We start from the raw sequence: 144179 nt of genomic DNA on the forward strand, positions 1-144179 counted from the left end.
AAGGTATGGAACTTCCTGCAATAAGGTGCCAACAAAGTTGTTCTATAGCTTTAGGAGTTTTTGAGACTGTGCTCCTTAAGTGCTCTCCTAAAACCACTTCCTGTGAGCAGGCAGGTATTTGGCAATCCCCAGGAAAGCCAGAACTCATCACGTGCACCAGTGGCTTTGGAATACAAATACCATCATTCAGAATGTTCACCCTTTCTACTACTTACCCCAGATTTATTGCTGGGCATGATGCCATGTGGGATAGTTGTTTGATCAGCTGGCTTCAGCTGTCCTGGTTTTGTCCCCCTCCCAGCTCTTTTACCCTTCCTGCTCATGGGTGGGGTGAGTGTCAGGGAAAAGCTCAATTCTGTGCTAACACTGCTCAGCAGGAACTAAAGCACCCCTGTGTTATCAACACTCTTTCCAACCAAATCCAAGTTATAGGTCCACATTAGCTGCTATGAAGGAAATCAACTTACCGCAGCCAAAATCAGCACAAAGGTGTATGCACAATTATGTCTTCAGTGTCTGTGCCAATTTTTTCCCCATCAGGATACACTGAAACCTTATTTATGATTTTATAGAAGTGATGTGATTTCTTCTCTATAGTTAATCACACTTAATTTTCAAGTCAGTTTGTTTTGGTTCATGACTTAACATTCTTTGTCTTCTTCAGCAATACCTGGTAAGCATAACCTCCCTCTCCTCAGCAAATGGGTATAAAAAAGGAAAAGCTGCTTGTATTCCCCTTCTCTCCAGTAGAGCTTCATGCTCCACTGCTAACTACTAAAAGCTGAATGCACTGATTCCATCAGCATGGTTCACAGCCTGTGAAGAATGAAACTAGATAATCCTGAAAATGTACATGAATAAATGAAAAGACCACTTCCAAAGGAACGGAAAGTAATTTCAGGCAGACCCAGGATATTTCAATGCCTGTCATCAGAACTTTTTATGAGGGCATGGAAATTCTTTTCCAAGTTTGTTGTCTGCACAAACTTTGACGAGGCTTTGGCCCACTGTGTCTACAAGATAGATTTGTAAATCCTCTAGGAAGTTAAGTACTTATAAAAACTTTTTTGGACATTAAGATTGAACTACATTCTCTAATGACATAGCAAACAATATCTCCTTTAAATTCTCCTGAGAAAAAGGGGGGCAAACTCAGATGAAGTCAGATTTAATTTCTTGCTTTCTTTTACCCTGTATCTTCACTTTAAATAAAAGCAGCGATTACACCTGAACAAAACATGTATTCTAATTTTTTATAAGTTACACACTTATCCCTTCTAAAAATCACTTTGGAGTTATACTATCCCACTAGTGATTTTGGGAAAAAATGGAAGTTCTGACTTTGGTTATGGAACAATCAATTGGATACTTTGATTTATGGCAAATATGATGCCCTAGCAGAGTAATGTGGTACTTTGTCAAGATTTTGAGAACACATGCACAATCCTGAAAGTAAGTCTGAAGTGTTTATTCTAAGTAATTTCTGTGATAGCAGTAAAATTGATATTACCTTTTTAGGTCCAGCTCAAACCAGGCAAAACAAAAAGCAAGTAGTTTTTTTCCTAATTACGTAGAGAAAAGGTGCTACTTTGCAAGTCTGCAATTATTGGAAAGATCGTGGTTTGTTACTGTGTAAGTAATGTGAGTAGAATATATCATGACAAGCAGACTAATAGAAAAGGACACTGGGTTAAAAAAACAATAAAAGAAACCTGAGGTGGTTGCAACTCACAAGAAAGCGTACAAGAAGGTTCTGCAGATTCCACAGTTTCAAGAAAAAAAACAAGACAAAGGTAACCAAAGGTAACACAAAAATAAGGAGATGAATTTTATGAGCTGTAATGACAGAGACCAGAGTGATACAGACACAGTGCATACCTGGCACTGGTGAGGCCACACCTCAAATCCTGTGTCCAGTTTTGGGCCTCTCACTGCAGGAAAGGCACTGAGGGGCTGGAGTGAGTGCAGAGCAGGGCAGCAGAGCTGGGGAAGGGTCTGGAGCACAGGTCTGAGGAGGATCAGCTGAGGGAGCTGGGGGTGTTTGGCCTGGAGAAAAAGAGGTCCCTTATCACTCTCTACAAATGCCTGAAAGGAATTTGTGGTGAGATTGGTGTTAGTCTCTTCTCTCAAGTAATGCAACAGAAAGAGAGGAAATGATGGAAAGTTGTGCCTGGGAAGGTTTGGATGAGATATTAGGAAAAATTTCTGCAATGAAAGGGTGTTCAGGCATTGCTCAGGGAAGTGGTGGAGTCGTCATCCTTGGAAGTACTCAAAAGGCTTGTGAGTGTGGCACTGGGGACATGGTTTAGTAGGGAACAAGGTAGTGCTGAGTTAACAGCTTGACTCAATGATCTCAGAGGTCTTTTCCAACCTTAATAATTCTATGTGATGACTAGGAGAAGGAAGATTGTTCAGACATGATTAAGTGACAACTATATAATGTTACAATAAAAATAAAAACCAAGATGGAGGCATGGAGTTCTATGCCTGTTTTCATTATTCAGAATAATTATAAAAACTTAATGTAAGTTAGTAAGAAAATATCCCCATTTGCCACATAATTATTGTCAATGATTGACCAAGAAAGTAGTTAATCTAGGCATTTTTGTGGTTTCTGTCAAGTGCCAGTTCTAAATCACCACAAAAAATAGACATGGTACACTAAAGTCGTTCAGACCACAGAGATAAATGAGCTTGAATAGGATGGAAGTATAAAGATGTCTACATTAACAAGTAATGCAGGTCAACAGGACTGTATCTGCAGAGAAACAGATGGCACTCAGGAGCTGACATTCATTCCATAAGCATTTAGAAGGATTATTACTTCAGGCAGTCTCTAAACCAAGCCCATGGATTCAATGCCTGGGAGTAGTTAAGAGAGCATTAGAGGTACCCCTGGAGTGCATATTTCATTTTAGATTCATACAAAAGATTCTAGCTGTCATCCCAGGGACTGCTCTGAAATGAGAATCAAAGCACATTTGAAGGGCTGCTCAGAAGATTGGATTCAAAACCTGTGTTAGATCTGAACTAAAATGTTAATGCAGATGCAGCAAACATACATACATATCTCCTCTGGGAAACAGAGCAAAGATTAGCTTTCACTGAGATCTGTGCTGTTTTCTTGCCATAGCAGAACTTTTACTGGTATAAAACTTTATTTTCTATGAATGTCTACATGTTTTTCACCTAAGAGACTTAGACCTTTCTATCTTGGAGGAAGTAACCTTTATGCCATAGGTTTTAAAAGATGAAAAGATGATTAGGGGAAAATAAAGGATGGCTGAAAGGGCTCAACCTTTTAAAAGTCTAAAATGTTAGATAAATATATTCTTCTTATTGTATATGTGTCCTCTTCTCTTAGGGACCAGGATGTTATGGGGGGCTGTGTCTAAGGCTTTTCAGAACTCCAGATAAATGACATCTGTGTCCCTTCCCTTGCTCACTGATGCAGTCACTCCATTGCAGAAGGCCACTGGGCTGGCCAGGCAGGACTTGCCTTGGTGAAGCCCAAATCTCCTCCCTGTTCCCCATGTGCCCCAGCATGGCTCCAGGGGGGATCTGCTCTATGATCTTCCCAAAGGTGACCCTGATAGGTCTGCAGCTCCCAGGGCCCTCCTGTTGACCCTTCTGGAGATGGGTACAATGGTTCCTCTTTGCCAGTCACCAGGGATTTTGCCTGACTTCACCTGTCATGACTTTCCAAATATCATGGAGAGAGGCTTGGCAACTCCAGATCCCATAGACTTCCATCCATTTAGGTTCCTCGGGTGGTCACAAACTTTGTCTTTACTTACAGAGGGAGGGACTTTGCACTCCCATCCTGATTTCCATCCACTCAAGGTTGGGAAGAGAGGTTGCCATTAAAGCTTGAAACAAAAAGTCTCCTCCTCAGCTGTTACCACTTTTCCAGCATTGTTTATCAGGGTTATATGTCTGTGTGTGTGTGATACAGTAATGCTGCACACTTTTAGGAGATTTTGTGGTTTAAAATGTAAAAGTGTTTCTTTACAACAGATGGAAGAAATTATTTTAGCTATTTCATACTTACATTATCTGAGTCCTGGAGAGATCAGATAAAGGAAATGGAAAAAATTACCCTACAAAAATAGGGCTTCATGGTGTGCACAGAATATAATTTAATAGTGCTTCTGTTCTGAATGCCTACCAATAGTACAGCAGTCCACTATCTGTAATCATTATCTATAAACCATATAGTCTCAGGAACCATATTTTACACAGGAAAATTAGAAGTTAAAAATGAATGTGGAAAGGTGAGACATAACAAGGAACAGACAAGAAAGGATCCACTGCACATCCTTAATTCTAAATGTAGTTCAGTATCTGGTATTTACTTCTGTTAGGTTCATGTTGGTTGTGTAAGCAGTGCTAGCATTACCTACAATGTATTTTGAAGGATGAGTTTAGTATTGCAGCTTAGGTATCTGCAATATCTGAGGACACTACTACATGAATACCAATACTGTCATTTTGGTTAAAAAAGTTTATTTTTTTTTTCCACTGCTCAAGGTTCTTTAGCTTTTAAAATATTTCTATGCAAAGTGAATTACTAAAATTAGGGTCTGACTCAAGTTGATTCATGTAAATAGAAAACTTCAATAGAGGAAACAAATGTTAGAGGATTGCTATACAAAAAGAAAAATCTTTTCTGTAAATAAGTCTAAAATGCCTACCTTATCTCTGAGTATCTTAAGCTATTAGCAACTAAAAATTATATATTCAAAGTACACAGTTCAAGAGCTTTTGGCACATCTTTTTCAACTCTTCATCATTTTATATTCATGTCATCAGTACTGCAAGAAGAATTTGGCAAGATGCCCTCCTAAAGAAGCTATATATTTGAAAGTTACTTTTTTGTAAATATGGAGGCTAAAAGCTTGTAAAAATGAAATTACAGAAAGCAGAAGTTGAAAAGCATTTGTATTTTCTTGAAAGAGTCTACCAGACATGAACTAAATATTGGATGGAATAGAGATTTCCTACAACAAAACACTTGAGTAAATACTAGCATGATATAATGCATTTATTGGCAATGTTTAATTGCTCAGAAAAGTCCTGACATTTTTCAACCAGCACTAGAAAAATTGTATTAATAAAACACCAGACTAATCTGTTTATTTTTTTCTTGGTTTCTACTATGCTACAAAATCCAGAACATAAAAAATTTAAGAGAAGAAAGACAATGAATTTGGTAATTAAAACAAACCCACTATGCAAATTCACATTAGGAAGCACTTTTGCAAATACAGAGTGTTCTTGTGGCAGGTTAGCACAAAACCTTGAAAGGACCCTTCTCCCCCTCTACCAATCACACAGTTTTACACAAGTGGCTTCTCTCATTAGATATGCTACAAGCTTCAGGTCTACCACAGAGCTGGTCCATTAACAAACAGTTTGTTGTTAAATATTTCATTGTTATGAGCTCATACTTAAACTTAAAGAGCAATCTGTGGAAGAATGGAATGTTAAAGATTTTATTGTCCATAAAACAACAGGAAAGTAACTTTGAGAAAGATGTAGATTCTGGAAAAGGATGGCTTTTTTTGCATTTTACTGCTTTTTTTTTGGTGAATCTTTTCGGTGTAGTGTGTCCCTATAGTAATGCACAGGAAGAATGTTAAGTATCTTGCGCAAAGAAACAAATTGATTGAAAATTCTGAATATTTCCAGTCAACTGTCTCCATGTCTTTTGGGGTGGTGGCCCTACAAATATGAGCAGACCGTAATTGAAAATATCTCATTTATGAATCTTGATTCAACCTTGGATTATTTGTTACTCAAGGACTGAAATTTTGCACAGGTAAAATAGCCTACAATGGCCGTTGTGGTGGTGAACTTTTACCCAAGAATCAGCACAGCTCCAGAGATGGATGTGTTGTCCAGGGAGAAGAAGCTAGAAAGGGATCATGTAGTTTACTCATTTTGTGTTATTCTTCAGTCTGGAGTGCTGGTTTCAAGATGATCTTTCTTAGAGGAAGCTGCTGAGGTTCCATCACTTAAACAACTTCCTCCTTTGGCAAAACATGGGTTGTGGGCTAGCTACCTTTGGCAAGGTGAAGTGAATATATGAATTGCTGCAATTAATAATTTAGGATGGCTTTATTTTGCCCTATGTATGATTATTATTCAGCCTCTTTAAAGCTGAAACCTCTTTTTACATTCATCTACTTCAGCTTTCTACTTGGACTCAAAATCAAATTACTAAATAATAGATATTAATAAATGAATTATTTGCAATAAGAAGGAAGCCTCTCTCAGATATATAGATATAATATTCCAATGAAAATAAAACAAGGTTCTCCCTTGGTTTGGAGTATATACTCCTCTTTTTAAGATTTTGTTTTTCAAGGTGGGAATTTCCTCACCTTGCGAATATGTGAAATATTCTAGCAAATATTCCCCCTTTTTTTCTTGAGTGGACAAAGTAGAAGTACTTCCAAAGAATTCTATTTAAAATGGCAGTAAAGTTTCATTAATTCAGTAAAGAATTGAAGACTTTTACAGATTCAGAGAGTGGCAACTCAATCAGGGATTGCATCCATGCCACAGACACCATTCTGCATTTAAAATCACTGAGTAGTGATTCAGGTAGTGCTTTCTCTCAGTGACAGGAAAATTGAATTTATTGTTCAGGCACATGCACTCATTTTTTTTTTCCAGGCCATTTACACATTAGATATAGAACTGCAGTCACAGGGACATGATATGCTCTGCCCATCTAGCAATTAGTGCACTCCACCAGCACATGCTTATGTTTCTGAGATACAGGCAGAGCAATGATGCTGCCTCCTGATTTTCTGATCTGTGAACTCAATTGAGGAATATACTGAAAGGACATAAACAATAGTTGAATATAAAGAATGTTATCAAAAGATTCAAAAAGGAGTCATGGATAGTGGCAGTACTTCAGACAGAGGTCTATTGATGGAATCTGAGAACTATAGCAAAATGGAAACCAGTTAAAGAAGTCCATAAATAAAACAGGAAACAAATGGACAAAAGCTTATATATTCTAAATTAGGCCTAGCTTTTAAATGAATACTGTGAAGATGATTATTTCCTTTTTGTCTTTTCGTTTTTTTTTCAAGTGATCTTAGGAGTAATGTAGAAAACGATTATGTTTCATTTGAAATATTATTCTTTCTGCTTTTCTATCTCTGTTCTCTGTTTCTGGAAGGTTTTCACCAATACCTCTGTACAACACCAATATGATGAGGTAAAATTGTCCATCCATTTGTTTCCACTTTGGAATTATACCTCATCCACAAACACTGCCAAAACCCTGCTATAATGATGCCAAATCCTTGTCAGAAACAGTCTAACACAGGCCTATCGTTAATATGGACCAGTGTACACTTTCTCATCTCTCAGCTGTGTGTACCATAAACTCTTAAATTGCTTGTTTTGCTGATAGCTGCAGCTGTGGGAAATACTTCTTGCTGATATGTAGGATTTCAGAGGATTTTATTAGCTTGTTGAAATGAAACTGTAGCTGATATGAACAGCTTTGATATGGCCTGACCAGGCCGCTGAGCTGTGACCATTTGCGGGAGGACGATCAGGAGGGTGAGTGTGGAGGTGGGTTGACGGCAACACTGGGATGATGGCAGTGCCCTTTAGAAGAGAGAAAGAAAACTGTCAGAGATCCCCTCTGTCACATTAAAGAACAATGTGTCTGGCTCATGGACTGTTTGGTTTGGGCAGGCTGAGGAGTGGCTCTTTCAGTCACTGATGTGGGGTATGGAACTGCCTGTAGCTCATTATGTTCTGGTGTAGACCGGTCATGGTCACTAGCAAAGACTTCTCAAGTCACTGTGCTTGTCTTTTATGATCACCTTGGTTCCTTAAAACAAAAGTTTTGCTGCAATGAAAAGGATTGTCTCAGACTGCCCAGAAATGTGCAATGTTCAAACTTGAGAAGGCAGCCAGGATCCAGAGCAAAAGCTGTTGCTAACAGACTTCTCAACTCAAAGTATTGTCTTCACTTTGAGAGAATCTTATCCTCTCCTTGTTCTGAGAACTTTCAGAAAGGGCTGTAATTTTTACAACTTCTGTTTTCTGTTGTCTTAAATTTTGTGTCAAAACCAGGAACAACCTTGACACCTTCTTACAGATTACTTCAAATTTTATCAGGCCTAATCTTTATGACAAAGCATGCTTTTGAATAAGGCTCAAACTGAATGCATTGATTAAAACAAAAGAAATTATTTAATTTTAATGTATTAATTTTTGATTTCTTTTCTTTTTGAGCTATATGCCTTAAATTCATGTAACAGATTTTTGAATTTTGCAATCAAAAGCACAAAACATGGTTAACTTTGGTATAAATGACAAAGCAATGGTATTATGCTGGAATTTCTGTGCCCAATAGCCTAATTAATGTAGTTTTTAATTTCTAAAAAAATTAAAATAAAATATTATCTGGATGAAGATATTATCTGATTCTTACAGCACAGCTCAAATTCTAACTTTTACATTTAATACTGAAATATACCTTAGAGCATTTTTCTAATTTATAGGGAAGAAAGGATATATTTATCTCAAGGAAAGTTACTTCAATGAAGGAGCAGAAGTACTGATTTACTGGGTACTGAACTGATACACCCCCAAATGATCACTGCAAACATCTTGGGGTTGCCAATTACAGCCACATGTGTTTGATCATAGAGGGGGTGACCAACTGGCACTGTCACACCAGTCAATCTGTGGCAGTACAGTTACTGAAGTTTAATACTAAAAATATTCTGTCCTGTTGGCATTCAGCACCTACCTATATAAGCAGAAAATTTTCTTATTATGCAAGTATGTGCAAGCACAGTGGAGTTACACAGAGGCATCTGACTTATGAAGAATTTTGTTCTTAAATTAGAAAAAGCAGTAGGAAGGATGGCTTGGGTTTTGTCCACTGACTGGAAGTGCTCAGAGCTGATTAACCTGATGTGAATTCCAGCCACTGTTGCTTGTGTGTCCCTTTGTGTTGTCACAAAGACTGACCAGGGAAAGCTCTACATGAATGCCTCAGTGCTCATCTGCTCTCCAGGGCTGGAGACCTTTGAGAGTCACAGAGGACTCAGGCCATGGCAGTCTCTCCAGGGCCTCTTGGTGAGTGGCAGAGGAAGGAGACACAATACTCATTCTTTCACAAGGGTTGCAGGATGAAGAGAGAGATGAGGATGTTGACCTCATGTTCAGAAGGCTTGATTTATTATTTTATGATATATATATTACATTATGACTATGCTAAAAGGAATTAGAAGGAGAAGTTCTCAGAAGTCTAGCTAAGCTAAGAGTAGAATAGAAAAGAAAAACAAAGATCTGTCTCTCAGCAGAGAGCGAGACCCAGCTCTGCCATGAGTGGTCAGTAAATCCAAACATCCATTGTTTACACTTTGTTGCTGAAACTTCTCAGCTTCAGCAGGAAAAATCCTAACGAAAGGATTTTAATGAAAAGATGTCTGTGACAGTCACAGAGATTGGAAACATTGGGAGTCTGTAGGACTTCCATGAAGAGAAGACGAAAAAGAAACTCCAGAATGACACCCAGATAGGTTGTCCTGGTCTAGTTTCATGCTTTAAACAGTTAATTCCTCTGAGAGATAAATTTGAGTAATTTTCTAAACATTATACTAACCATCTTAATGGCACTGAATATACACTGGGGCTTCCATAAACACTGAAAAATCTCACTCTCCCACACCCTCACTGTCCTTTCACATCAATGGACTGTGCTGGCTAGCACCTGACAGAATTCTCTTGCATGTGAAAAATCTTTTGAGAAGTAATTAAAAAACAGGGAAGTAAATAGAGTCAATGAATCAGGACTCATGTGGCTTTATAATAAAAAGAAAGTGTGGAATCATTGAGGGACTATTTGATAATTTTAAACATATGACTGAAGAGGTATTATGCACTGGTTAGATAGATAAACAAAATAAAGGCAGAGGTCTAAAAGTGAATTTATATAAATTTGAGTGCATAGAAATCACTCTCACTGAAGAAAGACATGAGAATATCATTGACAGAGAGCAGGGAGATTCTTTCTAGTAGACCCAAGTGGGTTTCTAAACATCACAGAAATTTCTTAAAATTCTGTGCTTAAGTGCCTTGGCTTTTTGGTAACATGTAGAAATAATGAGATTTAATGAAGATCTAGCATAGTTTTGTTAAATGTTTATTAAAGCCCAAAAAGTCCTATTGAAAGACTGTATTTTGAGGGTATAATGTAAATGAACTTGTGAGGTCACTACAGATGTTTCTTTTGTAAAAGATCCACAAGGATAAAGCCCAGAAAGCTGACACATTATTGTCTTGAAAGTAAAGTCATCACAGAGAAAAGGACCTTAGAAAGTCCTTGGAGAGTCCTGAACTTACTGCCCCTTTTCAGTGTAAGGAAGCAAATACAATAGAACAAAACAGTTCAACAAAACCATGTTTTATTCTAAATGAATTATGGAGAAGGTGGGTAAGAGATATTTAAAAAAATAGTATACTCTGTAATGGTTGCAAAGATACTGCCAGGAAAGTGTCCAGAAAGGCATTTTTAAAACCCCAGAAATAGCCTGAGAAATAATTGAAGGGTTATGATGATATTCACAAAGATAGAGACACTCCTGGCTTTTAAAATAATTATACCTGTGTATCTTAGCCTGTAAATTCCTACTTGCAATAAATGGGAATAGTAATTGATGGTTGTTCTTAAACTATCAGGACAAAAAAAAAAATTAAAAAAAAAGTGGAGGTTGAGATAGAAGAGTAACAGTAAATGATAAGGTAGAAGATAAATAAAGACAGAAGAAGAGCATTGCAAAAATAATGGTTAAAAAGGAGAGTTTGATGCATATAAGTATAAAAAGATAGATCATTCAGATGAATTTCTTTCCACAGAACCATAGAATTGTTTGAGTTAGATGGGACCTTAAAGATCATCTAGCTCCAACCTCCCTGCTACAGGCAGGGACAGATTTCAGCCTACACCAGGCTGCTCAGAGCTCCAAGCAACTTGGCTTTGAACACACAGGGATGAGACACTCACAGGCTCTCTGGAAAACCTGTGCCAGTGCCTCACCATCCTCACAGCAGAGAATTTCTTCCTAATAGCTAATCTAAACCTACTCTCTTTCTGTTTGAAGCCATTTTCCCTTGTCCTATCACTGCACACCCTTGTCAAAAATCCCCATCCAGCCTTCCTGTAGATCCCCTTTAGGGACTGGAGGCTGCCCTGAGGTCAACCTGCAGCCTTCTCCAGGCTGAGCGTCCCCAGCTCTCTCAGTCTGTCTCCATAGCAGAGATGCTCCACATCTCTGATCATTTTTGTGTCCTCCTCTGGATTCACTCCAGCAGCTCCAATTCCTTCCCATGCTGGGACCCCAGAGCTGGATGAAGCTGTGCAGGTGGGGTCTGAGCAGAGCAGAGGGGCAGAATCCCCTCCCTTGCTCTGCTGCCCACGCTGCTCTGCCCACAGCCCAGGACACTGCTGGTTTTCTGGGCTGTGAACGCTCCTGTTGAGCTTTTCACCATCAAACACCCCAAAGTCCTTCCCCTCAGGGCTGCACTCAATCCATTCTCAGAGCAGATAAAAAATGGAATGCAAAAAAAGACTGCTTGTTCCATTGCTGACTGATTTGAAATTCCAAAGAGAAAAAAAAATAGTATTACCATATCTACAGACTAGTAATGGATCAGAATGCTTATTATACAGTCCTTTAAATTTCATTGAGTAGAAAGAGTACTGAAAATACGAATAATAAAATCCTGCCATTGTCATATTTCAAATCCTGTATTCCTACCTAAGTAAAAAAGAAGGAACAGAGAAACTGAAGCAGCAAAACTGAGTTGTGTCAATTATAAAAGAAGAATATACAAAAGGATGTGAATGTGTCCCAGACCTTTAAGCATGAATGTATCCAGACAAAAACAGACAGCTTGCAAAGCCTGCAATTTACCAGTATGTTGGTATGGAGAAATCACCAGAGAAAACACAATGGTACTGACATCAGAAGTCTAATCTGATGTGAAAAAGCAGGGCAAGCTGGGTCAGCAACATAGGAGCTGCCACAGCAAATTAAATCAGTAATTCATTTGTTCTGTTATCCTCTCTTTGACAGGGAGCAGCTATCAGTGCTTTAGACAACAGAGGAAAAATATTAAAATACATAGAATTCTGCAGTGACCATCTCATTGGACATGGTTTTTTTCCCCTATGTCTGTTGATTAGAGGTTGTCTTGTCATCTCAAGATTTAATCTTATTACTGCTTTCAAGGAAGCTATTTAAATATAATAGCAAAGGCTGAATTTTAATAATGTCCATATTTTTTCTTACAACTTTTTACAAAATGTCTGTAGAAATAAAAACAACTGCAGAGCTGGAAGAGATTGTACCCCAGGTATCAAAGTATTTTATTATGCTTTCAAAGCTGGCTGAGAAGCTGTGGTAACAAGGTAAGTCCTGTTCTTCACAGGTTGTTTTAAATGTAGAAATTCTATGTTGACCAGAAATACCCACAGTTTAATTAAAGCCATGTAAAATAAACAAATTCTCATCTTTGTCACTTGGCTTCTGAAAAAACAATCAGGTTCAGATGAGGAGCTCTAAAAACACCCCAAACCCTTAAATGAGTCTTAAGAATTTGCAGTGATGATTGCCAGACTTTGAACATTGACTTTTTGCACAGCCACCCTGCCTCTACAGCACTCACGGGTTTGCTTGTTCTGGGCCTTAGGGATTTTACCTTTACTTAATTCTTCCAAAGCTTTAAGCAAGTATTTTTAAGCTCTGGTGACTCTTCCCAAGATGTCACTCACTTGAAATTCACTTGCTTGCCTTCCCTAGTCCTCTTCCATCCCAAAGGTAAGATGGTGGTTTTATATTTGTCATATTCTCATCCAGACAAACAGAACACACATTTATTTTTGCAGTCCCATATGCCTTGACATCTCAGCGCAGAGTGATTCAGGGGTCCCAGGTGAGTGCTGATGGAACTGCTGGTGGTGTCACCGTGCCAGGATCAGCTTGCCCAGCTGCCTGCCCTGAGGTGAAGGGCTAAGCAGCCTTAGGGCTGCACTTCAGTAGAGAAGGGTTATTTATTCCAGCCCTGTTGTCCATCTGGATGTTGTCCTTGTCTGGCATGAGGAGCCATCCCTGTGGTGGTTCAGGAGAAAATGGGGCTGAAACCCTGAAACTGAGATGAGAAAAAACCCCGTCACGTTCTGGTTTCAAATTCACAGAATATCACTGTAAAGTGCAGACCCATTAACCTATATTCTCCTGTTGGTCTTGACTTAAATGTACACATCCATCCTGCAGTAGATTTCAGTACATTAGACACAAATCTAAACATTATCCTGGTAGATTGTGGGAGCATCTAGGAGTTAGTGAATCCTAAGGAAAACGGAAATGTAGCAAGTATTTTGTTTCTACACTATCTGAATGATGGCAGGACCAAATTGCTTTTTGTCACCAAATGCAGGTGATTATTCTTTGAAAAAGTCTTTGCATTTGCTCTGTAGAGAAGCCATAGTAAATGTAAGAGAAGTTGCTAGAATGGATTTTATTATGTATTTTGGTGCTTGAGAATTTCTTAAAATGTCTTCATCTTTTCAGTAAAACTATAAAAGTTCATGAGAATAATGCAAGGAAAAAAGATCTAAAGATCTGAACAGCATGTTTTCCTTAACATGCAACATGCCATGAAAAAATGCAAAAAGAAAAAGCAGATTTAGGAAAAGACTCTTCTAATTCTGTTTGCCTATTCCAGTATCCATTTGTATTAGAAGATGCCAAATAAAGATTATAAAACTATACAGAGATATACCTTTAATATTTTCCTAAACACGCACTCATCAGCCAGAAGTTGATAAACTTTTCATTATGAAAGCTTTTGAAAGTGTACCTATCATCTTAGGACTTGTGGAAAAATTGGATTTCAGTTTGATTTCAGGTGAAGAAGGACTTCACCAATGACATGAGACAGAATTTAGCTTGGTCTATTCATAGCTGGAGTGGGAACATGGTGTTCTTTCCTAAAGGCTAAAAGCTTTCCTTAGCTCACAAGTGGACAGGTTCTGTGACTTTTTCTCTCTGTAAACTTTTATACAAAAGTCTAGAGTCTTCTTATGATTTCCAGCTTGAGAAGTTTCCGAATTGTTCTTGAAGTAAAACACAAATAGCATGAACCACTGTGAAGTAGTAGACAAAGCTGCATTTGGTTCTCTCAAGTCTGGCTTAGAGACTTGGTTTCAACAACAAAACAATGCCAACAGTGATAAATTGTCATTCATTCAAGTGTTTCCATGATTCTTGTCTTCTTCTCTTTATGAAGAGTTGGTTTACAGATATGAGAGAATTACATCTCCTTAATGATTTTGTTAAGACAGAGTTAAAACATACATGAAACTCATGACTCAGTTTCATTCTATTCAGTCTATTTACACTGTTCTGATCATAACTGGGGCTTATAAGTCATATGTACTCCTTCACAAGCCCTTCTTGTTTCTACAGAATAATCTAAGTTTATATTCAACAGTGTAGGTTGAGACTACCAATCTCTTGCAAATATTTTTTGCAAATATTAACTTAAAACTTCTGTCTTTAAGAAACCTGAATCCCCTGAGGGAAATTAGGCATTAGTTAGGAAAATCTGAGGGTCCATTGCATTTGAAAACAAAGCATGAAAAATCTTCTATGCCTCTTCTGACTAATTGTAGCTTTTTGGCTTGACTGTTAATTATGTTTTTGAACTTTTTCCAGCAAGGAAAATCTGGCTTGGGTGTAGAGAAAAATGGCACAAAGTGGAGTTTATCTGTGAAATTATACAGAAGTCCAAACCTCACAATTTCATAAACTGTCTTGCTAGGATGTAGATGGAAGTAATTTTTTAGGGTGGTAGTTCCAGTGAAAAATGTTCTCTGTTCTAGAAAGGGGCTCACCACTGTATGTGTACATGCTCAGCAGAGTTGTGTGGGACACTTGTCCTGACCTCTGCCAGGATAAATCAGTTTGGATTAGATTAAATACTTCAAATATTTGGTTTAAGTTGCTGAATTTTGCTCAAAGGAAACAGCCCCTGCAGCAGATCAAATATAGATTCTGTGCATTGGTGGAGAGCTGGTGGTCGTGACCTGTAAATCCGGCTGAATCCTTAATGTTACATCCATTTATCAATACTACATTTTAGATTTTTTTTATTTTTATTAACTTTTTGGAAATAAAATTCATGCATTCAGCTAAAGAATCCCAACTACTATATTATACCTGTTATATTAGACCAGCTGAATTTAGATTGTTCTAAAAGGATGGGTATTCAATTCAATTTATCTTGCTGGAATCTGACCTATTTCAGGACTATTCAGTATGAAATTAAAGATTTAAGAAACTTTACTATTCTTCCAGTGAATTTCTCTTTTCGTTTGTGGTGGTTGTTTGCACTGTCTCTTAGAAGCTTTGGGAAATACTTCTCCTGAATGTAAATAAAAAAAACCCCAACAAACCAAACAAACTGTGGGTTGGATTTCAACTGTATAAATCAGACTAACTTAACCAGAACAGAATAAACATCAACATGAGTTCCCTACATGAATGGGATATATCTTGGTGATAGGAAAACTGATTTCAACCCTCTTGTCCTTTTAACCCATTTTGTTTAAACAATCCAGTATTTTGTCCACGTTTTTTCTGGATAAACAAATATGGGAAGCCTTTTTTCACCCTTCTTCTGGGTTAAATTTTCAACCTCTTCACACAATATATTTGCAAAAAATAATATAAAATTTAGATGAATAGCCACAGCCTACAAAGAGGATGACTGTGAAACAACACCTGCTTTCATTTAGAAAAAATTCTTTAAAAAAAGAACAACCCAAAGCTATTTCATGCTTTTATGAAATGGCTGACATCTTTCAAAGAGGGACCATTATATTTCCTCCAGATCTGTCTTTCTAACAGTTTCAGAGTCCAGTGTTAGGACATCTCAGCTGACTTTAAGTGGCAGACGATTCTAGCTGATTCATGGAAAGTATCAGTAAACTCAAGATAGAATTTGGGATAAGCATCTGGTCACAGTCACAACAGATGAGGGATGGAGAGGACTTTCTTCCCCTAGCAACTTTACAGAGTATCTTGCTAAGAGAAGGGACTAAACTGGAGTTTATAATTGGCTTCTAACTCCTAAGAAAGCTGAGGCAGTAAAGGTGAGTGTGAGTGAAAGGTATCATGACTCATGTCTAATCTCTCTGGACTGTAATTAATAGCACTTGAAAATACAGATGAATGTAGCTGCCTCTCACACAGTTTAGGCTGGCCTTGCTCTCTGCCAGTCCAGATAACCACTGCCACAAACTCTGTTAAAAAAATAACAAAAAAGAAAACAGGAAATCTCTCACTACTAGTGCATCAGGAACTTGGAAACAGGGAGAGTTCATCTTTATTTCAAAAAATGTCCTTTCTATATTTATTTTGACTGTGTGCAATCCTTTTTTTTTTTTTACTAAGCAATTGGAGGTAATTCTGCCTCTCTTTTTTACCATGGCAATCCACACATTCCATCCAGCTTTGAATTCAAAACTCAATTCCCTGAAGGTGCTTCCTCCTGTGCTTGGAGACTGCAATTTAAGCTTGTTCTGAGGATGTTCATGGTAGGAGAAAACATTGTCACTGTTTCTCTTTGTCCTCAGAGGCCTTTTGAGCCTCTGTTGGGAGCTTTTCCCTCCTGCCTGGCACACTGGAAGGAACTTCTGGTAATCCACCTAGTTCATTTGAGACTAATGATTATTTGCTAAGCCAGCCTCAGAAAACCCTTGTGGCAGAGACTGAATTTGGTGATGAGCAGACCAACCCCTGGGTGAGTTGTACACTCAGTGCTTGCAAAGCATAAGGGAAAACAAGAAAAGACAGCAGAAGTTACTTTTTTTAGCACAATGGCTAATAACTACTCCATGTACCTATTGCACTCGACTGCAATAATGTTATAAGAAGAGAATAATAATGCATGGATGTCACTAAAACCTAATTAGGTCCTAGACTTCCTTAGATTTTATAATGCATAAAGGCAGTAGGACTTCTCAGTTTACAGATACCACAGAGAGGTGTGCAATATAACCATACTCAGTTTAGTTAGATTTCATGAGAGATTGAAATGTTAAACTTAGCATAGACAGCTAAACATTTCAGTAAAAGTCTCTGGATAGGCCAACAAGGTATACTTTGTAAACCTGTTTTCAGCTTTTATCCAGCTCCTGGACAGTTTCATGCTGTTCATATAATTGTCAAAGCTTGCTCCATAACTGTTAGGAGAGCAATTCTTGCTACTGTTATCAGCCCTTCAAGACAATCACTTTATTGGCCATGTACAGGGACAATCGTGCAGTATGTGAAAAAGCTACACAGTCACGATACTTTCTGTTGTTTTTCCCCTTTATTTTCTGTGATTTTAAATTAAAATTTTAATGAAAATTTAAAAAATGTAGAAATGTATTTGTTTTCTGGCCTTCTCTTTTTTTTTTTAACGCTTATTTCAAGAGTATGCCCACCCATGCTGCTGAATCTGGCCCAAAGTTTTCAGCAGTGCTGGAAATCACCCTCAGTACCTACAGAACTCACTCCCAACAGCCACAAGGAATTGCCATGTGTGAAGGGTGGCTTTTACAACTTGCTATTTAAAACTGAAAGGCAAATAAATACACAGAACTTAGAAAAAGTGGTGACCTTGCCATTAATTCAGCATAATCCTTAAGCTTTGAGAAGCATTAAGAGCTTTACCTTGATAGTCAGGTTTGACTTATTGATAGCTCTTTTTCATTTGCTTGACTGACACTTGCTCTTGTCAGTCCAATTCTTCATCATGTGTAGTGCACAGTATAGATGAAAAAGAAAGGAAAAAATTTGCAATATGAGACCACATATGAAAAAGCTTGAGAACCAGCACATCTTAGATTACACAGATTGTTTTTAAACTCCCTTAAGAAGAAAAATTCTTTTTTCTGGAGTATGTGAATTTCTAAAACAAAGGCAAAAGGAAATGTGGGTTTTAGAATAACCAACAATACCTACTTTTTGTAAAAAAAGGCAAGTGGTGGTTGTGCTTTGCCAGTTAGAGAACTTCTGCTTTTGGGATAAGGGTATGGAGTTTAACAAAGTGAATTATTCTGTTGATTTCAGACAATGAAACACTGACAAAATGCAGAGCAGGCTCTCCTTAAGTAGTGCAGTGTGAAGACAAGTATGTGCTGAGAGGTCCAGATAAAAAAGGTGTAAATTTATGTGAACATGGAGTAAAAAAAAAAGTGCACGACACTAGCTAATTCAACTTTCGAGTCCAACTTCAGTGATTTAAAAGAAAAGGTGGTTTTCATTAACTTTGGAATTTCAATGATCTCTGCTTAAAACTAAAAACATTCAAATCTAATGCAATATTTCTCAGATTCAAAATGCTGGAAATTTACTCGCATAAGCTTGGATGTTTGTCATATGAGAAGGAGCAGTTTGACAGAAAAGAAAAGATCATGCTTCTGAAATCTCCCTAGCAAAACTGTGAGCTGAGAAATCTAGATAGTTTCGGTAAGATTCAAACAGGCATTGAATCATGAATTTCCTCCTTTGAACCGAACTCTGCTTCTTCAGTTTCAGAAGTGCTTATGACATCTACAAGACTCAGTAATGAAAGACTGAATGACACAGAACAAAAACTACAGCTGAGTTTTTTTTTTTTTTTTGTAGAAAAGGGAGAGCTGCAAGGTGTACAGTTCCTGAGAGCAACAACAGCAAAAAATGAACAGCTTTTGTTCATGTTATAAATATAAACTAGAAATGTTCTCTGCCTTGCTTTCAGGGGACTGTCACAAGATAAACTGCTCCCACTGATGCCAGCTGAAAAGTCATTTAGTTGCTTGTTCTTCTGGTAAACTTTGCATTTTGTTTGAGTCAGAATGAGCATTATATCAAGAAGAATTTCTAGCTCATTTAAGAATTAAAAGTTTAGGCACATTCCCAAGATCATCATTATTTTCCCAGTTGTCTTAATTTATTAAAATCAAATGCCATGTGATTATTGAGGAAAAGTATCCATCTCTTAAGCTCACACCTAGGACTATTGAATTCCACAGTATATAAAGAGAAATATTTTTTTTTCCATTTTAGTTGGAATAAATTTCTCTCAGGAAGACTGTGCCTGATGTGTCAAATTTCTTTTCTTGAAAAACTCTCCACATCCTCCTTTGACAAATAAAAAATTAAATTTCTCCAGTTCTACCATGGAAGAAGTTTTAAAACATCAAATACTTCAAAAATCCACAATCAAAATGAAACAGTCAATGATTGAAACAAGGTATTTCAGATTATTCCAATATAGCTTCCTTTACATATTCTCACATGATATTTTTCATTTTATCCTGTGCTAAAGATGGGAAAAATACAAAACAGGAGATGGGCAAAAAACAGAAATATTCAAAGCTAGAGCAAGATGGAAAGTCAGATTCCTCTTCTGCTCTGCAGAAAGAATTCAGTTACTATGAAAATCATGTCAGATTGGGGTGATGATAAAAGGATGTTTCAGCTCACCTAGAGAATTGATTGCCATCCAGAAACTCTGCCTTGTAAATAAAATAAGTTTTTCTGCTCACAATATCTATGAACAGATGGATCTATAGTTCATGGAATGTGCCTTGAAAGGCTAGAGGACAGTATAATTTTTGTGTCATGGGGGAAATGAATGAGGTAACTCATTCATAGAATCACAGAACCACAGAAGGTTTGAAATTTGGAAAGGTTTGAAATTTGAAAGTTGTCTGGTCCAACCCCTCTGCTCGAGGGGCCACCTAAAGCCGCTTACTCATAGTGGGGGGGACTCATAATGGGCTCATCCTTTCATTCTCAGAAGCAGATACTGTTTTATTCTGTTAAATTTTTACTTTACACTGGGATATATATCAGGCTCAAGAAGAAAACATCAGTTAAAAATATCTTTAATATTCAGGAGAAAAAGCATTCACCAGCTTTCACTCTTTTGCTTACCAATCCGTCAGAGTGACAAGAAAAATTTCTCTGCTATTCAGAGCTATTCCTTTCCCTTGGGCTGATGATGACACTTGCATCCATGGAGTGTCCCCTTTCTCTGCTCTAATGGGAGATGTGCTTGGCTGGACTGAGTGTGTGCTACAGGGACCAGCCAAGGTGGTGCATGGCTAACCCCAGCTTTCTGACATATAAACAGATTGAAATTAAATTTGATTTATAAACAAGTTATGTACTAGCAACGTGGGATAGTTCTGGAAAATCTGGGAGTTAATCCAGATTGCTCAAGTAAGCTTTTTTTCCCCCTCAGTTTTAATGTTGCTTTATTACAGCAGTTGAAAGTGTTTGGTCCATATGATTGTGGTCCTCCTTATACTATAGAGTTTGTTGCATTTTGCTTTCTTTGCAATATTTTGGATCTTAAGGGGAAAAAAAAAAGACATTTTAAACCATCTGAAAATCCATTTTTACCGCTATGAACAAAGGTAAATATGGATCAAAAACCTTTGTAACATTTCTTCCTTCCAAAAGTATTATAAGTGCCTTTTCACTCTGGTTTTATTTTTCAAAAGCAGATATTGCAACTGCTTAATTCTGAGACAAATGTTTTTTTCTCTTCATAGCTTTGAGGAGCTGAAACAAAAAAACCAAAGGCAGTCTCATTCAATTTGAAGAAATTGAATTCATATCTGAGGAAGGGTTCTGAACAGCTCAATATGTTATCCTACAGAGCCAGATGTTTATGGGATAGGCAACAGTCACAGTAAAAATCACACAGCCATAAAAATAATAAATTGAAGACTGCTGGAACAGAACTCTACTGCATGCTTCACACTTCTGATTAATGAAAACTGAAATCTGCATTAGACTATCAAAACTCACTTAGCACATCAGTGTATTTTGTTTCAAAATACCCTCAATGAGCATTTTGTACAATCTCAGGTTATTGATTGTCATATTTTATTCCTTCTCTTCCCTCCCTTCTCCCCCTCCTCCCCTTCTACCATCAGCCATGGGTATAACCTATATTTCATTTAGATCTGGAGGCCAAGAATACAAGTTTTTGGGCACTTCTCCCTGGAATCAAATTTCCTTGTGTTTTTCCATTATGGTAATGTAATTGTTTGCACTTTCCACACAATGGGTATAAAATACTGTCACTTCTGAATTCTCCACCCCATCATACCTAAGCATCCTTTTTACCTGACTTTATATTTGTCTGTAAAATTCGTGCAGCACCCTTCCTGACAGAGCTCTCAAACTGCTCTGTTTCACCCCATGATCTAGTTAAGAGTTGTCAGGCAGTAGAAATCCCCTACTGACATCACGGACTGAGAAAAATGTTGGAAGGTTGCTAAGGACAGGCATAAATTGTACAGTTATGAAGGAATTTGTCTCAGCTATCAAAAGATAGTGTTTCACCCCAAATACCATGATGAAACTAGAATAGCACATCCTTGTCTTAGTGGTTTTATACATTGACAAAGAGGCCTGAAAACACCTTCTCACTTTCCCATTAGTTCCCCTGATATTTCCTGCCACCTCTCACAGCTGTAAATTGCAGCTATTCCCATTGTCTGTCAGCTTCACAAGTCACATTATGACTTGGCTCAAGACAATATTGGCAGCTGCCACAGAAGGGGATAAGGAAAAATCACTGGGATGAAGTAAGAAGAAAGTGAACATATAAACAGAATGAAATGATCTTCCTCCTAAAGTGCAAATCCCAGAGTGAAAGCAGAAGGCTCTGGGCTTGTTGCAGAATGAGCCATTTGTTGGGGATGAGCCATTTGTCGGCTGCAAGGAAAACTCAATATGAGTGTTCAGCAAGCTCCGTTTATTGAAGAGCATCAGACACTTATACAGCAAGTAATAAGCTCATGAATATTCTCTAATTTACACCGTCCATTGGCCACACCACAAGATCAGCTCTTCCCCATTCCTTAGGGGTTACATCTCTCTTTTCTCATGTGTGTTTCACTATTTGTTATCATACTACAGCTAGGCCCAAGGACACGCTATCTTGCAGGTGCAGGACTTGGAATTAGCCACGGCCTTGTATTTTTCCAATCTCTGCTCAGCTAAAATCCCAACATGGGCTAGTGTATGCAATCTTGGAATTGATAACATTTACCTCTCGAGGAAACAATGTTCTCTTCTCAGCACAAAATGCAAATATTTGTTCGCAGTTCAAGTATGCAAACAACTCGTACTCCATTGTCACTGCTGAAGTCTATGCACCAGCAGCTAAGTGCCTCTTTCTCTGGCCTGCTGGGGGCTTGTTACAAGGGTATCTAGAGAGAAGGAAAGTTGCAGGTAGGTTTGGGAGCAGGAGGGCAGTGTATGTTTAGTTTCCGTTATCCTGTACCTGAGCTTTGCTGTTTTTAAGAACTAGGACAGTTTATTCTTGATTAATGGGGGTCAGGGTTATAAATGGAGATGGTATTCCTGCAATGCCAATCATCCTCCTTTTGTAGAAGGTATAAGCAGTCATAAAAGATAAATACAGAAAATTTATGAATTATTTGGATGCTTGCAGAAAATGTTAAATGGGCGCACTGAGCCATTGCTTACCTGTTGACAGGACTCCCTTCTGAGCACAGCTCTTTCTGTGTCCCTGTGGGTTTCTTGGGAATACCTGTCAGCAGCCTTTGGTAATGGTATTTGTCATTGCGCTGTTATCTGTCACAGGGACAACTTGCTGGACAGATCCTGCCAGGCCACTGGGACTTCACTTTCTACTGACACAGCTCAGCAAAACCTTCACCATGAGAACGTTCCCTTCCCTTCCCTTCCTTGGTGACTCCATCTGGGAGGCGCTGCAGGGATCTCTGCAGGTGGGGAGGCACAGCAGCGGTGCTGAGCAGCTCTGGCACAGGTCAGCAGGAGAGGCTGAGCTTGCAGCAGCTCTGGAGGGCAGGAGGGGCCCATGGCCATGGCCACAGCTCTCCTGGGGCTGCTCCTGCCAGCCTGGTGCCGTCCCTGTGCTCGGGGCTGTGACACACTTACAGACTAAATTTACTCACACACAGTCACACTTTTGGATTCTCAAGTCAGCACTGCTTTTTTAGCTTACTCAGCCCTTCTTTTTTTCCGGGTGTTTAGCTACGCCATCAGCTATATTTGCAGAGCTCAATAATATTCCCAGTTGCCTTATTTTCACTAGACTAAACAGTAGAGAGTTTTTCAGTCTCCTCTTATACAAGAGGTTATGCATTTCTTGAATTGCACAGAATTTCATTTTTCTAGTAGCTGTTCTGTGTAGCTCTAACAGTAGGAGGTAATTTTTTTGGTGTGGGTGACTAAAATTAAACACAGCATTCATCCTCAACAATGTCCTCATTTCACTGGAAATACATTCCTGAATTTCAGGGTTTGGAAGTAAATACCTGTCTTTGTTTACTATGGATTACACTAAACAAGCCAGTATGGGTCAGACTGAAAATCCAAATATATTTATAGAATATTAGAAGATGTTGGCATGGAGTAATATGGAAGTTTATATGCTGCAATTATACAGCTAGAAACTAGCAGCAAGAATGATTTTAATAATTTGTAGGAGGTTAGTAAATCTCAGCTGTTTTCTTCCCAGCCTCCTCAGAGGTGTAGGTATGTTTGGTTTTACTGACACAGTGCTGGGTTTGCTGCATTTTTGTGTTCAGCTTCGGCTAGACTGATGGGATCATCCAGAAACCTGTTTGGAAAGACCTTCCCACAATGATGTTTTTACCCAGTGGGATAAACAAGTGAATTTAATCCTTACTCTACATAAACATTCATTTTCTCTGTTAGTCTAATGAATTCAGAAATATACATAGGTCTATTTTTATTGTCCAAATGATTAGAAATTTTCACATTGTCCATTTTATTCAGGCTTATAATAATTATTTTCAGTACCTCTATCTCAAACATTTCCTAATAATGAACAAATATCAAAGCAATAGTGCACAGCAATGTGTACTATGCACACCACCATTCTTGTACTACTGCTATAATAGGTACACAAAAGAGACAGAAATTGTTGAAAAGGCACAGCAAGCCAAATAAACAGTTCATCACAAATATGATACTGAAAGGAGAAAATACAGAACTAAAACATCAGCACAGGTTAACATGTTGTTGATACAGAGAGAAACAAAGAATTCAGATCAAAGCTCAACCATCTTTCAAAGGGAAAAGTAAGCAGAACTGAATATAAAGGAAAGTGAGATATGTCTTGTAGTGCTTTATCTCTGGGAGCAAGACAGAGATGGGAAAAAATAAAAAGGAAAAAAAAAGAGCTGAAGGAGGTTTGAAAAAGGAAGAAAGATTAAACTAGACAGAAGCAAATGTGGAGGAGTAACAGTGGAATGAAAGAAAATAATGACATTCTATCAAAGGAAAATGGAAGTAAGCTTTCCTCAGAATGAAAGAAGTGACTGCGATTCTGTGCAGATAATTTAAATTTGCTACTCCAAAGCAGTTTAGAAATTTTACCTCATTAAAATCAGAGAGGTTTATTCATTATAGAGGTCCAGGTTCTCTATATTTTTTCATCTGTACAGGCTAAGTTCTCCCAGTGTTGTGCAGTCATGTGCTAAGCCCCTGGAAAACAATGCATGCTTTACAGATCTGTACCTCTGCTAAACAGCAGTGAAAAAGGGAGAGAAAAATGAATTAAAGGAGAGTTGTGTTTATTTTATTATTATTTTATATGGTGCAGTGTTTCTCTTTTTCATTCTGTTTGTACCATTTTTATTAAGGAGCTGCAAACTATCCTTTGGGTTATTCCCCAACAGCAGTGCTTACACCTGCACAGCTAAGTCCCTAGGAGATTTCTTTTTTCTTATGCATGTCCTAGTTATTTATAGCATATTTTTATTTTCTGCAGGGGTTTCTGAAGATTTGGGTTATGTTAATTCAGTTCTAGAAAGCAAAATATAAATAGGTGAAGGAAGTGTTGCAAATACATTTTAAATAAATGCCCAAGAGGAATTCCTTTGCATAACAAATGCTTCTGTCCCCAGTCTTCACCACCAAGTGCTGCCAACCTATGCATTTATTTGATGTATAGAACAGTTAGAGAAGGATGTATTTAAAAAGTTGAGACTTGTCACTGGTCTTAAGAAATAAAATATACCATAGGGACAATTTGCATATTAGACAAGTCTTCAGTAAGACAGTAACTTTGGAGGAGTTTGTTCATTGTGACTGCTGAGGAACATTCTGCTTGTCATCATGGAAAGCAACATGAGGAAAGAATAAGCTTTCTTCAAATACAGTGTCTCCTAAAAAAATAGTGTTTGTGCATGAAGGTGACATTCCCTGACATTTTCCTCATCTTCCTTCTTCCTTCACTGACTTCCTTTTTAGTGTCATTACTGATTTGCAGAAGATATTTAGGAGAAAGAAATGTTAGGTACCAGATCTTCCCCTCAGCACAACTACAGAGGCAGGATAACAGTCTGAAAATGGTGACTCAGAAAGGATGAGTTTGGGATGCAGAATTCCAGACATTCAATTTGATTGAAAGTGTGAAGAAAAATAAAAGTGTTTCACCGATACATATTTTTTAATATATACCATCACATCTTCATGGAGTTTAGTTTTATTCTCCCTTATTTCACTTGCTTTCAGCTAGTTGCTCAGAGGACTGAAATGCATAATTATCTTTGACTACTGAGTCCACAATATCCTACTTAATAGCTAACTGCTAGTAGAGATAGACTGAGATCTGCTGATGCCCAAATGCTCTACATAAACATTTACTTACACCTGTAATTTCAAGTATATAGACAACTTCCTTATCCTTGTCCCTACAGAGGAGATGGTACTGAATTGATTCTTTTATGATATGGTTAACTTGGTTTACATTTTATAAGTAAATACCTTTTTGTGGAAGTAGAATTTGAAGAGGGTTTGATTGTGATCTCTCCTTTCTGGTGATCAGTGACAGGACCAGAGGGAATGGCCTGAAGTGTGTCACGGGAGGTTTATGTTGGAAAACCTATATCAGGAAAAACCACATGTCAGGAAAATGTTTTTGGGCCAGAGTGGGTTTGGGCACTGGAATAGGCTCCCTGGGAACGTGATCACAGCACCAAGACTGACAGAGTAAAAAAAGCATTTGAACAATTCTCTCAGGCCCATGGTGTGATTTTGAGGGTATCCTATTCAGGGCCAAGGGTTGGGCTTGATCCTTGTGGGTCCCATCCAATATTCTGTGATTCTGTGAAGTTTAAATAAAATCACCAAGCGGCAAGTTCTAACAGTTCATCCATCCACTGGAAAAGAGTTCCTTTTTGTTTCTAGTTTTAAACACCACGTCTGATTTAATGAATTACTCAACAATAGCTAGGCATAGCTCTAAAACTAGCAACATCTATTAAATATGAAGGTTTAAAAAGGAGCAGGTTATACACCATAAGAAGGAAATATGAGGTTTTAAACACTGTTTTCTACAATAAATCTATCCTGAACTTGTCATATTTGGTCTTCATGATATTTGCAAATTGTCTCAGAACAGTAAGTGCCTGTTACAGGAAATCCTAAGTTCATCATCACATGTGGTAGATATTCTAAATCTACTGCTGACTTTTCATGTATGATTAATGGGTCTGTTATTTCAAATTTGATGTGCAGTTCACACAATGTACAATTGAGTTATGTTTAATAAAACATAAAAGTGAGCTTCAGCTTTACAGTTCTAACTATGCTTAGCAATTTTTTTCACTATTAATTCAGATTCTTCTTGACTTTCAAACTTTCTTTTCTTTTCTCTTGTAACAAGGTCTTTTACTATCTTACAAGGGAGATTACATCTGTAAGCTAATTTCCTTTGATATCCTTATGGGAGTCCTTTTGACTGTTAGAAAAAAAGTTCCTTATAGATTTCCAGTACCTATGACAGCCTGACAAGTGTCCTCCATTATTTAGTTCTATGAATATCATATTTCATTGAAATATAAAATACAATATTGATATTGTTGGCAGGTTCTAATGTGTCCAGAGAAGCTGTCTACAACAGTTTTACTTGTAATAAATTCAGCAAAAAGTTCACAAGGATTTAGGTGGGAGCCATTGAATTACAGAATAATTAAAGTTGAAAGGGAACTGTAAGGGTCATTAAGTCTAAAAATGTCAAAGAATAAACAAAAATAAAGGCCAATACTGTCACAGACATCTTTTGTGAAAAATCCTTTCTTTAGGATTTTTCTCCCTTCTGAGAAGCTGTGGCCTCAGCAACAAAATATAAACAATGGTTATCTGCTGCTGTGGAATGCAACAGGTGGGTCTGTGATTGGTCTCCTGTGGATGTTTGGATTTACTGACCACTCACGGCAGAGCTGGGTCTCGCTCTCTGCTGAGACACATCTTTGTTATTCATTCTTTTCTATTCTTAGCTTAGCTACCCTTCTGAGAACTTTTCCTTCTATTCCTTTTAGTATAGTCATAATGTAATATATATATCTTAATAAATCAAGCCTTCTGAACACGAGGTCAACATTCTTGTCTCTCTCTCACCCTCAAGACCCTTGTCAACACAATACCTCAGTAGAACATTCGCAAGGTGGATCTTGTAGGCCCTGACTAAATTATCAGTTCAGACACTCACTCTTGCTCAGATTCTCACCACAGGAGTACCTGGCAACCTGGACTGTAGCTCTGTAGGACTTGTAGGATGCAGAAACCCAAAAAAGCCCAAAGGTCTGTGGTTGCACCCTAGTTCAAAGCTGTTCCTCACTGGATGCTCTCTTCTAATGACCAGGGGGGTCCTGCCATGAAATGCCAGCCTAGATCTCACATCTGCACCCCTGGCAGTGGTGAGCAGAGCCTGTCCCAGCCTCTGCCACGCTGTCATTGTCACAGTGTGCTCCTGCCTGTGAACAGCCCTTGCGCCTGCAGGGGACAATGAGAGCCAGACTGTACAGGCATCACTGAGGAGCAGCACAAACCCTGAACCCTCTCCCAAATGCAGCTGACCCCTCTGTGCAATCTCATTTGATTTACTCAAAAGTAGCCCAGGGCCTCTCAGGGATGCGAAAAAAATTTGTTTGGGGTGCAGGTTTGTGAAAAGAAAGGATTTAAATGTGGTGGTGGTGTTTATTTTTTTCCTTTTTTCATTGTTGTGTGTTTGTTTTGTTTTGTTTTGTTTTGTTTTTCCTTTTCATGCATGGTCCCAGAAGGCCCCAAAGGTTAACCCATCAGATATTTCTGGCTGGGTCACATTTGCAGCAGATAATACATTTCTGAACTATAGTTTAAATTTAGGCAAGAAAAATCCTGAGAGAAAGCTGATTTTAAGTGCTATCCTTCAACTCTCTGATAATCTAATACTGAATGGTGCCAGAAGTATTCATTAGCAGAAAAACAAATTTTTTTACAGTCTCTACCTTAGATACTTGTTTTTGATATCCAAAGAAAGAAATATTCACTACAATTACTTTTAAGGAATATTTTTGTTGATTATTGCTAGTGAAGCCATGCTTTTGGTATTTCCTCTTCAGTTCTAATAATCTGAATTATTAGATTAAGTCATCATAACATGAAGTGAAATAGGTCCAAAATAGCTGTGTATAGTTCTAGAATTCATTATTTTAGGACTGCTCATAATGTCTTAAATTCACATGCCTTTTTCAAGGAAATGTATTCCTTGTGTTGCTGGAGTACTTCTATGCATGTCTTGCAAAAGCTTCCAACACCAGCACTGATTATAAACTCAACCAGATGTGCCTTGGAGTAGCTCTTGATTTGTGGCTTCTTCCAGGTAAACAATGCATGTGGCAGGTTATCTGTTGCTTTCTCTCTGTGACTCACCTGTTTTTATTTTCCCCTTCTTTCTCCTTTAAAGTATTTTTTCTCTTGGCTGAAATTTCTGCTGCTCTTTCGCTGTAATTTTGCTATTACAAGTCACAGATGTTTTCAATTTATTTAAATGTTTAGCGACCAAAAATATTTACAATGTGTGAGGAAGAAGGAACTGAAGGTACCATATCTGATATTTTTAGAGAAAATCCCATGTTGTTTAAAGCACATTTAAATTCCTGTACATTTTCCTGGTCCAGAGAAATTTAGTATGTATTTACAATATTTTCCATCTGCAGCAACATTCTTTTAAAATTATACCAAACTAAAACAATACAGATTCCAGATATGTGTTTCATTTAAATGAATCTTATTTCAGTGATGGTTTTGTATTGCATTCTTTTAATGCATTGTAATGAAAAAGCTCTTGGAAAAGATATAAAATTATATTATACTGATTTCTTCCTTTACAAATATTTATCAGAAACATCTTTTTGACTTAGGAACAGAGAAGGCAGAGACCCTTCTCTGTCTTCTTGTGTTAGGAAAGGCAAAAATTTTATTAATGGATTCAGTTCCTGACTGTCAGGGACAGTTGGCTGAACAGGTATGTGCAAATACTGGCATGAAAACTATACAAAAGTTAAAGGAAAAAATTGGCTTTTTCTTTTTTTTTTTCCTTTTTTTTTCCTTCCTTTTTCTTGAAAGAGTATAAAGAATCCTGAATCTCATGGAGAAAACACACATTCAAAACAGAGGTTAGAGAAAGTCTTATCAGCTGAGAGTCATTTCCATCCCATCTTTCATTTGTGTCAGCAAACTGTGAGTAGAGATTGCCTCACAGTCAGGAATTTTAAAGGGAGCCCAGATTCTGGCTTTGTAACACTAAAAATCATTCTTATTCAAGGAAAAAAAATCCTTTCTAAAAAGGTGAGAGTAAACTTAATAATGAAGTCATCCTTTGTTTTATTCCTTTGAAATTAATGAAGTTTCTCACTTTTATTTTCCCTTCTTTGACATTTTTATTAGTGTAAACAGGAGCATCTCATGCTGGTGCCTGGAAAACTGAGCACCGATTTGACAGCACAAACCTCCACCTGGGAGCAGCATGAGGCATCTTGTGCCTTGTCATTGACATCTCTGGGACTTTGTACAGGTAAATATTCTCAGCTGCTGTAAAGCACAGGGTTCTGGTGTTTGCATGACTCTGACACCTGGTCCAGAATTGCTTCACTGATTGCTAAATGTGGATGGGGGTAGGAGTTCTGCAGAGCATCCCAGAAATGCAGCAAAGACCACAGAGGAGTCAGCCCAGCTTAATGCCTCTGAAATCCCTGGGAAAAAACCTGAGTGGTCAAATTTTCTGTATAAAACCATACTTTGCTTTCCCCTTCAAGTATATTCTGAAGTTCTTGCTGCATAAGGAATAGAATCATCTTTAAAGCAGTATCAGAGCAAGATTTGGTTTGAAACACAGCAATATAGAAAATCCTCTGGGGTCACCAAAATTATTGGTGACCTACTGATGTCAGGGTAATTATAAAAATGATAAACAAAATACTGTCTTACTGCAATCAGATGTGCCTCTGGGACCTTAAAACAAGATTCATATTTCAGTTCCACACAAAGGCCAAGTGAATGGGTAGTTTCTATGCATCAAGGAAGTAAGGATATTATAACTTATCCAGATCATTCTTGCTAGGCACTTCTGATATTGATTTGTGAGCTAATCTTATAATATGCATTTATTAATCTGAGAATAATTAGGATGATAGGATGAAATATTGTATGATCTCAAAGCAGGAACTGGGATGAAACCCCCAAAAATAATGGTCACTTAGAGAACATGAAGGCCTAATCTAGTATCTCAACTATTATTTTTTTGTGCAAGCAAGTAGTTATGGGCTCAAAGCTGTGAATTTATGGCAGTTTAATGTGTCTCTAGAATTTCTGGGGTTCAGCCCTAGAGCTTCCTCAAGAATTTATTTAAAATAAAAGAAAAATTAACAGTAAAACCCCTGTAATTTGCATCAGCTTTCATGTAGAAATAAAAATTATTCAAATTACAACAATTTGCAGCTCCTTCATCTACTTATGTCTGCTTTAAAATTGGGCCTGGACATGGGTGTATGTGCTAGATGAAAATAAATTGATTTCTGATTCACCCAGTATGTGTCACAAAACAACCAGCTCTCCATCACAAGACAAAGGGCCACTGACCCAGCAGGCAGAGTCTCACTTCAGAGGTGGACATTTATTTTGTGACAAACTATGTCAACTAAAAAAAAACATCTTAAAACTGTGATCTTAATATTAATAGCACAGGGGGCGCTGTTGAGTCTGCTTTAATTGTTCAGGTTTATGATGCACTCATGGAATATTGCCCCAAACCATAATCCTTTCATCATTTGATAAATATGAAGAAGAACACATTATTCCCATGTGAGCTGTTGACTCTTAGAATTAAAAAGTAGGCAAAGTACATTACTTAAGTTCTCTTATTGAATAATACTAAGATTTTGAAGGTTAATTAAAAGACTTTGAGAGAGGATATTAGAGAAATAGATGCTTAATGTACTTTGTCTTTAACATGAATAACCTGAATAGGTCTATAGGGATATCTATCCCTATATATAGCTCTACTGCACATTAGGACCTTTGATAGATGATAGATAGATAGATAGATAGATAGATAGACAGATAGATAGATAATGTGACCTTTGCCAGAGTCAGAATGTGGTCTAAATCCCTTATTTGCTAACAAAACCATTGCCTAATTTGGTCTTAGGAAAATATCCTTCTGACTATTTTATATCCTCATCTTTTGTTTTTCTTCCTTTGTAAAATAAGTCTATGGATTATCAGATGAAAATTGGAAGCACTCACAACTGGAGGTCTCTCTGTGAAGTTCTTGGAGAAATAGGGATAAAAGGTTGTACTTTATTGTCACTTTCACATTATGTTTTTTTTTTTTTCAGAATGGTAGACTAGTGTGTTTAGGACATTGGTTGAGAAGAGTTTGGTGTTTTTAGGACATACTATTATTAGTTTTATTAATAGCATTTTTTTTGGGTTTGGAAATAGTGACAGGCTTTGGCAGTTTCACAATTTGACCCACAGTACTGGTAGATGCAAACTACTATCTAAAAAATAATAGTTAAGGATGGACAGGAAAAAAGTAAGAAAAAGACCTCTGAAGTATTTCGTTTCTACTACCATATTTTGTCTTCACCTTTTATTTTTACTTTTGAAAGAATATACTGTATTCAAAACTATACAATCTACATGTTTTCTGGTTTTGAATATCTGGGTTTCTGTTCTGTTGTTGATTACAATATAGCAAATAAATCCTTGGAAAACAAAGCCACGGAAGTTTAGAAGGAGCACTGTGACATGAACTGATCAGCAAAATAGCTATTCCATATATGCCATCATCTCACCATGTATTGCTTTTTACATCAGAGTTCAATGCTATACTTTGTTACAGACTATTGTTTCAAAGGACTAGATATATTGTGCTTAGACTTTAAGCAAATCCATTGAATTCTCTGAATCTAAATCTCCAGTCAATTATGCACAATCCTGACCAGTCATTACACAAAAGCATTTTTAGAGTAATTGAAAATCAATGAGGTAAAACAGGTCTATAGGAGGTGAATGAGGCAAAACAGTTTTGTAGGAGGAGCAGGGCAAAAATTGTGAAGGATCTATGAATATACACACACATATATATGCATATATGCTCATTTATAATTACAAATATAAATACATACATTCAAAGTAACACTACTGAAAAAAAAAGAATATATTAAGGATTCTGCTGTCTATCATATAATCTTTCATCACAGGCAGGGAAATCTACCTCTTTTAGAAGGTGTTAAATTAATGAATCTGCTTCTCACAGCGGGAACCAGAAGGCACGGTGGAAATTTTGCTGAGAAATTGTCAGCATGAATAATGAAAATAAAATCCTGTAAAATATTCTTAGGATATTGGTAAGTAGCTTGGTGAATAATGTAATGAATATTAAACAATCAATTTAGTCAATTAAAGCAATAATTGAGTTGTGGTGTGAGCAGTTTAAAAAGTCAGCCAGCTTGGCAGCCTGGCTATTAAAGAAGCTGCTCTGCAAGCATTTGACAGACTCTTCTGGTTTTGAATCAAAAAACATCAAAGAAAAGCAAGAAATGCTGGGGGAAACTTGTTCTGAAATGACAAGTCCTGACACTTTGGATGCATCTCCAAATTTGTAACCATTAAACTTCTCTTCTACTTTAAAATTTTTTAACTCAGTAATGTCCAGTGTGGTGCTATAAACTATATGAATAAATGTATTTTCTGTGGCACAATTGGCATGATGAGTTGAATGGTTTAACTTTTACCTGTTTATCAAGTGTGTAAAAATTCTCCTAACCAGTGTCTTTGCTGATGAATAAGAAGATACAGAAATAAAGAGAAATAGTGATGAGACATGGAGATATACATTTACATATTATTTAAATTAATGAATCACAAGATGTTTAACAATTAGATCATATTTTCCTTTTAACCAAATGGAAAACCCCCCAAATATGTTTTTGGATATTTTTTGCTATTAATTAAAATAGGAAAATGAGGTGTACCTCTCTCAAAACATGAATAGACCAGAGTGGACCAGAGAAATCATGCCTGAGGTTACCAAACATTTGATCCAAATCCCATTGAACTCAGCAGGAGACTTTTTGTCAACTTCAGCAAGGTTTGGATGAAGCTAAAAATATTTTTCCTATATCTTCAAAGAAGATGCTACAAATGTAATTAAAAATAAAGGAAGAAATTTACTTTGTTTCTTTCAAATAAATCTGCACATAGTTATTTCAGATAATAAATAGATATTTTCATATTTTTATACTAAAATTCAGGCAAAAATGTAGAAGTTCTCAAAAATATATGTTAATTGCACTTCATGAAAGCAACAATAACACACACTTATATGTTATTCCAAAATTAACTAGCTCTTATCTTGACTATTCTCATCTATTTACAGTATTAAGGCACAGAACCAACAATTTGTGCTTCTGTTTATTTTTCACAGCTGGGCATAATTTTTAATATTTAGTTTTTGTTTTATCTAGAATAGCATTAAGTAATCAGTTGCCACCTTCATTTTAATGCTCCTTCAGCATTAGTTTGAGTTAAAGGTGCAATGTAAAGTAAAAAGTGAAATTGGAGAGATCTTTGGACCTTATTCCCATTAGTTGCAGTAGGAACAGGATTAATTATCAATACCCATATTCAGAAAAATTTGTACAGAAAGATCACTTTCCACTTTGCTCCACCATTTGACATTTTGGAGTACAGCCCCTTCCCCAGGTTTCTCCCTATTCTTTGGACAGGTCTATGTGTCACTGTCATATTTTCTGAAAAATCCCTTTGCCAGGATTCTTCTCCTGGGAAGTTGAGAAGCCTCAGAGAAGAATGAAAACAATAATTATCTAAAAATGAAAACAATAATTATCTGATTTCTTCTCCTGTGTTTGCTGCTTTGGAATGTGGTTGGAAATCGTTTATCCAACAGGTGCTTGTTTGATTGGTTTCGTGTGAATTGCTTTTACTTAATGACCAATCACCATCCAGCTGTGTCAAGGCTCTGGAAGAAGTCAGAGTTTTCATCATCATTCTTTGTAACCTTCTGTAAGGATCCTTTCTCTATTCTTTAGTATAGTTTTGGTATATAATTCTATAATATGATATGATATGATATGATATGATATGATATAATATAATATAATATAATATAATATAATATGTCTTCTAAGAACATAGAGTCAGATTCTCAAGTCCTCCTTCATCCTGGGGACCCCAAAAATACCACAGTCTATGCAGTATAGGGCAATTTAGAGGCTGAGTTCAACCCAAGGAGCAAAACTTTTGACCTGCATCATGGCACAAGTGGGGGATGGCTTCGCTGCAGTCTCTTGGCTTTGGCACACCTTTTGTTGATCAGGGACAGCAGCAGCCACCTCTGAGCTGCCCCAGAAACCCTGCCAGGACTGCAGGGCAAGGCTCCTCCTGTGGGATGGGGACAAGAGCAGAAGAGAGTGGGGAAGGCTTTACAGCTGGGGGAAAAAGACCCTGGGAATGCTGTTTGTGGTCCTGAGTGTGTGAAGGAGAGACAATGATGACTGGGGAATAGAATGCCCTCCTTCTCCTCTCCTTCCTCTGGAAAGACAACGGTGCTCTAGAAGAGAGGAGCCCATGAATCTGCAGTTTCATGTCCAGAGGGGGCTGACAAAATCTGAGAAAGAAGAAGCAGAACTTATATTATTACCCTTAATCTGTCTCAATATTAAATTAATTGTTAATCACTTAGGATGTCCCTGTAGTCATTGGAGAGGCATGAGCTCAGTTCACCCTTGAATAGATATCTAAACAAATAGAGTAAATGTGCCCATTTTCTGCAAGAAAATGAGTGTTAGGGAGTAAAGCACCATAAATTTTAAAGCAAGAGTCCTATCTAGTCTTTGGAACAAAGTTAAGATATTTCCCTTGGAGTACAAGATACCCTGGATATCTGCTTTCAGCCTTAAAAGAAATACAAAGAAGCAGTCCTAGCTTTCATGTTTAAAGCTGACTCGGTGTGGAGGTGGTGTGCTACAGAACACCTACCAAACCGTGGTGTGACAGACATCCTTCCCCTGGGAAACCTGGGTAGAAACACATTTACTTTCACACAGGCTATGAGCTGCTCTGCAATAATCTCAGCTGAGGTGTTTGTGCAGAGGACCAGAAGCTGAAAAATTGCTGAGTAAAGAATTTTACAGTAAGCCCCCTCAAATAATAGCATCTTATTTATTGATTTTTGGCATCTCCTGAGGTGGAAAGCACCTGCAGTGTAGTTTCAGTGCTGCAGTTATGCATGTGAGTAACTAGCTTCCATCCACAATCCATAATATTTTTTTTCATTAGATTTTCAACAATTAGCCAATTATTATTGTGAAAAAAATAGCCAATTTTTAATGTGGACTGAAAATTAAGCTCATAGAAGTCACATGTCATTTTTGAAATCAAGAAAGCCTGAATGCTTGTAGGATCAGCAAAAATAATCAACCTTAAAATGAACTAGAAAAAAGCTTAGGAAACAAGAGAGAATCTAGCATATTAAGCAATAATAAAGGAATATATTTAAGGTTTGTTCCTTTTAAACTCTGTCAGCTGCTAACACAACTTATTTAAATAAGACAGAGAAAGTACCTTTTTATAGGCAATAGATAATGTTGTCCTGCTTCTAATGTCACAGCCTAAGTGAACGGATTTCAAAAACAAATTCATAAAACTGAAGATAAACATACTAGCAAAGGGAATAAGATACCATACAGGAAAAGAAATAGAACCTTGGACAGTGCAGTTGGTGGGTCACATTGTACTGGCAATAAACAAGAATTGATGAGTTTTGTTCATGAAGACAGTGATTTCCAGCATTATCAATAAAGTTTGATGGAGTCTAAAGAAAATATATATTATAATCAGATTTTTTTTCAGTATTTAAGGTCAGTTTCTCAAATGAATCATTAAATGTGGGCGATTTACAGAAGTAAATCTACATTTCCATGGAGTAATCATTATTCCTTTACTTCCTCTCAGAAAAGAACTATTAGAATGAATTTTCAACTTTAAAACATGGGTACAAATTGTTGTTAACTCTACAGCAGGCAAGGCTGGAATGGCAGTAACCAATTTGCATTACAAAATAGAATGAGACTGAAAGGTTGGTATGCCTGCTATATTGAAGGTGGGGAGAATTAACCTGGTTCATCATCTTCCCTTATCCTTATATGAAGATATATGAACAAGAGCAAAGAAAAAGCCCAATTTTTCTAGTAGTCACAGGAATTGAGTCCAGGTCTCCCAAGGAAGATATACAGAGAAGTACAAAGCATACAGAATACTTGCATCCATGCAAACTTCTAAACTGCTGTGCCTTTGAGTCACATTCTCCCAAATAATTATATGGTCATTTTACTTTAAATTGTATTATGATTTTGCAAGAGGAAATTGCTTAAATGTCATTTATCATCAAGCAGTTGCAAGATGCAAAAGCTTCAACAAGGGGAAGGGAGGTCCTGCATTTGAGTCACAACAAGTCCATGCAGTGCTCCTGGCTTGAGGCAGAGCAGCTGGAAGTCTGCCCTTTGGTAAAGGAGCTGGGATGCTAGGTGACAGCTGGACATGATCCAGGTGTGCCCAGGGGGCCAGGGAGGCCAATGGCACCTGGCCTGGATCAGCAATAGTGTGGCAGCAGGACCAGGGCAGGGATTGTCCCCTGTGCTCGGCACTGGTGAGGCCACACCTCAAATCCTGTGTCCAGTTTTGGGCCTCTCACTGCAGGAAAGGCACTGAGGGGCTGGAGTGAGTGCAGAGCAGGGCAGCAGAGCTGGGGAAGGGTCTGGAGAGTCATAGGAGAAATGGCTGAGGCAGCTGTGAGTGCTTAGCCTGGAGAAAAGGAGGCTCAGGGGAGATCTCATCCCTCACTACAGCTGCCTGTAAGAGATTGTAGCAAGGTGGGGGGTTCATTACTTTTACCAGGTAATAAATAATAGGATGAGGAAATGGCCTCAAGGTACACCTAGGGAGAATTAGATTGGATATTAGAAAAAATTTCTTCACCTAAAAAGCTGTAAAACATTGAAACAGGCTGTCCAGGGAAGTGCTGGATTCACCATCCCTGGAGGTATTTAAAAGACATGCAGATGTGACACTACATGATTTAGTGGTGAACTTGGTAATGCTTGGTTAATGCAATTAACCAAGTGGATGCAATTCTTTCTTAGAGGTATTTTCCAAGTTAAACAATTCTATGATGCTAAAATTCCATGTATTTTCCTGCAAAAAAACCCATTTACTTTTAACGACTAACAATGCATGGCAAACTTTAGTTTTAATGTTACTGACCAGTAACTCAGTAGAATATACTACACCTTAAAAGGTGGAAATAAAGTCTAAAAAATTTAGTCTCTTCTCTCTTTCATGTCAGTTTTAATACAAACTATTATTTGGCATTACAAAAACGATTTCACTTTTTTTAACAATCAGTTTGGATGATGCATTTTCTTCTAAATATGCTACTTCATTTGATGCAGTTTGTGACAGTGTTACTAAGAAATAGTTTGATTATAAGATTACTTAGCCATTAAACTCGTGCATCTGACACTAGCAAAAGTAATCATGGTTGCTAGTGGCTATGACTTGGTGGTCATTCCAGCACTTTCCCAACTAATTGTCCCTTTCTCACTTTATACAAATTCCTTGCTTTGTTGCAGCTGTTAAACACTGTATTTTGGTTGGTGGGCACTTGGATTACACAGGGGTTCAAGAAATAACGGCAGTTTTATCTCAAATAGGGTCTCTGAGTTTCAAAAAGCTGATATGTTTTTCCATTTCTGCTGGAGTTCTGCCAGTTAAGCAGTTTCTAAATACAGTAAGAGCAATATACATGAAATATTCTGAAAAATGTCAATCCTATTACACTATGGAAAACAGATTTAAATTTGTGTTCTCTGGCAAGTATATTATTATGTTCATTAGACTATTTCCACAGTTGTATGTTTTGTAGAACATGACTAGTAAATCTCTGGTTTTGATACAAAAATTTAGTGTTTCTAGGCATTAGCAGTGTGGAATTTTAGCGTCTGGGAAAAAAGATAATGGCATGCAATGCCTTTCCTCTCAAACGTCTTGAATACTTGTGTACAGGTTCACAGTGAGAATGGCTAAATGTTATTACAAGGTGATGGCTGCTTAGTGATCCTCTTGAAATTATTTTAGTGGGTTCAGCCCAGGCACAACATTTACATCTCAATTAGCTAGTACTGGCAGAAATAAGATAGAATGACCTTTCTTTAAAAGGCAAAAAGGTCATTGTGGATATCCAGTGCTATTTCAGAATTTAATGAGGACTGTTTTCACACAGTCCCACTGGGTGAGGGAAGATGACAGTTTGACTGCTCCTGTCACAATGCTGTTAGATACTCACTCAGGTTTCGTGTTGCCTCCCCTTTCCCCTATGCTTTAAGGAGCCTCTCAGCATGAAAGACACAGGGCAGACTCAAAATCTAAGAACTTCAAACAAATGAGTAATATATCTGAGAGTGTTTGAAAAGGCTCTCCTTTGAAAGTTGCTCTTTAAGGGGAAATACATCTCCTTAGACTCCAAATCCATCTCTTAGGCTCTCTAAGCAGCCATTCAGCCACTTGAGGCAGCCTTGTCCTGGGAGAGACTTGGAGGAATAATTCTAATAGGAAAAGCTACGTAGGAAGGAAACTTTCAGATCTAACCCTGGCCCAAACATTAACTCTAACCTTAACTCTGGCCACCTTTGCAGGGCTCAGAGTCACACTTGGCAGGGCTGGGCTGATGTCAGGGAAAAAGAAGTCAAAAAGAGGGTCCGCAAACAGTGGAAGGTCTTGTGGGCCAGGCAGATGCAGCTGGTATGCCTGAGGTCAGATGAGTGTTTGCCTCTGCTAAACAGTGTGGGTAAGGGTTATGTATGTGGTTTGTGTAACATTCTTTGAATTTTGATCAGCAGGGCTTTTGCTCCATCTGTATTTGGCACACAGAACAACCCCTGCCCTCAGCTACTCCTGTCCTAACATTCACAGACACCTGCTGGCTTCACATAAACATTTTCTCTGCCTCACTGGGAAATTGTCTTAGTGTGGGGTGCTTCTGCTTGTAAGGAGGAAAGATGAGAAGGATTATTACCCATTTCCATCCCTTCCACCTTCCTGGTAGGAAACTGTGCCAAGAACCACTGCCAAACACTGGAGAACTGGCTGCTCTTTGTGCCTTTGATAGATAGAGGAGTCGTGCAATGGGAGATGGGCAACAGAGGAGATGACAGCTGCTGATAAAACTGTTCATATGCAGCTTTGACATCAGTGGACTCTGTAAACTTTGCAAACATGATGTTACCTCTAGTTCATCCAAATAAACCTCATTAGTGATGTGTAGTTTATTTCAGAACTCAAAGGATGACCTTAAACATGACAAGAAACTTAATATGTTCAGCTTAAAATGTGTTCAACAGGACCACCCCAGGGTTTTCACTCATTGCCCATGAATATCAAACTTTCCTATCCCTGGGACACTCAGCAATGTCTCACTTCAGAGTTAGATGTCTTGCTAAAATTAATCTAAAAGAACTTTAAATAATGTCTCAGGAGGTATTTGTCTCAGCCCAAATATCTTGCTTATTAAAAATCTGTAGTGCAGTTGGTGGTACACACTTGTTTCTGAAGTAATACCTAAATAAGATACTTGTGTGACAATGTAAAATGTGTTTTACATACAATTGCTCTCATACTTCCTTACTTCCATACTTCCTTACTTCCATACAAGGCATCTCTTTAAAAGGTAGGATTCGCTTGCATTTCTGGATTTTTTCTTCTTTTTTTTTTTTTTTTTTTTTTTTTTTTTTTTTTGTCTTGTTTGAACACATATGTATATTTGAGATTAACAGTCTTCTATAGAAAACAAAATCTACATTTCTTTGCCCTGGCAGCCAGAAAAGCCAGTCATTTCTTGGGAGAGATCAGGTACAGCATCACCAGCTGGGCAAGGGAAGGAGGGGATTGTCCTGCTCTGCTGTGCACTGGGGTGCCCTCATATTGAACATTGAGGGCAGCTTTGGGCAGCACAGTGTAAGAAAAATATTCACCTGTTAAAGAGTGTCCAAAGGAGGGTGGCAAAGATGGTGAAGGGTCTGGAGGGGAAGCTGTGTGAGGAGGGGCTGAGGGCACTGGGTCTGTTCAGCCTGGAGGAGACTGAGGGGAGACCTCACTGCAGTTACAATTCCTTGTGAGGGGAACAGAGGGGCAGGCACTGAGCTCTGCTCTGTGGGGACAGTGACAGGACCCGAGGGAATGGCCTGAAGCTGGGTCAGGGGAGGTTTAGGTTGGATGTCAGCAAAAGGTTCTTCACCCAGAGAGTGATTGGGCACTGGGACAGGCTCCCCAGGGAAATGGTCACAGCACCAGGCTTGGCAGAATTCAAGAAGTGTTTGGACAACTTTCTCAGGCACATGATGTGACTCTTGAGGATGGTCCTGTGTAGGGCTAGGAGTTGGACTCAGAGATCCTCATGGACCTCTTCCAACTCAGCATATTCTGTAATTCTGGGAAGAAAACTGAAAATAAAAACATTTTGCCTGATGTGTCATTTGATGCATGACAGGATAAACACAGAAACGAAAATTTGGCTGCAGATCTCATGCTGTGCAGCAGGTCAGCTGTGTTTCCTTCTCTCCAGAGAGTTCATGCTTTCTCTCACCATCTTTTAGGCTTTCTGTCTTTTGTGTAAATGTTCTTTCTCTGCTCCTTTGATTCTTCTCACTTTCCTTACTGCTTTCTTACTTTTCACACTTCCTGTATCTTCCTTTCCATTACCCTTCTGCATTTTCACTTGCCCTTGACATGTTTCTGTTGTGTGGGGTTTATTTATTTACTTTTGTGACCTTAAAGCATTCCATACCCTGCAAATATGCATTCTGAATTATAGAGATCACGCTACCAGTAGTAATGCAGTGTTTTGTTGTAAAAGGATTGGTTAGTTTTTCATCCATGCAATGTGCTATAACACAGGTGATTTCTCTGCGACAATGGCACTCAAATCTTAATTTCTGATTTTCATTTCCACTTATTTTTAGAGATGAAAGCAGAAAAAACATAGGGATAAATGGTCTTTAAAATAGACTTTCATTTTTTTTGCTCTCCTACTGTTATTGTATTCTCTCATAATTTTCTCACTCTTCTCCTTTCATTGCTCTCATTTGTATTTTAAAACCCCAATGTCTACAATATTTAGTAATAATGCTATTGTTATAGATGAGCAAGTTTAGTGCATATATTTAACCCAAATAATCTTTTATATTGGTCAAATTAATATTTCATTGTCTCCAAAGGAATTTTCTTTTTCAAAATTAGAAAAACTGATCAATAAATCAGTTTTTTCAGAAGATTGATGTATTGCTATTTATCACATGCAATTTAACTCTTTGAAAACATTTTTCTAAAATTAAAATTTTAAATTTTAAGTTTTTCTACTAAGATCACTACATGCTCATTAATTTCCCCCATTTATTTTAAATCCCAGTGATTAAAACAGAACACCCTTATAAAGGTAAAGTCAACCTCATTTCAGATTCAAAATAATTATTTCACTCCTGTTTTCTCATCTTGTTTTGGAGTCTTATGCTTTAATTCTTTGTAAACAGTACTGCTTTTTGTCCAGTAATCACTTGAGCAGCTAATATTCACTCAGCAGATAGTTAATTCTTCCTCTGAGACACTAGTCTGATCAGTTAATTTCCACTTTGTTGTGCATTTCCTTATTTATGAGAACCATGCTAAAGTTCTCTTCTCAGTAATTCCATTTTTACAGCTGCAATAATTTATGATTGAAATTTTCCTGCAGATGCTGTAAATCTCATACACTTAATACAAACAATCCTTTGATTTATTTTAACCTCAAATCTTGCATTCACCATTGTATTCTTTATGATTTTCATGAAAATGTGGAAAATGAATCTCTATGGTGGGCTTAGGGAGCTGATCCCTCAGTTGTAGAGGCAGATGAACCTTACCCTTCTCAGCTGCACTCCTCAGATTTCTGCCAATATAAATGGAAGTTTGAGGTGTGTGAGAGCTCAATAACATCCCTGGAGGAAGTCAGGATATTTCTGCAGTGCACAGTGCAAACTGCAAGCAGCAGAGAATTTAAAAACCCTATATTTTAGAAATAGATTAGAGGATAAAGAATAGAAGAAAAGCCCTCCAAGGAATTATCAAGGATATTTTTCTATTACCTTATGTTTGTGTCTAGATTATTTTCCATATTATTCCACCTGCCACCCACTTCCTTTGTAGTGTTCATTTGGTGTGGAGTGGTTTTGGATTAGGGAAGAGGAGGACGAGATAAGCAAAATCAACCAGGATTTAAGAAAAAGGACAGAGAATTTCCTGAAGGCAGGAGCTGCTTAGACAGTTAGTTTTGAAAAAGGAAGAGACTTCCAGAAGGTGAAGGTCCAACATGGGCACTGCAGGCTGTCAGCAGAGCTCCCAGCCTCTGCCCCCTCGTGCTCAGTGACCTGCTGAGGGTCTGAGCTCTGCTGGGACACATCCGTGTGTGGCTCTGCTGTGCCCAGACCATGTCCCACTCACAGGACATTGCCATAAAGTCACAGTCACGTAATCTCACTGCTTTAACTGCTGAAGAGACAGTAATGGGAAATTGATAAGGAGCTTAATGTTATTAAACACCTGTGAGAAACCATTTAGGGCAGAAGACATTTCTGCATCACTGAAGCCATAACTCTGCATTCACACTTCATGATGCTTTTAGTGGAAAATCCAAGGCAATTAATGGTTCTATTTCAATAACTGTTCTGTACTTTGTCACCTCATAGCAGTCCCAGGGAAGTACATATAACAAACAGATAATCATGAAATAGTTATGAAAGCTGATGGTCAAGTGGATGGACAAGTCCCATGGTCTGCTTGGCAACTGTATTTTGTACATTCAAATTTATCTTTTTCTGAACCAGAAACTTCAGTGATAGTGTTGATAGCTAAACCAAGAGAACGAAAATGGTATTTTTGCTTTTCCAACACAAACTAAGTGACTGGTTAATTATGCAGTCTTTGGTAAATCACTTGAGGTGTGAGGGCCAGCTTCAGAGAAAGCTGTAAAGGACTGAAGGCAGACAGGCAGATATTGAGAGCCCTGACTTATGTTCTGCATGACAGTGGTGTGAACCAGGTCATGTCTAGGAGCCACAAGGCTGTGGAATACAGAGTCATGCCAGTGCTCCTATGACCACTGCAGAGGCAGAGCTAAATACTGTGACCACAGTGAAAAGCTAAAACTTCCCAGGGAACTCTGGATCAAAGCTAGCTTGAAGCATAGGCAGAACTCAGGCATACACTGAATCAAGTTTAGCTTCCAATTTTTTGTAAGCTAATCCTTCAACAGATCTGATGTTACTTCCTGGTAAAGCCTTATTGACAGTGTATCATGAACCATTAACTTGAAGGAAGGTAAATGCTGTTATATAATTTGAAAAATCTGAAATTTTGAGGGCATGAAGGCATTTAAATATTTTAAATTTTATTCAGCTTCTCTACATTTAGACTTTTTCTTCAGAGTTTATCCCCATCCTTTTTTGATACTGCAACAGTGCCCAGCAGGCAATGCCAGACTGGAGGTTTCTTGGTAGAAAGGAGAGAGAAGTGCTGAACTCCCTCTATGGGATTTCCCAGACTTTGAGGACTTCTGTCATTCAGAGCCACTGATTTATAAACATTTAGCATTGCAAAGTCCATCTTTGTATGTTCCCTTTGCCAGAAAGGAAAGAGTAGGTTGAAAATGAAGATAATTTTGCATTACTGTATTTTGATCAGTGAAATACAAAACCGTCAAAACACAGTATGATTTTAATTGATGGAAATTAGAAAGTAAATGTTCAGTGAATAAGCCACAATAATTATTTTTTAATAATACATATGAAATAGTAAATCAGGAGGGTTAATGGAAGCTGTAATTTACCAAACAAAATACAGATTTAACACATCTGTGTAGTGAAAAGCTGAAATTTAATATAAACACGTTGTTGTTTACAAGGAGAAATCCCCATGAAAGAAAGAAGGTTATTGTCATCCTCTGACCAGTGCATTTGGTCGTTTTCTGAAAATGTCATTGTGTTAAATGTGGTGGCTGGGGAGCTCTCGTTTCCCTTGCTCAGTGGGTGCCCTTTGGCAGAAATTGATGATGAGTTTGGGTTTACAAACACAGAGTACATTGAGCCAGGAAGAGGAACAGGTCTGTAGCAGAAGCAGGAAAGCAAAAGCCACCATGACACGCTGACAGTTAAATACTCTGTTCTACGGAATATTTTGTTTTGATGAGTTATGTCCCAGTTTTCTGCAGACATCTCTTTACTAACTCTTTTGGTGGTTGGGTTCCAGCTCAGTACTCAGACTATGAAGAACTACAACAGAAGCTTCCTGAGGGAGAAACACTGGATTTTGGCTCAGCCTTCTTTAATCTATAATATGGGAAAGAAGTAGAAAACAAAGCTTTTGACATATATTGTAATTGCAACAATGAAAAAATCCTTAAATGATAGTTGTTTTAGAGACAATAAATCTTCTGAACTATTCAATTGCTGATCAAAAGTGAGATTTTTTTTTAAAGGATGTGCTATAGTGACAAAAAGGGGCTGTTTTCTGCTGTAATAGGGGATCTGATATGAACTACAGTGGATGCGTCAAAGCACATTGTTTTTACTCTACAGAAATAGAGGTAATGAGCAAAACAGTTTTACCAAGTAAGATCTTTTTCCTCATAAGTTTTGATTCTCAAGAGAACTATTGATTTCCTATAACCTTGGCTCCATGACTTCTGAAAAACACACAAAAAGAAATCACCATAAAAATCTGCAGTATTTGCTGCAGGCTGCAGTGGTAACTTTCTATCATGTCTCCTTCTCCTCTGATATCGTCCTGTTGTACAGAAAATTCTGCAGTGGAATACAAAAGCCAGCTTGTAGGCAACTTTTCTTTTAGAATGTTTTGAACTGCTGTTTTGTGGGGAAAAGGGCACGTTGTGAATTGTATAAAGCACATGTTTTATGGATTGTTTTGCTGTCATGCTGTATATGGTATGGCACCAAGAGCCCAAGTATCCATGAATCCAGTTGAGATAGCAAACCTACAATGTCAGGAAAGAGCTAAGGCTGAGCTGTCACTCTCTGCTTTCTTCATTTTCTTGACTTATGAGAAAATTTCTTTTGCAAACATAGAAAAGTATGAAGTATTAATAATATCTTTCACCGCTAGAATTTGAAGGAAAGAAAATTATTCTGGTCTACATGGAGACCAGCACATCTAGCTCTAACAAGAGAGACTTGGATAGGAAGATGTGTCTAATTCAGCTCCTATATTCCCTGAGTGTCTTGTGGCTTCTACACACCTGTATATACCTAGTGAAGGTAACTCTGGAATTGGAAATTGGAAAAATCCTAAATGCAATTAATTATTTTCTCGAAGCAAAACTAAAGTTTTGGATCTTTTTCTTGGTCTAAATCTGTTTGTGCTGGCATAGTCTGCTTCAACAGTGGGAGTGATGAAGGCATTCACTGCTGTAACATGGCATCAATTGATTCATGAAAGGATTGCATTGCATCCTTAAACCTTGATCCATCATATATCTTAGATTTTGAAAAATGTGGGCAGTTTCACGTAAATTTAACAAATACAGTATCAACAAGAAATATCAGAGAGATATAATATAAGAGAAGGCTTTAGTTTCTAATTAAATTTCTCTGTAGTTGATACATTGAGGTAGAGGAAGAATGAACCTGTTTTTTGGGAAGGCTTTCTCTTTATGTTGTATGTCAGAAAGATAAGAAAAATGGGTTTATGTGAGCAAGAGGAAGGATGGGGAAACAAATTCAGTGATTAAGGAAAAGTAAAATATATGTAAAAGAAGAAAATTTATGGAATTATAGATATTACAGAGAGGTAACAAAACTTTGCCTCTTACATCTGAACTTTCATTGGTTATTATGTTCCTTTCCAGTTCTGAACTTAAACTTATAAATTTTAGAGGGCAGTGTGGGATTTCCTTCAGTGCAATTGTCTGGGAGATGCTTGGTAAAGTAAAACATCCATTACACTTTGAATCTATTCCATTAATTCTGTACAGCAAAGAAAAAATAAGCATGAATCACAAGTGCCCTAACACTTGTTGGATTTTCTTCAGTGGTGTTTTTTGTTTTTTCCATTGCTTCTCTCAGTGAAAACTTTTGTGTATTTGAGGTGTTGAACTTGCAAAGAAACACTTGAAAATAGATCTAAAAAGGCAAACAGTGTTTGCACAGAAAAGAACAGTAAATTGGAAAGAGAATGAATTCTCTTTCTAAATCAGGATATCAATCCTCTGTTAAAAACAAACAAACAAACAAACAAACCCCAAACAAACAAACAAAACTCCCAGATGAACCAGCCAGCCCCCCAAACAAACACCATGCCACAAATGACTCAACTTGTTAAAGAAACTTTTGGCAGAATTTTGGATTTTTGATCTCTGCTCCCTGTCAGCCTTTGTGAGTTTACAAGACTTGGCATCCTAACTTGTTATTTTTCTTCTTTACTCTTACTTCTGAATAGTCCAAGTCTATGTCAAGCCTTTTTTTTTTTTCTTCTTTTATCTGACATACACACCCTTCCACCTGTCAAAACTTGAATGTCTAGATATTCTGGTGTGATAAAGGCCTGAGGAAAAAAAATCATTTTAAGATAATCATGCCATAAGCTTAAACATAAAGTCTACAATAAACATTTTTTCTCTAACTTCTGATTCATATTTCTTGTGGCATTTTCATCATCAGGATTTCAGAAATTCTAACAGGAACACGGTTTAGGATTAAAATGCTGTGTGCTTGAGGATGTGCATATGGATTTTATCAGTATTTTTGTTGTCTCAGTCTTCACAGGGCTTTCTCAAGAACTAGAGTAATGCAGATGCCAAAATTAAGTCTGCAGAAACAGAATTTTTCCTCCCCTATTTATGGAATGCAATTAAATAGGACAATACAAAGTAAATTCTGTTCTTTAAAACTGCTTTCATTCCAGTTTGCAGTTTTTCCTTCATTCCACAAAGTCCTTTTCTGATCAATGTGGATTCACATGAAGACAATAAAAAGAAGAACTTTGGAATGTGCCTTTAGCATCACAGAAACTGAAGCTCTGCAGACCATATTGGGTTCTTGAAGTTGGTAGTGCATTACCAAATGAAAGCATAAAGCAGAATGGGAATGATATGCAAATTAGAAAAAATCAGTAGCAGTTATGGTTACATGGGACTACAGATAAACAAACTGCCTTGTTTGTATTCTACAGCAATAGATTTAACCAAAAGAAGTTGTAGGGTTTTTTGGTGTGTGTGTGTGTGTGTGTGTTTCTCTAAATAAAACATTTCCTAACAACACAAGTGACTAACCCAGAATGGAAAGTTTGTTGAATCTTGGTGTTGGTTCAGTTTTTGGAAGTACAGAGGAAACAAACTAAAGGCAGGAGAATTCTCATGGAATTGAAGTGTGCCTTACAGCAGATGACTGTAATGTCGAATATGTGAATATATGTGGATTTATACAGGTGAATATTTAAGGTAAGGAATGTTAATATTAAAAAAAAAGAAAACATAAATGTGTGATATCAGTCTGTGGGGTTTTTTGGTCATTTAATCTACCATGATGCAGTAAAAATCTAAGAATGTCTGAACAGGTTTTGACCCAAGTCATTACTATGTTTTGATAATTCATTAAATAATGCATTCAAGGAATTATTATTACTGTACACTTAAACATGCTTAAGCACAGTTTAATTATTAGAAAGTCTGGATTAAAATTTCAAGTGTTTAAAATTTTATTGCTTTGCATCAGAATCTAGGGAAATGGGAGGACATTATGTTGCTCATAGCACATGAAGCAAACAGTAAATACATCATATTAATCATAAATAGCAGTAATTTTGTCTTGTATTAAAACCTAAACTATTTTGTGGAAAAGGTTAGCAAAAAATCTAGAAAGGACTGACTGCCCCTGAAGGGTTGGTACAAAACTGACTTCAGAGCTAGAGCTCTAGTGAGGTAAATGTTCTGAAAAGAGTCACAGATAGCATAAGGGCAGAGAGGGGGATATATAAAAAGACATAATGGAAAGTCAGAGGTATAAATTAAATCAGCTTCAGAAATGTACACCTTTATAATACCTGTGAATTGGTATTGATTTGGAGAATGAAAAAGACTTGGCAAGTTTGTGGAAAATTTGGGTCAAATTTTGTTTATTTTGTCATTAACTTTTTAAACTTCTGTGCATATACAGTACATTTACACTCCTGAGGGCTTCATCTTTCCCCAGAAATTTTCTTTTTGGTCAAAATGCTTAGTCACAAAAAATTGTGGGGATTTTAATTTTTTTGCATATTTTGACTATGCCCTTTTAAAAAATTTTTAATATGTATTTGTCATTTTAGCCCTAGAAGTGCAGAATGATAGGTGGTTCACTTTTCCTGGGTAAGTAATCTTATAAATAATCCTTGTTCTTAGATCTTCTAGAGATAATGACTTCACTTAGCTCTCCACACAACATGGAGAATTGTAAAAATATATTCAGTACATTAAGCTCTGGAAATCAAACAGATTAATAACACAATTTGCTTTAAAACTGAAACAAGCAACAAAAATTGAAAAATGGAAAGTTCAAAAAATCATTGAGGATGGTTCTAAACTACAGTTATAATAGCCAATTTTTTATTAGCTATGCATCTAGAATTCCAATGACTGTGTGGGCTTGCCTGATTAAAGCAACTGATGATACAGACTATAACACATACCTCTTCATGGTGTTTTTTAAAATGCTAAAAATATATAAAATAAATAAGTATAGAGATTTAATTAATGAACAACTGCTCTGGTAAAGTTAATTAATGATTTTTTTTAAGGCACGGAAGTAACTTAAAATCTATCATTAACACCAATAAGTGGACAGACCAAACAATTTTTAAAGTTTGAAAGTTTTAAATATCAAAAATTATATCTTATACTAAAAAAAGTGTAATTCATTAAATGCTACCCACTTTTTTCTCTTCACTGATTAGTGGCTCAGATACTAAATTTTTAATTTTGCCATGTATAGGTTTCTAATTCTTTTGAAACCCAACCAGGACAGACTATCCAATTTTTTGGGTTTGTTGCATTCTGACATTTTTAATTGAAAATATAATGGCACTGCTTAGCCATTTAATATAAGGTATTTTTTTCATATGCTTGTTTGTTTTTGATAAAAAACCTAATATTGACAGGAAACACCACATGCAATGCAGAGTTGTATGTGCAAAACTGCCTGTAAAGTAAAAAACCAAAGATTTAGAGCTAGAAAAATGAAATAATTGTACACCAAGAAATAATAAACGAAACATCCTTGATTACACAACTCCCTCCCTAGGTGACTTCTTTCCATGCTACAGGCTGTTTGTTATTCTTTAAAAAAAACTTGGATCTTGGAAGGCTGTTTACACAATTAAATTTTGAATTATGACTTTATTAGTTTAAATAAATGGTGATATTTCCATATGTCCATGGTGTGTTAACTTACAGAATGTTAGGGTATTGATCTGTGCTGGAGCTTTGCACTACCTAGACGAAAGCAGCAGCAGAAAATGAGTGTGACTACCATGCTGCTAGTCTTAAAAAAAAAAATTAAAAAAATTACCCAGAGGAACCAGGGAAATACTCAGCAGAGTAGAGGATGAGATCTTTATTAATTTCAGTCATGAAGTTAAAAGCCTTGGCTGGTGACTGGAAAATTAGATTTCATGAGTTATTATTTTTCTTGTATTGTAGAGTGAAAATCAGCTGTGCAAATAATCTCATAGTCTCAGATTCCTGAGTCAAAGTTCATGACAGAGAATACAGGCAACATTTTTTCCTGTTTACCTCACTTTTTGTCTCATTCACTCTATTCTGTGATGCAATCCAACATTTAATCCATCACAAACTGAGGAAGGATGATTTCTTTAAAGAAGCAAGTAGGAAGTACAAGAAACTAGATATAAGATTGCAAACAGCATCAACCTCTTATCCAGAGATGGGCTGTAAATAGTGCAAATGACTTGCAGTAAAACTGAAAATGGTCAGTGTAAAATCTGTAAATCAGAGTAAAATATTATGACCCCATTTGGTTAAGTCATTTGCTGGCCTGTAACATCAAGACCTGGATGAATGGAAGAGACAGTGGCTGTGAACTGGAGAGATTCATCCCTTTCAGACCTGCAGGGCATTCTACAGACTTCAGAATCTCCACACAAGGGCATGGGCTTCATTCATCTCTCTGCAAACCACAAGCAATGCCAAGGATATGGCAAGCTAAAAGCATTTGTTTTTCATAGTTCAATGGAAATATAAAATTTGATGCTAACTAAGTTCTTTCTGCTTATTTTAGTTCTCACTACTGAAGAAAGTTTAATACAGGACCTCACTGCTGTCTTCCTAAACTCAGTAAGAAACATCCTTTATTGGTCTTGGTACAGCCCATGTATCATGAGCCAAAATTTCCTGGGTCACTGTCCTCAGATTTTCCAACAGATCCCGTACAGTGATACTGAGAGATTACAGAAGATCACACCCAAAGTGGACCTATTTTGTAAACACCTGTGAACCTGTAGTGTTCCAGTATTCCAGAAGCTGGTTGAGTTTGTGTATAAATGAGCTCAGAACATCTTGCATCCTGCACTGATATTTGCCAGTCTCAGCTGTGTAATACGAGGAAGGAGCACAAATGGCTAACTTTGTCTTTCTACTGAATGTGGTGACATGCAAATATCTATTCCCATTTTCTCTGTCATGTTTGATGTCTGTAGGTGGGCTGGCCAGGGTTTGGGAGCAGCTAGCACACATCCATCCTGATGCTGGCTGGTGACTCACTTAGCAGACCGCAGTGATCTGTCCTACCAAGTCATGAGTGCTGAGATGAGTAGGAGATTGTAGCAATCACAGGCTGTGACAGCAGATCTTCTCAGTGGTGGCCAAGAGCACATCAAAACTGACAGAGAATATTGAATTCAGATCAAAGCTTGTGTAGCACTCATGGACAAATCAGAAGATACCTAAAGGAGTCCTCAAAGCTCCAGTACAAGCACTCTGACTGAGAGTTTTATATCTTCTATCACTGCAGTGCAGGACTGTAGAACATTGTTTTTTCTCATAGCTTAGAATCATCACAGAATTCAGCAGTCTTTGCTCCCAGACTAAGGCACTACTCTTTCAATTTGTCTTTTCTACTCTAGCTACATTGAAAAATGTAAATTAAAGATTAATAATACTTTTCCCCAGCACAAAACATCCTAACTATCCAAGCTGTCATTCTGCACATGGGGTTGTCCCAAGAGAATTAACAAGAGTCACACAAGTTATGCAGTCTGGTGTAAAGCTCTGCACCACAAGGACAAGGATGCAGCCTCACCCTGTCATTCCCAGGTGAGCTGGCCGGGCAGGCCTTGTCTCTGTCACCATTTGACACAGAAGTGTTATCGCTCTCACAAACAGAGTGTCTATACATAGAGCAAGAGCTCCTTTGGGAAGGATGTTTTTTCTGCACTGGTTTAAACCATGGCCACACTCATGAGACATTCTTAACTGTCTGAAAGCCTGAAAGAGTTGTGGCAGCACAGGGAAGTGGTGAATAATGATAAGAAGCACTGAGTCTGTTGAACAAAAGCAAATTTGAGTCACAGGCTACAATTACAAATGGCTGACATGCAGAATAAGCCTCGCTAGCTCTTACTTGATAAGTAAACCAAACATTCATGGTTATAAATCATATTAAACTGACAGTTGTGTCATACAGGTGACTGAAAGAAGCCAAAGGCTATTATAATGGGACCTGGTAAGACTCACTTCCAAAATATGTTTTATTACATTTTGAAATAGCTCATATTAAGCTAAACAATGAGGGATTTAATTACTTCAAAGCCTGTTGATTCATTATGAGACAACAGTTTTTAGTACAATATTTGGCAGTTGACTCATCTCAGGATTCAGCTGGTGCCTTACATAACATAATGTGGTGATTGAGACACAGCATAAATCATGCAGTACTGACTATCTGAGAAAAATACATTCACAGTTGTAAATAGCAGCATGCTGCATAGAGAAAAATCAATACCAAACCAAGTATCAGTTTCCTATTCACATATACAAAACCACTGCATACACAATTACTCTTTCTGTTGTTGCTCACAAATTTCCTTGCCATTTTTTATATCAAGATTTCTTACCGACCCTGCCATCTCCCATAAATAAAACAGCTCTGTTGGCAGGTAGTTTTCACTTACCAAATTAGACTGAGCCCCTTATATTTTTTCACCTGCTGTTATAATTAGGCCCTGGAGAAAGGAAAGGCAGCTATTTTACCTCTCTCTCATTGTGTCATCTTATTTGTATCAAAACTGAAAAAATCCCTTATAGTTGCAGTGTTGTTCTGCAGCAGAAACCAGCAGAGTCATTAGGCTGAACAGAGACTGACCCTTTTCCTGCTGTGTCCTGACTTTTCAGCACATACAGCATTACTCCACATTTATTATGATTTAAAATGTATGTGGTGTGTGCTTCTTGCTCTGCTCAAAACTAAATCTGTTTGAACCATATGGAAAGATCCTAGAATAACAACGTGAGTTCATCTTAGGTTGCATTCCATGAGTGTACTTTATGCCAAAGTGCTTCCTACATGCAGAGATATGAGAAAAAAAAAAGGTAATTTTGTGCTACACCTAAGGTATGCACTGTTAGAAAACCTGGATCCCACGCTTTAGTTGTTGGAGCTACATTTTCATGTTAGCTGTAGGCTAAAACCCCTGGCTCTCTGTATCCTCTGCTAACCTGCAGCAAGCCTGGAAAGGGAGACGGAGGAGGGCTGGCAGGGCAAGAGGAGACCCAGAATGTGTTTGACTTCTCCCTTGCAGGTAAGATATGCCCATCTGGACTGACTCCCATGGCTGCACACAGGCAGGGTGTCTATCAAAGTAATCTTCATTAATACCCCTCATTTTAGTAAAACCTGGGCCACAGTACCTGCTACTGCCTCGTGTAAACTCTGTGCCACTCCCCCATGGGCAATGGAAAGCAAGAAACATCTCTGCTGACGTACCTCTAAGACCTGCTATAATATAAATGCTTAGGAGATTAAGCAGAATAAGGAATATTACGGACAACAGTTTGGTACGAAATCACAAATTAATTAACTCTCATAATCTGTAACAATTTTTTAAATTTCCAATAACCTCTACTTTACTTTACTTGTAGTATCTTCTTGCGTCTGGAAAAATCACATGTGAAATGAACGTTGGCAAAATCATGACCTGTGTCTTTGCTTTGAAGTGACATATATTTTCTGCTACAGCAGTAATGACTCATTAACAGACTGAAATGTACACTGATGGTGAAATCCAAGATGTTCACAAGCCATAAAGTTGTCAAATAAATCTTTTCCAAACCTTATTTCTGGCACTATATTAATTTTTATTTTCAATACGTATTCCTACATTGAAGAGATTTGACAAATCTACATTTGAAAGTTTTGGTGGCTTCCCAAATTGGCATATGAATGCTTGTAATTTCTGATTTATGCCCTAAAGTTGAAAAATCCCTAAAAGTACGAAAATAAAAATCTATCTGTGGTAATTTATTGTAGTCTGTGTGTTTGAAACTGTGCAGGACAAAAAATTTAGAATGGCTATATATTAATTTATTATGGCATCTTTTTCAGCTACATTTTCAGAAAAAAATGCTCTTAAAATGAAAAAATACTATTAGCTACCTTGGTTTTACTTTATCAACACATATTAAAAGGCTGAAAAGTTACTATTAATGATTCCAAATGACCCAAAGTGTTCCAAACATTATTGGTATGGTTCATTGTGTTAAAACAAGAAAATGTTTTGTAATGTTTTTTCCTTGAACTAATCTTCTTGTGGTAGCTGGGTTTGCAAGGTAACTGTTAACATATCAATAGCCATTAAGGCATAGACCTCAAAAAAGCAGAGTACAAAAATGTCTCACTAAAGTCAGCAACAAAGACGGGTAGCTGGATTCTGTGGGAATCTCCCATCCCTGCAGCTCATTCACGGTGTTTTGCTGGTGAAGAATCCACACAGAAAGGTATTAAATATGGAAGCAGCGCCAAATGCTCTCTGATGTAAAAGGTAACAGAGAATCTAGTTCAACAAGCTCTTTCCTGGTGTATCTAAAATGTGCACAGATGCATTTAGGCTGAGAGGGGTCTCCTGCAGAAAGGCCTGACACAGAGTGCCAGGGGGAGCAGCAGGTCTGTGAGCAGCCTGAGCTCAGCCTGCATTTATGGCAGTTTAGCCATGCAGGGCTAAGCCCCAGGCCTCCTGAGCTCGGTGGTGGCATGCATGCAGCTGAGTCAGAAAATAGGACGAACTTCATCTGCTCCTTGTGTTCCCAGGGACAGTGTGGACACAGCCTGAATCCAAATAAAAGCGTGCTGTTGAGGATTTGGGAAAGTTCCTGAGAAACAAGATATTATTAATGCTGGAAAGAGTCTTAATATGACATCTGCTAAACCATAAGTATCAAGAGGTAGTAAAGAAGTGGGACTGAGGACAATGTGTAAGAGATAAGCAAAATTGTGGTTAGGAAAAGGCATGATGATTGAAAGAATGCAGAAGGAATTTGCAGTTAATGGAAAGGAACCAAAAATCCTGGAAAGTTTATTGATTACATTATGATATTTGTGAAGAAAACTTATCATTTGGAGTAAAATGGCAAAAACCCAGAGCATAACTGTCTAATGCATGAAGAAATGTCAGATTTTTAGAAAAGAAATATGTCTTCTGCTAGATCAATTGCCCGAAAATAAGATTGGATTTTGGATACGTGCAGTCTTCATCAAAGGGAGGTTTTGAAGTTCTTTATTATTATTGCTTTTTTTCTAAAAAGAAATATTATCAAGTTTTTTGTCTATGTATAATAAAAATAGGTGCTAAAAATCTGCTCAGTGATCATCAAAAGAAATTTAAGTCAGTTAAGTGGGAAAAAGCCCCTATCTAATTCTTGGAGAAGTACTAGAAGTGAAACAGTGACATTGTGAATTGCTTTCTTTTGAAGGTCTTTTAAAAATAGATAAACATGTAGCCTATGCATCCAAGACACATTAGTCAGTCTTTCTGGTCTTATTTGGAAATTCACTTAATGGTATGGTTGAACTCTGATTTTCAAAGACATATTCATGTGAGAGTTCCTTTTTTTCTTTTCTCCTTTAACTAATAGCTGCTGCTTTCTGATTTCTGCAGCTTTTGCTGCTATCAAAACAAAATTAAATATTTAGTAAAATTTTAATGCTGTAATCTATATGCAACAATTGGAATACTGTTAAATTATTTCAGGTTGTTCCCATAAACATGTGAAACACTGATAATCACGCGACCAAATCCATCCAAGTGATAAGGTTCTTGTTGAGTGTACAGATTCTCATGTGAATGCCAGTATGTTGCAAAGGAGGGAGTGAGCAGATTTTCACAATCAAATTTCCAGATTAAGAAAACCCAAACAAACTAACAAGAAACGTCACTGAGAGGCAAAAATGAAACTCTCAACATAAAGTGAACTAGTACAGAAAATTCCAGAAGATGAGTCATGGAAGAAAAGCCAAATAAAGGGTCAAAAAAGTAAACATTTTGTTTTGTTTTATTTATTTCTTAGATGAGTGCTTCTATGTTCTCTGGGGTAGAGTGAGATGCCTGAAGGGATTTCTGTTAGAGCTTGAAGAACAGCTTCTCCATTATTTTAAGACTCCACTCACCAATTTCATTTCATTATTTTAAAATCAAAAAAATATGTGTATCTTATACTGCAGATATCCTGACTGATTCCTGACTGATTATAAAAAGCAATCCCCAGATATTGCTGATATAACTTATAATAAAACAAACTGCATATATATATATATATATATATATATGAAAAAGAAAGAACCAAAATATGGGTTTGTGCCCATAATGAAGCTTTTGCAAACTCTTGCCTCTCTTCTGTCTTTATCAGCTCAGTCTCATGAATTTTAGGGCAGTTTGCCCTAAAGCCCAAGACTTTTGACTGCATGTCACAATTACAACAGTGAGAAAGCTCATGGAGAAAGACCTGTCAGAGTCCTTTTGTTCTAGACACTGTAGCATTTTCCCATGTTCCTCTGCTGAAAGCAACACAGCAGTGTCTGATGTATGGATAAGGCACTGCCAAACCTTACCTCTGTCTAGATAAATAATATAACTTGAGGACTAAACTTCAGCAGCAGGTACCAGCTGTACATCAGCAGGTACCCAAGACATCACAGAAATGGATTTGGAACAGAATCTTCCTCAATGTCCTTCATTCCTTGCAGCTTCAGTGCAAGTCATGTTACCTTGCTCCCTTAGCTCTGTGACAGCATGCCAGGGGTCCCACCGAGACCCCTCAGGCACAAGCCAACTTTCAGTGATGAAACTTCTCACCTTCACCCCTGCTAATCAGATGAAGCAGACAGAATCACTGCTGATTTTTGATTGCCATACAGAATTTTGAGACTAGGAACTGTGGTTCATGCACAGCATTGTACACAATGATCATCGAGGCAGGTGGGCTTTTAACCATCTTTTCCAGTAAGAATCAAAAAATTTGTCCTATTTTCAGTGTCAGTGTCAATTAAAGAATGGTTCTGTATTATATACATCCCAATCACTCAAGATTATAATCTGATTACACCCTATTGTATGGTACCCCATTGCTTATGGCTGTTTAAAAACCTCATTAGCAGCTCAGACAGATACATTAGGTAGACTCAGTGTTTTGTTAACTTTCAGGAACCTCAGACTGGTGTTACATGTGCCATTCCCAATTCTTTCTTTGATGGTTGATGGCACTTCTGCTTTGGACTCTTTGATACTAAAGTCTGTGTCCTGGAGCCGCTGAATAATAGAAGCAAGTCTGGGGTGAGAGCAGAGCCACCTGGATTCCCTGATGTGCAGACAGACATTCTAGCTTTCATCTTGTGGCTGAGGATCAAACTGGGCATGGAGAGACAGAGAGAACTCTGTTATATGATGGGAAGTTGCATTTGATGTACCTATGCTGCTTTGGTTTCCTCCTGTACTGCTGTTTGTCTAAACCAAATGAAATCTCCTGTTTCAACTATGGAATGAAACCTTATATCTGCATAGAATAAAATTTAATTTCTCAGCATTTTACAATACCTGTAGTTTAAGCAGCTACTTTGCATATTTTGAATAACAACATGGTACTTTAGTGGTTTATGGTTGTTTCAGGTCATAAAGCATAATTTAAAAGTGAAATTTCATTGGGAATATTAAAGCTTGGCAAATTTTTCATGGGGGAAAGAGTAGATTTTAATTTCAGTTAGCCATTACTGTTGTTAACATTTTATTCACTGTAGGTTATTTTGTATTTCCTCTCATATTAGCCTGTGCTTGTGATCTCTCCGAGCAAATATATTTGCTTGTGTCAGACTTACTGTAATTTCTACCTTTTATGAGACAAATATGGCTTATAGCAAAGGCTATTAGAAACGTTCTTTTCCCACTCTGCAAGCCCAGAGAATTTTATGCTGCTCTGTAGTGCTGCTAGAACAATGCTCCAGAGAGGCGTGAGGTGGCTTCGAGTCAATCATGCTAATTGTTTCTGTATTTTGCTAAGCTACTGCTATCTTCGGTTGCAATTAACATGACATCTGGCAAAGCACTGGGCTGGAACATTGATTATTCTAATGTTTCTCATTAGTAATCATTAATAACAAATGAATAATTAAACCGATTATCAATTAACCTCTGGCTAAGGTTTTTGACACTATTTTTCCTCTGTAGAGACTCACAGCATGTACTGTTTAACTTGCTCTGATGTTCACTTGATCTCCCTTAGAAGATAAAATTGTTTCTCATTTTACTCTGAAGCAGCATAATATGTGCCCTCTGCTTCATGAGCACAACACCCAATGTGCTCTATTCATTGAGACTGCATTTGTATTCTATTTCTGTGAGCATTTTGCGATTTCTCAACGTAAGAGCTTACTCACAAGGAAATAAAGCTCTACTTGAGTGGGCATGGGTAGGTAGACCATAAAAAGGGTGAGGAAGGGTAGCTGATAACTTGGCAGTGGTTATGCACTGTAACCTAAGTGCTACCTCCCAGAAAGCCTCTCTCTCCCTCCAGGAGATTAGGAAGGAACATTCATTTCTTACCTGTAACACCTTTCCTGGGAAACTGTTTCTGGTGAAAAACAGCTGTGATTTTGTGATGTGTGGCTTAGCCAAATGAATTTTGCTTAGCAAAATGACTCAGCTCCCCATAATTTGCTATTCTCACACGTATATAGCAGCTAAGGGTACAGAAATACCATGGTGGTCCACACTGCTTATTTTTACGAATAAAATATAACTGGGATATGTGGTGGTTGCAAGGTCCCCAGGACTAGGTGAGAGATGAGAATTGGACTCCATGTTCTCAGAAGGCTGTATTTTATTATTTTTTTATGATTTATTATTTTATGATATTATATTATAAGAAATTATATACTAAAACTATACTAAACTATAGAGAAAAGATACAGAAGGCTAGAAAAGAATGAATAATATAAACTGTGACTGACTGTTATGGTTTGACACTGGCACAATGCCAGTGCCCCCATGAAAATTCCCCCCTCCCTGGCATCTGCTGTGAGGTGGTACCCGGAAATAAGCAAAGCAGGCTCCTGCTTAAGGAAAAAAGGAAAAAAAACTTTATTAACTAAACTACAAAAGAAAAAGAAAAAAAACACAAGGAAAATGAAAACTACACAGAACCACTTCCCCCTCCTCCTCCTACCAGATCCCCAATACATTTACATTTCCCAAAATTATCCACACTCGGTCTGGCACCACCCTTTAGAAAAATCAAATCTTCAGCTCATGAGGGGTAGACGGAGTCCTTCCTTGTGCCACGGACTTCTTGTCACAATTAGCACCGCCCGGAGTCCTGCTATCTCATGACATCTCCTTTCCATGCCAAGGTGCTCTCACCACCAGGCATGGGATGGGGCAGGGGCCTGCTTTCAGGGTGGACCCTTTTAAGGATGCCTCGTCTCGTTCCAAGCAGAGCACAGTCTCATCTCTGGGACCTTTGTCCCCCCCATTTCTTCTATACCCCCTGGGGCCGAGGGGTCTCGACACCAAACTCTCTTGATTCCGAGCCTCCGCTTCCCCCTGCAATGCAGCTTCTGTATCACCAGGAAACAGTCCATGGATATACAACAAAAAAGAGTCCAGCAAAGATTGCCACTCCATCTTCCTCCATTCCTTCAACGTCTCTCTTCCCCTTTGCCAGACCCCCTTGCTGGCCTGTTTCTTCCTTCATCTTTCACTCTTATCCCTTTCCTAGGAAAGGTAATGTTCTGTGAAGTTCTCACTATCCACAAGGGTTAAAAGCTCTCCCGGGCGGCCGGGCTGCTCGCTGCCCCTGCCCCGCTTCTCCTCCAGCCGTGCTGCCGGCACATGATATCAAGTTTCAAGGTAACAGTTCAAGCACAGGCTGCATTCCCTCTCCGTCTCCAAAAGGGCGGGGGGTGGGGGGATAAACAGGTCGCTCGATGCTCCCCCACCCTTCCACCGAATCCGGCCTACCGTAGATGGACCACGTGGCTTTCCCCTCCCCCAGCCCAGCCAGCAACTGGGCCGGGACAGAGAGACCCAACTCCTTCCTGCCGGAAATCCCAAGAGGGCTCTGAAGGACAAGAGCCCTGCTTTTAACTCCTTGGGTTTGTGGTCTCAAGAGGTGGGTCCAGTATCCCACTGGTCAAACCAGGTGCTCATCTTAAAATCCGACCACCCATTGGTAACCACAGCAAAAACAACATATCCCAGATGTCCCATTTCCGGTCAAACCACGACACTGACCAGAGTCCCGATATAGCTGGACTAGGATTGGTCATTAATTTAAAACAATTCACATACTGGGTAAACAATTCTCCAAATCACATTCCAAAGCAGCATAACAGAGAGAAGCTGAAGCTTCCAAGCTTCCCAGGAGAAGAAATTCTGACGAAGAGATTTTTCATAAAATATCACGGTGACAGGGGTACATCTGCAAAGGCTAAATACAGTGGAAGGGGGAAAAAAGGGGAAAGATTACTTGTGGCTTATTAACTTTGTTGCCTTTGTGGCTTATTAACTTTGTTGCCTCTTATCACTGGTATTCCTGATGATTATGTCCTCCATGAATGGTATGAGCACCTGAGTAAGCACATATATATTAATGCTTACAGTTTTCTGGCTAGAGTTAGGAGCTTGTACTTCCTGGAGTAAGGAAGTGTATTTAATAACCCACAGATGACAAGCTGCCTGCACAATCAGAACCCAGCTTTCATCTGTTCTTGTGTAAAAATGATCTTCAGGAAGGTGATGTGACAGTGTTCACAGGGGTTCTTGGATGAGGTAAGAGACTAGGATCTGACTCTATGTTTTAGAAGGCTTGATTTACTATTTTATGATATATATGTTACATTAAAACTATACTAAAAGAATAGAAGAAAAGGTTTCATCAGAAGGCTAGCTAAGAATAGCAACGAAAGAATGATAACCAAGCTTCTGTCTTGGACAGAGAGTCAGAGCCAGCTGACTGTGATTGGGCATTAATTACAAACAAACTAACATGAGCCAATCACAGATGCACCTGTTGCATTCCACAGCAGCAGATAACCATTGTTTACATTTTGTTCCTGAGGCCCCTCAGCTTCTCAGGAGGAAAAATCCTAAGGAAAGGATTTTTCACGAAAAGATGTCTGCGACAAGGTGACATCCACCTGGGAGGACAGATGTGGAATGGGAGAGAGAGCTCACTGCACCACTGAGCACCTGGGGTGCATCAGAGCTCACTTAAGACAGATCTGCCTTCTGTCAACCCTCTGTGAACACAACTGGGTAGCACAACTCCAGGACTGCTCTGAACTACATCCTGTTCCTCTCACCCTAAGGGATTATAGGAATTCAGACTATTTCCAAGTATACCCTTCACATTGGCTTCAGATTCATGACAAATGAGAAGCTTTATAATGCTTGTCCAGAACCCACCTATTATACCAGATTATTATCCTGGACCTAGATATTATGGCTTTTTAGGAGTTTTGAAAAGGAAGAAGAAATCAATCCTTAGGCAGAATCTAAATGCTGAGGCTGAAAAGACAGCTGTCAAAAGGAAATACTGACTTGTTAAGCTGCTGTGCATGGCTGAGTTTGAAATGTCAGTAGAAAACTGTTCCTCTTTTCTGCTCATGGATGAGGAGGAAGCAGTAAGATGAGGATCTGCTACTGAGTCACAACTGCTGGGAAGATGGTACAACGAGTAAGGAACTTGAATTTCCCTTCAAAAGCAGTGCTGACTGCTTCACACACCAACAGGCACTACCCAAAGTGACTGAGATTTAGGAAAATGGATGAGTTCTGAGATTTTTTTTAAAATCTCCTATAAAAATGCAAGATTCAGGTCCTAAAAGATATTAGAAAGAGGACCTGCAGACTACCCCACCTTAGATTAATGAAATGCTCCTGCGCAACATTGCTACATGTAGATGTGGCACTTAGGGACATATTTTAGCGGACTTGGCAGAGCTGGGTTTATGACTGAATATAATAATCTTAAGAGGACTTTTTCAGCCCAAGACTCTACAATTCTGTGATTCAGGTGCAAACCAGCATAGAGAAACTGGCCATTGCCATTTCTAAACCCTCAGGAAAAGAAAGGAAAGAAGTTTTGCACACCATTTTAAAATCTAGTATGCCTATGAAACATGAATCAAACTCCTATAAATACAAACATATGCAGAGCCACAGGCTTTACTTTGTCAGAGAAAACTGAGAATCAATGCTAACCTGTGCACAATTCTTCAGGTTGCTAAATACCTGATGTCTGAGGCTCTTTGGTGTCCTTAACACTTCTTATTTATCAAAGAGTAAAAATGCAAACTCCTGAACATATTTAATGTAAATACTGAATAAAAAAAACAAAAAAAGAGGCAATATTAATGACCTCTCTATTTTCTTCATGAAGGAAGATTTTTTTTCCCTTGAAATTCTTCATTTCTAAATATGGTCAAATTACCATACACTTTTTCTGGTAAATGTTAGGGCTCTTCTGCATCTCTGCTTTAGGATATGAATCAATACAGCTCCTGTAAAAGTGCTTTTTCTTTAAAAGTACTCACTGACTAAATTACATGAGATATTTCAGGCTGTGAAATTTTTATGAAGAATCTGTTAAGCTTCGTGCTGACATTTGATTAATCACTTGTTTTTAACAAGAATATTGGCTAATTCTGTCAATGTGACAACAGATGTGGTCAAATATCTATGCCACTGTTGGTGTAAAAAACTCTTAAATCATTTAATGATCAAGAGAAAGAAATGAGTATATCTAAAACAATTTTACTTCCTTTTAAACCAGACATTTAATGAGTGAAATATGGTCAAATGGCTCATTTTGCAATACATTTTGTATTCTTTGTTCTATAGAAACTTTAAGACATATACAGCAAATAGATCTACAGAATAGGTCTATAGAATCTGAAGTTCCTGGCATGTAACAGGATAATAATGTCTCTAATTAGGCAAACAGTGAGTATCTGCTTTTCAACAGAGTTCAGGAGGCCCGATTGTTCAAATGTTATTAAACCTGAAGAGAAATGACAGTGTCCCATCTTGAAACGGTGTAAATGGCTACAGAGCATGCAAAGCAGAAGATCTGGCCCATTTTAGTCATACGTCTCCTCTGCTCAGCCAGCTTGTAGTCATTTTGATTCATTGCTTTCAGTAATCTTCAGTATTTCAATCTTTGTAGCCACCCCAGGACTAGAGCTCAGACTGCCTTCAGTTCTGTGTTTAATGTGAAGGCCTTAAGAGGATGCCATGCATCAAGGCAGTTACACGAGACCCTCGATGTGTTTTGCTTGCAGACATGGTTAAAGAGACTGTAACTGTCAGGTATAACACAAAAGAAAGGAAGATAAGAGCAGTCACTCTGTCTGTCTCTCCAAATGATGTTTAAACAGGAAAAAATACTGATCTTGTGAAAGGAATTTGTTTGTTTCTTTACAGCTTTGAGGAATGAGTTGAGTGACTAAAAGCCTGTATCAAAATAGCACTAAGAATAGTGATGGGGAAAACAGGAGTGTAGAATTTTATTTCTCTTTTCTTACCCATTCCCTATCCCCTCTCTCATGCACAGACACATATACTATTTCCTCTATCTCCTTTTTCCTCCTTTTAGGTTCTTCCTGCCATTCTATCTACTTTATTCCTATTATACAGCTGAGGGCAGGAAAAGAGAGAATTAACACAGGTCCCACCAATGTATTAAACATATTAAAACTGAGTTGATACAGAATTCAATAATGAGAACAGCAAACAGAACTTCTTGCCAGAAGCTGAAATCTCAACTTTCAGCTGAAGCAAGGATAAAATAAAGTAAATAACTATCTTCCCATGATTCAAAGTTAAGAGCAAAATTCTCAGGGCTGTTGTACTTTTATCCAGTTTTGACAGCAAGATATTAATGATATTCTTGAATTGGACATAAAATAAACACCTTCTGTATATCTTATTTTAAATATTAGGGAGTGATATTTGAGCAAAAGTAACACTAAAGATGTGAAGTATCAGCAAAATCCTGTAAGAGTATATTTTTTTCTGAGGAAATTAATAGAAAGCTTTAGTGTGTGCATTGCACATTGCATCAAATTACATAAATTCATGTAACACTAAATTGACATTTAAATTGCACATTTTATCCTCACACTGCTGCAGAAGATGAGGGTACCACCTGGGGCCTCAGGTGACCCCTTATTTGGGCTCTGTAAAGGCAGAGAGTGTTTCAGAAATTATGTAGAAGAGTATAAGTGAGGATCACACTCTGCTTAGTGATTCTCCAACTTCAAGGGTCAAAGGATCAAATGCTTACTTTGCACCTGGGCCTTTCAGCTGGAAATGGGGGGCAGGTTCAGAGTTCTCTGCTTGGATCAGGAGGGAGATACTTAGATTACTTCTATCTGTGCTCTCACCAACAGCCACAATGTAGAATATAAAGTTTTAGTTTTCCTTTCCTACCTTGTATTTTGAGATGGTTTTGAATTATTTTATATTCAGTGATTTTCCTATAAATTAGGATCTTAAATCTTCCCTACCTCTTAAATTCAGTGCATCCTAGTCTCTGTTCTGTCAAACGTGGTATCTACTGCTAATTTTAATGCTTTATAAATAGGCTGGCTAATGTATACATTTTCTTATTACAGTACTTTAGAGCAGGAGAAATAAAAAATAGGAATGGTTTCTTTTCCTTGGTCACTTCAAATATTCTTGTAGCTCTTTTCCAATAGCAATGACCATAGCACCACATAAACTGAGTTCCCCAGTTTCAGGGTTCCAACTTTAGTCCACTGTTTTCTACAGCAGCAAAGATCAACTAACACTGTTATGATCTTGTATTTGTTCATTCCAGCTCAATGAACTTAGCAGGACTGCATGGAATACTTAATTTCTTCTGGATTCTGTCAAGGATTGTCCATGTGTTCAGGAATTCTCATGCACATAAGGTTACAGAACACGAAGAACTTCTCTTCAATAGGCTCCATTTTTTCACACTCATGAGTCTTCTGTTAAAAAAAATCTAGAAAAAAGTTGCATTTTTTCAGAACGCTTCACAGTATGATGTAGTTATATTTGACAAAATTGCATTGTTAAGGCTATAAAGGCACTATTGCAGACAAGTTTTAATCTTAGAATAGTAAATGCAAAGAAAAGTTGTGTCTTCCTGAGGGATGTCTTCAGAAACAGAATGTGAAAATAGGGATTTCAAACTCCATTAGATATTTTTACAGTCATGATACAGATAATTGAAGAAATTTAAACATCAGAAATTTGGAAGAAACAATTACAGGTAATTCTTACCTGTTTTTATCTAGTGCCTCCTTATGTACGTAAATTCTTCACTTAGACTTGGCAGAGTAGCTCTGCAGTTGAATAAGGAATATGAAAGATATCCAGTATATGAACTGGATCTAGTGACTAGCATATAACTTCTTTCCCTTCTACTACTTCTTTATCTACACCCTTTTCTTTTCCAAAGGGTTAAGTTTTGCCATTTATAACACTTGAATTATATCCATTTTCCCTTATGAAGCTGATCTGACAAATATCTTTTATTTCAGCAGACCTTAATATCTGACCCCAAGTGCCTTGTAGCACAAAATGTGTGCCGTTCTTGGCACTCACAGAAATGGAATGGCACAGAGGCAGAACATCACTGCTGGGAGCTCAGGAATCTGAGCTGTGTGTCCACACCACGCATCATGTCCATGCTGAGGTCTCCTGGGAAGCCCAGCAGCTGTGCAGCTTTGCAGGGTGATGCTGCAGAGGAAGGCAGGTCTCCCTGCCTTGCATCAGAACATTTACCTTTTCTCTCCCTCTGGACCTTCCCATCTATGTAAATGAAATGAGGACAGGTGGTGATGTGGGACTTAAGGCTATTAAACTTCAAAAGTAAAATAATTAAAAAGTCCTCCACATTTAATACCACTTGACAGTGGGAAAAAGAATGGATTTTTAGGATACCTAAAGGAAGATGGAAGAGAAAAATTATATGTTCCAGCTTGTCTAGTGGTGCATTCTTGACATTACTTTCAGTCTCCTTTTATAAGGACCAAAATTCAATGCAAAGAACTTTCACTGCTTTTATTCCAATGAGAGAGATCTGCAGTGAGCTCAGTGCTGTAGAATCAACAAAAATCAACATTATGGTTTCAAATACTATTACTGGCCTGCAAGCAGTAATTTTGTATTTACCGTGGGCATGTGTACCACAGGTTTGGAGACTCCTATGTGAATTTCAGCACAGTTGAAAAAAGAGAAGCAGCTTCAGAGCCTTGCATAGTGCAGTCTGAGGCTTTCCTGTCAGACTAAAATTCATTTACAGCATCAAAAGTTTTTTTCTACTTTCTGCAAAAAAAAGAGCTTTGGATACTGTCATGGTTTGACACCAGCCCAACACCAACCACCCACAAGAGTGGCATGCTCACCCTCCCCTGCCACAGCTGGGCAAAGGAAGGAAAAAAGTTAATGAATGCTTCATAAGTGAGTTAAGGACTGGAGAAATATTTCAAGGGCAAAACAGACTTAACTTTAGTTACAAAGTGAAATTTATTACTAAAAGAATCAGAGGACAATAACGAGAAATAAAATAAGCCCTTAAAACACCTTCTCTCCCCAACCCTTCCCTCCTTCCCCCCGGCAGTGCAGGGATTCAGGGCATGGGGGTTTGCTCAGTTCACCACCGAGATTTTCTCCCGCGGCCCCGGGAGAGGAGCCCATCTCCTGTGAGGCCGTGGGTCCCTCCCACAGCAGGCAGCTCTCCATGGACTCCCACAGCAGGCAGCTCTCCATGGGCTGCCCCGGCCTGGGCCCGCCCTCAGGAACGGCGGCCGAGCCGCCCCTGCTGCAGCGAGAGCTCCCCAGGGCCGGCAGCGCTCCCAGAACTGCTCTGACCGGCGGCTCTGCCCTCGGTGCTGCCCGCCAAGGACAGGGGAGCGGGGCCCGAGGTCGGGCTGCTGCAGCCGGGGAGCGGGGCCCGAGGACGGGCTGCTCCGGCCGGGGAGCGGGACCCGCTCCCCTGCATCTCCCACTGGAGCACAGCCTCCTCCAGGCACCCACCCGCTCCGGCCTGGGCACATCCCCACGGGCTGTGGGTGGATCTCTGCATCTCCCGTGGATCCCCACAGGCTGTGGGTGGATTTCTGCATTCCCCATGGATCCCCATGAAGGGGCACAGCTGCCTCACCATGGGCTGCACCTTGGCCTGCAGAGCAATCTCAGCTCTGGCACCTGGAGCACCTCCTGCCCCTCCTTCTCCACTGTCCTTGGTGTCTGCCCAGCTGTTCCCCTCACATGTTCTCACCCTGCTCTTCTCTGACCACAATTACATCTGTGCAGTAACTCTTTTTCCTTGCTCTCAAATCTGTTTATCACAGAGGTGTTACCGCCATCTCCAATTGGCCCAGCCTTGGCCAGCAGCATGTACATCTTAGAGCCATCTGGCACTGGCTCTGCCAGACAGGAGGAAGCTTCTGGCAGCTTCTCACAGAAGCCCCCCTGCAGCTCCACCATCACCAAAGCCTGGCCATGCAAAATCACCTCCCTCAATATGCTGGCCACTCTACTTTTGATGAAGCTCAGGACAGATAAAAAATGAAAGAAAATAACTCCAACTGAAGACAGCTTCAGAGATGGATTAGGGCATGCAGTGAGGTTAAAAAAAATAAAAATGCTGTAGAAGATTTGATCAGTGGTAGCAGAAGAACTTCAGGTTTATTTAGTAAAACCAAAGAAACTTCCTGTTCTCAAGGCGTGGCAATTGTTGTACTCCTTCTTGCACAAGTGGACTTCTGAAGTAATTTACGAGAATTATACAGACAGACATGTTCCCCAAGAGCTTGATGAATGATGGTGGACAAGCTTGGTTAGGACCTTCTTTCAGATGTGAATAACAATGAGCAGTTAAGAGCCCAGGAAAATAAGAAAAGTTAGTGAGAAGTCACACGGAAATGCAGTACCCAAATTACTGAAGCTTTGTGTGCTTTCCTATTTTATATTTTTTATGAATTGAGAAGAGTAATGGTACTGTCATATGAAGAGCAGGAATAGGCACTCCCATGAGATTACTAAATCAGAGCCAATGCTGCTACTGCAAACCATGAGAAAAATGCTTCATGAAGTCTGCACACTCTTTAACTACTTCCAATGACTTCCTTCTTTGCAAGGATCTCTATCTTTGTAATCTAACATTACCTAGCCTAACAACAATTATTTCTTCAAATTCAGTGATGGCATTGATCCATGGTTGTAAATAGGCTAGTGCAATGAAGCTTATTTTCGCTGCAGGTTGTATGTTTTTATAATTCAACATTTCACATTTGTGGTGCTTCTTCATGTGCTTTAATATTTGTTGTTAATATTACAGAGAAGTTTCACTTTCATTAGAATAGCAATAAATTTAAAACTATTATTTGCATCTTTAGGGTAGGTGACAGTGTAGGTTGAGAGATATCTATTATGCAATATAATAATACAGTCTTCTGTAATTCATTACAACACATTCTGCATCTACTTCCTACCAAATGAAATGTGTTTTTAGAATTTTGTTCAAGCATAATTATACAGGGAATAGGCATAGAATAGAAAAGATGCAAGTTCTAAAAAGAGCTGTTTGTTTCAGAGAATATTTGATGTGCTTCACTAAACATTCTAAATATGGCAGCAGTCACATATGACTGAAAAGTAGAATATTCTGTATTTCCCAATTAGTTTTCTAGTCTGGTGTGAAACATGCTTTCTCAGACTCACTGTGTATGTGACAGATAGGGATGGGATTGATATTAATTCTGAAACATAATCAATTTTGGTTGTCTTGTCTTGATAAGGAGAGATCATGAAATTAAGTTACTCTGCCTTACTTGAGAGGCTTAGATCATGTATCAATTTGCAATAAATATGTAACACTTGAATGAATCAATAAAAAATGCCTACTTAGAAAATAACTAAGAAGAGAGTATTTCTTTTTTTCTATTTTTCATTTTCTTTTCCCTTGGTTGGAAGGAGACTGGCATACATGACAGAAAATAGTATTAGAAATTTAAATACAACATCAATTAATTTAGGTGGTTTAACAGCTCTTTTATTTCCTTTTCTCATGGAACTTCTGCCTGTAGATAACTAACTCATGGGGACTAATCCAAATGAACCCCACCTGGCTTTAGCCAGGACAGCAGCACAGCCTGCATAAAATCTTCACAATTTTTTTTTAATTTAACCTACCTCTTTCTCTGAGGATTTAGACAGATACAGATTTTTTATTTTGGGGGAGAGGGGAAAGAGTGCGTTTTAGTGAGTTTTCTGTTATGTATCTGTATTGGTTTGGCACAGCCAGGTTTTGGGTAGCAGGGGCCACAAAGATGGCTCCTGTGAGGAGCTGCTGGAAGCTTCCACCATGGCCAGCAGAGCCAAACCCTGATGGCTCTGAAGATGGACGTGTTGCTGGCCAAAGCTGGGCTGATGAGAGAGGCTGGTAACACCTCTGTGATGACATATTTAAGAAGAAAATCAAAACAAAGCTGTGGGGTTTTTGCTTCTAGTCAGAGAAAAGGAGGAGATGAGAACATGTGAGGGATACAACATGGTGGCACCAAGATCCGGGAGAAGGAGGGGCAGGAGGAGCTCCAGGTGCCAGAGCTGAGATTGCTCTGCAGGCCCAGGTGCAGCCCATGGTGAGGCAGCTGTGCCCCTGCAGCCCATGGAGGGCAGGGGATGCTGAGATCCACCCACAGCCCACGGAGGAGACCCAAGCTGGGGCAGGGGGATGCCTGAGGGGAGGCTGTGAACTTGTGGGAGGCTCGTGGTGGAACAGGATCCTGGCAGGTTTCCTGGTAGGACTTCTGAGTGTGTGGACAATCCATGCTGGAGCAGACTGTGCCTGAAGGACTGAACCCTGTGGGAGAGTGATCCAGGTTGCAGCACTTTGTGGAGGACTGTGGGGTGGACTAATGGTGGAGCAGGGGAAGGACTCTTCTCTCTGAGCAGTGGAAGAAACAACCTGTGATGAATCTCCATTCCCATCTCCCTGCACGGCTGGGATAGAAGGTAGAGGTGGGAAGGAGAGAGGAGTGCAAGGAAGGGCTTTTTAAAGTCTTATTTTTCTTCTCATTATCCTGCTGTGATTTTTTGAGTAATAAATTCAATTAATATCACTAATTGGAGTCCATTTTGCCCACGATGGTATTTGGTGAGTGATCTCTCCGAGTCCTTATCTCAACTCACAAATCCTTTATTATATTTTCTCTCCTCTGTCCAGCTGTGGAGGGGAATGACAAGGTGGTTTTGGTGGGTGCCTGGAATCCAGCCAGGATCAACATACTACAGCTCCTCTCAGCTGAGATCTGGTTTAGAGTACTGCATCCAGCTCTGAGATCCTCAGCACAAGAAAGACATCAACGTGTTGGAGCAATTCCAGAGGAGGGCCACAAAGATATTTGGACCCCTTGTTTGAGGACAGGCTGAGAGAATGAAGCCTGGAAAAGAGAAGACTTCAAGGTGACCTAATTGCACCCATACAAGACCTGAAGGCAAACTGTGGAAAAGATTGAGGGACTTTTCACAAGAACGTGTAGTCACAGGACAAGGGAAATGGATTAAACCTACAAGAGAGTGGGTTTAGATGAGATATCTGGAGGAAGTCAGCTCTTTGCAGTGCAGTTGGAGAGACACTGATACAGGTTGCTCAGAGAAGCTGTGGATGCTGCATCCCTGGAGGCGTTCAAGGTCACACTGAGTGGAGCTCTGAGAGCCTAGGTTTTCCATGGCAGGGGAATTAGTATGAAATAATCAATCTTTAAGGTCCTTTCCAACCCAAAGCAATGATTTGAGTTAGTATGAGATAATCAATCTTTAAGGTCCTTTCCAACCCAAATCTATGATTCTATGATTCTGTGATCTTCCATTCACATCAATAAATAATAGAAAAATACAGCACCTCTTGGGACATTGAAGAAAAACTACAATTTCTGGCAATAAGCTATTAAAATCTAACAAGAAGATACTATCTACTAATCCAGCTGTAGTATCTACTTCAACATAAAAACTTTTCAAGAGTCCCTTAAACTTGAATAAATCATGCTCTAATGACAATCATGCACAAATCATGAGGTACAAAATTTTACCAATTCTTTACTTGTATGGGAAGTATCTATAATTCTCCTCTTCTAATAAGATTACTTGCTGCTGTTTTTGATAGCATGAACAATCCTGAGCTAAAGGGTAGCAAGACACATTTTTCCTGAATATTTACTTGCTTTTACTTTAGGAATATTCAGAGTATATTTGCTGGTGAGATCCCTCAAGTGCCAATTTCAAAGCTAATCATGAGCTGGGCAATTTTACAAATATCAAGAACACAAATTTATAGCTGAGGCTATATTTCTGAATTGGTCCTTCTCTATTTTAATTTTGCACATTATTTTCCATTCCCAAGTGGAATTTCAGGTTTTTTTATAAAATCTGAGTTGAAAAAAGCAGCAATATCTCTGATTAAGGAATGTGCTATTGGGAACTACTTAACAAGCAAAGACTGAGTAAGAGCTCTACTCTTCCTCTATTTTGTGTTTCCTGAAAGCAGTACCACTTCTGATTCAATCTCCCAGAGCCTTTTGAATTCCTCTTTCTTATGTATAATGGAGAATCTATATGTTCCACAGAAGATGTCTTACATAAACAAGCTCATAAAGAATGATGTATTTTTGTTCTTTTGTTCTTTAGCTTTTCTGTTATCAAGGATTTTTTAAATAAAAAGCTACCTCCAATCTTTCTAATTTCTTTCTTTTTTTTTTTTTTTTTTAATTTCAGGTGCCACCACACTCTCTGATCACAGGTGCTTGAGGCATATGCTACGATATCATAAGGAAGATAAAAAGGGGTACATAAAGGGGTTAAGATAGCTAATGCTTGTATGCTACAAAGAGTGCCCCACCCCTCCTTCATTTGCATTTAAGGCTTGTTCCTAAAACAAAGTATTGGTACATGTAATGAAGACTTCAATCATATTTCTATTTACATTGAGACCTTGTGACAAAAGACTGCATTATATGAAATATTTAAAGTGATTTAAAAATTATTGAGTATGCAAATGGTAAAAAAATACAAAATATGTAACAGGAACAATCTAGTTATTTCTGCAAAGTCAGGTCTGAATGGAGGTAATTACAGTCTTGAAAAAGACACAGGAGGGGTTAAAGTATTGGTTGTCTCTTCTTACTGTCTCTTACGAATTAATGTGCAAAAGAAATCTGTAAGTTTATTTTAATGGTGTGTTTTCGATAACTTCCTATAAAAAATATATGGCCTGTGTGGTGCACTATATCATTAAGCTGTAGTATTTTACAGCAAAGATATTTTTGCAAGAGCCAACCTGCAATTTAATCATAACTACAGTATTTCATTCTTAGTATATAAATACATTCTTTATGGAACATGCAGTTCTAATTTAGAATTTTAAAAGGACTGATTAAGTGCACACTGAAGTTAACAAATAAAAATCTTTGTCTGCAAGCACTGGGCTTTACTGCCAAGTTAGGTAAAAATGCTTAAATCAAATAACATTTTTTTACATGTTATGTTCTTTAGGATCACTTTACATGTTTTGGAACAATATTGTGGAAGAGACAACAGATTTTTTGAAAGAGTGAGTATGCATTTGGGAGGGTCTCACATGACACATCTTTAGATGAACTGCTAGAAAAATAAAATGACAGTGCATAAATAGAAGCTGGCATGCTGCAGCAGAATAATAATTTTTCCCTTTGGTATTCTGGACAAAGAAGACAAAACCAATTCAATCTGCACTACACTGCATTATGGCATATTACATCCATTACTCCAAAAAAGCTTGATTAAAATGTAATTAATGAGATGCTAGCTTGCTATTAATGTCTCATGAATAAGATATTTTATATTGTTTACTGGTACATTGTTTTTGTTTGTAATGTGTATCGCAAATATACTTGATCAGTTTTATTGTATTTATTTAAATTTTTTCCACTTCCTATTTTTACTGGTAAATATATTTTGTGTTCTCATCTTCACTATTTGAGATCCAACCTCTCTGAGCAGTTTCAGAGAAAAGATGAGTCCAGGAAGGCTGGATATTCTCCAAGAAGGAAATCTTAAAGGCTCAGGAGCAGGCCATCCCCACCAGCTGGAAGACAAAATGTTGGGGAAGACTGGCCCAGCTGGTCAGCAGGTTTTGACTGGAAGTCAGGAATAAAAGGAGAGTATATGACCTTTGGAAGAAGGAGCATGCAGGTGGACTAAAATGATGTCATGAGTTTATGCAGGGAGAAAAACAGAGAGGCCAAAGTCCAAATAGAAATTTGGACTATTGATTTTATTGTAAAGACAATAAAATATTTCTATAAGTATTATAGAGACAAAAGGATGGCTAAGAAGGATCTTCATCCTTTTTTGCATGTAACAGCAAACATAGTGAAAAAAGGAGATGGAGGAAGAAGCTGGGTACTCAATGAAAGTCCTGCTTGAGTAATCTGATCTACTAGGAGATGACCCAGGGAAGGGATGTGGGTGTGGCCTGCCTTTAGTAAAGCTTTGTCATGTTTCCTGCAGCATCCTCCTGGAGGAATTGGCTGCTTGAGGCTTGGGAAGGTGCACTCTTGTTACCGGGCTTGCAAGGGTTCCTCAGGGGTGAAGAGATAGACGAGAATCTTGACTCCATGATCAGAAGGCTGGATTTATTAATTTATGATATATACTACATTATGACTATGCTAATAGGAATCGAGAGAAAAAGTCTCAGAAGCTGCTATGCTAAGAATAGAAAAGGAATGAATTCAGCAAAGAAGCTCTCCCTGATTCTGTCCCAGAGAGAGCTTGTCTTTGATTGGCCCTTAATTGTACCCATGGAACATGGGCCAGTCACAGGCGCACCTGTTGCATTTCACAGCAGCAGATAACCATTGTTTACATTCTTTCTCTGGGGCCTCAGCTTCCCAGAAGAGGGAAAAATCCTAAAGAAAGGATTTCTATGAAAAGATGTCTGTGACACACTCTTCCCATGGTAAAAGCCTGTCTGGATGGCTGGGCCTAGGGAATGGTGGGGAATGGGGTTAATCCAGCTGCTGACTGGTCGCCAGTGGTGTTCCCCAGGGCTCAGCACCGAGGCTGCTCCTGTTTAACATCTTTGTCAATGATCTGGGTGAGGGGATTGAGGGCAGAGGGACAGAATGAGACAAGAAGAGCAGGGCTCATATTAAAGGCCTGGCAGAATCACAGAATTACAGAATGCTTTGGGTGAAAGGGAGCTCTAAAGGTCCTGTGGTCCAAACCCATGCCATGGGCAGGGGCATCTTTCACCTGGATCAGAAATCTCAGTTGATGATGTGATTGATAAGATTCTGCATCTACTGATTGACAAATGTGGGGGTGGCAGAGAACTCTGAAAACAGAATTGCACATGCTGAGCTCTTGGTATTTGAGAATGCACAAATGTGGCTTAGTTTATAATCAATATGTATTGTCCTTTATTTAAATACTTCACTGGCCTCTAGTGCTATCATGTTAAAATTAATTTACAGAAAAAATATAAAAACTTTATACAAAAGACCCCATTCATTATAGAAGGTCTGTAATTCAGGCAAAACAATCTTCAGTTAACGAGATACATAATATGAGAAGACTTTGATGTTGATTGGACAATTTTTTTTTGCTTGTAATGAGGACGCCACATAGCTTAGGTAACATCTTTAAAGCTAATTTTGAGGGGACCCAAAATAGATTTTCCAATCATTATGAATTGCAATACTTTGTATAATTTAGTGCTCTAAGCCATTCTCACATACTATTTGTAACTTTGAACTTGCAGTTGTTTTATTTTCCTTTTTATCCAAATTATCTGAGGCCATATGGTATAAGAAAATGATGACTAAAAAATTGTTAAGCCTAGCAAAATAATTCCCCTAATTTATTTTCATTTGGGAAAACTTTTATATATAAATATGCCTCAGGATTTGTCTATGGTCCTCATATAATCATCATGAAGGTCAGAAAACCAAATTCTATTCTGTTCTTGGTATGATTAAAAAGGAAAAAAAGACACATTCATATTTTAAGGATACTAAGTCCATTTGGAAATGGTCTGTACAAATGTCCTTCCTAAATTAATAATATCTAGTAATAATACCTTTCCATCTCAAATATGTATTAATTATCACATACAGCACTTTCAAAGCTTTTTCTGTATCCTTTGATAAATACTGACTCTTGACAGCTGAATTAGGAAGTGCTTTGCTAAAAGTTAGCTGGTTTTGAGAAGTGAGGTTTCTGATAAGCTGATTGTTCCATTATTATACTCTGCCTCCTACTTAATTCTCTTTTGACCATTGATTTACATCAAAAATTTGCTGATGGTTCAGAATTCTCATACTTATGACTGGTAGAAGAATGTTGTACAACCTAGATCAGATTATTCATGAGAGAGAGATGGAATTCTTTTACATGAGAAACAGAATAGAAGAGTATTACTATACTGCAGTTCTCACAGTGCTACATCATTATGACACCCAGACCTAAAGGACATGGCAGATGATGAAGGCAGCTGTGTTCATGCACTGGGTGTGGGTGTCTGTGTAAAGAAAATTTCAATTTGAATATTAAATTGATTGCTCAGTGCTTTAAAAATGCTTTACACGAAAGAAACAGGTATTTTGATATGATCAGTTGTTGATGACAAATGAACAGTTCATTGCTGATATGATTAATGGTGTCTGGCAAATCAAAACTTATATTTGATGTTGAATACATTTTTGTCCTTGCCCTTTCAGCAGCATAATTGGAGAATACTTAAATGTCAACTTACACTTAAATATAAGTCTGAACACTTACAGTCATCTCATTGCATGCTTATTTGGCTTGGGAAAAAATTATTTACTGTGAAGCTTGAGAAATAGCCTGACAATACATAAAACATTTTTATAAACTGATATAAAAATTTATCCTTTGAATAAGAATGAACAGTTTGGCTGTTAAATGAAACTATGCCTAAAAATTAGTTGCCAGAGGGATCCTCAAGTGATAATTGTGTCTCCTTGTAGGAGAATGTTGAGTTTGTTCTAAGGTCTGTAATTCCAACCTGAGATCACATTAAGGAAACTTGATTGATAATGTCACTTCTGACCTTTTAGATCAAAGTATTCTGTGCAGGAAGACAATTTAAAGAACATAAGATACATACAGCATCTTAAAAGTCTGGACAAAACTGAAGTGACCTGTGCCAGACTTTGCTGTTAAAGAAACAAAATAGGAGGAACAAAATGCCTTTTGGTTTCTTGACTGATGAGAGCAAAATTCACTTTTGCTGTGGTGGTGGTGGAGAAGGGATCTGTGGCAGGGTAGTGAGCGGAGTGGTAAGACTGCAAGTGGAAATCTCTTCCTCGCTGTCTCAAGTTGTGCAAACGTCCCACTCTAAGAAATTGCTCTAAAGCACAGGGCTTTCCTTAAACACCACCCAGGAGAACTGAATTTATTTGCCTGACTCCTCAGCTGGCTGATGGACTTGATGCCAGATGAAAGCAGAGACATGAGGAAGGCTGAGTAAAGCTGGATGCTCTAATGGAGCAGCAGCCTAAGGCAGCCTGGAATCTGTGGCTGCCTGTGCTGCCCTCACCCACCACGCTTCTTACACAGCCACAGGTCTGTACAAATACAAATACACTTCTGTGTGGGTAGCATCAACTCCTGCTATAATATGCCCCAATTCAGAAGACTAAGGTAAGAACTAACAGCTATAGAAATTTCTTCCGATGTTGGTTGGGTTTGAATTTTTTTGCTTTGTTTTGGATTTTTTTGGTTTTGTTTTATGGGGTTTTTTGTTTATTTATCTGAAATATAAGAAAAAACACCCCCATTTTTGTATTAAGTGTCTTATTCATGCATCCTTTGGTAAGAATCAACAATTTTCCCAAGAGGACATCTAAATTTGGTCTCTAAAAAATGGCATATCATGTTCACTGATGCTTCTGAAATACCTAGACCAAACATCTTCTCTAAAGAATACACTGAGTGAAAAATACAGGGAAAATAGCAAAGGATTAAGAGTGGCACTAATATTAAATAAAGATTCTCAGATTTAGGTTAAGGTCAAGAATAATCCTTTCAAGGGTTTAGGTCATATTTGTCTGCTTTTGTTAAAATTTCAGTTGTCTGAGGCAGGGATCTGATGGACGAGAGTGGACAATTGGACTGATGTTGGAAAGGTCATCTTTCAGCAGCAGATTGTGGGCTTATCTTTCTAAATAACTATTTTAGTATTTGTGAATGTGCTTAAGAAATTGAAAGTTTAGGTTTTAAACAGTCAGTGGAAACAAAATTAAATGAACACTGGTTCTGACATAGTTGAATGCAAGTCTGAAGATTTTCTAGAAATAAATTCCAAATGAGGAGCCTTGGATGGACTGGGGAGATTAGACATTTGCTAGAAATTCAAGGCAACAATAAAAAGGTGCTCTTAGGCTTAATAAGGCAGAACTACTGAAACAGCACCTTCAAATATACCAGAGTATATTTAGCAGTGCTTAATATTTTCAAGTTCATGATTTATTGGTTGAACCATAGTTGATGACATTTGTGCAGCTCAATAGCTGTTCAAATAATGGGAAGAATAGCAGCAGTTTTGTCTAGTAATAAAAGGATAAATTCATTCTGGTGTTGAAGCAGCTTTAAGGCTGAGCAATAATGGAAGAGGCACAAGAGAACCTAGAATATCTGTGAAAGAGGCAGTGATATTATAGATACAGCAATGGATTTGACTGCAATATCAAATAGAAGGATTGCCCTGCAGGACTGGTAATCTATTAAAAAAGGCAACTGCAGACATAAAAATTATGTGTAAGTTGTATTACTGCAAATATATTTTAAAGCTTTCTTTCCCAAAAGGAAAGCATTTCCAGAGAGATGGATGGGTAAAGAGCAGAGAGTTCAGCCCTGACAGGAATGCCACTGGTGCTTCCTCACTGCAGAAGCACACTTGGAAATGTTGCTCTCAAAGAGTATGAAATGTAAATGTAACATATTCTCTGCTAATTTTAATTTGACAAATCAGAACTGGGTCTTTGAGCTACCTTGTATGCTTTGAAGTTTCTTTTCCTCAAACCCATTTTCCTAATTTTTAACTATTGGAAACATATCATGCTCTCTCTCCCTCCCTCTCCCCTCAAAGAGGCAAAGATATTGAAACACCTGAGACTGCTCTAATTAAAATTTTAATTATACAGAAAATTCTAATTAGTTAGAGAGAAGAATTCTGACAGTTTCCCCCTAGCTTATCAGCTGACTGTTTCATGAAAGAAGTAATGTCAATTTTAGAAGTGGAACCTTGAATAACTAGACAGCAATGACAATGTAAAATCAGCCATTTTAACCAGCATGAAAAAAATAGCAACCCAGCTAGTGCACAGCTTGTACATGTTTACTGGATTTTCTTATACATTTTACACAGAGTTCACACTGGTTTTCTCTCTAGTACACTGCTTGCAAGGTGCCTCTAGAGTTTTTGAAGTTGGGATGCTTTCTCCATATGGAATTTTGGGAGCATTTTGGGAAGTATAATGGTTCCCTAATGCATGCGCGAGGAGAAAAGAAAGGGCCTTGAAAGCTCATTATGTACAAACTCATGGTACTGCATATCCTATAGATCCCTGGCAGTAAAATTTAGAGCTCTGGTTTCAGGTCTGTAGGAGAAAGTATAATACCACCGTGATTCATGGCAGATTTGTAACATCAATGACATTACCCTTAAGGGCAAAAAATTGTTCTAAACTGGATGCAGCCATGAGACAGAGGATATGACCAAAATTAATAGCAAGAACACTTTTTTTTTGGCACAAGCCAGATTTGAATTAATCTAATTTTTGTTTGTGCTGTGTTTGTTATTCTGTTCCTGATGCTCTGTGGTACCTCTGACTCAAAACCTATTGTATATGCTCGTATGTTTGAGCTGTCTGAGTTGCCATCTCAGAAATTACATTTTATACTCATCACAAAGCCCAAGGTTTCTCTATGGAAAACTTACTGCCTCTGAAGCAGACTTGGCCTTTTGCTTGAGAGTCAATAGACACTCACCTGGGACATGGTGAACATTTCACTTTTATCAGCAGAGGAGTTGTCCTCTTCTTGTACTCATGGAGATAAAGTAAGGGACTTTTACTGCATTTTCTTCAAAACACGGAAGGATACAATAAGAAAATCTTAAGATAATCAAAAAACTAAAAATTCAGAAATTATACATAATTTTATCAGAATATGTAGTAATTACATACACTTGTATTTTATAATTACTGACAGACATAAAAAGGCACAGTTTTCCTTTTCAAAGAGATACACAGGGCAAGAAACGTTGAACTGATCATTATAGTCAAATAAAAACCAGGAAGGAGTCTTGTGAGAGGAGATGAACTGTATTCAGGCAAAAAGAGTATACCTTTAAATTCTGAATCCCTTGAAAAGGATTTTTTAATAAGAGTTTCATTCTGCCATTTATTATTACCATTAATACTATTATAACCTGGGTTACATTACAGTGTGCATGCAGGAAGGAAGGACAGAGAGAAATGTTACCTGAGATTTCTAGTACAGTTTATCATCTTGAATCTTTTAGAAACTAAAACTGAATAAAAACTAAGCCAAAGAAATCTGATGAGAACTGTCGTTACTACTCTGTGAAGTTACATTAAGTAATTTCTGATAACCTCCAATGGCTGAATTGACTTCCTCTCTTCCCCTCCAAATTATTGTTAAACTAATATGTCAAAGGGTTGGTAATATCTTATGGCCTTCTTGGACTTTGTTAAGCACTTCCAATCCATTTCTACATATTCATGATCCATGGTGGAGAAAACCTGGCTCCAAGCTTAATCCACTCTTATGATACATTCATTGAGGTTTGGGTAATCTTAAAGTACCTAAGAATCTGATATGCTGATCATAAAAAGTCAGAAAAAGTTTCAAATTATTATGGATTCCTTGCCCTAATCTTCAAGGTATATCCTGCTTTGTATTAAATGAGCAAATTCAACCCCAAAAATATCCTATAGTTAGATAATACATAGCCAAAATATCTTTCAATGAAACTGTTGCATCAAGATTTTGTTCATTCCATGTTTTGGTTATTCATTAATAAAATATTATATGTTTGGATTGTCAAACCAAACTTTTCAATAAAAAACCCATAAACTTAAAGACTGTGAGAATAAATGTTAATAGCAAGAGACAGGAACACTTGCTCCAGGAAAATATATCGTGGAAAAAAATTATTTGGATCAGATCTTAAAGTGAGCTGCAAATGTCCTGCACAAACCATTTCATTTCTTATTGATGTTTTAAATCTCCATGCAGCATTTTAGCACTCACTAAAAATATAAATCCACAGCCGTAACCTGAACTCACTACGAGGTATACTATATACCATAAAAAGTCTCCTAAAGGTGGTGTTGTCTTTTCTTTCTTGTTTTGTTCCCCAGGGATTTTGTCCTGTGGAGTCAGATTTCATCATTCATAGCTAGATTTGATATTTCACTGACTACTCTATAGTATATTGTATAGTATTTTACTGTAGAATTAGTTCTTGAAGACTATTAAATATTTCCCATCAGAGAAAGATTTTTAAAATTAATATGGATATAAAATAGAATCATAGAAATATTTGGGTTAGAAGGAACCTTAAAGACCATTTATTTCTACCCCTCCTGCCATGGACAGGGACACCTTTCCCTAGACCAGGTTGTCCAGTGCTTCACCCAGCCTGGCCTTGAGCGCTTCCAGGAATGGGGCATCCACAGCTTCCCTCTGCAACCTGTTCATGTACCTCACCACCCTCACAGTAAAGAATTTCTCCCCAATATCTAATCCAAATCTGCCCTCTTTCAGTTTTAAGCCATTCACTCTTATCACCATCTGCTCTTGTAAAAAGTTCCTCTCCATCTTATGATATATTATCATTAAGAATACCACCAAATTCACTGAATCGAATGACCTAGACATATTTTTTTCTTTGTTACTGCTTAAAGGTAACAGCCATCTGCTTTAAAGCTGCAGACCCCAGTTTTCGAAATGGAACTTTTAAAAAGGCAGTCAGTAAACAGCCATCACTTAATATATGAGCCTCCTGAAATACTCACGGTATGTGTTGGGGAGTTTGTTTCACAAACAGGATGGGACTGCTGGGATACATTCCTTGAGCTTTTGTTGCAGCATCAGCCTCATTACAAGGCTGAGACAATAGGAAGGTGGCAAAAGCTCGTGTACAGCCAGCAGCAGCCAAAGATTTCTTTGTTACAGAACATTCAAAAAATTTTCCAGCCAATGGCATATTGCTAAAGCTTACAGGCAGTTGTCCAAGCCAATCACTAAAAGCACACGTACACCTGCTTCACACAATGCATGCTTGTCTTCTTTCTATTTAACAATACACAATGCTCCATTATTAAGCTTAAAGCCTTCTACTCTCTTGCTAAGTATATTTTTCTGCAGTCTTAAGGTATATCTTAGCCAAGCCTAAAACTGAAGCTATTGTTTAATGTCTTTGCTTGCTATACTATTGTAACTTTTTCCACCTTCAGACTTTGCAGCTGCAGCTAGTTCAATTTTCTCTGTTCTTTCTGTTTCTAAGGCCTGGACTTCCAGCTTCCTGAAAATCCTCTTACCTTTACTATTTCCCATATTGGTACCTACTTACAGCACAATAGAACTTGTAGGAAAAATAATATGTTGCAGTTAATGCAGTACATAGCTGTTTCTGCAGTACTCTGTTGTTTGTTTTTTTAAAATTAAAGAGTAATATTTATTATTCCCTATACATTGTCAGTGTTTATACATTGTCATGATATGCAGCTTTGTCCCTGTATAGGTTTATAGTCTCTGGTCACTCAGAACAAGGAACTATATTTCAATTACACCAAAACTGAGGAAATATCTTTTGGAGGTAAACAAACTTTTCCCCAAATTTTTACAATTTAGAAAAAATATTTTATTTTAGTTTGAATCCTGAAATCTTTCAATGGGGCAAATAACAACATACTTCATGATAAGAGTACATTCAGGGTTCAATATATTTTTGTTGGAATCACAAATTAATAGTTTCTGAAAATTAACATTCAACAAGGCATATTCAAGAATTCTTAGTTACAGCAGAATATTTTAATCCTGTTATGCATGCTATATTCATGTTCATTTCCAATTAAATTAGTACCATGTAATGAAAACCAAAGGAATTATTAAATCTCAGATATTGTTAAGTAGAGTAGTCTATTATTTTCCTGCAATAGACTTTCATTCTAGTGAATATTTTCTGTACTTCAGTTATTTGAAAAAGCCCTTTTCTGTAAAATTTTTCAAGTGCCATTCTGTTTTCTTTCTCCCTCTTCTGTTAGGTCTCTTCTGTGTTCACAGAATATTTCAGTGTCTACTCATCCTGTGAGATGCCAGCTATCTCATACCTGAATACGACAGGATCTATATTATAATCCTACAAAAGCAGATTTTTTCCAGAAAGGTTACCTTAGTAATGAACTTGAGGCAACAGGAATGGAAAATATACAGAAAATCAGAATAGCACATATATGTTAGACTAAAAAAAAATCTAAGCACTGTGAAGTGGGAGCAGATGAAAGGTGATTTTTAAAGAAAATGGTTAATGGTTTCCTTCAACAGTGCTGTTTGCTTGCTGCACATGTGCACTTTATTCATTATCTTTTAGAAAAGAGTATTTTCATGCTACTTGCTACAGCTACAAAATGACATTGGTACTTTGTTAGCTTTAATTTCATCTGAAACAAGAATAATTAACATTCTGGAATCAGCTGCTGTATTTCATAAAAGCTGCTCAATGCCATATTAGAAATTAATAGTCTATGTGGCTGCTGATGTTTCTTCTACTGCATGGCTTTTCACTTAATGCCATGAGACATGGTTTTCAATAAAAGCAGTCACCAGAAGAAATAAGCTGACATAACTTTTGACATGGAAGTACAACCTCAAAAAAGTTAGGTAAATAGCAGGGTGGTAATCATCCTTGGCTGCTTAAACCAGGCAGAAAAATAATGCTTGACTAAATAGGTCTCCAAACCCAGTTCAGGATGGTGTCAGGAAAGCAGAGCTCTCTTCCCCTAATAGACAATTTGTGGTTAGAAGTTCCCTATGAAGAGACTGCACTGCCTATCAAGCATGCTTTTTTTCCTCCCTAGCTTGGAGAGATTCAACACAAAACAGGACACACTATTTAAAGCTGGTTTAATTTTTCTTTTTTAGCCTTGCTGCTTATTATTCCTTAAACCAGCCTAGTTCAACAGGAGGCCAGCAGGCTGGCCCAAGCCCAGGGCATGCTCTCTCCTTCAGCCTTCTTCTGGATCCTTGGGATGGATCCAGGAGGCTGTGGCTGCTTCTGGAGATGGCAACCAGCTGCTGCCTAAAGGGCAGTGCCAGGAGGGGCAGGGGGCAGTGAGAACCGTCTGGTGACCCAGCTGCAGCCCAGCAGCTCCCGGGGATGTGCAATTCTCCCTGCACTTGGCAGGATCACTGCACTGGAACTGCCCAGCTGTAAAGATACCATTTACCATTCCTGCTGCTCTGAAGAAAACAGTTTTCTCCTGAGGCAATATCAGGTCTTTGCTGGTTTTCTTGCTTATGCTCTCTAGAGATGCTTTGTCATCTCCTTTATACAAAACTGGTAGCTGTCCTGTCAACAATGAGTGATTCTGTTCACCTGGATGGAAATCTGAGCATGAGTGAAGAGGCTCTTGATCATTTCCAAGGAGTGCAAAACTTTTGGATTTTGCAATTGCAAATAGTTCTATATTTATATTGCACACATTATAAAATTAAGCAGTTACTCATAATGATGAAGGAGGAAAAGGTCAAGAAAGTGAAAATTCTCTTTCACTTCAACGAAGATCCTCATTCCAGGAATATCACTTTCCGTGAAAAATTCGGAAAAGAGAGAACATAAGGAGGAGGTGCTGAATATCTTAGCATCAGTGTAACCACTGCAAATGTAAATTTCAGCACAAGCCTCATCTCTTTGTTACAGGGGAAGATGGAGTCAGGGGATAACATTTCCCAATAAAGTCTTGCCTAAACACTCACAGAAACAGGATTTTTAAAACCAAACAAATTCAATAATGTATTTAAAAAAGGTTGGTCTTTCCTATGCCTCCTGGCATGAAGGCCATCACAACCTGGAGCACGTGAAGAGACTGTGCAGGAATCAGGGTCTGACCTCTGTTCTTCTCATTGTCACATGAAAGAGGAGGAATCACAGCACGTTCTGTGGCATGGATGTAGGAGCTTTTCCTCAGCAGATCCGTTCCACTGTCCAGCTGAAAGTGCCCTGCTGTTCATTTTCTTCCTCCTCCTTCTCCTTCTCAGCACTACTGGAGGTTTACCCTTGGCTGCTGCTGTCAGAGCCAGTGCTGCTCTGTCTAGTCAGCCAGTAGGGGCCAAAAAGTACCAGGAGAATTTTGGCAGAGGCCCAGAAGCACCAGTGCTGGCAGGCAGGGAGGAGCACGCTTCCCTGGCTGAGTCTCAGTGACTCCTGGCCCTTTTGCTCCATTTCCTCCAGGAGCCAAGCCATCTCCTGGGTTTGCTGCTCCTCATGCTATGCAAAAGCTCTTGTGTGACATTTTCTTTCTGGTCACCCACCCCCAGTACTCACGGCAGGATGCTCAGCACCATCAGGATTTGGATGATGTTCCCAGCCGTGGCCTGGAGGAGGAGGAGGGAAGGGACTCAGCTGGGCTGGGTGACAGGGAGGAGGCAGCTGGGACAGTAGGGACAGGAGACACAAGGACCTGGGCAAGTGTGTGAGAGGGGATGTGGGAGCTCAGGGCTATCATGGCCAAGGTTGGTGAGCGCTGTAGGGACGGGACCACATCCCCAAAGCCCCTTGGACACTCGCCATGGCTGACAGCTCTGGGCACCTTTCCACCCAGCTGGGGGCAGCCCAGGGTACTGCCCAGAGCCCCTCACCTCCCCTCAGCCTCAGAAACACCTTCTGGCCTGGCCCTCGCTCAGCCCAGCCTTCCCCTTGCCTGCCCCACTCACCGCTGCTGGATGGTGGCACAGCTCTGTGACATTGTCTGATGTCTCTGGCATCAGAGCCACATGCTGACACCCCAGCTGGACAGCCATGGCCAGCACTGAATAATGCTTTGAACTCAGCCTTCTCTTCAGAAGTCCTAAAATAATCCTATTCCCCTCGTAGACTGGCTAGATTTTAACTTTTTTAAAAAACTATTCTTCCATAATAGACTAAATTTTGGAGTAGCTGCAGTTAGTTTTTCTCTTTGCATTCTTTTTTTGTTGTTTGGGCACTGTGACTTTACAAATATGCCATACACATATTAATGAAAAACAATGTTCATTTTTTCTCCTGTATCACTATTGTCCTTTCTATGCTGAACCCCCCTTACATGTATGTACATCTAGCTGCTACCTCCTGCTTATTTGTGGTAAAGGAAGGGGCAAAGAGGCCTGATACCCATCAGGCTGAAAATCCAAATCAACAGAGTCATTTAGAAAGATAATTTCAGCTCCATTTTTTTCTTGCAGGAGACATTTACATAAATCGACCCAAAGTGCATTGCAAACTACTGCCTAATTTTTAGTCCAATGCCATTCCTAGGCCCCCTTCAATCCAGCAGCTTTCAAACTTTCTACATCCTAAGTATTTAAGATTATTTTATGTACCATGCATAGATCAGCCGTTTCTGTGCTGTGGTACAATATATAGTGTAACATTTATCTGTGATAAAATATAACAATATAGTAAAATCAGTGGCAAGTATTCATGAAGTAGCTCACATTTAGCCAGAACAAATATATATATAAAAAATAATAATGTGCTTAGTTTCAGTAATACCTACCTTGCTACTTGTCAGTTTTCATTACTTTTTGTAACTCCTACTAATTTAGTGCCATTTGAAATTTCACTAAGGTGATGTTAAATCTTTCTAGTGCTTTGTTTTCACTTTCTAGCTTTCCCCTAGGAGAACAATCAAACCGTAAAACAAAATGGGTAACTACATTTTAAACTATGATTCCTCCTGAGGAATTCTGACATTTGGCTAAAGGAAAGAGCCTTTGGTAAAATGTTGTTTGATTTACCCCTTGTAATCAGTTGCAGTTTCCAGGGCATTTGGGTGGCACAGCACGGGGCCAGTTTGGGGGATAAGCAGGTTCTCACCTGCAGAGCAGAGGTATGCAATCCAGCTGTGTGGGTGTTTATGTGAAAGTCATCACTACTGAGTCTGGACGCTGTAAATAGTGCTCACACCCTTCAGTAGTAAAGGTGGTGGAAAGAAAATGGAAGAGAAAATAATGGAATAATTGGAGCACACCAGATTTTCCCTGATCCTTCTCAATGTGTGCTTCTGTATAGACAACCAGGGTGGCATGCAATAAAATAAGTGATGTGAATTTCCATCTCTACTGAATGCAGGAACTAAAGATAAATTCCTAAATTCCTGGTGAATACATTGAGTAGCAGCACCACCGGATGGACATAAGCACAAATATTACTACGCTGACAGTACAAAATATACTAATTTTCAGCCTATGTGTAACTGTATCTTTCTTGACGCGCTGACTAGGGCTGGTCTGATGTCAGTCAGGTGCTTCAGTGCTTCGGTAAGCATGCATACATATTCACACCTTCCCGAAAAATTACTGTTAGGAAGTGATTAAGAAACTAATTGGGTTGTTACCCAGGAGGAAAAGCCTGTGATGCTTATCACCAGATATTAAATTCCATCACAAGCTCTTATCTTTGTCTGTAGTTCCCAGTTACAGTTGGTCTAGTAAAAATAACTCAACTGTAGGACATGACTAATAAAGTTATATTCTCCACTCCAAATTCCTGATGGAACTCTTGTAGATTTAAAGAAATAGTTAATCACAAGTTTTAGAGGTATATTTTTAATGCAACACTGTACAAGTTCTTTTGATTACTATCTTTTGGATGTCATCTTAATTCTTTCTTAGAGATAAGAGGTATAATTTTAGACATCCTGTAGGAGAGTCACACCCTGCATCCACAGCAGAGGTCACAACTGCAGGTGTTCAAGATATTACTGTTTTTCAGATGATGAAATTTGGTCATTTGCACTGATACCCTCCTAATTATTTACAGTTCATATTTTTAAACATGCAGACATCTTCAAGCAAAATGATTTCTGGTACTAGAGAGGCTTGATCTCTTATTTAGAAGGCATCTGAGTAATCTCTGCTTTCATTCTGAAATGGAAAAGTATTACTTTATGTCCATATGTTATATTGATTTATTTTAATAGAAATCCCAGGACAGTCAGTTTTTCTTGCATTTATTTTCCTTGTGAGGCATTTGATTACTTTTATGGTAGCTTAAGAAGGCTATTCCAGCTCTGACTCAATGTTTTTCGAAGAAGAGTTTTTCTGTGGGGGTTGTTATATTCTACATTTTCTCCTCTAAGCTTCTCAGGTTCATGAAGCTGTTTATGTAAGCTGCATGGTTTTTAAGATTTTCCACAAAATTACTGCCTTGTCCAATTCACTTCGTGCTACACGAGGAGCATGGCAAGTTGTAGGCATTGGCCACGCTAGCATGAGTTTTTTGAGTGTCTCCTGGACTTTCCTCTTGCTGTGCAGGCAACTGGGTACCTTAAATATGTATTTTTAACAGAAAAGTGGTGCCTGGTTTTTCTAACAGCTGATGCTAAGCAATACCAAGAGCATTGTACAGAAGGAATGTAATCCATTTCCAGTGCAGTAAGGTGAACGTCAAGAATAAAGAAGTCGCTGGTGTTAACAGGGAAAAGAATACTTGGTACTTGCTGCAATGTCATGCTGATCTGAAAGAGGATGCTTTTTTTTTGCATTCAGGACTTTGAGTATTGCATTAAAAGGCTTAATTTGCTGGGCAATTGTTAACTGCTTTGCCTGCATACAAGGGTTTCTTGTTTTTAAAATTACATTGTGGTAAATAGTACTAAAATAGTTGGATAGCTGACAATGAAATTTCTTGCAATAAATTTAAATAGTGATTATTTGATCTAATTTAATACTGGGCATCAGATCAAGAAAGTTTCTCCAGTATCCCACTGATTTGCACTGAGTGAAATGGAAAATATAAATATATTACAACAGAATAGACATATGTGAATGTAGATTTACATTTATGTTTATTTTATCTTGATGGCATGGTATCAATCAAATTGGACATACTAATTAAGGACTTCTGCATTATCAAAATTAAGCTGGATGTTACACCTATTCTGATTATCCTAGTTAGAGTTAATGTGAAAAACTGCTGTATCTACTGTTGAGGCACTGTGAAGAAATTGTTATTCCTGCTTGGTTGCTAAGAATTTACATATTTCTTCTGACAGTTTATTTGTGGGGGAAAACTGGGAAAGAGGAGTAAAATTGTTCCAAAGTAACAACTTGGTTTCTGATTTTTCTAGAAAACAGGTTTTTATTCAAAGTTATGGACAAACTTTTCAATATACATGACACCACATTTTGCAAAAGTTGACTTTTGATTCCTCAGTGTTAGAGGAATTATATTGAGGAATTACACCATTCTGGTATAAATCAGAATGTATAAATCCATATGCCACAAGCTGACATTTGTGTCTATGGGGTTATCATGATTCTGATGGCAGAGCCACACCAGAAAGCTCACTTTTCAGTGGAAGTGTTGCATTTGTGCTCATGACACACAGCTTATTATATCTTTGCATTATAAGAAACTTTCTTAGAATTTCCATCGTTTCTTGAGTTAGTGTATGTTTGCTGTGCTGTAATAAATCAAAGTAACTTATCCTTACTTTTAAACAAGAAATGGATTTTGTGGATCCCACTGATATTCCTATTCACATCATGAAATGATATTCTAAAGAAAGGAAAATATCTGTACATATAGTTTTATTCTAGTTAAGCACTATCTGAATCCATAAGCCAAAGGATTCCCACATGGTAATCATAGTTCATTGTACCCTTACATTAAGGGACAAGCAGAGATTCTTCTGGTGCAGTGAGCAATTCCTACATCTCCTTCTGTGTTAGCTGGGATGCACAGTGCCAGAGACAGACACAGAGGGGTGGCAGGAAACTCTGGCCTGCCCTTGGAGCTGGAAAAAGCAGGCTGAGGGGGCAAAACCTGGAGCTCTTTTGCTGATGGCAAAATATTTCATTCATGCAAATACTATTCCTGATAGAAAAGAATATGGGATGCTCAGATATGAATTCTCTAGCTGTGTAGTTCTTCTATCCCTTTAGAAACCCTCTTCCCTGTAGTCCACGGATTTTCTTCTTTCCATGCATTTACAATTACTGAAGATTAGTTATTCTGTGGGAGGAGTGCTGATAGAATGCATGAATACCCATCTGTAAAAATCCCTGCAGTGGTCCAAGAATGCCTTCTCATCTATTTAAAGTCAGTGACCAAAAGAGAGTTGGAAAAAAAAATCTCAATTTGTTCTATGTATTTTGTGTTTAGTATTCTGGTGTTATTGATTCTGCTCAGTATGCTTCAATTGAATGTTTTCTACACAGCACATAGCATTTTGTCAGGTTCAATTACAGTGAGAAGTGTACAGTTAACATCTTTCATGGCTTGGTGGAAAGAATCACTGAAGCATAGGATGTCCTGAGTTTGAAGGGACCCACAAAGATCCTTGAAGTTCAACTCCTGGCCCTAAACAAGAACACCCCAAAAGTCACACCATGCACCTGAGAGCATTGTCCAAACACTTTTTGATCTCTGTCAGGCTTGGTGCTGTGACCACTTCCTAGGGGAGCCTGTTCCAGAGCCCAAACACCCTCTGAGTGAAGAAACTTTTCCTACTCTCTGACCTAAACCTTTCCAGACACAGCTTCATGCCTTTCTGTCTGATCCTTTAATCTGTCACTGGCCACCACAGAGAAGTGATCAGTGCTTGTCCCTTTTCTTCCCCCCATGAGGAAATTGTGACTGCAGTGAGGTGTCCCCTCAGTCTCCTCTTCTCCAGGCTGAAGGGGCTGAGTAACCTCAGCCACTCCTGATATGGCTTTCCCTAAAAACCCTTCCCCATCATTGCAGCTTTGTTTGACAGACTTTGCTGGCTGTGCTGATGACTGTGTTGTCTTGCAGGGTTTTTTTCAATAACTGCAAGAATAATCTTCTTTATAATTAATTTTCCCATAATTTTACCATTCAATAAAGGGCCCTGCATAGCCAGCAACTCCAAAAGCAAAGGTGCTACAGTCACTAAATTGCTATCAAAGAGAAGTTTGAAATAGCCAAAATACTCTCCATTCAAGTATTTTGGGCATGTGATCTATATGTGCAACTGAGCATATCTCATATGATGGAAGAAACACTGTTGTCCTTCTCAGCCGAACCTGTTGGATAAAAGTGCTGGGAATGCACAGCAGAGAGTCCCCGGCTGAGAGCTGATGGACACTCTAGTGCAACTTCAAGTCACAATGAAATGGCACAAGACCTGAACACTGAAGTGTTAAACTGCCCCAAAAAGAGACAAAGGAGAATCTTATCTGTTACTGCAAAAGAAATAATCTGATGTAATACATGGCCACATACATCAAAAGGAGTTTGAAATAATTGCTTGCTAATAATCCTGTGTATAACACTCCTAACCTACCTTTTCCTTGAAAAATTGCTACTGGCACTGTTTCTGATGGGTTGGATTATGAGTTTTTATAGACTTCAGAACAGAAATTAATTTCCTCTATCTATATAGAGGAAAAAAGGAATATTTTTTCTCTTAAAATGTATTTTAATATTTTAATATTTAAAAGGCTTTAAAACATTTGCATAAATCTACTATGTTTTAGGCACTTAAATAATTTGTTCTTGTAGCGATACTAATTCTGTTAACATTTTTTAGACCCCCTTCTCATTAAAATAGACTGCCTGCTGAGTTCTCTGAAAAATACCATAATGAAGATGTTCACACAAAATCTGGAGAGAAAAGTTCTTAATTTCCTGTTTAAGAACGTACTCATAAAGTTAAACTCTTTTTATTTTTTCATATAATTGAAGAAAATTATGAAGATATTTCATGTTTGCATAGCTAAGTGTGGCTAGCTTCCTTCTCAACTACCTCCCCCCTACAGTAAGATAGATAATAATTTTAGCTGGAATAATGGACACACAATCTTGTTTTGATGGCTTTAAAGAACCTGCAAACTTTGGTGTAAGTACAGTTTCATATTTTCCTTTTGACATATGAAGGAAGAAATATAATAATACATTTTCCTTTCGGCCTTACTGCCAGCAATTTCTATCTGAAGTAACCCCATTAAAGAGTCTGGAGTTACTTTAGGTTGTATAAGAAATAAGATCAGAAGCTATGCTGCTCTTTACAAACTGTATGAACCAGAAATGACGTTCCTGGATTTGAGGGAAAAAAGATTTCTAAGGCCTGTGTTCATCCTTCTTGAAAAGCTTTCCAAAAGCAATTGATATACTTAAAGGCTGGACAATAAACCTTCCAGCTAAGAATCACAGGACTTGATTGCCTGGAGTCCACAATAAAGCTTTTTGAAGAAGTTCCATATAAAAAATCAACCTATAGATCCTGCTGAATGCAACAGTGATTTAAGACACTCAGAACCAGCCTATACACCCATTATTGTTACTGTTACAGCTTAAGTATTTGGCTGGTTTTCCCCTGCCATTGCTCAAGCTTCTGCACACTCCACTTGAAGTGATGCGTGATTTTTATTGGTGGGAGAGAAGCAGCTGCAGGCCTGTCTGTGTGCACACACTCCTTGGGTAACATTGCAGGATCTGGTACTCCTCCGCTGAAGCTGGAGTCACATTGCTTCCTGACATTCCTCCTCCTGAGGCAGTTTCCCCTTTTAGGACACAAGAAAGCAGAGTAACAACCCATGCACTTCTCTGGCTTTTGTTGCTTATTCCACAGTTTTCACTATTTTATTCAAATATTTCCTGTAAATCATTTCAGTTACCCCTTAAACCTGTACCCCATTTTTTGCCTTTGCCAAGAAAATCTTATCTACTGAAAAACTTCTCCAGTTTAGAAAATGCCATACAATCTCTCCCAAGAATCTATTGCTCTCTCATCTCTTTTCCAACTATTTCATATGCCTAATTGGAAAGACTTCCCTCTAAGTGGGAAGGTGCCAGATTTTTTCACCAAATACTTGTAAATGTTTTGCTTTAGTGAACTGATATGAAAGTATATACGGTCAAAACTAGTACTGCATAGAAAGATTTAAGAATTTGTTGCATTTCTTCTTCACTTTATTTCAGTGGACTGAAAACCAGCATCTTCTGAAGTCCATGCCCTCTTGTGTGGAAAGCATGAAGAACTGGAAAGCTGAAAGAAATAAGAAGCAGTCACTGAATTTTTGTCCTTCACAACTGTGTGGAGCAGAGAGGGATGTCAGAGCCCTGAGCATATGCCCCCTCCAGGAGTTTCAGGGCAGACCTAAATGATGGTGTGGGAGTCCCATTTTGTGAAAAGTGTTCTTCAAGAAAATTCTGCTGGTAAGGTCTCAGCAGGAGCTGTCCATCTTCTCTTAGGAGCTGCTTTTAAGCTGTGGCTCTCCCCCCAGGTTGTACTAGAGCTGTGTTCCAACTGTGATGCAGCTATGCCATTCCTAGCCATGCGTGCTGCTGATTTGGGCTGTGCAGGTGACCTGCAGATGTGCCATGGTGGCCTGACCTGGCACACCCTGTGGGCTTGCTCTGGGCTTTGGGCTGGCCCCAGCAGCCCCAGTCTCTGCTGGCTTTACTGAGAGCTGCTGGTGGGAAGTGAGGCCAGTGCATCTGCTCTTATTCCTGCTCCCGTGTTCCACTTCTCCTACAAAGCAGGCTGTCCCTAAGGCTCCCTGTGAATAGGAATGATAAAATATATCATTGCAGATCAAATATCTGTGTATTCTGGTCATGTTTAAATGTACCATATCAAATGCAATATTTTCTTTAATAAAAACCAAAAACCAGCATAGCAATTTTACTGTGTGGGACATGGTAGCATGCAGTGCTCTAGGTAGCAGGCATGCAAAACTCCAGCTCTTTGCTGTGTATGGCCACTTTTCTTTTAGACTGCAGCAAAATGTTGGTCTCTTCTAAATGGTTTTTGATGCAATTTTTTTGTATTATTGTGTTACAGCTCTATAGGATTTCTACTTATTCTAAGGGAAACTGAGTATGTATATGTTATAAAAGCAAATAGGTAGTAATGGAGTAAGATAAAAGAGTAAACATGCAGAGTTCTAGAAATTTATCAGCTTCTCAGTTTGATAATATCAGGGCCATATAACTGCCACAATAAGCTGATACTAATATGCTGCTAGACTATTCGTCTATTAAATTTCAGGAGTTACAAATGATATATTTTCCTTTTTAAAAGTTTTATTTATTTTATTCTGGTTGATGTGAATGGGTGGATGGAGAAAGAGTTTTGTTTTCTGTGAGTTGCCCACATTCAGTCTTTCCATCCCAGTACCAAATGCATAAATAACTTTATAGACTTGGAACTCATAAGACTATGACTCTGTTTGCATGAATTTTGACATATTATTAAAATATTGTAAAGATACAGAATTCAGAAAATAAACAAATTAAATTTCTTTGAAATGGAGAAATATGTGATAGAACATATTAATTAATTATTCCTATTAATTAATTAATACGTAGATCCTGAACTGCACAGTGACAGTGTATGGATAAGAGAACCAATGTTTTAAGCACATGTGTAATTAAAGCAATAGGAGTCTGCAGAATATAAATAGGCAGTGACCTTAATGTTTGAAAGCCAGCTATAGCCTGTCTGTATCAGTGGAGAGAGACAGGCCAGGAATGGATTTCCCGAGCCATGGAGTCTGGTTCTCTGACATCATAATGGCACAGGTAAAAGAAACTCTTTACTCATCTTACGAGGAGAGAGTGTAAAAGAAATTATGCTTTTAACGAACCTTATTGCTATCTTTGTATGTGAAATTGCCTCATCTCTCAATAAGAAGATATGACATGGTGGTGCATATCACTTGGAATCAGAAACAAATTCTTCAAGCTCTGTTCTTGGTCAGAGGGAGAGGTTCCAGCTGCATACTGGAATATACGCCCTATCTTGGTTATCAAGATGGAGCAAGTTTAGACACTATCTTCACTTTTGTGTCCATCAAACAAGATCTCAGAGACAGTTTAGGAGGAAGGGGGGGGATCACCAGACTCCAACTTCAGTCCAGGTTTAAATGATGTGCTTTCACAGCTTACCTGGCCTGGCAGAAGGAAGGGTTTCTACCTTACGCAGGTGGGGAAGCTTTGCAGCAATCCAAAGAACACATAGCATAGAAAGTGGTTTGTCTTCCAACCATTCATTAGATTTGCACTGCCAGTGACTTACTTATTTTATTTAGAATAAACTTATAAAATTTTTATTACAATTTTAACAAGATACTGCTGAAAAAGAAGCTGGAATTTATTTTATGCAAGGCTCAAAAGTATAAAACCCAGTTAACAGACATTTCTAAAGTTTTGATTGATACAATTCTAGCTATGAAACATTAAGATATTCAAAGACTTGAGAAGAAACTGTACACTCTTTGGAGATTTTGTAATTTAAAATTCTTGATAGGCTCCTAAAAATAAGAGATCCTGCAACTTCCGAGCTTTCATAGAAAGAGAATTATACACCAGTGTGGGGTCTAGAGCAGGGCTAGGAAAGGCTGAGTATAAGTACAGAAATAATGGCATAAAATTAATTAAGGGAATACTATTTTACAAAATATGATTATTATTTTGACAAATTCATAAATAAGATAGCCTGACTTAAAATTGACTATGGCTAGACAATAAATAGAACTTTAGCATATCCCATGCAATAATTATGCATACCAGATGTATAATTCAGATGCCCATAAGTGGCATTCAAAATGAAATGTATCTTTGAAGTATGTGGAAGAATTTGTCTTGGATTTAAGAGATGCCTAAGACAATTTAGATCTAGATATCTTAGATTTAGGACTCCTAGACATGCCATCCTATAAGGAGCAAATACTCTCTGGTGTTGCCTTTCCCATGTTAGGCTGTGGATATGAAGATCTGTGATGTGCAGCCCTGACATTAAGGTTCCTGCATTGACTGCCTCTGTGTTGGGACAGGCTGGAAATAGTTTTCACAGCCACATAACAGGTAACAGGGATAATTTTTTATAACATTGTAATAATTGCCTAACCCTTCAAGTACTGTTGTGCAGAATGCAAAGGCAAGCCTCTGGTTTGGGCACAAGCCTTGTCTCATTTTTGACTGGCGCATTGTCATGAGTCATGGGTGAGAGCACAACAAAGAAATAGAAAAGGGAGAGGGTGTGAACTAAGCCACTGCAGTGGATCAGGCACAGAGAGTGACGGAGAATGAGGTCAGGCTGGTGTCTGGCCACTTGTGGGGCTCTGCAGAGCTCCATCTTGTCATAAATGGAGTTCTATCTTCATAAATGACTTGGAAACAGGACTCAAAGGAATACTAAGTTTGCCAACAACACCAAATTGGGAGCAGCTGTTGGCTCCCTCAAGAGCAGAGAGACCTTGACAATTTAGAGGTGGGCAATCAGCAACCATGTGAAGTTTAGCAAGGGCAAGGCACATGAGCCCAGGCACATTCAGTGCTGCCTTGAGGAACTTTAGTTCTTAAAGGTCTATCTTTTAACTACTTAAAAAATATTTTCTTATCTGTATTTTTGTGGCTTTAATGATTGTAATATTTCTGAAGTTTTTAGACTGTCATATCCTTGAAACTTTAGTGTCTAAATTTTTGCAGAACATAACTGTGCTTCTGCTGTGACCTTCGCAGATCTTCTCCTTCAGCTCTTAAACGCCTGAGACTATCTCTGGACAAATTCAAGCTTCTGAGGAAGCACAGGTTTCCAGATCAATAACATCTTTCATTGTATTGAATCCAGGAAATGTAGCAAAGCTCTAGGGATGCCATTTGATCTGGATCACAACTAAATACCATATTGGTATAGCCCAATGAAGGGAATCTGTCAGGTTTTGTACTTCTCTACAACTAGCAATGATTAATAGGATCTACTATGAACTTCATGTGTAGTCTATAAAACCCAAGCACAAATGTTTATCATGATATTTTCTTTGGGAAAACACTCCAATAGTTCAGTGAAGACTGAATTCCAGTATTAGAGGAGGAATTTCTAAGTTAAGACCAGGAAATCTGATGTTGGGCAGAAACTCAGACAATGAATCTGAATAAATTAAAAAGGAGTAATTAAAATAAAAATATTTATGTGAAGTGCCATACTTCTATGTCAGGTTGCACCTGCTTTTGATTTGGGAAAAAATCTTTTCTGAGTACGTGGAAGGAACACAGAGGTGGTGTTTCCTCAGCTGGACAATGGGTTTTGAAAATGGAATATGAAAAGAAACTTAATGAACACTGAAAAGTAAATGTTTCTGAAACTTGCCTCTTACGAACAATTGGTTATTTGGACAGAAAAAAACCCAAAAAACCAACCCAAACTAAAAAGCAAGAAAATATTTGCAGAGATTGTAAACTAGCACAAAGGAATAGATATCTTATAATTTGCTATTGAAACCAAAAGTTTTCACTTTTAATGACTTTATTGTATGAATATACAATATGAGATCTGCCCATTTTTTTAGTCTTTTGTGCCATCCACTCTTTTCTGTACATCTTCATTTTGTTTATAGTGATGGGGGGAAGCTGCATGAGGAGCTGTTGAAATCACTTGAGATCTGTTCGGCCTGGAGGAGACTGAGGGGAGACCTCACTGCAGCCACAACTTCCTCATGAGGAGAAGGGGGAGGGCAGGCACTGATCTCTGCTCTGTGATAACCAGTGACAGGACCCGAGGGAATGGCCTGAAGCTGAGCCAGGGGAGGTTTAGGTTGGGTATCAGCAAAAGGTTCTTCACCCAGAGGGTGGTTGGGCACTGGGACAGGCTCCCCAGGGAAGTGATCACAGCACCAAACCCGACAGAGTCCAAGAAACATTTGGGCAATGCCCTCAGGAATGTGGTGGGATTCTTGAGCATCATGAGTGGGGCCAGGACTTCAACTGGATCTCTTCCAACTCAGAGTATTCTGTGATTGTGTGATTCCAGATGGTGTGATTATTAAATTCAATGGCTACTTGTCTTTTCTCCAATAAACCATTGGCATGCTGGACTCACTGCTGTAAAATCTAATGTGCATTGTCATGATTTCCCAGTCCAACAAAATTTTCTATTTTGAAAGTGAGATTTTTTTTTACCACAGTATTAGGCTACTGTTCTATGTGGAACAGACTAGGCTGAAGGAGTCATATTTAAATTATCAGTAGACTCACCTCATTTCTTCAGAACAGGGAGATACCTTTTCATTGGCATATTAATAAAATTCAGTGCATGTAGCTGGCTATCAGTGAAGCAGCTGATTATCTCTACCATTGCTGGCAGATTGTTCAGCTATGCAGCATGAAAATAAAAATCCTTCACCCTCAGGAGGAGATAGGGTGGCATTTGATAGAAATGGATGTGTCTAAAACAGTTATACCTGAAATTATCCAAAACTGCAATTTAAAAAAAGCTAATCTCCAGGAATTGACAGCTCTCTCTCAATGAATTTTATGCCCACAAAAGTATATATGTTTTGCTATCTCCATCACTAGCATTGAGAGAATACATTAGACTGATCTGCATTTATTCATTATTCATTCCCTACTCTAAGATCACCATGGACTCATCATACTTTAAATAAATAAGTTAACCAACAGGATGTTGAAACTGAGTTTCAGTTTCATATAGAAATGAAATTCTGAAAGATAATAAAATCAAAGAAATGTAATTAACTTGTTTAAACATCTTTTCTCCATTTTGGAGCAGAGTGGTGGCCTTTATACAATTTTTGCATCATAAACTTTGTAATGCTTGGGAATTAGAAGTCAGGATCTGGTTCCTAAAACTTTAGATGAATTTTATGGGTATCCAGCTATAAAGATGGTTCATTCTTTGAAAGCTAAGACTGAACCTTGAACCTTGATCCAGTGGTGGCTCCTCCTATCTGCACTGTTTTGAAGAAATCTGTATTTAGAAATAGAGTTTTGCAAAGGTTTATAGCTTCACATATGAACTTACTGTGCAAATGTAGACTGGATGGCAAAGGTCTGTATGAATGAGCAAGTCAACTGACAAGAGAACCAAATGTCTCAAAACAGAGAGTTTTGAGAAGGTGAAAATCACTTTCAGCAGATGAGGTGTGACAGTTTACGACTGCTTACTACACCCGGGAACTTGAAAACAGATTAACAATTGGTTTTGAGTGCATATCTGTGTTCTGCATCCATTTAAATAAAGCATACACTTCTAGGTCTTCATATTTATACATTAGGATCCTGTTTCTGGCAGTGCCACATTTAAATGCAGTGAAGCCACTTGTTGGCTATATCACCAGAACAGTTCTACTTAGAATTCCGATGGTTCAGTTCTAAACAGTTCTACACTATATATTTTTTATTAATATCTTCTGATAAGATTTATGAAACACAGCTCTCCCTAACTGATAATTCGAGAAGCTGAACTTCTATTTTTCTTTATAAATTTCTGCACTCTCCAAAGGAGCTCATTGGTCTTTTGCCAGTTGCCCCTCTGTGGTTATGTTGCCTGCTTTTATTGCTGCAACAACTGATTACCATGGGAATGAATGTAATGTCAAGTATTATCAAGAGTATCTGTACAGGAAATAACCAATGATTTTAAATACACTATTTTCTAAATATTAATAGTTCTTTTTGCATTGTAAAACATATGAAAAGCAAACACTAATTATCCTATTTACATGCATAAGGTTATTCAAACACAGATAAGCTTTAGCTTAACTTTCTTTTCATTGAACACAAGACATCGGAAGAAAGGAAGTAAACAAGGTACAGCAGCTAAAAGCAATAAGGACGTATGGCATTTAACCATTCTAATAGATATTCCCAGTTAATAACCCATGCAGGTGCATTTATTCAGCATTCTACTGATGAATAACTAGAAGAAAAAAAAAGAATATTTGAAAAATTACTTTGGTTATGAGCATTATTTTTTCAATTTTGAGTTTTATTTCTCAGCTATCATATAAAAATTAATATCAAGGTTATCCTCCTGATATGAGTGTTGTTGCTCCTTGCTTGCACTGGGGCTGCTACTTAGGGACAGGCTTCCTTTGGTATCCTTTGATTTCTAGCTGGAGCACTGTCAGTGCAGCCAGTTTAAAACAGCTTCCTTTGGCAATGGCATGACATTTTCCAGCAACTCATTATAAAAGCTTTAAGAATCCCTTTTTCCCCCCCTTTCCTTTCTTGACTCATGTTCTGTGTTGTAGATAATTGTGGATGACTTACATTTTCCAGATACTAGATTAAAGTTGCAAAATTTATTTTATAAGCTGAGAAAAATATTTTAAAAAGAAAATAAATATGCAAAATTATATTTTTGCGTTTAGGATCTCTTCAGTATCTAATCCTGTTCCACTTCAGTGTCTAATCTTGTTCCATATACTCTGGATATAAGATTGATACTATAAACAAATATTGGAGTTAGAATATGGAGGGAGGTAAAATAAAATTGGAAAAAATATCCATATTGTCTTTGCTATTTTTTAAGACTCTTGTCATTGAATAATATGTGCAGTTCATCTTCATTGTCAGTTATCATCCTATAGATAGCAATGCACATGTTGTGTTTTCAAATAAAAACTGATTCAGGGTAGTTTCAGTGTCTGCTCTGAAGGGAGGCTTGTCTGAAGTGCCTGTATCTGGACACAAGAAGAGCTGGAAGCCTGTGTGCAGTCACAGGGTTATGCTGTGACAGTGCCATGGGGACCCTGGTGGGTACAGGGTCTCTGAAAGGGATGAGCAGTAAGAATAGGAAGGAAAGTTGTGTGTCACAGACATATTTTATGAAAAGTCCTTTCCTTAGGATCTTTTTCCTCCTGAGAAGCTGAGAGGCCTCAGGAACAAAATGTAAACAATGGTTATCTGCTGCTGTGGAGTGCAACAGGTGCATCTGTGATTGGTCTCATGTGGTTGTTTCTAATTAATGGCCAATCACAGTCAGCTGGCTCTGACTCTCAGTCACAAACCTTTGTTATCATTCCTTCTTTTTGTATTCTTAGCTGGCCTTCTGATGAAATCCTTTCTTTTATTATTTTAGTATAGTTTTAATATAATATATATCATAAAATAATAAATCAAGCCTTCTGAAACATGGAGTCAGATCCTTGTCTCTTCCCTCATCCTCAGACCCCTGTGAACACTGTCACAGTTGTGCTCTGTGGAGAGGCAGGGCTTGGCTGCACCGAGCTCCAGTGACAGACAGGAGACACGTGGGTCAAGATCTGACCAAGAGTGGTGCCATCACTGTGATATGGGCGAGCTGCCTGCAGTGGGTTTGGGTTTCCACCAACAATTAGTGGAAGGGTCTTTGTGGGAGGGGACACCCACTCTACTGCCTTGCAAGAGTGCAGCAAGGCTTGGTGCAGCAATCTTGTGATGGTGACATTCCCTAATGAAAAGGGGGTGGAGGAGCTGAACAGGAGTAACACTCTCTTTTCCTGGTTCTCACAACCAAGGAGGAATGACAGATGTGGTCACAGAGGAGGCAGATTGCAGCAGCCAGGAAATGGTGGTGTTTCAGCCCCAGAGGAGAAGTGGGCAGCAAATATCAGAGTTAGGGCTCCGAGCTGTGGGATATTAGACTCCGTGCTATGCTAGACAAAATACCTGCAGGGAAACTGACCAAGGGGAAAAGTACACAGGAAAGCGGTTTGTTTTTGAAGAAAAACTAATTTGAAGGTTAGGAAAAAAATTATCCTGTTGTGGAGGAACACTGGGAATTTTGCCAGAGGATTCTGAATTCAAGAGGAAAGTGGGACTACATATTAGGTGGGAACAAGCACCAGCAAAGATCATAGGCATACATTGCTCTGATACTTGGGGTAAAATCAGAAAGGACAGTCAGCATCACCTGAGTTTCTGGAAAGATGATAAAGCACATTTTCACAAAATTAATTTCCTAATATATATGGGGCAGAGAGACAGCCAGCTTGTACTTGCCAATGGAAATTCCTTTTTGTACAACATGGTGAGCTACTACTATGAAAAATATGTTATGGATGTGGCAGTAGAAGTGGCCTTTCAAGCAGTATGCTTCATACTGCTTATAACCAATGGTATGTTCCTGTTCAAATGAAGACCATCTGACACAATAAATAGTTTAAAATATTTTTAGTACATTATCATGGAATATTTTTTAAAAAAAACCAATTTCAAATGACAGCTGAACTCTCTGTTTCCACTTCCATAAAAATCTCTTAATGTGAAGTTTAAAAAAGAAACTCACAGAACTAGATACTATTACAACTCACTTTGTTTTGTCCCAGAAAATATAGAATATTTTTTTACCCAAATGTTTCTCATTAATGGCATATTCTTACAAATTTTAAAAGTGAAAACATTAATAAATGATGAAATAAATACCTAAAATCATAAATAATCTTTTCCCCAATAATTTTTAACTTCTTCTCCAGTGATGCCAGCAGCTTCTTAGCTCTGATTCTGAGGTATTTTCCTTCATGCTATGTCTGAGAAAATTAGATCAGTTTGAGCATGGAGTTCCATCATGAAGTCAGATAAAATACAGCTTCCTTATCCTCTGTAGGACTAAAAGCTTTTCCTCCAGCTTTGATCATTGGAGTAGTGATAAAAAAACAAGTAAGCTTTAACTGGAAAAACACAGAATGGACTCCACAAGTGCCAGAGGGAGATTCAGAAAATGGATTTATTATCTGAACTGCCAAATATGGGATATTTTTCAGCATTTACTTTTGGAATAGGCTTTAAACCTGACAAATATGTTTATTGACAGATGCTTCAGCAAGGCACCACAGTTACTGTGCTTACAGACTTGAGTTATACACATGATTATATTTATGATTTCTGTTATTTAGAGTGACTTTGAAGAACAATGAAGAATAAGCTGTTGTTGTGCTTGGAACAAGAAACTTCTGCAATATTAGTCCAGAAAGAATAAAAAGGAGAGCCTTGTGGGCAGCTCTTAGAAACAGCTGGCTTTCAAGTAAATTTTGCAATATTAACCAGAAACTGAAGAACAGAAAATGTAAATCTGTGACAAAATGTTTCCTGAGGTCTGTGTTGTAGATTTTATAATGTAGAGTGACTTATACGGAGAAAAAATTTCATAATGAACAAAGGCAGTTGTCAAAAAAGGAATTCTCAGGTGTTTCAATTTTTTTCCTTTTCCTCTCCTTAAATAGCAGTGCTCTCCTTGTATAAATGTAAAGAACTGTAACCTATTATGTGACTCAAACCCATTAGTAGGCAAATGCAGACAGCCCATTTCCACAGATAAGAAATCCCATTTAAAAAAATTGATTTTTTTTTTCTGTATTTTTATATGCTCTTTTGCATTTGTGTACATGTTAAGTCTGAATCTGCACTGAGTGCTTAAAATTACATAAATGTTGTTGTCAGGAATTCCACTAGTTAATTCAGGTGTTTGTGAATCTGTCTTCCATTATGCTAGTGCATATCTACCAGAAATTAGGTATAACCACTTTATTTCCTGGGTTAGGTGTAATTTTCTTAATAGAAGAGTAAGACACGATTAAAAAGAAGAAAAAAAAAGTTGTTAACTTTTCTTCTTTAGTCTGTGATTGTTTTTTTTGCATAGTGTCTTGCACTTTAGTATTTTCACACATTTTCTGTTTTCAAGATGTGCTTTTATTCCTCTATTTGTTTTGCAGTTTTCTCCTGACTATATGCAGGTTTTAATTCGTAAGGGTTGGCTGAAGATGCCTGGGCAGACTGATCATTCCTTTGGTTTTGCAGCTTTATTGGAAATGAACAGCAAAGAACAAACCCACAAATACTCTAAGATGGTGATAACAGGCAAAATTTGGCAGGTGGTACTCTAAATTCTCATGATCTCTTGGCCCATCTAATGCATCCAACTTGCAATAAGTCTGCAGGTTGCTTTAAATTAAATGGAAGAACAGGTTCCCTGATGATAAATCAAAATATTTTGCTCTAGATTTAGATTTTAGCCTTTGCTTTAGACTTGCTCTGCAGTGTTTCCTGATTTCCCCCAGTTATCCAGACTGGGGAGCTGGCTAGTCTGTATGGCAGATCTACCTTAACTCAGGCTGTGGATGAGGAGAGAGGCCAATGTGTGCCCAGGACTCATCTTTCAGGAGGCAGGGAACGGTTAATTCATGTAATCACATCTCTTGCTTGAATGTAGCCTTTATGGTACCCCCAGTGATGCTGCTTTGCATTCCTTTGCAAAGCCTGAAACATTGTCCTTGTTATACAGAATAGGAATTTTGCAAAGAATTCAAATTTTTCTAATGAGAACATTTTAGCACAGGGTGATCTGGAGGAATACCTAGCTCCGTTGGAGCAGTGCTGGTTCATACCAGCAGGCAGTCTGTGAGTCCTGCAAGTCAGATGGGCTTAGGGGCAGCACCCTGGCCACAAGGTGCCATCAAGGTTATTGACAAACTGGGCAGATTTTCTGCTGCAAAAAGCCCACAGGTTGAAACCCAGAGTACAGGAAAAAAGCAAGAGAAAATGTCGTGGCATAAGGCCACTTCCCCTCTCCCATCAGGATCAGATCTATGGTGATTCTTCACCCTGAATCTTTCACCATGTTTCTTTATCTTCCTTGGTTTTTTTTTTTTTTTTCCTACTTGAGCTCTTTATAAAAAGAGTTGCAAAGATATACTCTATGATGTGATAAAAAGATATTGGTCATAAAAGAGGAACTTAGATTTAGGAGATGAAGAGTGTGTATTAAATGAGAAAACTGGGAACGTGAAGATAAACACTTGTTTTCTTAATATCGAACAGCATCCTGAACTATACTCAGAAGAGAAAAGTAATTAAATGGACAAGAGCTGTCCAAAGCCAAAGTCTCTACGTTGCTTTTCTTTCTTCTAACTCCTTCACTCAATAAATGCTCTGCTCTGAATTTAGAGATTAATAAAAAGCTCAAGATAGAGATTAACATTTTGTTCAATATTCATTGTTTCACCTGATATAAAATGGAAATTGGAAGCACTTTGTTAAAGGGACTGAAAATTTGAAAGGTTGTGTAATTTCACTGTACCTTCTATGAGTAGCTCTTAAATATTAATCTGAAAAGCTGTTTGTATCTGCCAAAAGCACTTTGTCTTCATGGATACCTGTGGACCTTCCAGTCCAACAGAATCATATGGTGACTATATCTTACCCTCTCCTCTCCTCTCTCCTCATATTCCATGTAGAAAGGTAAAAGTAAAATATTCCATGTAAAAGGTACTCTGTTTTGCATAGTCTTTCTTTCAAACAATTTCATTCCAAGTATTACTAGTACATTTATTTCTTGCTGTAGAATCTTCAAAGGGTATTTCCTTTTTCTGTATGTAGTGGACAGGTAGTAGTTGATGTAAATAAAATTAGATGATGTCAAAATATGGCCACTATGTCAAAGAAAAAATTAACTTTTCATGAGAGTTGGTTTTTATTTAAAGGTCAGCTTTACCTTAGTTTCCACTGGTGGATTGAAAAACCTCACAACTATCACAAGGGGATAATGCATTTGAGAAATGCTGTTGGCATTGCTTCACGCTCTCAGACTCTATATTGTTGTGCTAGAATTCTTTATTTTTTTTTCATTTCAGCTGAACGTATACCCAGTTCAAATAATGGTGTTGAGCAATGATCTTCAGCATGGCATCTCACATCAATTTCAGGCACACATTTTAGCAGTTTATTTCCCTGAACAGCCCCATAGCTGTCTGTCACTCTTACCCTGTAGCTAGTAGTGAAGCTCACTGCTGGGAGCAGTTGCTCCAGTTTTGCATTTTGTTCTTATCAATATCTGAATCTTTACTTTGATGAGATGAACTGCTTATGTCAATGGCTTCTGAGCAAGCCAATCTAGACATTCCCACTGTCTTATTGAGATCTTTGTTGTTGAAATGATTTTAAGTGTCTGGGGAGTAGCAACTAGCTACAGGACACTGTTTTGTATTCTTTTTGATAACCAAGAAATGTTAAATTATATATATTTTTTTTGTTCTCAGAGTTCCCTGTGGAAGAGGAGAGCAAAAATACATAATCAGAAAACTGTAGCAGCTGCACTCTCTCCTGCTTGATTTGCCTCTGGAAAGAGACAGTGGGTTCAAGAGATGTACATTAAATACATCCTTCGGGTATGGAGTTCTGAGGAGTGGGCTAAGACTGAAAATGGAGTTTTAAACAGATTATCCTGTGTTGACCAGTGAGATCATCATCCCAGATTTGACAAAGAAAAGAGTTAAGAGAGAAAATGTCTATGTTGGAATTTTGGTACACTAGTGGCATTTTTTTTTTTTATTATAGATGATCCTCCATAACCACCACCCCTCCCTGTTCAGCAGAGTTCTGTTCTTCAAAGAACAACAGCAGTGGGCTATTTAATCTCAGCAGCAGCATGCTCTCACCCCAGCAGCTGCATTTGGATTCTTTAATGAGGAGCACTGGGAAAGTTGCAGGTGATATCAATCCAATGAACTTTCAGAGGAGAAACTCTACTGCTCTCCAGCTGACCCCCTCCAGCAGTGACAGTGCTCATTTCCTAAGGGACACTACTGCTCTTTTAAGGGACACTATTGCACTTCCAGAGTGGAAACAGCAGCTTCTCTCTCTTCCTTCTGTTCTCTCCAGCTGTCTGTGTGTCTTCTACTGCCAGGTATTCAGCAATAGTCCCTTTGAAATGACCAAGCTGCACAAACTGTGGAGAGACAGAAAAACAAATGCCTCTCACCTATTACACTTTTGGAAGCATGGTTTGCTCTTGCTGACATCTCAGCTCTGGGCTTTTGTATCATGCTCAGTATGGTATGATATCCACTCCCCTGTTCCTTTCTGCAGCAGACTTTCCAAGCTCTGTCCTGCACTGGCTACTGCTTTCCACTTGGCCAGGAGGGTGAACAATTTTTTTTTTTTCCATAGCCTCTCTAGCTGTTAACTTCCCATTCCTCTCATCATGCCTTAGCTCTCACAGAAGGCTGTACCAAACTGCCTTTGGTGACTGAATAGGTCTTGACCAGCTGTGCCCAAACTTACTCCTGCACCTGTGAATTAGGGACTCCACACTTTAATCTAATAGAAAAACATTACAAATCTGTGGAAAATCATGGGAATTTATGGTTCAAACTTTGAAATTTGGTGTTGATGTAAAATTCTTCACAGATTCAGTGGCAAATTTAATTGGGTTTGAATTCAGCTTAGTGATGAAAGATGCAAGAGTTTTTAGCTAATCTCTTCCAAGCTCTTCTGCTTTCATCTCTCAGGACACAGGAAAAATTCCACTATGTTGCAAATTTTTTTCTCAAGGACTTTTTTAAACACATCACAAAAATTCTCTGAGTGTGTGGTCCTACTATTGTTGGCTATATCTCACTGTAAATATTCATGGAATATTTGAAGGCACTTAGACATGAGCCATAAAACTTTCTGGTCGCTCAGACAGAAAGAGAGGTATTTTATAGGCACAGCACTCTTTAAAATGTCTGTATTGTCTTGCAGAATCCCATAAAACATCACTTGTGGATGTTTATTTTAAAAAAATTATGGTGATAAATCAAATGAATGAAAGCTGTGCTTTTTCCAGTAAAATAATCAGTGAACATTAACAGTATAATGCTGTAAATTATGAGGCATCATTAAATTTCTTAACAATTGAGAATCTTTGGGTTGAAAAGAGTCACAGAAGTGAGCATGAATTAAGAAGCTATAAGGAAATAAGCTTCTGTGTTTGATTTCACACCAGACCTAGATTTACAATTTATATATGTTTTTAGTTTCAATTTAACTTGCTGTGAATGTGTTGTATTGAATAGACATTACATCTAAAGGACATGAAAACTTATTTGCTTTCTGACAAATTACTATAAATTAAACACATTGCATTGAAGGGAAGAAGGTAAAAGTCTGGAAGATAAGATATTGTAATAGATGTGAATTAACTTGCTCCTCCATACTGTTTAATGCCAAACAAAACATGATTTTTTGAATCAAAGTATCTGTATTTGATTGTGCACGTTATCAGGAAAACTCAGGTATAACAATGGAATTGTCAAGCCAGCTAATTTACATTCCAGATTTTAAATATCTCTCTGCAAAGGACAACATAGAATTTCTGCATCTTTTTACATTTAAGAAGAAAATATAGAGACCTGAATGCTGATATGCTTTCTCTTCTCATCAGGTGACTGCATAATTCTGCTGAGACAAGAAAAGAGCAGAAACCCATATTCACTGTATACTTACCCAGTTCCTCTTGGTTGCACTGGTCAAGCTCTGGGGCTATTATCATTTTAGTTGCAGAATATGTTTTAGTGATACCAAGTTCCCCTAAGTGTGAACCTTTGTGTGAATGTGTGTGCTACTGAAATCCTGAGTTTCATCCTGCAGAAGGACGCCACAAGGCTCAGGATGTCTCAGGTGTTTTAACAGGTTTCTTCATGAAAATTATTTGCAACCTGGTTAGAAGAACCTTATTATATTTCTAAATACAGGTAACTCATCTCATCTTGTCTCTTCTCTCCAGGAGGTGATCAGTGATGTGAACATTTTTGGATCAAAAACAACAGTATTCATTCTCTCAGTGCATGGAAATAATAACTTTTGCTGGTCTGATAATTTCCAGAAGGCTAATAAACTTCTGTGTTCTTTGGCTTTGTCTTCCTGTCTTATTCTCTCCCATTTGCTTTTAAATATCCATAAAGGCTGACTGTGTCTGGTATGCCAGCTAAAATAAAACACCAATTTAAGTGTGGACTAGTCCTAGGTATTTATTTCAGAAGTGAGGGGTCATCCTTGAAATATAATTATCAATCTGAAAATGTTCCTAACAGAAATGGGAATCCTCCTAACTCTGTTGCTAAGCCAGAGTACTGACACTCCATGAAGAACACTGTCAAAAAAGAGTTATCCACTGGTACTAGTAATAGAAGACAAAAGAAGATATAGATGTTCAGTAATATACATTCCTTTATATTAAGCAGCAAAGATGTCAAAAAACTGAAACTAAATTTAAATTTAAACATCAGTCTGAAAAATCCTTTTTCAGCTGCTGCACGGATTCTGGTCTGTAAGGGAAGATTCATTACTATTGACCACTAGGTGATGTCTTCTATTCTGACTCCAAAATGTTTCCTAGGGGATCATTTGTGTGTGCCAGGCCATGTACACTTCCAAGAACAAGGCAGAACAGAATAAAAAATGGAGAGATAAAACTTTCTTAAGACACAGCAGCTTTAACATGAAAGGCAGCCAACCATTCATGGCTTTCCTACAGATTGGAAGGCACAGCTATCCTGTAAAAGGCCAGAAGATGTAGGAGATGACTGCAGCCCGCAGTCAGATTGGGAGAAAGGAAAGTGGAGCAAGGAAGAGAGAGCTTAGAGAAACAGGATTTGAATGTTCATCTTCAGAAACAAAACATTCCACCTGAATATGAGGAAGAACTCATCTGCTGTGTGGGCGACTGTAGCATTCACATTCTCTGAAAAAATCCCTTCACCCAGGATTTTTCTCCTGGGAAGTTGAGAAGCCTCAGGGGAAAGGAAAACAATTCTTATGTCATTTCCTTCTCCTGTGTTTTGCTCATCTGGAATGTGTTTGGAGATTGTTTACCCACAGATGATTGTTTCATTGAATTCTGGTGTGAGTTGTTTGACTCACTGGCCAACTGGAATCAAGGTCAAGCTGTGTCGAGACTCTGGAAAGAGTCTTGAGTTTTCATTATTAGCTTTTTAGCATTGAGTAAGCATCTTTTCTGTATTCTTTAGTATAGTATAGCATTCTTTAATATAATATAGTATTATAAAGTAATAAATTAACCTTCTGAGAACATGGAGTCAGATTCATCATTCCTCCCTGCCTTCGTTGGGACATTCCCAGCAAATACAATAGGTTACCATGCACTGGAACAGATTGCCCTGAGAGCTGTGCAGTCTCCCTCACTGGATATGTTGAAGGACCTTGTGGACACAACCCTGTGCCCCGTGCTCTGGGATGGCCCTGCTTGAACAGGGAGGTTGCACCCATTGTGGTCCTCTCCAATCTGACCCTTTCTGTGATTCTGTGATTGCTTAACCAAATACTGTCTTTGGGGACATGTCTCCTGTAATAATCTTCCATCTGTGTTACACTGTTGTTGCTAGAGGTAGATAAAGCTTCTGAATCAAACAGCAGGCAATTTTACTTTAGCTCCAAGGCAGTGACAGGGAAGAAAGGCATCCTCTGAGAAAGCAATGAATGACAACACAGTTACATCTCTTCAGACTAGTTAAAAAAATGAAATAAAATGAATAACAACATGTTTCCAAATTCTGGATGTTCTTTCATTATTCACACATCAACTAAAGTTATGTTCATGTTAACCACAGGAGCCCAAATATTTTCTCTTACATACTCTTGCTGTAGTGTCAACATGACCTCTATGTCAAGGCCTATTTTTTGAGTCCAGAAAAGAATCACAAAAACAAAGACTAAACCTAGGGTGACTGGTAAACTAATGTTATGGTGTATTCTTCTTCTAGCAGAAAATAAGAAAGGGAATGACAGAAGAAACATCAGTGCCAAACTTCTTTAAGTGACTGGTGTTCTTGATGGCCCAGTAGAACTTAGAAAAGCTCATGACTCACACGGAAACAGAAGTGTAATGAAATGAAGTTCTTCATAACTTTAATAATATCTGCATTTTACCCCACTGTGTAATAGCAAGCCTGTCAGATTCTTTAGGAACCATCTCTCTTTAAATTCTTCTCTTAAACGTCTCTCTTCCTCAGATGTGAAAGTATTGCAGAAATTACAGTATGGTATTTCCATTTATGAAAATCTTTTTTTTTCAGATAGAGCCCTGGAAAACCCTCATCATTCATTGGATTCAGTCTAAAATATGTCTTTGTGGGCAACATTTTTGTTAAGGGACGTTGGTAGGTGTTCTAGTGTAAGCCTGGTAGGCAGGCAAGCCCCACATAACCACTCATCCATCTCACAGCAAGAAAGGGAAATGAATTAGAAGTGTAAGACTGACAAAACTCATGTGTTGAGGTAAAGATGGTTTAGTAATAAACAGCAACAACAACAACATCAAAAGAAAACAACCAAGGAAAAAAAACCCACCAGCAAATGAAAAAAATAAAAAGAAAAACAAGGAATGAAGAAAAGAAAAACAAATCTAATTTCTCATCACTAACAAATGCCCAGCCAAACCTAGTACAACAGGACAGTAAATGTTGCCTTCAGATATTGAAGAAAATTTTTGAAGAATTTGAACTCTACCACATTACAGGCTGCCTTTGGAAACTGAAACTTTCAGAGAAGCTCCATCTCAACACATCCCCCCCCCCCAAAAAAGAAAAAAAGTAAAGAAAATGCAATCTTCTTTCTTCATCAGCTAAGCCACTGGCAACATCTCTAGAGAGGCAGTTGCTCTTAGGGTTTTTTACTATACTGAGCTTTCAAGTGCTGCTGCTAGACCTTTCTCTCAGATAAAGGAGTGTAGAAATTATGTGTAATTTGGCATTTATATGAGCTAAAAATACTAATCCTGCTGGATCAAAGAGACTTGTTCAAACAAACACACAAACAGAGAAATAAATTCTTCAGGCTTCCCAGAATATTTACAGAGTAGGGAGGATATTTCTTTCAGAGCAGAGGTCAAATTTATACACTCTCTGAAATGAAAAGACTACTTCATAATAGGAGAGTATTCATAAAACTTACTCTAACCATAAGAAATTATCTGAAAGAATATATTATTTAGCTGTTAGTTTGCCACACTCATTTCCAGAAGTAAACATAACAAAAGCACCCCATCTTTAAAAAAAATAAAAGAAAACAGGAAATAATTTTGTTCAAAACTTTGTTTCATAATCATTAGAATATCAAAATACCTTTTATCTACCTGGTGAAAATTTGTTAACACATATCATGGGAAATCTGAAAGGATTATAGATATACAGAAAGGGTTATAGATATTACTATTACAGAAATAAATTTTATATATATCGAGAAATATGAGACATTAATATCTATCAGGAGTGTTATGAGAGTTCTTATAGAAAAAAATAGCTGAACTCAGTTGAACTTGTGAGATCATGGGAATACATATATATTTGCTGCTAAGAAAGCGTAAAAATAGAAGTTTTAGTAGGCTTGCTTACTTTGACAAATAGAAATGTGGTATGTGTTCCTAACAAATAAGACTGTTTTAAAAAATTCAAAATCCTAAAAAAGTATGGTGTGCACAATAGGCTCTACTTGCAAGACAACTTGTAGACATAAAATAGATGCTTTTAAGAATCTCATTTCTTTGAGAAAAAAGCTTACACTTTTTATTAATATTTGCATATCATACAACAGATATCAAAAAGTAATGATAAAAGTAAAATAGTAAAATTCACACCCAGAACAGCCAGTTTACCCTATTTCCTCAAAATAAAATAAAAACCTGAAATAAAACCAAACAAAAAACAACAAAAAACCCGAAAAACTGAACCAAACCAAACCAACAAACAAACAAATCCCACAAAAACAAACCACCAAAAACCATATAAAGAAATATTCAAGCTGTATTTCTTACAAGCCAAATACAGAGATTAAAATTGAAGTACAGTTTCACATAATTTATAGCTACTTATGTCTCTTTGGGTCAACTCAGAAGAAAATTGCAGAAGACAAAATTTATGAATCAGCTTATTCAGCTGTCTCTACTCTGTAACAGTTAGAAGAAATCTTTGTCTGAATTCATGCTTTGTTTCTGGAATGACCAGGAATCACACTGAGAGGTCTTGGCACAGAGCTCTCTGGGGAGCAGGACATGAGATATTTGAGAGAAGACACTTTCTGTGAGGTTATCCATGCTGCTGAGCATGGTCAAAGACACAAAACTCCTGGGCATACAAAACCACTCCCCATACCTTTTAATGCTTTTATAGCCTACAATGGGACAAGTTCTAGTTTGTGAATCTGCTGTTTTCTGAGACTTGAGCTTCTTCACATGCAGGCAGCCGCTCCAGAACTCAGCTTCAACTGCAGCCTCACATCACTGTAACCTCCTTCCAGCCCTGATTAGCTCTCCATGCTGCTTCACATGCTCATTTTGCCATGGAGCCACCCTTTCTGATACTGCACATCCTCTCAGCTGCAGTTCAGGCAGCCCCAGTCCCTCCTGGGTGGCTCCTGCTCTGTCCCTCCCCACTCCAGGCTAACACAGAGCTGCTCTAACAGGGGCCATGGGGCATCTGCTCCCCAGCACTGGGACCTTGGGACCATCAGATGCTTGCAGCTGGTTGTATCTTGGCCAGACCCTTGTGAAGGTCTTGGAACCCTCTTGGAGGAACAGGTTTGGGCAAAGGGATGATGCTTTCTGTAGAGGAGAGGAGGGATGCAGCACTTCTGAGTGTGGAGGACCCCATGAGATATTTGTGCACAATTTTAATGTATGTAGAGGGTCATGAGCCTGCAGTTCTTAAATTCCCAATTTAAACCATGAGGAAACCCTGATGGGTTAATTATTTTGATAGACATGCACTGCACAATTTTGCTTCCAGCTCACTCATTTAGGGTCAGTATCATTATATTTGCCTGTCAAAACAGAGGCACATTTTTGACCTTGGCAGCAACTTGTCAGTAATAATTTATAACTCTCACATTTACACAAATGAATAATCTCTACCTTCATCACACTAATTTGTAATAAAATATCCTGTTGTGAGTGATAATTTTGCCTAGTAAAATTAATTAAATCATTTAGCAAAATGAACCCTACTACTTTCCTTGAAAAGTCTTAAAGAATCAGTCTAAAGATGGTTCTGTTTCCTGTATTGTTGCTTCTAATGATTACTCCTTGAAATTTGCAGGTCAGTATTTCAGGCTTTTTAGGTCATTCCAAAAGGTGCACTGAAGTTATTTTGTTTGAATAATATGAGGAAGAGAAACCGGTATTTTCAATAATACTCTAATATTTTCATATAGGTGTATTGATTGTGAAATCAGCCTTTTAATTTACAGCACCTCCTATTGTTTTGACAGAATGTGACTGAAAAAAAGCAAAATATAAGTTTTTACCAAGTTTAGAGAATTAAATAAATATTTTATAAAGTTGTTTTTGTTTGTCCATTTCACAAGAAAAGTAGTTCTCACTTTTATATACGCCTGGTTTTGTCATACCGGCACACAAATTTAAAAATCAAAGCAAAACCAAACAATTCATATTGAAAGTGAAATGCTAGGTCAGCAATCTGATATATTGCTATGGCAACAAATGCTGCCTTCATGCAGCCCATGAAGCACTAATGCATAAACTTTTACACCTAAAGTCTTACAAATCTGAGATTCTTGTTAAAGGAATTATAAAATGTGTGGTCAGTCATCAATTCCTGCTGATTCCTGGAGTCCCTCTCCAAGGTAATATATCTGAGATTAAAGTTTTGATTAATGGTGTTCCTGGGGTTAAAAAACTCTTCACAGAATTGGGAATTTTCCTAAATAAGAAAGAGTTGTCTTGCACAGATGTTTGGATGAAAGATCAATCACAAACAAACAAACAATGGTTTATGTTTGGGTAATTTTTCCATGCACCTTTTAAATAACAACAATGCTCCAAGAAAAAGACTAATGACAAAAATTGGCATTTATTTATTTTTTCCTCTAAACAGAAACATGAGGGCTGCAATAGGGTGAAGGATACCTATGCTATATTGCTTTACCGCAGGAAACACTGAAATATTGTAGATTTATTTTCAACCCTGAAGTTTTTCTTTCATCTCTGAATTACACATCATTACTTTCTCAATGTAATACCCTGTTCTCACCCTGTCAACACGTTCCATTAGTCTCCAACAACCCATTTCCTCACCAGCTTCATGTTAGAAGTGGTGTCCACAAGACAGCTGCACTCCTACATAACACACAGAGGTCAAGATAAGACAAACACCTCAGATCATAAATGTGCTTTTGTCCACATTTCACTCTCTTAATTTTGATTCTGCAGTCTGTGAGCACAGAAAGTTTTTTAATTAGCTAAAGGAAGGGATTAAACTGTGGAGGCAAGAGAAGGATAAAAGGATGAACATTTATTTTGTTTTAGCCTCTTTACCTGCTCATTGGAAAGGAGTGAGCTGGGCTGAGATTGTTGCTAGTGAAAGTAAGTGGGACCAACACTGATGTCTCATTTAAGTCTGACATAATTTCCTTCCCCCTATATTTTGGACCTGCAATAGCAATATTATGTTGCTAATATCTCTGATCTGAATTGTCTCTCTAAAAAGAACCTTTCCCAGAAGGCAAATTGGAGAAGGAGCTTAAACAATCTGAAATAGTTTCCCTATTGCTGCAGTGAGGCCTAGTGAGACTAGCTGGGAAATTTGGGACGCTCTGTCAATACTGAAGTTGTGTAGTCTCAAGTCCCCACCACTACTTCACCCAAGTCCAAAAGTTGGACAAAATATCTTACCTTGCCTGTAGTAGCAAGACCAGGTATTTTTTCTGATACTGCTTTGAGACTCCAAAAAATACCAGACTTGCCTCCATTCAGGCATCTGCATCCTGAGGGATGGACTGAGGGAAACAATAATAAAGGAATAAACCAGATTAAAGTAATATCAATGGATATTACAATGGATATCTATATTTGCTCTACTGCAGAAGCAATATATTCATAACAGCATATTGAAGTTGGTCCCTGCTGATGAGACTTGGCTCTGTGGTGGATAGGTAATGGAAAACAGCAGGAGAGATGCTTCCAAGAATGACAAAGATTTCAAAATGTATGACAAAATGTAGGGCCACAGATACCACCATGTTATTTTTTTTCTGGATAAAAATCTGAAAGGTATATTAAGAACATGGTACCAGAATGTGAAGCACAAAATTTTGTCCACAGGTGGGTTTGAACATTCATTTTCCTCTGTGCAATAATAACACAATTTCTGATCATCAAAAGACTACTGTATCTACATCTATGTATTTGTCAGAAAACAATGTAGAGGATTAGTTTAGAGTCTTCTTTGGTCAGTGAATTTAATTTCAGTAAACTATCTGATGAAGAATCTTTGGGCTATTTAACTATATTTAAGTACTGCATATTGCAACTAATGCAATATATTGAATATAAAGCAATTGTAGTCAGCCTTTATAGAACTTTATAGAGCTATAACATGCTCAGTTATAGCTTGTGCATATCTATATCTCTATAGATATAGAAATGACAGATCTAATACTGCAAAAGCAATACTTTGTAGAATGTCTGTTTCACTGTCTAGCATTTGAAGCATTATTGCTTGAAGCTTTACAGGATAAAAAGTTTTCTGATCTCTAGCTGAAATGTTAAATCAGCTTGAGACTGGAAAGAGAAGGAGATTTTTTGTGTATATTAATGATCAGCGGGAACTAGAATGGCAAAATATGCTTTAGCTGCAGAAACATTCAACCTGGAATTCTTCTGATGACTTTCTCAGAACTACTGAAACTTTTAAAGGAAACAGAATTTGCTGATAATAAGGAAATCAGATATAAAACCTTATGTGCGGCTGGTTTCCTTTACATAAAAGAATTTCATTATATTGAAGTAACTTGTGTATGAGATATTCCATAAATGTAATTTACTGACTATAACTGGAGAAGAAACCACTTAAGGAAGAATTAAATTTTGTAAACCTTCCTCTATAATTATTCAACAAAGTTTTTAATTCAAGCAGATTAATGCAGTGCACTATAGTATGGCATATTATTCAGCATTCCTGAAGACAGGGACATTAGAAATAAATTTCAGGACTGTGTACATGGAGTGTTGTAGTTAGTGCAAATGTTAGATGGGGTGGTTGGGCCAAGAATAGCTTGTTCTGCATATTTGCCTAGGTGTAAATAGAAAATTACTGTTGTAATTAAAATTGCAATTTATTTTATTACTATAACAGTTTTTACTGCTGACAGTAAAATTTACACATTCTTATGTGTAATTACATTTCCAAATACTAATTTACTTCAATGTGACTTTTTTGCTGCTCAGTAAATAATTCAAATCAATATTTCTCTGAGATGCCTTCATTAGTTTTTAGAACTGTTGCTTCTATATTACCACAGCTAGCAATTCATTAAATATCTTGCTATGAGCTGAAGGAAATGGCTTTCCTCCTTTTCAACTAAACATTTTAATAAAAAACACACTTGATTACTTCTCTGTAAGTTAGTTTTGGGGCATTTGATCCCAGTTATTTTGAAAAGTGCCAGTGAGACAGATTTTGTATGCAGAGAAGAGATTTGAAATTTCAAAACAACCCCACTTGAATTAGGTTTCTATTGCACTTGTATATTTGCACTATGTTGCAAATATATTTAAAATGTGTCACAGAATAATTCCACAAAAGAAGTTATCGTCACATTTTTGCTACCCACTCTTTCAACGAACCACATTTTCAAAATTCTGTTTTTCCCCATTTGCTGCCCATTTCTCCCATTATTAAAAATGGGTTTTGTGTCTTCCGTTTTAACCCAGTGTTTCAGGAAAACAACAACAAATAGCAGGCAAATCAGAGATACGCTTTGCTTTATTTTACTGATTTTTATGGAATGTGAATTTCAAAGTCCAGTTAAAGCCTTCTTTAGGAAGCTCTTATACTTTCCTCACTTTGCCTCAAACCCAAAAATGGTCAAGCAATCAAAAAGTAACTTATCAGCAAGATACATAGAGAAAAAGGCTTCATGACTAGTGAAGAGTGGAATTAATGTGTCCCTGGTGTTGGGTCCTGAAGGGCTCTATAGAGTCTCTTATTTCTAACCAAGATGCACTTTCACAATGAGGGGCACGAACAGGAACTCCCTCTTCTATCTTACTGTAGATAATGTCTGATATCCTTTTAGCCTTTATCTCTTTCAAGTCTGCCTGATATTGCCCTGGGTGTTGAAACAGTATTAGGGAAGAAAGAATATACACATCCACATGTATGCAGAGTGCAGTCTCATAACCTCCTTTGCCAAGATCTAAATTGGCAATTGGCATTTCTTTAGTTTTGTTATTTACTTTGCATTTATGGCCCCTTAACAAAATATCTTAACAAAAATAATTTAAGAGGATGCTCAGAGGCAGGAAGGTTAAATTTACATTCCCACAGGAGTTTCAGATATAGTTTACTCATAATTATGCTTTCAGGAATTTGGACCAAACTTGAGCAATTTGTGGTCTGTACCCCACACATTCTTTCATTTATGGACTGCATTCTTCAGTAAAAACTTGAATAGTTGTGATCTTACCTGTCAGTTGCTTTCTTAAAGAATTAGACAAAAAGGAGTGATGTGTATTTTGTTTTAGCCTCTTTACCTGCTCATTGGAAAGGAGTGAGCTGAGCTGGGGTTCTTGCTACTGAAAGTAAGTGGGACCAACATTGATATCCCATTTAAGTCTGTCATAATTTCCTTCCCACTCTATTTTGGACCTGCAGTAGCAATATTATATTGCTAATGTCTCTTGTCTGAATTGTTACTCAAGCCACTCTGCAGATCCATTCTACAAAGCCAGCCCCCAAAGTGGCACAGGCAGGAAAACTGAACAATTATTTTGTTAAAATCAGTAGAGAAAGGTGGAAGAGAGAGCTGTACTTTGGTAGGCAGAGATAGAGGGTGTAATTACATTTATTTGAAACTCACTGCTGATAAACACAAGTGCCTGACAGTCTATCCAGAAACTTGATTGGGCATCTGTGATTTAGAAAATTTCAATAAACTCTGTAAATACATGCAGGAACACAGAGGTGTTCCCATGTGCTCTCTCACACACACACTTAAAGTAAATGTTAGAACTTTAGGATTTCATTATCTCATTTCCACCTATAGAGCTGGCATAATTATTCTCTGCTTTTAATATCCTATGTGGATACAAAGACCAGAATAAACTCTGCTTAAATTCTGTGAAGTCAGTGGAGTTACAGCAGATAGCAATTTTATTTATTGCTTTCAGTCATTCAATCCAACTCCCATGTAAGGAATAACTAATCCTGTGTGCAGTTAAAATAATTATACATATATGGTTAATTGTTAAAATATTTTTATGCTTTTTTTCTCTTGCTTATGTTATAAGAAAATAGCTAATATACTAACTTATTCATACTTATCTTAATTCAGCTAACACAGAACATGACGAGAAGATAGTTTAATAGCCTACTAAACTCTCTGAAAAGAAAATACATTCAGAACAAATTATGTTAGTAGTATTTGTCCTGGTCAGACTAGTGCAAATCCAGCTTTTAAAAAAAAAAATTATCCCATGCCTCCTCTTCCTATTGAAAATGGGAAGCAATTATGCCAAAAATAAAGGTAGCAGTTAGTACAAATAAAAGCTTCTATAAGAAATGAAGAACTTTACAGTGACCACATAATAGTCTAAAAGTAAATAAGGTATAGACATATATTTAATTTACTAGTGTGTGCAATTACACCAGATAAAAACTGAAAATGAATACAACTGAATCTGGGTTCTGTGACTGATTTGCACAGAAGTTGATTTTATCACTTGCTTGCTATGTCTAATAATACAGCAGAAGTTTATAGCATTTTAATTGGTTTAGGTTATTGGTTCTTAAGTATACACTGTGTAATTTTTCCTTGATATCAAAACCCACGGTTGACTGGAACATAATTTGCTCTTCATCTTCCATTTCAGTGGCTCTGTTAATTCCATTCTATCATTCCTATCAATTACTAAATGACACTAAATGAGCGTTCAAAGTAATTTGCCCTGAATTCTTTGTTTTCTGACTTATATCCTGTTTTTGAGTTGATTGGCAGCATGGGAGAAACAACTGTAGGAAGCTGTTCTCTTTACTTCTGACTTGCCTCACTAAAGAACAGATATGGTAATTAATTTTCTTTTTGTTTCCTTCTCTCTTGTACTATTATCCCATTCTTGTTTTACCACTTAGAAATTCTGACTTCCTCAGCTTCCCAGCAGTTTTACAGGATAGAAAAATACAAAATTCATTAGTGTCATATGAGACAATGGACCACCACTGACAGAAGACCATGCAGCTTCCTTTGGTGGTTTGAACTAAGTTTTTTTCCTCAAATTGTTTTTTTGGTCTGTAATGGAAGTTTTATATCAGGAAATTCAGAAAATGGAGGCATGAAAATATAGGAGACTGATAGCGTTTCTTATGTAAGGACATTCAGCCCACAGATAGTTGTCTGAATGGCCAGGTTTACATATTAAGAGACAAGAGGGAGATTTAAGGAAAAGTTATTGGGCATGTTTGTTGCAGAACTTCAGTAACTAGGAATTCATATTTCATGGGATCAGATACTGGAATCAATATGAGGATTGTCTGTTTTCTCTATTAAAAAATGAGAGGAGTGAAAAAAAAAGATTTGCAGGCAGGTTCAATTTGAAAACATGAAGGAAACTTAAATTTGAAAACTTGGTAAAACACTGTGAGATACACTGTTTGTGTTTAACCTGTTCCATATTTGGAGATTTCCTAGTTTGTTTGAAGTCAATGTAAATTTTCCATCCAATGGCAATCAGTGCTTGAAATGACAGCTGATATCTCTGCTTCAGTGTATCACTAGTACTATAAAAATGCAGTGAAACTTTTAAAATTAAAATATACATGAAAAAAAGAGTGTAAGAATTACTGTATGCTAAAGCATGTTCAGTTATAGCTTGTGCAGATACAAATGCTTGAATATGTGGAAAAGAAATTGTTTCAGTGCTTAATTACTCTGTGAAGTGACAAGTCTTTAAGGCTTGAACAGTGGTGGTTTGGTCTTAAAAGTCAGAAAAGAGAGTGATCTCATTTGATTTTATTAAAATAATCTCAGATATTTTTGAAATTAATAGGTTGATCTGAAAGCTGCAGAATTATGAATAGATGCCTGATATTTTAAGGATCTCATTGAAATTAATCTAGATTCAATGCTAATGAGGCAATGGAAAGGTGACAGTGGGGATTTTTATTCTGATCTCAGCTGACTGGGGCAGAATTCACATGTCAGTGTTCTCACCAATTAGGCCTCTAGTGGGAGAATAAATGGAAGACTTCACTTCTAGCACATTGCAGTCCTGCAATGCAATCAAAGAGTGCTGAAATGTTATAACACTCTCCTAACAATGGGCAGAAGTCCCTGAAATTGCTCCAGCACAAAACCATTCTATAATATGTACAGCTAATGAGAGCTAGATATGGGGAATAATTCAGGATGAAAGTTCTGCCCCTGTAGCCCAGACACATCAGATTTTTTCTGCTTACACATTGTGTATTTGTTATATAGGCTGCTTTGATTAATGCTGGTTTGGAAGCTTCTGTGTCTGTAGAAAACACGTGGGTGGGCTTCTGTGCAAGCCAGGTACAGCTTTAACCAACACATCTGTGCTAACAGGTGTTGAAGGGAGAGTAAGACAAACCCAGTCCTGAGGGATTTTAATAAACTGAATTTAATGGGAATTGAAGGCTCTTAGTATCACTTTAGGACTTTAAATAAATCAGTTTTGCGCCAAACTGATTGTTGGATTAAATGAATTCTTCTAGTTTGAATTCAATGGTGTTCCGCAGCACACTGAAAACCTTTGTCAAATTTGCTCAAGAACAAGGAAGAAAAATACAGCACCTGATTAAGAAAAATTACTGCTTGATATAAGTAGATGAGCTGTTATATAGTTTTTTTTTTACTTGAGGATCTAAGAGCCTTAACTGGTGAGCAGATCAAAGAGATACCTATTAAATAGGAACCCATAAAGGCGACACATAGTGACTATTTTGTGTATTTGTTACTGCAAATGCAAATGATTGGTTTTTTAGTCAGGGAGAGTCAGATACCTGAAGTTATTAATTGAGTAGTTTTTAGAAATTGCTTGGAAATGCAAAAAAAAGGTAAGGTACAAATAGTGCTTTTAAAGCTGTTTCCTTGGAACAGTATTTGCTGCTTATCACAATTTTTAGTTTGTTATGCTGTACAAATACATATATATATATATATATATACACTAAATTTTTAAAATTTATTTTTATGTACTGATGGGACACTAATTCCAATGTTGAACACTAACATTTGTTTTTATATTTTGTCTTGTGAGTGTGTAATTTTTAATATTTCCATGTGACTGGGAAGATAGTAATGCTGCAAGTTGCTGCTGGAGTAATAGAAGATTAATTAAACCATGTAGTCCGACAATCATCAAGAATAAAAGTTTGATTTAAAAAACTGGATTGCAGAATATATAAATCTTGTTCCAGATATGAGCATTCCTAGATCATCTCTCTTATCATCTTATAAATCACATGGAGTTTTCGATAATTGCTGTGCTCTGTGTTATTTGACTAGAACTTATGTTAAAAATAAAACAATCTCTAATTAAGTACCATGTCTTTGAGGGTTGTGAGACAGACATAACAGTTTAACTATTGCTTGAATTACTTGATAAAGTGATGAGTGGAAACTGTATTTCCATTTACAGATATAAAATTTACAAATGCATTACATGTTAGCATAGTAGATACTATTGTACTAATATTTTCTCTTTCAGGGGTGGAAAGCAAGCCATGATCCACTCATTAATATCCATAAGTCCTTTCCTATTTTCTGGATGACATAATTGTTTTTCAATGCTGAAACAGATCAATATAGAGCATGCTACCTAAGGCCGAACTCTCTTAAATTTTCACTGAAGGATAGTTAGTGGTGTATTGTTAAATACTAAGTGCTTTGTTGAAGAGAAAAAAAAAAGAAATTTTATTTTTGAAAAGTAATGACAGTTTCATAGAAAGTATACAGGAATTAATTCTAACATAGCTTAATAAATGTTAGCTTGCATTCTTTCCATTTAGGAGCTCAGTGGAGAGCTCTTATCCACCTACATTTAGGGACCGGATAGTCCGTCAGAGAGAGAGAAATTCAGAAATTTGCAACATCATCTGTCCAGTTGCAGAGCCCTGGCAGCTGGGACCACTCAGATACAGCCCTACAGGACCTGCAGTCACTCTCAATATAAATTCACTGAACTTCACCTGTGGATGGAACAGAAGATCAAAAGTACAGTGCTAATAAATATGTAAGACTATATACACTGGTTAGCGTTGAAGTTTCCTTTTTACTGTAAGGCTAAGTAGTTTTTCTCATAGGCTTTTAGAAAACACGACAACATCTGGTGCAAACTGAAAGGCACTAACAGTTTGTCACCACAGCCACGGATAGTTCTCCCACATCTCTCAAATTCTTTCCTCTGTGTCTCGTTAGTTTACTTCTGGTTACATTCTTCAAAGGTTGTATGGGGCTCTGAGTGACCCTGTCTAGTGAGAAGTGACTCTGCCAAAGGCAGGGAGATTGGGTGATCTTTGATGTCCCTTCCACCCCAAGTCATTCCATGATTCTGTGAATCTAATTGAAGTGAATGCTAGCTCCTGACTTGCAGTTCTGATTTTTTATGCCTTGAATTAAAAATACACTGCAGACAAAACCCTGGCCTGGAAATCATCCTCTCTGAAAGAGCACATATCCGTAAGCTGTTAACTTCCAAAATGTGACAGCCATTTCCATTCTGTGTGCTGGGAATGCTCCCTGACACAATTCCCACAGGTAACAGGTTCTGGGAGAGACAAGACAATGGCAAGGCAGCATTTTCTTAAGTTAATGGCAGAGATAATTGAGGTTCCAGTGCCCAGGAACATTTGGACCCTAGAGGGAAGAAGGATCCAAGAAAACCAGTTGTTGTTCAAGGACAGCTTACTAGAGGGACAGTTCATGCCAACAACAGCAAGTCAGGGAAAATTTGACAAACTAGGAGATCCTAGAAAATCTGAAACAACCAAAAAAGGAAGTATGCAAAGGGTGGAATCAGGGATAGATGTTGCAGGAAGGATGCAGAGACGCTGCCTGAACATGCAAAGATGCAGTCAGGAAATTCAAAGCTACCTTGAGTGGAACCTGGACAGGCATGTCAAGACATCAGGAAAGTCCATAAGCAGAAAGAATGAGGAAATGTGTCTCCACTGTTTAATTAGGAAGGGCCCCCAGAGGCACAGGACACACAAAAAAGTGCTGAGTCTCTTCTTCACTTTAGCCTTTACTAGTATGACCAACCTTCAGGAATCCCAGGCCATGGAGACCAGGGTGGAATGTCTGGAGCAAATAAAAACTACCACTGGTGGAAGATAATCAGATCAGATAATTCTGGTCATACAGAAGCCCATGGGCCACGAGAGCTGGGGAAGCTGGCAGATGTCACTGTGAGGCTATTCTTAATTCTCTTCAGATGATCTGGTGGCTAGGAGACAATTCTGAGGGCTGGAGGGGGAAAAATGTACTTTTGTGTTCAAGAAAGGCGACAAAAAGGAGACAGACTGATCAGCTAATCCTGTAGATAATTTTCAGAGACATGAATGATAAGAAGGTGATTTGGAGTAGTCAGCATGGATTCAAAGAGGGAAAGTCATGTTTAATGAACCCAGTCACTCTCTCAAGTAAAGTGACTAGCTGGGTGGGTGAGGAAAGAGCAGTGGATATTCCCTCCTTGATTTGTCAGAGGGTCGTGCTGCCATCCAGAGGGATCTTGGCAGGCTGGAAAAGCCAGCTGGGAGGAACCTCTTACAGTTCCACTGAGGGAAGTTCAAAGTTATGCTGGGGAGGAGCAACCCAAGGTACCAGTGAGTGCTGGAGACCACCCAGTGATGCTCTGCAGAAAAGGAGCCTTGGGGGTCCTGGTGGACACCAAGATGAACATGAGCCAGCAAAGTATTCTTACTAGAAATGAGAAATAAAAGCTGTTAACAAGTCTTATTCACAAACTTTTACTCTGAAATATGAAAAGATGTTTTCCAAAATCCTGAATTTCAAGGAAAAATCAAGACGTTTTGTTTCCTGTTTTGAGACTATGTGTTTTCTCTTTATTTCACTTTGTTTCCAAGCTGTTTCTATTTTTGTCTCTTTAGTGTTGTTATAAATGAGGTACTTCAGCTACTTTATATTCTCAATACAATTTCATCAGTCTAAATATTACTAATACACACAAAACCTGTTAGTCTTTCAACCATTTAATAAAAATCATTACAGCCTTTGATTTTTATGGCACTTTTAGTTTTTATTTTTATAAAGAAAAACCATCTACAATACTCCTCATGACTCTCAATGATTTTTCAGTCATATAACTAAAGCTCCAAGGTCTACCAAGATGAATTAGTGAACTATGGGTCATTAGCAAAATGTGAATTAATGCGAAATGCACAATAGGCTGCACATTTTATCCTTTCTCCAGATGGTTAATTAAATATTTGAAGGCACAATATGACAAAAGTACGACAATATTATTACTTAATGGCAGTGAATATGAAAAGGGTTTAATTGTTCTATTTCTCTCTTTCATCATTGATTAAAATAATGTATTTCAATGAAATTTGGCACTGGTCAGCATCTCAGTATTTTCTCCTAGTTGAAAATTAGATCAGCTTCCATTAAAATAAGTGAAAATTATAATTTGCTGAACAAATTGGAATGTCACATTAAAAAGTACAGTCTTACAATATGTAACTTCTTTTAGGTGGAAATTACACATCCCATATATATGCAGCACTTTTAATTCCTAGGTATGTTCTTAAAAAACACGTTAGAACTCCTTCACTATTTATTAATAAAAAACCTTATCACTGAACATTATTATCTTGCAGTCGTTCCCAGAACATTTCACAAAAATTGAGATTACAGCTGTTTATTTGATGTGATGTATAAAGTAATGCTTATTTAAGAATTTATTAAAACATTACAGTTGCAGATTTTTTATTTATATTTCACTTACAATAGTTTTAAATTAAAGACCAATTATTAAAATTATTTTAATACAAATTTATTAAACTGGTAAAATCTGTTTATGTGATTAGAGTAAGAACCAGCAGACCCTGGTGATTTGGTTTTCTAAACACCTCCGTCTGAGATGCAGACCTGTGGCTTCACAGCAAGGCTCCTTGCAGGCTCTTCCTGCATCTGATAGGATACCATGTAGACCTATATTTTTTAGCCTGTAGCCTTACCTTATAAATTAGACTGCATAATTACCTCAAATACAGGGTTTTAGGGCTGCATAATTACCTCAAATACAAGGAAAAAAAAAAACTCTTTTGAATTGTGGTGAATAATGACATTGAACAGACAGGACCAGGAAGACGCAGGGATTGTGACATCTCTGTGAAGTCTGGATGGAAATCCAGGAAAAAAGATAAGTCTGGGAAGGGAGATGAAATTTATAAATCAGAGCTTGCTAAAAATATCAATAATCTGTGTGTGTTCCATTTTTAACAAGTTCATTCAGGAGCTCAGAAACTGCTTTAGTGATTAACACCCTGCATGTTTGTACTGCAGAACCATGGCCATATTCTGAAGAATTGTTATGTGGCTTAACAGCACTGTAAATTCAGAAGCCATCTGAAGCTTATAAAGGATTTTAAAATATTGGTTGAAAGAGCCATCCAGGACCAAATAACTCACTTAAAACTTAATGCTCCTTAGAGAAAGCACGCTTTGTTATTGAAATCTTTTGAGTGGCATAATTCTGAAAATCCCCCACAGAGCCTTTTTGACACATTCATTGTTTAAAGAGAGCATAAAAGTGTATGGAGATAAGAGACAATGGATATTAAAGCTGAAGAATATAAGTGTTTTGAAAAAAGAAATAACCCTAAAAGTGATGTATCTCTATTAATTTAGTAAAGCTCTATTAATTACACTCCAAATTTCCCTCCATCAATATCCATAAATAAGGGAAAACAGAAGGAAGATACCAGAGACCAGAACTTTTAAAATGTTAAGCACAGAGAAATATCCACAGCCTTACTAAAGATCTTAAATTACAGAAGTGAGTTTAGTAGTGACTACAATATTAGACCTTAGGAAAGTGCTATTAAGTGTGTATATTCTTTAACTCTTAATGAAGACTTCACAGTAACCTAGCTCTGTTTACACACAACCAACACAGACTCTTCAGGGCAGGACAAACCTTTCATTCTCTGTAGAATTTGTTTCTCTCTAGTTTCTCCCTGGGAGTGAGAACATTGTTCAAAACTCATCCAGGTTTGCAACAGGTGCAGCTGAGACAGGAAACCCTGGGACTGGTTTGTGCTTCTAAAATGTGGGGCTCTAAACTCTGTTGGAAAAAATTTATTCACCCTTTTGCCTCTCAGTCCCATCCCATCATGGGAAAGAACCTCCCTGCCTTGCCAGTGGGTCTGGAATCACTTGCAGTGTACAGTGTACAACCTCTAGCAGTGATTTCCTTATAAATAGCCTGCCCACTTGTAACACTTGAGCAGCACTGAGGATTTATGGTGAAATCCCAAGTACAGAAGTGCAGATGTCAAGGTGTGCAGAGCAGGTTCTGTTCCCAGAGTCTGGGGAATGACCCCAATCTCCCTGTGGTCAGTTCTGGAAGAGCACTGGCACTCTGCATCTCTATTCTGAAATGTGCATAATTTCTGGAAGGAGCTGAAGTCTGAGAAGAAAAAATAATTCCAAGGTTGGTAACTTAGTAATTTAAAAGAATGTCTTGACTCTACTAAATTTTATTCTATTCTTTAACTCTCTTGTGTGGTGAGTGATCCACTTGCATTCACTGCAGCTGAATTTAAAGAGTTGTGTAAAAAATCTATTGAAAAATTTTATCCTAGTTTCCTTTTCTAGCTTGGAGCTTTTTTAATGGAATGGAATGTTCAGTACTGCAGTTCATAATAATGTACTGAATAGGGTTCAGATTTACAGCTGAATCTTGTATATTCATAGAATTATTGCCTTTGGTAGTTGGAATTTAATTAATGTAAATATACACAAACATATGTATATATAATATGTATATATACACATACATACACACATACCCACACATTTTATCTATGCAACTCCATCTTAGCAATAGAGTAGAATTTTTAGAATTTGCCTATACCACAGGCCCACAGAGTGACTGTGGCACCAATGGAGATTACCCAGTACAGCCCTTTGCTCAGGGCAGCATCAACTACAGCAGGTCACTCAGACCTGTGATCACCCAATTATTAATATGTGCAAAAATGGAGATTTTAAAGTTTTCATTTTTTTTAGTTTCTTTCAAATACTTTTGAGGTTGAGAACAACATGATTTCTGAAAATGGTGAGATCAAGTTTACCTGCTCACTCAGGGAAAAAAGAACTGAAATAAAGACTTAATATTCTCTTTGGTTAAGATAACAGGATAATGACTTGTTGGCATTAATATTTAATTTGTGCTGATCTAACTTGAATAATTAATGTTATTCTCATATTAAAATGCAGAAGGTGTATACTTCCTATTTTCTAGCCTGAATATATTAGGAGCTTAGCTGTCAAATTACTTGACATAGAGCCAAACATTTGCACAGATACTACTACCTGAGATCACATTTGAAAGGGAAAAATGCTGTTATTATAGCAAAGCTTCAAATAATTATAGCATATGAAACAAAAGGTCAAGCCAAGGTGTTTTCTCACTGAAGAAACTCTTGGTATTACAAGAAAGAAAATCACTTTTGGTGAGCCCTTTTGACTACTGATTGTTAAATCTAAAGCTCATCAGAGACCAATTGGCCCATTTCAAAAGAAAATATGTAATGAAGTAGATTTAGATGTTTCTTTAAAACTACTTTCTTCTCTCATTTGTTCCTTTTTCACTTCCTCAGAACAGATGAGGTACTTGCAGAAGCTGAGCAGAGGTAAATATCTAGTGATGGTCTAAAAAGGGATCAGTTCCTTAGGGTACTCCAAGTCTATATGGAATCATTACTTTATGGACTAGAAAAAACCTGCTATATTTGAGTTGATCAGAGGAAGGAAACTGCTTCTGCATTCTAAGAGCATATTTAGATGACTGTGGTATGTCTTTTACATCCCCTAAGTCTATGGCCAGTATCAACATTTTGGCAAGAACACACTCCCAGGAGGACGAAGAGTGAATAATTCCAGTTACTAGATTGAGTGACAGTCATTCCTACAAATGACAAAGCAAAGACCTTTCATAGCTGTAGAAAATTTTCTTCATAATTTAAAATATTTCAGATGATGATTATTATTTCTATGTGCTATTATTGATTTAATTACATTTCTTTATGTGAACAAGAAAAAATATGAGAAGAAATAATGATTGATTATAGCACAATTGTTGAATGTTAGTTAGACATTAAAAAATACTAGAACACCTTTTTTTCTAGTCCATATTGGAAATTAGAATAGAAAAAGTAATATATAAGAACACAAAGGTTGTGCTAAAGACAGAAGAAATTTTAATAAAATGCCAAAATTATGTACTCTCACAAGAATCTTTAAGGTTGGAAAATACCTCCAAGTCAATTAGGTCCAACCTTTGAACAAACACCACCATGTCAGCTAAGCCATGGCAGAGTTCCACATCCAGATGTTTCTTGAACACTTCCAGGAATGGTGGCTCCACCACCTCCCTGGACAGCCTGTTCCAATATTTAATCATCCTTTTAGTGAAAAAATTCTTACTCTTGTCCAACCTGAATCCCCCCGACACAGCCTGAGGCCAGTTCCTCTTGTCCCATCACTGATTACCTGGAAGAAGAGACCAACCCCACCTGGCTACACCCTGCATTCAGGGAGTTGTAGAGTGATAAGATCTCCTCTCAACCTCCTTTTCCCCAGGCTTTACATCCCCAGCTCCCTCATGGGACTCTCCAGACCCTTCCCCAGCTTCCTTGCCCTTCTCTGCACTCACTCCAGCCCTTCAGTGTCTTTCTTGCAGTGAGTGTCCCAAAACTGGACACAGGATTTGAGGTGTGGCCTCACCAGTGCCAAGTACAGGGCACATGCACATACACACATCTGTGTACATCCATGCAAAACAGAAAAAAATGGGAATCAGTGATCTATTCTTCTGTTCTTTTTGGAAAATAATTTTTCAAACCTGAAGAGAAATTTCCTCCCAGTAGTTTGTTGTGAATATAGGAGTGCATGCAAATTACTGCAGAAAGCAATCTTAAAAAAAACCAGATTCTCCAAAATAAACAGGCAGAGGTATCACATCTACTGTACAACCTGACAGTTTAACAGCTGAAATAATAGAGACGTTCATGTGAATCTATACAGAAAAAAACCAAACACAAAGAACCAAAAAACAAGAGATGAAACAAGTAGTATTAAAAATATATAATATATTGGCACTACTTAAATACTTTACTTCAGGTGGTCAAACCAACAGAATCCAGAAGAATTTTAAACAGGAGGTACCTAGGCTGCTTTTCAGAGTTGAATTTTACAGGTCAGGCAGACATTTTCAGTTATTCAGAACTTTGATAAACATCTTTTAAGAAACAAGGCATGGAAGCAGAGGCTTTGGATAGATAAGCTAGCATTATCAGAAATAAAGTTTGTGGATAATTAACATGTGCAATCCAAGTTGTTGAGAATATGACTATAATCTAAAATGACAGTTTTTTGTTTTCTCAACAAATGATTTAAACCTATTATAGTTCACCCAACTACACATTTGTGCTTACACTGACTTAGCTGATTTAGGTTAATTGTAATCTTTATTGCTAAGCAGGACAAGACAACTGTTTGAGAGTTCATAAAGCCTCCAAAACTACAAAAATCAGCCCAGCTATAAATTCAGAAACATCAATAATTTTGAAAGATGATATCACAGATCAGTTTTCAAAATCTAACCTACTAGACCATCTGTTTATGATGAACAAATTTTGTCAAAGTGCAACCTTTTTTTATCCCTGAAGTTATTTCCCTTACTTTTATCTTGTATCCACATATGGAGACTTGTTTAAAGGTGACACCAAGACTTATTCAGTCAAAAAAGAGCACTTGGAGATTTCTACATGCTTTTTTTAAAGGAGTGTTTTACCAAAAAATAGGCTGTGATGCACTAAGAAATGAATCTATATGTGATTGTTGGCAACAGTGGCCCCCATAAACTGGCATTTTTTATTATAATTACTATACAGCAATGCTAGGTTTTCTTTAACCTGGATTGATCTGTAGCTGTGTAGACTAACAGTAAGAAATTGTGTGGCATATCATGCTGGGAGTGCAGCAAATTAGTCTGTAAAATTTCGTTTATATCTGCACAAGCCAATCAATCTCTGCAGTGTTAGGGGATTATAAAATGAATTTTCAGAAAATGTTATGAGGTTTATATACAGTTCTGGGTGTATTTCCACCTCTTCTGTTATCCTTCATACAGAAGCATAAGCGGATGTATACATCTATTTCTTTGTTATAATTATAGAACAGAAATGAAAAAAGCTTTTCTAAGAATGAACTATTAATTGTTTACTGGATTTGCTTTTCAGATTTATCTGTCATTTAACACTTTAACTAAAATTACTGCTAATACTTCGTAAGCAGAGAACGAGAAGCCAGTCACATAATCTCCACTCTTCATTTTAATTTCAGTTAATATTTTGTATGAATTGTAATTTATACAATATTTATTAAAGGCAAAATTGCAAAGACAATTCTAGTATTATTTGGTGCTTTTCCATCATAGAAAAAAATCCACAGGACCATCTGTTGAGCAGAAGTTCTTTTGCTTGAAATGAATTTTGATACATTATCTATCAAATAAGCAATCTTATGAAGTTCAACTTCCTTTGCACTTCATAATGAAAAAGATCCAATCTAACTAACATTTATTTACTCATGGGCAAAAATGTCTAGAATGAACCTACAAGCAACATGAGGAAGTTACAAGAATAGCATCTTTTTTACCAGGCTATAAAAAAGAACCAAAAACATCTGATTTCTACATCTTGTTAATAAACTTTTAAACAATCTTCATTCTTGCTGCAGTTCAAAAATACTGGCTAAACATGAAAATAATGTGAACATAAGCACTTCTAAGGAAGTAAGTGAGGCCACTCACAATGTTCTAACTTGGGCAGGAGTATTATTGAATTAGAGCTTAATAGAGTTTCTTGAGGAATATTCACTATTTAAAGATCAGGCTATAAATAATACTACTGCCTGGGCACACCACTATTAAAAAAGCTGGAGCAGAGGTGAACTGCAGCAAGGATGGAAAAAAAGCCTGAGTAAAGATATTAGAAGCAAGAAGAGATTATCTAGAAAAAAATAAATCTGTCTAAATACTGGCAAGAGAGACAATCATAAATTTCTGAATATGGACAGCAAAAGCAATGAGACAGTGAAAAAGAGAGTCTGAGAATTAAATAGCAAAATGAGTAAAAATAATAATAGATCTGTTTTCAAACACACCCAGAGTAGAAAATCTGTCAGAGGATCTTGTATCTGCATAAAAGCAGAAGTGTTTATCAATTCTTTTGAGCACTGTTCACTTCAGGAGATACCCACACCAGCAGAGGATCTGTCTGAAACTGAAACAGCTGTAGATGTTAAACAAAACTACACAAAAATCCTGCTTAGGCCAAATGTCATCAATCTAAGAGGTCTGCAGGACCTGAGAGCTGAAGCAATAAAGCACACAACCTCTCTTTTAAGATGGTTTGATACTTCTGACTAAATGTTGAAATATGATTGTCTTGTTTAAAGAATTGTTTATGGATTTCTCCTGGAACTGCAGCCCTCTAGTTCTGTTGTGCTAAGTGGAAATTAGTAGACACTTCTAGGAAAGAAAGGAATTAGTGGATACGGCTTGAAAATAATCAGCATGAAAGGTTCAAAGGGACTTTTACAAAAGTCCTGGTTTTTGGGAGTGGTGATATTTGTAGTTCTTGAGCAGTTGAACAGGGGTGATTTGATTTCTGCAGTCTTCTTGAATTACTGGAAGGCTTTTGATATTGCAAGACCAAAGGCTATTAAGGAAATGAAATCATCATGGCTCAGGAAGTAAAGGAAGAGTTTTCACAATATTGGGACCACTGGAATTCTACAGGCATCTTTGTTGGGTCTTATGCTGTATTTGTGAACAATTTTAGAAAAGAATATATCAGAGAACAAAAACATTTTGACATTAGTTTCTTGTTTTAGGGACAAGGACAAATCTAGATAGCTGGAGAAGGATCTTATGGTGCTCCCTGACTAATTAAAATGTCAGAAGGAACTCAGCATTGAGCAATGCGTTTGCCAATGACAAGCAAAACTCATTCTACAGATAAATCACGTGCTCACAGAATACCTTGGAGCTGATATTATCACTCAGGTATGACTTGAGTTTTTTGTTGGAAGATTCCTATGATATGCTTTCTTTTATTTACTGCTGCTCAGAATTAGGTTCATGCCATGAAACTGATAGGCAGGGAATACAAAATTAAATGGACCCACCTTATCATTATGTGAGTGCTTGAGACAGGAAACTCCGCTCCTGAAGTCCCTACATCATGACACTGCACAATGCCATGGCTAATTTTCATGTGCAGTGTGGAGTGATGTTCTGGTACATTCATCTCAAGGAAGATATGTTTGATCTCATTAAGCTTCAAAGAGAAAGCTGATCAAATATTTGGAAGAGCCTGTGTATGGGGAATAAGGAGTTCAACTAGGAATTGTCAGCATGGAAAAGATATGCTTTAAGTGGGGTCTACAAAATAATTAGTAGCATGGTGAGCAAATCATTGTTCATATTCTCTTCCGGCATAAGAATTAATGGTGAGCCTGAAAATGTCTCTATTAGCCAGTTTAAAAGCCAAATGATCTGATTTTGCTGATAGAAGAACTGTGGCACTTCTGTCAGAATGTTGTGGCTTCTAAGTTTGGAGCTTGAGGAAAAACTGGGCAAATGCTTCAAAATGATTTAGTGATGATTACCTAATGTGTAAATTTGCACTCAGAATATTACATTAATAAGAGGAAATATGCTGTACATGTGAAGCCAAGAACTTACTGATAGCCTAATTAAAACTTAATAATATCATCAAAAATGCAACAAAAAGTTAGTTGTTCAGTTAAAATAATACTGAGACTGACAGAGCAAATTAATAGAGAATAGCTGCATTACTAATAGTACATCTAAAACTATTATGCAAGAAAACTTACTAATGTTTACCCATTGCTTTTTTCATTTTGATCATTCTGCAAAAATCCCTGTGGATCTCCAGGCTGACAGCAACAGTTTTCCTGAGGCTTAGCAGCAGGGAAAAGGTTATCAGTGACATTCTCAGTTTTTTTGGTGCAAGGAACAATGTGCTGGTGGCAAGAGTAATTTCTCCTCACTCTTAGACCTGCTTTTATGTTTAGCAAGGTCTGATTCCACTTCACTGGTTCCCAGGTAAAGTTTGAAAATTGTGCAGTAGCATTTTATAATAATTACTAACAGAAAGTGCACTTGTTTGTTGTGCAGTGATAAGCCAGAGTTTTCAGACCTCTTACAGATCTGGTGTGTGTAGAGATTAGGGAAACACACTGTGGAAACAAATTTTTTTTTTTTTTTAATCGAAAAGGAAAAGAGCAGCAGCCGAGTAGAGCAGTGCCAGAGAAGGAAAAGGCCCTGGGGGCCCTGGCCCCTGATGGACCAGGAACCCCAAAACTGGCCCACAAAGGGGGGGCCAGGACCGGTAGGAGAAACCACAACCCCCAGAAACATCAGGAGGCCAAGTGATGGCCCTAGCCCAGAAACTTCCTTAGCCCAACAGGCCAGGCCAAACCCATGACACAGGCTCTGCATTCCCACAGGCCTGCATCCTGCTGCCAGTACAATGGCAGCACGGGTAGTGAGATTCTTCCTTTCCCCATAACCACTGAGGCATGCCAGCAGCGAGGGAACAGAAGCCTTCCCCAGAAATCCCATCTGGGGTCGGGAGATGTTTGTTTCCCACAGCAAACCAGCTATGGTCTCCTCCATCTGTGCCCTTTTCCCCTGCAATGCAAATGCATCGGGTTTGTCACTCATTCGCCCCATGGCTTCATCCCCACCCCCTCCGGGCTGGGGACCAAAGGCAGAACTCTTGGGACCCACCTGCCCCCCGCCACTAGGGCGCAAGAGAGGCGGCAGAGATGGCAGCCTCCAGGGGGCAATCCCCGAAAAACCACCCCGCAACCCGCCGAGAATGCTGATCTTGAACACAGGCAGACGCACTGCCCCCACAGTCAGCGGGCGGGCACCCCCCGCTCCACGAGAGGGGAGGCCAGCCGCCAGGGCCGCTGCTACAGCAGCCGGTCCGGGATGGTCCGAGCTCGAACAAGCCGCCGGTTCCAGGGCAGTCTCTGACGCCGACACAGAGGACAGAGTCTCTGATAGCGGCAGAACTGCTGGGGCAGCCGGTGGAAGCAGCGGGGAGTCCGGAACCGGGGAGGGAATCACGCTGGATGTAGGAGTGGCCGCGGGCTTTTCCGAGGGTCCCGCGGGTTCGGCACCGTCTCCAGCACCATCCTGAACAGGGACTGTCTCGGCTTGAGGCGGGGGAAGGCTGATGCAAGCGGCGGGGGGGCCGGAGGGGCTGGAGAGAACAACTCCTCCGCTGAGCCGGAAGCTGGAGACGCGTTGTCATCGCCTAGCAACTCAGCAGGCATAGGAAGTGCTGTTTCTGCATTCTCAGAGGCAGGCGGGGAATCCGGTGAAGCCGCGGGTGGGACCGCCTGGAGAGGTGGAGATGGGATCGCGCGGAGAGGCGGCCACACCGGCGAGGCGGGTCTTGGAGGCGGACGCGGGGCTGGCAGGGGCGGGGAGGCCTTTGGGACCGGTGCCACCCCCATCTCTGAGTGGGGCGGGGTCCAAGAGGCCGGCTGGGGAGGCACCGTCCACTCCCATCCCCCCTGCGGGGGAGAAGGTGGGGAAGAGAGCAGTCCATCTGCGCAGGCTCCGGAGAAAGAGTAAAAAAAAACTTCTTCGCGCGGCGAAGTTTCACCCCCTCCCGCCGCGAAGCAGGGGGGGCTGGGAAGCCCCAACTCATCCCCCACCGGGTCTTCTCCCACTGGGGACGATGGAAACGGGGCCTGCCCATAGCAGTTAGAAATCCATGGAAAAACAGCTGCTCTCCGCTTCAAAACTGGGAAGAGCTTTCTAAATGTTGGGTAGACAGGAGGAAAAATGCACCCCTGACTCCAAACGAATTGGAAAATGGAATCCAGGCATTCCCACACGAAAACATCCAAAGTGTATAGGACATCAGTAAACAACCCAAAAAGCTTCGCCCATCTAAAGAACTCATAGAGATCTGTTGCTGACAGAAAAAATCCGTCCTCTTCATCCCATCTTTGCCAGAGGGCAATAAGGTTCTCCTCTGAAGGAGAGAACTGAACCTCTTCCTCCAAGGCATGTGTCCTCCATACGAATAGCCACAAACTACGAAGGGCTGATTCATCAGGAAGGGAAAAACCAACAGTACCTTTGGAAAGAGTCCAGCATGCTCTGGCCCACTCCACGGTTCTGCTGCTCTTTCCGAACATCTCCCGGAGGGTTTTCAGGTTCTCTTTGTGGTCAGCCTTGGCTGTGAACTCTGTCCAAATCAGGATCTTCAGTTCTTCAGCTCCTGGCTTGAATCCACTTCTGTGGTCACTTCAAAGCAACCATCACATGCTACACATACAGGATTTTTCCCAGTGCAGCAATTTGCTCCTCTGGTCTTATCAAATTAATTTTTGCTCTGACATGAGGGGTCACCAAATATTACAGCGACCTGATGAGGTCTTCCAGGGTGAGAGAAGTGGACGAGAATCTTGTTTCATCAGAAGGCTAGATTTATTGATATATGATATATAATACATTATAACTATACTAAAAAGAATAAGACAAGAAGTTGCAGAGGCTGCTAAGCTAAGAATAGCATAGAAAAGAAGAATACCAAAGTTCTGTGTCCAGCAGAAAGCAAGGACAAACTCTTTCTGTGAGTGGTCAGCAAATCCAAACACTCACAGAAGCCCAATCACCGCTGCACCTGTTACATTCCACACCAGCCGATAACAATTGTTTACATTCTTCTTCTGGGGCCTCAGATTCCCAGAAGATGAACAAATCCCAAAGAAAGGATTTCTATGAAAAAATGTCTGCGACAAAAATGTGCTTTCTAGTAAGAAAGGAAACACATGGATCAGTGCTGTTTAGAATTGCTGTGCTATCTAAGATTTTCAGCTTACTAGTAGGTACCATGAAAAAAACCCCAATTCCTTAACCCTCCTTTCAGCCAGGAGGAGTTCTAGCACTTTCCTATTACTGTCAAAACCATAAATAACAATTTATAGTGTGGATATTTGGAGTTCTCTATTCAGGTTCTTCTTGAGTAAAAGTACATTTCATGCTGAATATTAAGAAGGTATTTTGGAGAACTAGCCCAACATTGTGTGCTACCTTCTTGAGAAAAGTAACATTTCTGCTTTAAATAAGACCCTCCTCTTCAAAAACACTATTGTAAACAATTTTTCTCAGTATGTGAAAAATTTATGTCACATATTACAAAATGCTATTAAAAGTATAGTCTTAAAAAGATTGAAAGCAATGGCATCTTTGTAAACAGAAAAAAAGCCACATGCAAAATTATAGAAGGATGGAAAGAAGCCACTTGTTCAGCCACCTTATTCATTCCTTGCTGGTGAAAGGCTGTTCCCTAAGATGCACAACTAGTGTTTATTAGCCTTTTCCAAAGCATCAAGCAGTGTAGCTGCATTTTATTCCCATGGGAGATTATTCAGTGATTTCAGTGGTCTTACTGTCAGGAAGATTATCAGCATGCTATTTAACCTCAATTTTCCTTATCCTAATTTAGTGTCATTACTCTCAGTTACCCCATCATAACATGTTTTGAGATGTAATATGAACAAATAGATACTTAACAACAAGATAAACATCCCATCAGCCTTGCATAGGGAGGATTATTTTTAGATTCTCTTTAAACTCAGAGGGTCTAGTCTGATGTCTCAGCTGAGGCAATAAAAATAGTACAAGACAAAAAAGTTAATGTCAAATTATGCATTTTCATAGATAGCTACCACATAACAATTACTGCAGGAGGTCCAGGTTTGTAACTCTTCCTTTTTTTGCAATTGGTTATCCCTGGGTGACAATGTTTGTAATCATTTAGCTAACTCAGATTTTGCTAAAAAATAAACTCTGTGCTGCAATAATACATGTACAAAAAAAAACCCCAAAAACCCAACTAGCCTCAGGATGTACAAAATAATGTGCAGAAAAAAAATTCAGCATACTCCCTTATCAAAAAGAACAGCATATCCTTGTTTTCTTTATTGGTATTTTGTCTTAGGCTGTTGAGTTTAGAATGCTGAAAAGCCAAATCTGCTGGTTGTTATAGCTCATGGGGCTTGTTCCAACCAAAAAAAGATCAAATCCACAGTGTTGTAGCATTACAAAAAGGACTCAATGAATGCTGTTTATAAGTTTCCTTACTAAAAGAGCTCATTCCAGTGTAGTTTGGAGGGATACTAATTAATTGACAATACTGACTGATGTATGCCCTAGAGAGAGAGATATGAACTGAACCTGCCCTAGATGTCATCATTATGAACACTAAAAAAGCACTGGTCAGCTTTTTAATGACTTAATAATGTGAGTAAAAGTCAAAAGTTTTCCAGGCAATCTCACACAGTATAAGTTATTGCACTTCATTCCATCCCCAACCTCTCCCAAAAAATTTAATTGGAGTATACTTGTTTCACTGCAAATTACATCTACAAAAACTATTAAGACAGGGCTTCACACATTCTATTACAAATCAGGTGTTCAGCTACCTTTTTGTCTTGCCTTTCCTAAGGCATTCCTCATCCCTGCCCAAGGCACAAGTTTGTCCATCAGAGTGACTGTGCTAAACATGTGTGCTCACATTCCAGTTTCCCAAATTCCAGTTTTTTCAGTTTTTCTAGCCACAGACATCAGAGTCTGTATAAGTCCAACAGGAGGAAGGAAAGGATAGACATTCCTGCCTTACAAGATCAGGCTTCTCTCCTGTCACAAGAATCTCTCAATTATTCAGATGTAAGAGCTCAATTATGTGGCAGTGAAAATTTACATGGGTAAATCCAAGCAGGCAGTTTAAGGGTAGCAGTCCAGTACAAAATCTTAACAATTTCCCTATATATGTGTATATATTGATATATGAATTTTTCATTCAGTGTTTCTTAACATAAAACCATTATTTGAAGAAATGTTTAAATTCCCTGTTGCCAGATTCAAAGCTCTGCATTTCAGAGTCGATCTGATTTTATTGCTTACCTTTTAACTTTTTAAAAACACATATACAGAGACATGCAATTTTCTTACACTAGCAAAACTCCACAATTACTGAAGGCACTTCAATTACTTTGAAGAGCTCATCTTTGGCCAGGAATCAACATGAATATTTTCAGTCCAGAAGAAAACTATCAAGAAGGTATCACTGTCGCAAAACAGGATGTGATTAAAAAATATATTTTACAAACCTAATGATAGCATTTCTTGCTTAGTGACAGCTATAACAATAATTTGCTGCTATAACAATAATTTGCTGCAAGATCACATCACAATTTTCGATAACCTTTCCATTCTCAGCATTTGGACACTGGCATGAAAGATAGTGTAATTCAGGGGAAGAGAAAGAGAGGGCGTCATCCATTTGTGTCTTCACCTTTTACTATCCAATTTATCCAACAGATTTTAAAACCAATACATGAAAAAAAAACCATTTACAATTCACAGAGTGAACAGATGGCACAGCAGCATTGAAAAAGTGTGCATACACCCTGAATGAACTGGTGTTCTGCTCTAGTTAAAAAGCTGGCAACATTTGTATTACAAACCTCAGATTTCAAGGGTTTGTAAGTTGTCTCTGTTAGGTAACATCTGGAAAGATTGGCTTACAAGCTACATGCCTAGGTACCATGTAAAAAAAATAATAAAACCAGGATGTTTATTACTTTCGTATCCTTTATACTCATTTAATAATATTGTAAATGTTACCTGAGACTTAAATTGCTGAGAGAGTGCATTTATTTTCCAGAGGGATTTGTATGGGTAGGTGAGTGTGTGAGTGATTGTGCTGGCTGGGTGCAGGAGAGTGTGTCCCAAATCTCCTCCTTTCCACAGAAGGCTTTAAGCATGACTGCTGAAACCTGCCCAAGCACCCAAACACCCCATACCTGGGATGTGCTACTATGGAAGTAGAATGATGTTTGGGTTAAATATCACTTTTGGGCTAAGAAAGATTGCAAGTTGTGCTGGAACAATTAGTTTTTCACACTAAGAGACTCCAGCAGTGGTTTGCATAGGGACAGGGGCAGCTAAAAATTGCATGAAAATCCTGCTTATACAAGGTGTCAATTTTGGCCATAAAGAAAAATCAGAAGATTGTAACATTTTGCCTTGAGAAAATGTAATGGCAGCTCAGGAGGGATTTCAGGATTTGGCTCACCAACCAAACAATTTTAAATTATATGCTGCTAAGCACTAAACTGCTTACAGGATTAGAATCAACATATTGTGCCCACTAGCTGTAGTTTTGAATCTGTACCATGATCTCTTTGGCTGGCAATAATCTTGAACTGAACATAAAGCCAAACTTTGGTCTTACTTGATAAATGGCCTACAGTGTTTAGTTTTGAAGTAAAAGTGAGAAATCAGTAAATATTGTAGTAATAGATTCATTGAAGCTATTCTATGAAGGGGTGTTTTGGACCATGAAAGAATATATAGAAAAAGCAAAGTTAATTATATGTACTAGAAGCAATAATGTGATTTTCAACTTGGATAACTGCAACCTCATTCTTTCAGGAGGAAACATCAGGAAATGAACAAACTAACCAACCAGTCAAATTGGAAATTACATTTTTAGTGCCATTTAGAGGAAAAGAAATACAGTGCAATCAATCTGAGTTGCACCCACTGAGACACCCATATGTTAAAGAGATTCTTTCAATGGAATTATGAATCATTCCCCTAAAGTCCTAAATTAGGATTTTCACAAGTGTTTGTATCCAAATGCTCCTAGAATTCCATGACTACTGTATGCACCAGGCACATTTTAAATTTCTCTCTTGGATGGAATATGTATTACAAAAAGTCTTCTGTTTCAGGACATTGTCAAGAAAAACTTGAGGCATTTAAGAAAAACAAAATAGAGATAAAGGCTAGAAAGGAGTGGGAGATGATTGTAAAACAATAATTAATGTGAATATTTTACAGAGAGAGTAAGTAGTGAGTACCAGTATTTGCTGGTATATCCAGTTATATTTTATTATGCAGCCAGCATCCAAGTGAGAATGGGATAAATAATTAAAAATTTCTCATTTGTGTAATGTGACTTTAAGCAAATAACTAAAATCTGAAAGAGGAAAGTTAAGAGTAACAACTTCAAGTATGAAAAGTGATGATAAATACCTAGGGAGGTAAGAATACAAACATTAGGACTTTAAATGAAGATATCATTATCTTTTAGTGGATGAGATCTGCTCAGCTTCTGTTCCTCACAGAACGAGATGGGAGATGAAAACTGAAGGTTGTGTCTTTCAATGAATGCAGCAGCAATGTCCTTTTTTTCATTTCCCTCTGATTTACTGAAACAACAACAGTTGCTCTTTTCTGTCTCAGAGAGTTGCATGTACCTGTCTCCCTGTTCCCAGTAAGAATCCATTTCCTAAGGTCAGCTCTCACTAAGGTATTAAATTCTTAACACATGATTTGATCTCTTTTGCCACACAGATGCTGCGCTCACTGTGCCCAGGCTGTGCCCCTTACCTTGCTCTGACCCACAACCCCAAGGACACCAGGTGTCCTCCAGCTGTGTCCTTTGCTCCATCCTTGAATCTGGGGTCTGTGATGCACTCGCTTCCATTCCCTGTTGGCTACTTGTAGTACCTTAAGCTTGTATTTTGAAATTAATGCATTTTGATTTCTGAGGAAAAGCTAATTAAAATACATAGTGTTGATCCTTTTCATCCTTTTTGAGGAAACCTGAGATTCAAATATCTCAGTACCATGTTAAGATAAACCCCGTGTTTCCCAAGCTTTCTCTAGAGATTGTAGGGACTAAATTACACAGTTTCCATGTATCAGAAAATATCTTTTGAAATGTTCTTTGGAATTTGAAATCTTAATAATTGGCATATTTTGTTGGAATCACAAATTAAAGATGTTTATCGGCTAATGAAAAATATTATTAAGAAGTTTATTCTGTCCAGCAGAAAATAAATTCTACAGTTTAGATCGAGCCTTCCATGTAGTAAGATTTTCAGGAAAATCAAAACTGGAAAACTCTGACTACTGACTCTGACATAATCCAGGAATTTTCTCAAAGATCAATGTTAAAATACTCTGGAAAACTGGAATATGATGACCTTTATTAATAAATTATTATAGAAGACATGAAATGCTGTTTGTTCTCTAAAGATTTTTTAAAATTGTAACAGTCTTCAAACATTGTGTCCAACAGACACAATCCAGAAAATTAGTTACTTTCTCTGTCCTTGTTTAAAAAGTGAAACAAACATACATGACAGACTGGAGATTTCAGGTCCTGTACATTTGGCAGTGTCTAAGAGAAAAAGAGATTTATTTGAGAGACTACAGGGTAATTTGAGGCACCAAAGTGTGCAAAAATGACCTGAACTCTAGACTGAAATTCTCTGTGCCACCATCTTTCCAACTTTTCTCTCATCTGTGGATGTCTGCAGAACAGAACAGTATGTACTGCTGTTTTTCTGTGCTAATAATATGCGTCAGGTTCAGTTGTTAATGCATTTCCTTCCAGGTATTTGAAAGCCTGGATATATCTAAATTAGTAATAAATGTATGTCTGCACTGCACCATCCAGCTTGTCTAGGATTTTGCTGATTCCTGTGCCAAAACAATTAATAAAAATATCAATAAGTATTTGCTGAATTGGCAAGCAGTGCTTGAAAAACATTATCAATAACTTAATTTCAACCTAATATTTTTTTTCTTCCAGGACTCTTGAGTATTGACCTTTTATGAGGCCCTTTCTTGTGTCATATTTTTATTTATTCTCCTCTTTTCCCTCCTAGTTAACAAGTTTCCTAATCTGAGATTTTATAAAATTCTGATGTTGTTTAAATAATAGCATACACAAAACAACTGTTATAAAAATAAAGATATTAAATCTGGGTGCTAGCATCTCTTTCTATTTCCTTTTATTTCTTCCATTTCCTCACTCCATTAGCACTGGCTGGCATGGAAAATGCTTCTGGACATCACATGCCTTGTGGTTGCACAGATGCTCAGCCCTTCATTCAGGTCAGGGCTGCATTGGCCCTTGCAGAGAGCTGTATATTACAGATGTCAGAATAATGAGCCTGAAAGAACCAAGATCACTTCACTGTCGTTTTAAAGCATAAATGTTCCTGAGACTGCAATTTCATGCACCAATTGTTTCAGATTTCTGAAATGAAGATTACCAGGTCCCCTTCTCTCACTCAAGAGGACTATAGTCTTTGAGTTTCCTACTACCTCTTTTGTGATAATTTCTGTTTCCATATTATTATTACTTCTTTCTAATCCTAGATTCAACAATAATTTTCTCTTTCCTGAGATTTTCTTCAATATCAATGGAGAGGCTATTGAATCTGAGCCGTATTCTCATTTGTTAGTGATCTTTTAGCTCTACTTTAGACATTAATGCTGTTGAGAGCATACTTGTACTGTTTTCTTAAATTTCTGGACAGTGACATTTTTGACATTTTTGACATTTTTTTGTTTACTGTGCTTCCTGGTTTCTAATTATTTTATGGACAATAAATTTACTGTTGGTCCAGTTACATGGTTAGACATGGTCCAGCCATTCCTTAGACAGTTGCACAGTCCACATGTTCTTTCTCACCAATTTCTGTGTTGTTTAAACATTGCCGTTTAGATCGTAAGTACATAAAATTAACTTTTTATTCTGTAATTCAATGAACTCCTACTAATATGGGCTTTCTCCCTTTTCCCCCAATGTAATATTCAGGAAATGTTCCTATTTCTTTCATTTTCCTGGTCATCATTGTCTTCTGCTGCCCAAATTCCTGAAGCAGTTTTCCACAGTTATGGCATCATGTCCATACTTCATTCCCTAGCTGGAAGAGGTGGAGGTTTTCACTGTGTTTAAACATATAGCTGTACTGTCTGCTAAATGAGTCTTCCCATCTTGCTTTCCAAACTCCTGGTGCTCATCCTTTTATTCATAGTTTCATCCACTGTCAAACTTTAAGTCACCCAATTTCCCTCTTTTAAACCTACAGAGTAAATTGATTTTCTACTAATACTCTTGTCTAATTTTTTAGTTTTAATGGTAAAATCTTCACATTTTGGTTCAATTTGAGGTCAGTCTTGGATTGTAGAGTCACATGAAAACCCTTTACCCATTAACCACTAGCTACTGACAGGGTATTTTTACCTCTAACCCAGGAAAATATGCCTGTTGCAAAGTGTGACAAGACTCTGGGGACTGATGAAAAATAAATGCAGCTATCCCAGGCATTATCTGAAAGCTGCACTGAAATACATTTGCTAAGTTTCACCATAAATATTTTTACCTCCGTCCCCAGCACCGATTGAGGAACCCAGTGGATATTGTGTGAGGCTAAATGCCTCAGTGAGAAAGAAAAAAAACCTTCCTTCCCATAAAAAAAGATAAATCTGTACTTAGGACTGCACAGAAGAGGTGAATACAGCACATTTCCCTTCCCCTCCCCCTTTTATGAGTTTGTAATCACCTGTTTCATGGAACAGACATGAGTCTCATCTGGTATCTCACTATGGTGAATGGTGTTTGATATTTTGTGAACCATTTTGCCACCCAGCTGCCCACAGATTGTTACTGTAAACATACATTTCTTCAAACAAATGAGGCATTTTACGGGAGCCCCATGTTGCATCAGCTATCAATTTTGTAGCTGCAGACATTTAAATGAAATTGTCAAAGAACTCAGTTCTGTTCCTCCTAGAATGAGCATCTTTCTCTCTTTAGTCACTGTTAGTTTGAGAATTGGAGGACATGCAAAGATGAAAGAAAATTCTCATGTTACTGTTACTCGTCCAAGACAACCAACTGCATATCTCAACAATGGAGAATGGAAAAAAAATTACTTACTGCTACTCAGACGTATTGCATAAGCTTTTTGAATGTTTACATCATTATTTATGCAGCATACTCATATACACCTTATCTGAAGAGCTGAAAAATTAGATA

Source organism: Melozone crissalis, unplaced genomic scaffold (assembly GCF_028551555.1).
Source record: "Melozone crissalis strain CALT ecotype California unplaced genomic scaffold, PUWL_Pcris_2 ptg000013l_1, whole genome shotgun sequence".
Lineage (NCBI taxonomy): Eukaryota > Metazoa > Chordata > Aves > Passeriformes > Passerellidae > Melozone > Melozone crissalis.